Source organism: Prosopis cineraria, unplaced genomic scaffold (assembly GCF_029017545.1).
Source record: "Prosopis cineraria cultivar Desert tree isolate PC_DT_omini unplaced genomic scaffold, ASM2901754v1 PC15, whole genome shotgun sequence".
Lineage (NCBI taxonomy): Eukaryota > Viridiplantae > Streptophyta > Magnoliopsida > Fabales > Fabaceae > Prosopis > Prosopis cineraria.
Window position 1 is genome coordinate 5,625,594 of NW_026555346.1, and position 121,896 is coordinate 5,747,489.

General features: G+C 34.3%; 12 protein-coding genes, 2 long non-coding RNA genes, 2 other non-coding genes and 1 pseudogene across 22 annotated transcripts in view; 9 read left to right on the forward strand and 8 right to left on the reverse strand.

The window, feature by feature from the left end:
• LOC129294713 (protein SMALL AUXIN UP-REGULATED RNA 51) overlaps window positions 1-1,022 on the forward strand; it is a 1,281-nt gene extending 259 nt beyond the window's left edge. The window contains exon 1 of the mRNA XM_054933177.1: window positions 1-1,022. This exon is cut by the window's left edge and continues 259 nt beyond it. Within this exon, the coding sequence (XP_054789152.1) occupies window positions 248-778 (531 nt within the window). The 5' untranslated portion in view covers window positions 1-247 and the 3' untranslated portion in view covers window positions 779-1,022.
• Window positions 1,023-3,627: 2,605 nt separating this feature from the next.
• On the forward strand, window positions 3,628-7,147 carry LOC129294164 (FT-interacting protein 7). Its single transcript, XM_054932344.1, is given in 2 exon segments — window positions 3,628-5,650; window positions 5,653-7,147. Coding segments are annotated over 2 exon segments (3,015 nt in total). The 5' UTR covers window positions 3,628-4,044; the 3' UTR covers window positions 7,062-7,147.
• Window positions 7,148-10,810: 3,663 nt separating this feature from the next.
• Window positions 10,811-13,552, forward strand: LOC129294193 (uncharacterized). Of its 2 annotated transcripts, none has more exons than XR_008589315.1 (2): window positions 10,811-12,026; window positions 12,801-13,552. It is a non-coding gene; the product is annotated as an uncharacterized LOC129294193 (long non-coding RNA). The 2 variants fall into 2 exon arrangements; XR_008589314.1 differs by having other exon boundaries at window positions 10,811-10,978; window positions 12,801-13,499.
• A 1,104-nt stretch (window positions 13,553-14,656) lies between these two features.
• Window positions 14,657-14,732, reverse strand: LOC129294821 (small nucleolar RNA snoR77). The gene has a single exon (XR_008589454.1). It is a non-coding gene; the product is annotated as a small nucleolar RNA snoR77 (small nucleolar RNA).
• A 2,134-nt stretch (window positions 14,733-16,866) lies between these two features.
• On the forward strand, window positions 16,867-26,450 carry LOC129294601 (L-arabinokinase-like). Its single transcript, XM_054933015.1, is given in 33 exon segments — window positions 16,867-16,908; window positions 17,133-17,201; window positions 17,347-17,430; window positions 17,714-17,790; window positions 17,905-17,971; window positions 18,143-18,200; window positions 18,308-18,375; window positions 18,461-18,526; window positions 18,958-19,011; window positions 19,112-19,151; window positions 19,154-19,213; window positions 19,306-19,484; window positions 20,315-20,371; window positions 20,490-20,656; window positions 20,749-20,890; window positions 21,089-21,149; window positions 21,152-21,171; window positions 21,936-22,011; window positions 22,014-22,060; window positions 22,272-22,299; window positions 22,302-22,401; window positions 22,471-22,552; window positions 22,860-22,947; window positions 23,047-23,092; window positions 23,194-23,231; window positions 23,234-23,257; window positions 23,260-23,285; window positions 23,366-23,442; window positions 24,178-24,372; window positions 25,006-25,171; window positions 25,493-25,564; window positions 25,846-26,049; window positions 26,143-26,450. Coding segments are annotated over 33 exon segments (2,703 nt in total). The 3' UTR covers window positions 26,266-26,450.
• On the reverse strand, window positions 26,418-30,265 carry LOC129294322 (proteasome subunit beta type-6-like). The gene is made up of 8 exons (XM_054932579.1): window positions 29,994-30,265; window positions 29,547-29,623; window positions 29,139-29,194; window positions 28,394-28,466; window positions 27,891-28,002; window positions 27,266-27,339; window positions 26,961-27,035; window positions 26,418-26,866 (listed from the first exon to the last, which is right to left on the reverse strand). Exons 1-8 carry the CDS (start codon window positions 30,100-30,102, stop codon window positions 26,741-26,743), a joined length of 702 nt encoding a protein of 233 aa, XP_054788554.1. The 5' UTR covers window positions 30,103-30,265; the 3' UTR covers window positions 26,418-26,740.
• Window positions 30,266-31,405: 1,140 nt separating this feature from the next.
• LOC129294613 (gamma-glutamylcyclotransferase 2-1-like) lies at window positions 31,406-34,442 on the reverse strand. Its single transcript, XM_054933036.1, has 9 exons — window positions 34,131-34,442; window positions 33,327-33,448; window positions 33,153-33,229; window positions 32,864-32,920; window positions 32,592-32,648; window positions 32,425-32,465; window positions 32,224-32,292; window positions 32,055-32,134; window positions 31,406-31,924 (listed from the first exon to the last, which is right to left on the reverse strand). Exons 2-9 carry the CDS (start codon window positions 33,433-33,435, stop codon window positions 31,773-31,775), a joined length of 642 nt encoding a protein of 213 aa, XP_054789011.1. The 5' UTR covers window positions 33,436-33,448; window positions 34,131-34,442; the 3' UTR covers window positions 31,406-31,772.
• Window positions 34,443-36,906: 2,464 nt separating this feature from the next.
• On the reverse strand, window positions 36,907-36,979 carry TRNAR-ACG (transfer RNA arginine (anticodon ACG)). Its single transcript has one exon. It is a non-coding gene; the product is annotated as a tRNA-Arg (tRNA).
• Window positions 36,980-40,338: 3,359 nt separating this feature from the next.
• Window positions 40,339-43,962, forward strand: LOC129294602 (probable nucleoredoxin 3; annotated as a pseudogene).
• A 491-nt stretch (window positions 43,963-44,453) lies between these two features.
• Window positions 44,454-48,494, forward strand: LOC129294308 (U-box domain-containing protein 35-like). 3 transcript variants are annotated; one of them, XM_054932557.1, is made up of 10 exons: window positions 44,455-45,108; window positions 45,235-45,344; window positions 45,545-45,666; window positions 46,007-46,209; window positions 46,302-46,362; window positions 46,449-46,507; window positions 46,589-46,740; window positions 47,113-47,214; window positions 47,279-47,707; window positions 47,787-48,494. In XM_054932557.1, exons 1-10 carry the CDS (start codon window positions 44,919-44,921, stop codon window positions 48,492-48,494), a joined length of 2,136 nt encoding a protein of 711 aa, XP_054788532.1. In that variant the 5' UTR covers window positions 44,455-44,918. The 3 variants fall into 3 exon arrangements, with proteins under 3 accessions (XP_054788531.1, XP_054788532.1, XP_054788533.1); XM_054932556.1 differs by having other exon boundaries at window positions 44,454-45,108; window positions 46,449-46,740; XM_054932558.1 differs by lacking the exon at window positions 45,545-45,666 and having other exon boundaries at window positions 44,968-45,108; window positions 46,449-46,740.
• LOC129294311 (uncharacterized) lies at window positions 45,795-47,283 on the reverse strand. The gene is made up of 2 exons (XR_008589347.1): window positions 46,285-47,283; window positions 45,795-46,175 (listed from the first exon to the last, which is right to left on the reverse strand). It is a non-coding gene; the product is annotated as an uncharacterized LOC129294311 (long non-coding RNA).
• Window positions 48,495-51,065: 2,571 nt separating the features above from the next.
• Window positions 51,066-56,341, reverse strand: LOC129294310 (probable cyclic nucleotide-gated ion channel 14). Its single transcript, XM_054932559.1, is given in 7 exon segments — window positions 51,066-52,049; window positions 52,132-52,368; window positions 52,512-52,623; window positions 52,883-53,184; window positions 53,288-53,500; window positions 53,702-54,248; window positions 54,337-56,341. Coding segments are annotated over 7 exon segments (2,166 nt in total). The 5' UTR covers window positions 54,366-56,341; the 3' UTR covers window positions 51,066-51,323.
• A 1,890-nt stretch (window positions 56,342-58,231) lies between these two features.
• LOC129294291 (serine/arginine-rich splicing factor RSZ22-like) lies at window positions 58,232-65,865 on the reverse strand. 4 transcript variants are annotated; one of them, XR_008589345.1, is made up of 8 exons: window positions 65,718-65,865; window positions 65,433-65,543; window positions 64,767-64,855; window positions 63,797-64,019; window positions 60,580-60,696; window positions 59,767-59,997; window positions 59,443-59,675; window positions 58,232-59,041 (listed from the first exon to the last, which is right to left on the reverse strand). XR_008589345.1 is itself a non-coding variant. In XM_054932530.1 (6 exons), the coding sequence occupies exons 2-6, from the start codon at window positions 65,519-65,521 to the stop codon at window positions 59,961-59,963; spliced, it is 555 nt and encodes a 184-aa protein (XP_054788505.1). In that variant the 5' UTR covers window positions 65,522-65,543; window positions 65,718-65,865; the 3' UTR covers window positions 59,230-59,960. The 4 variants fall into 4 exon arrangements, 3 of the variants coding, with proteins under 3 accessions (XP_054788505.1, XP_054788507.1, XP_054788506.1); XM_054932530.1 differs by lacking the exon at window positions 58,232-59,041 and having other exon boundaries at window positions 59,230-59,997; XM_054932532.1 differs by lacking the exons at window positions 58,232-59,041; window positions 59,443-59,675 and having other exon boundaries at window positions 59,745-59,997; window positions 60,580-60,693.
• A 2,283-nt stretch (window positions 65,866-68,148) lies between these two features.
• Window positions 68,149-71,177, forward strand: LOC129294107 (trifunctional UDP-glucose 4,6-dehydratase/UDP-4-keto-6-deoxy-D-glucose 3,5-epimerase/UDP-4-keto-L-rhamnose-reductase RHM1-like). The gene is made up of 2 exons (XM_054932240.1): window positions 68,149-70,117; window positions 70,352-71,177. The coding sequence occupies exons 1-2, from the start codon at window positions 68,579-68,581 to the stop codon at window positions 70,793-70,795; spliced, it is 1,983 nt and encodes a 660-aa protein (XP_054788215.1). The 5' UTR covers window positions 68,149-68,578; the 3' UTR covers window positions 70,796-71,177.
• Window positions 71,178-71,604: 427 nt separating this feature from the next.
• On the reverse strand, window positions 71,605-82,856 carry LOC129294764 (trans-Golgi network-localized SYP41-interacting protein 1-like). The gene is given in 11 exon segments (XM_054933246.1): window positions 71,605-72,264; window positions 72,364-72,451; window positions 72,545-72,686; window positions 72,977-73,347; window positions 73,350-73,658; window positions 73,768-74,629; window positions 75,097-75,692; window positions 75,695-80,287; window positions 80,442-81,072; window positions 81,520-81,653; window positions 82,013-82,856. Coding segments are annotated over 10 exon segments (7,746 nt in total). The 5' UTR covers window positions 81,571-81,653; window positions 82,013-82,856; the 3' UTR covers window positions 71,605-72,161.
• An 18,378-nt stretch (window positions 82,857-101,234) lies between these two features.
• Window positions 101,235-103,129, forward strand: LOC129294151 (probable WRKY transcription factor 17). Its single transcript, XM_054932304.1, has 3 exons — window positions 101,235-102,073; window positions 102,541-102,666; window positions 102,768-103,129. Exons 1-3 carry the CDS (start codon window positions 101,355-101,357, stop codon window positions 102,943-102,945), a joined length of 1,023 nt encoding a protein of 340 aa, XP_054788279.1. The 5' UTR covers window positions 101,235-101,354; the 3' UTR covers window positions 102,946-103,129.
• Window positions 103,130-112,019: 8,890 nt separating this feature from the next.
• LOC129294818 (KID-containing protein 1-like) lies at window positions 112,020-113,542 on the forward strand. Its single transcript, XM_054933320.1, has 2 exons — window positions 112,020-112,830; window positions 112,953-113,542. Exons 1-2 carry the CDS (start codon window positions 112,565-112,567, stop codon window positions 113,392-113,394), a joined length of 708 nt encoding a protein of 235 aa, XP_054789295.1. The 5' UTR covers window positions 112,020-112,564; the 3' UTR covers window positions 113,395-113,542.
• Window positions 113,543-121,896: the final 8,354 nt, after the last annotated feature.

The following is a 121,896-nucleotide window of genomic DNA, read 5'->3' on the forward strand; positions in this document are numbered from 1 at the left end:
CCCCATGTGATAGAAAATACAAATGCTTTTACAATCTTCCTCTCCTGAAAAGAAAAATAGAAATAGAAAGAAAAGAAAAGACGAGACAAGAAGGTTTACAAGTTTTAGAATCCACAAGGTCTCCGACTTCTATAAATTGGAAGCATACACCAATCTACCCCATGCAGCCAGGGAAAGATATCCAAGGTAGGAGAGATCAAAGTGCCAAGCTACTCAACCCCGGCGAGAGAGACACCATACCATTTCCATGGATCCAAAGAAATCTAACAAGATCAGAGATATTGTCAGGCTTCAACAGATCCTTAAGAAATGGAGAAAGCTAGCCAACTCTTCAAAAACCAGTGGCAGTAACGGCACTGGCTTCGGCACCGGCACTAGCAGCACCAGCAGCAGTAAAAGCATCAAGTTTCTGAAGAGGACGCTTTCTATATCTGAAAGGGAAGGGGGATCAACCAATGTTGTTCCTAAAGGCTATCTCGCTGTTTGCGTTGGGGAAGAGATGAAGAGGTTTATCATACCTACTGAATATCTGAGCCATCAGGCATTTCACCTGTTACTGAGAGAAGCAGAAGAAGAATTCGGGTTTCAGCAGACTGGTGTTCTGAGAATCCCCTGTGAAGTGCCCGTTTTTGAGAGTATCTTGAAGATGGTGCAGGGAAAGAAGGACAAGTTTAGCACTCAGGAATGCAGACTTAAAGTTGAAGAAATATTGGGACACTGCTCAATAGAAAACCAGCTTGCTTACTCTCATCATCCCCAGAGTCCAATGTGCAGATAGTCCAGGATTTTTAAAGGCTTACTGTTATGTTTTTCCCCCCTTCTCCTTTTTCTCCCCATGGAGGCCAATCAATGTATGAGATTGTAAGGCTAGGGAAGAGGAATTTAGATGATATAAGACAACCTATTTGGGGATTTATGAATAGATCTTCTATTGTCTAAATCTATTTTCATATTCCAGTGCACATGAATTGTTTTCAGTCCCTGAGACTTATGAAGCATATCTATCACCTTTGATATCTGAATCTATCATTCCAAGGCTGAAGCTATTTGCACTATGTTATGATGTTGAAATCATAGCCTCTGCTTATCAGGAACAGTTCACATCACCGAACGAATATGATGTTTCGTCCAGTACGACACTAGTGATCGTGCCGGGCTGTAAACATAAAGTTTTCGGGAACTTCCCTCACCGAAGTGTCTACATCATCACTTGAAGGGCCATGGGTTTTCTGTCACCTTGGAACAGAGTCAATATTCAATATTAATTACATTTGTGTATAATTGTGTGTGTGTATAACCTGATCACTATGCATTCAATTCAGTGCAATTGGTTCAAATCTTTGAGTAAAGGTCAAACGCCAAGAGCAGAGCATGTATTGGGGTCAGTGATGAGTTTAAATGACTAGTACAGAGCTTCACAGAAGCATATCACTACAAAAGAGAAGAAGATATTGAAAGATATTCATAAATAGAAAAGAACCAACCAAAAAAAAAATTGGTAAAAGGGGTAGAGCCATGCGTAGTTCCAAAACAGAAATAAATACGATACTTACGCTGAAGTTCATACTTCAAAATACATGGGGAAAAAAGTGAAGAGTTTCTCAGTTCACATGGACAAGTTGTCACAAGTACGGTCCATTTAAGTGTAGGGACGTACAAAGACTCACCCCTCCCACCACCTCCCTCTATTCTCGGGGGACGCTCCTTTCTTGGGCTAAAGATGAGCATCATCAGATCAGCCTCACTGTGATCAGTCATAAATGTGAAGTTGAATTTTGGAGAGCTCTCAGAATGCTCACGATAGAGGTTTGCAAGGCGACAGTTGGATACTACCATATACGAGCAATCCACAATACTGTCATTAATTTTCCGTAGATAATTGAAGTCCCTCACGAACCATTCTCAAGAAAATTTGTTAAAGATTACCATAAGCAAGACCAGTCAATATCTTGAACACAAGGCAACCACATATTTCGATGTTGTGGTTTAGCAATTTTTATATACGGTCCCCTGTCTTCAAGTCATGTTCATCTTAAAATTTCTCGGTGGCATATTCTCAAACGTCTATTATGCAGCTCACGTGCAAGCATTCATTTCAGGACTTGAATAACAAGTGTACACGTCAACATGAATGAATCATTAGAAATTAACCCTCGTTATCTGTGGCATATAATTTTTTTATAAACTTAAACCGAAAGCAACTGCAGAACATGGAATCTTGTTTCAACTCTAGAACACACCTCTTCACTGAAATGAACCACGAGTTTTTTTTTTTTTAAAAAAAAATCAATCACATGATAGATATTCTAAGTTCGTGAATGTAGCGGCAAAGCCAGTTTCTTTCGGCCTTTTTTTGAGTTTATCAAGGAACTGTTCATTGATAGTGGAATCAAAATTTAAAATTTTATAGATGTTGCAGAATACATACAGGATACGGTAGAAAAGAAGTGCCTTCAGTTCCAATTTAAAGCACAAGCACCCATATGGCATCTGTCCCAGGGTACATGCGTTATCAGCTCTGCATAAACCGAATTCACAATACTTGGAAGCAGCAACAGTCAGATTTAAAAACATGTGCATGCTCTAGTATTATAAGAGCCAAATCTTGAGAGGATGAGACGAGACCAAGAGGTGTGTAATTTCTAGCGTACAAAGCCCATATAGCAGAAGAGAGAATCAAGGTCAAGGTGAAGTGGGCCTAAAAATCAGTCCATGACCCTCTATGGCCTTTCAATTGGACTTGCCAGTGGCCTCTCAAATATCCAAAACTTCAGCCAGTGATGATCTTAAGTCCAAACTTCCAAACTCATTTCAATCTACGTTGAAATGATCTGTCAACCGAAGTTAAAAATTTGGTGGGTTGGAAAAGGTACTTCAAAACCCAATTATTCTAGTTTTCTAGTGCACGCCATAATCTATCGAGAAGCAGACACGGCAGAACAAGTCCAAGCAGAAGTACAGAACCCAAGCTCACTGTTACCTTGCAAAGCTAATTACCGTTGCTAGTTGCTACTACTGCTGATTTACACACAGTAGCCAAAAGGCAGATTGGCCTCTTTATATCCTTCAGCTTCCAATTGCTTGGTACATATTTTATGGCCGCAATAGTTGGTTGATCGCAGAATATTTAACTAATCCTTATGGACACGCGTGAGGCCTTATCTCCCAATTTAAACATTACTCTACTTTGTGTCAGCGCCGTACGTATACGTTCATTTCCATAACTAAAACACGAGCGTCGTCTTTATTACTACACCACACTTGTAAGCATTTTAATGAGCTCCCAACTACTACTATTCTGCCTTAAGGATAAAGACTACCATATACAGAGAGACAAACAAAGCAACGTTCATTTCTGCAGATGCCTGCAAGTGGTTCTCTGTCATCATTTTTCTTTAATAAAGAACACGGGCAAGCAACTGCAGCACCAAAAAGAATAAGGTCGTTCGGCAATAAATTGAATTTCATGAGAATCTCTGTCCAGTCCATGTTAATTTATTCGCATCAGTATCTTCATTGTGATTTGCATGTCACGGAGCTGAATTTCATGATCATCTATATTATTTGAGGTCCTTCGTCATTTCATTTCTCGCCTCTCATCCCTCTGTTCTGTTCTTTTCCTTTCTGTTATTTTTTTGGCTGCCACCAGGCACGGTGTTCAGCTGACTGACTCGCTTGCAGTTAACACATGGTGTCCATTAAAAAATGAAATCGCATCCCTAAATTTTCCACGTGGCAGCTCTTGTCTTACGTGTCTGAGCTGACTAGCCCCACGCTCCGCCCTTTCCCTTTTGAAAACCATCTACTACTCTTGCTTCCGTCTCTTTCCTTTAAGAATCAAGCCCACAAACACTTTCCCCACTCGAACCAAAAATCAAACTAGCCTCCCACTAACGTATACGTTCGCTCAAAACACTACTCGTCTCATTGGATTCTCTCTTACATCTTTCCTTTATCATACAGCACCACTCCTCGGGTTCTCTTTGCTATCATTCTCTATCCCTCGTAAGATCATTATTCAGAAGCTAAAAGTTTATCACATCAATGGCGGAGACCTCTGGCAGAAAACTCGTCGTAGAGGTCTGCAATGCCAAGAATCTGATGCCAAAAGATGGCCAAGGAACCGCAAGCGCATACGCAATTGTGGATTTCGACGGCCAGAGACGGCGAACCAAGACCAAGTCCAGAGATCTGAATCCCCAGTGGGACGAGAGGCTCGAGTTTAGTGTTCACGACACCGAGGCCATGGCTTCCGAAATCTTAGAGATCAATCTGTACAACGACAAAAAATCAGGGAAACGAAGCACTTTCCTGGGCAAGGTTAAAATATCAGGAGGCACTTTTGTGAAGTCCGGTTCTGAAGCGCTTGTGTATTATCCTCTGGAGAAGAGAAGCGTCTTCTCTCAGATAAAAGGCGAGCTTGGGGTCAAGGTTTATTATATTGATGAAGATCCGCCAGCTGCCGATGCCGCCGCCACAGAGCAAAAGACTGAAGTTAGTGAGGAAAAGCCACCGGAGAATGCCGCGAAAGAGGAAGAGAAGAAGGAAGATAAAGCCGAAGAGACAAAAGAAGAGGAAAAGAAAGAAGATGAGAAGCCGGCAGCCAAAGAAGAACCTAAAGAAGAGGAAAAGCCAAAGCCACAAGAACCTGATCAAGCGAAACCAGAGGAAGCTCCAGCTGAGTCATCTCCAGTCCCGCCACCGCCTGAGGTGGACCCGCCGATAGCTCATACGGAGAAGCCGAAGAAGCAACAGCGGACTGGGAAGCAAGGGGAGATGCAAAAGCTTCCTGGTCTAGGCGTAAACGACATTGAACTTCGATCTCTGAGCAGCGATCGAAGCCGTAGCACTTACGATCTCGTGGATCGAATGCCATTTCTCTATGTACGGGTCTTAAAGGCCAAACTAGCCAAACCAGGGTCTGGATCATCGGTGTATGCTAAGCTCTTGATTGCAACACACAGTATCAAGACCAGAAGTGAAGCTGACAAAGACTGGGATCAAGTGTTTGCGTTTGACAAAGAAGGTCTTAATTCAACGTCGTTGGAAGTGTCTGTATGGTCGGAGGAGAAGAAAGAAGATAATCAGAAGACAGAAAGTTGTTTGGGAACTGTCTCCTTTGATTTGCAGGAAGTTCCAAAGAGAGTACCCCCGGATAGTCCTCTGGCTCCACAGTGGTACACTCTGGAATCAGAAAATTCCCCTGGAAATGACGTCATGCTGGCCGTGTGGATTGGAACCCAGGCAGATGAGGCGTTCCAGGAAGCGTGGCAGTCAGATTCGGGCGGGTTGATACCAGAGACCCGGTCTAAGGTTTACTTGTCTCCAAAGCTTTGGTATTTGAGGCTAACGGTCATCCAGACCCAGGATTTGCAAAGAGGTTCGGCATCCGAGCCTAAGGGACGGCGAAACCCAGAGCTTTACGTGAAGGCTCAGTTGGGTGCACAAGTGTTCAAGACAGGAAAGACATCGGTGGGCCCGTCATCATCCAGCTCAGCTAATCCAACCTGGAATGAGGACCTCATATTTGTGGCCGCTGAACCCTTTGAGCCATTTCTGCTGGTGACCGTGGAGGATGCGTCTCATTCCCAGACAGTGGGCCAAGTGAAAATACACGTGTCGTCCATCGAGAGGCGAACAGATGATCTAACGGGCCAAAATCAAGATGGTTTAATTTGGTTGGGGACGAAAGCCGCCCTTACGCTGGAAGAATCCACGTTCGAGTGTGCTTGGAAGGAGGGTATCACGTGATAGACGAGGCAGCTCACGTGACCAGCGATGTTCGAGCCGCTGCCAAGCAACTGGTTAAGGCTCCTATAGGCTCGCTCGAGGTTGGGATTCGCGGGGCCACTAATTTGCTGCCCGTAAAGACGAAAGACGGAACTCGGGGCACCACCGACGCCTACGTGGTAGCCAAATATGGGCCCAAGTGGGTCCGAACTCGCACCATCTTGGACAGGTTCAATCCACGATGGAACGAGCAATACGCCTGGGATGTGTACGACCCTTGCACAGTGCTCACAATAGGCGTGTTCGACAATGGAAGGTACAAGCATGACGAAGCGGGGAAGGCCAACAAAGACGTGCGAATTGGAAAAATCCGAATACGACTATCCACACTGGACACAAACCGAGTGTACATGAATAGTTACTCCCTCGTTGTAATCTTACCAAGTGGCGCCAAGAAAATGGGAGAGATAGAGATCGCGGTAAGGTTTTCATGTTCCTCGTGGTTAAGCCTAATGCAAGCTTATGCAAGCCCAATTCTTCCAAGGATGCATTATGTGAAGCCACTCGGCCCCGCTCAACAGGATATCCTGCGCCACATGGCTATGCGTATTGTTACCGCTCGGCTCGCGCGATCCGAACCACCTTTGGGTCAAGAAGTGGTTCAATTTATGTTGGACTCGGACACCCACGTGTGGAGCATGAGAAGGAGCAAGGCTAACTGGTTTCGGGTTGTGGGTTGTTTGTCTCGTGTGGCGACGATGGCCCGGTGGCTTGATGGGATTCGCACGTGGGTGCACCCTCCAACCACAATTCTAGTGCACTCGTTGTTGTTGGCAATCGTGCTGTGCCCCAATCTGGTGCTTCCCACCGTATTCATGTATGCCTTCTTGGTATTGGTGTTCAGATTCCGTAATCGACGGAGGGTCCCCCAGAACATGGACCTTAGGATATCCTACGTGGACGGAGTGAGCCTGGACGAGCTTGACGAAGAGTTCGATGGTTTCCCCAGCACGAGATCTGCGGAGCAGGTTCGGATCCGGTACGATAGGCTGAGGGCATTGGCGGGTCGGGCACAGATATTAATGGGTGACGTGGCGGCACAAGGGGAGCGTTTGGAAGCACTGTTTAATTGGCGAGACCCAAGAGCAACGGGGATATTTGTGGTGTTTTGTTTAATGGCTTCGCTGGTGTTCTATGTGGTGCCGTTCAAGGGATTTGTTTTAGGGGCCGGGTTTTATTACCTGCGACACCCACGCTTTAGAGGTGATATGCCATCGGTTCCGGTGAACTTTTTCCGGCGGCTTCCCTCATTTGCTGACCAGGTTATGTAAGGATGTCATGGGCGGCAGTTTTTTTTTTATTTGACCACTGTTATTGTTATTATTAATATTAATTTATTATTCGTTTGTTTGTTCCATTTGTATGTTTGCATCGACTATTTTGACCTGTAAAGGAAGCGAAAAGTGGATGGTGGATGGATTACGCCAAAAGTATAAAAGTAGATAAAAGTGACCGTTGATAGCGCACCCAGAAAGAGGTGATACATGACGATATTATAAAATGTGAATGAAAATATGGAATTTTGCCAAAGGAGAGCGAAGGACGAAGGAGGCCGTTGGTGCAATATGCTTTGGGGATGGCGTTAAGGAAAAGCTGCTTTTAAGGAAGGTCGGTCGCTGGAGAGTACTTGCAATAGGGATTTGAAAATTTGGACCACGTAATGCAACAACCTACGTATGTTGTTGCGGACCTGCGAATGCATGGTCGGCCAAACATTTTAACTGGCTAAGAATCTAAATAAAGTAACTTGATTTCACATTCGAGACGAGGATAGGAATACGAAACAAATTTTTAACTTACCACAATCTCGGCAGGCTGAAGCAAGGAAGAACAATTAAGAGATCACAGCAGTAGTCCTTTCCGTCTCACTCACCACTGACCAAACGCACTCATTCGTTTTTGCTTCCTGAGAAAAAGGCCGGGAAAAAAAAAACAACCTAAAAACATATCAGTCCCCCGCCTCCAGAGAATATTCAAATTAAGCTTATCTTGCTGAACTTGGTTGCACCAGATTTTGGTTTGGTGACTATACTTTATACAAGCATTGATGTTTGTACTGTTTAAATTATTAAAATTTAAATTAATATTTATGAATTCATATTTTACTTAAGATTATTAAATGAGTAAATTTATCTCAACCGTTGATTTATATTTTAATGGTTTAAATAATATAACTCAATGTCCGAATTAAGTACAATCACTAAATTTAAATTTTAGTTGCACCTGCAGATGTTGAAACTTTGCTTATCTTATTCTTGTTCTACAACTTCCCTCTCATGTAACATTTAGTGTTAAATATTATTTGTTTTATCACCATCCTGCGCAACAATGCTTTTTTAGCTTTATTTTATTGTTAGCCTTATTTTATATCTAATAAGCTCTGCCTAGAACATGTAGCAAGCTGTTTCAAAATTTTACAGTAGTTTTTAAAAAATAATTATATAAATTTTTAGAAACTATTTAAACTTATAAATATAAAACAATGTGACACCTTTTTCTATTATAAACTACCAACACATAATTTTGGAATTATAAACATTGACGTTATCAAATTTCATTACTTCTTCTATCATTTTCAATATTAAAATTTTTAATTTGATGTTTACATTTTTATAAGGTCATTACTTTCCATTTTCCCTATAATTTTTGGGACAATCTTATCTAGAGTTTTCAAGGGAGAAAAAAATAACACTAAGAATCTAATTCATTCTGAAATTATTTTGCACATTTAAGGGCTCTTTTTGCAAATATGTTTTAAGGACAAAATATAGAATTGCCCGTAGTAAAAAAGAAAAAACTTTATAGTCACTATCAATGAACAATTATTTGTTAATATATGAACTTGAAATTGTGAATTTGTGAACATCTAACTGCAAAAATTTGAACCTGCTATCATGATAAACTTTAGTTCTAAGTATATGAAATCATGAATTATGTAATTTGACTTGCGAGTAGATGAACATGTACTTGCAAATATTTAAACTTTAAATTGTAAATTTATTAACTTGGTTAAGACAAACTTGTCAACTTTGAACAAGAGCAATTACTTATGTAAATCTAACGTTGTGAATTGGTGAAAATGTAATTATAAAAATTTAAACTTGTTATCATGATGAACCTTAGTTCTTAATACATAAAGTTATAAATTTTGAATTTTAAATTTTGAATAGATGAACCTATACTTATGAATATTTAAATTTTAAATTATAAATTTATTAAATTGATTAAGATGAACATGTCAATCCTAAATAAAGATTTTACTTTCAACGAATAATTACTTATTAATATGTAAATTTAAAGTTATGAATTTATAAACATGTGGTTATAAAAATATGAACTTTTATTTATTATCTTTTCTCATTAAAGGCAATTGTGTCCCTTTTTTCAAAAATATATTTGCAAAAAATTCCTTCAGGCCTGCAAAATAATTTCAGCATGTTTTTTTCTTCCTTTGGAACCATAGACGAAATTCTCACTCAGGAATGTTCATTACGGGGATACTGATATCCTCTTCCATGAATCTGTTTTAAATATTTGTACTGCATAATATGCTGTGGACTTAACTTTTGTGTAATTTTTCTAAATTCTCAAGTTTCGGCTTGCTGTTTGTCACTCAAAAAAAAAAAAAAAATCTCCCTGCAATTTTATAGAAAATATAAGTAATAAATATTTAAACGCCAAGATCCTTCTGCCTCTCTCTCCCGCATCAACATCATGGACTCAACGACTTCTGGACAGCGGATTCTTTCTTTTTATTTTTTTTTTGTTTGGTCGAACAGTGAATGTATCCTTACTTCTTTCTTATTATTGTTTTTTTAATGCTGTAATGGTCTTGTTTATTTTAAGCTTTTTAATAAAAAAATTATTTTTAAAAAAATTATTTTATAAAATTTTAGAATGTTTGTTTAAATTTTAGAAGAAAATGAGAATTAAAAAACTTTTTATTATTTTAAAAAATTATTTTAAATAATTCATAAAAATAATATGTGTGGTACGTAAGAAAGAATGTCATAAACATGCAAGATACATTGAGATATTATCACATTTTAAAATAATTAAATAATAATTTATTTTTAAAAATATAAAATTATTGGTTCCTATAATTTTTATCTAGTTTTATTTTTTATTCTTATAATTTTTTAATATTTTCAATCCTAATTCTTATAATTTATTATCATTACTGATATGAAAAACAAACATCACCAATTTTTATTATAACTATAGGGGATTGTGCTTTCCTAATTATTTTTTACAAATGGAGATCACAAAAAAATCAAAAAATCTAAAAACAACTAAGTAATAATAATTTTTTATTATTATAACTAAACATGAAATCATATTCATTTTTTATAAAATATTTATAAAATAGATGTCCTTTTATGAGATCTCAAAATTATTTAAAAAATATATATTTTTCAATCTTAAATAAGTATTTTTTTTAAAAAAATTAATCACTTGATTCTTATAATTTGAACTCAATTATAATTTATTTTTTAAATTTTAATTTGTTATAATTTATTTTTTAAAGTTTTGATTTGATTGTAACACAATCTTTAATTTTTTTTATAACTTAATTCTTATATTTTTAATCATCTAAATATTGACCCTTATATTTTAAAAAATAAAATTATATTAAAATTTATTAATAATATTTTAAATTACTAAATTGGGTTAATATTTATAAATATTAAAAATTTAAAATATTTTTTAATTTTATTTTTTAAAATATAAAGATTAATATTTAAATAATTAAAATTATAAGAACTTTGTAAGATGCAAGATTTAAAAATTAAATTATAATTAAATTAAAATTTTAATGATTGAATCCTAATGAGTTAAAATTTAAAAAATAAATTATAATTAAATCAAAGTTAATGAACTAAATAATTAATTTTTATTTAAGTTTTTTTTTGGTCAGTCTTTAAGCCATGTTTTATGCTTTTGTTTAGGCGCTGCTCAGTACTCAGGAACAAGACAATCTGGCGCGTGTGAGCGGGGCCCGGGGTTATCAGTTGTGTTACGTTTCACGCGCATGCGCGAAAGGATGGCACATTAATTCCGCAACTGGGTTAAAAAAAACATAATAATAATAAGCTACAATTCCGCTGGTCACAAGGACCTCGATGAGTTTTCCGACAACTGCTCTCCAGCTCGCCTCTCCAATCCGTAAAGAAAATTCCGGAGGCTGGTACCTTTCTTCCGCAAAATTTCCACTCTGCGATTTTATTTCTGTTTATTAGTCTGAAACTATGAAATCTGGATTGCTTGCTACTAGTTCGCGTTCGTAGCTTGATGCGTATTGTTGAAATTGCATAGTATACCGTTTTTCTATCCTTGTTATTTTGGCTACATGTGAGGATGCTGGGTTTGTTTCGGTCATGGATGAAGACCCAGACGTTAACGTTCCCCATTTTGTTGAACGACGGCTATCACAAGAACTACCATGGACTAACACTGCCATGCCGCTTACAGATGTAGTATCAGTTGAAACACTGCCAATTTGTAATGCGACGGAAGAGAGAGCCCTTATGCTCTATGATCCAACTAAAATCCCTTTTGTCAAATATCCGAGCCCTCATAAATTCCCAATAGTTGTGCAATCTGACTTGATTCCTGGCTTAAAGGGTAACTATGCAGATTCTAAGTTAGAGTTCCTTAAAGCTTTTGGATTGAACCTAATTTCTGCTGTTCTCATTTGCTTTTGTATCTAAGGATTGTGATTTCCCCCTCCCATTAGCAATAATTTATTATTGATGGTCAAAAGTAGCTCGCTGCTTTCAAGTGGTTTATGTTGCTCATCAGCAGTAATATTTTGGATCGTAATATCTTAGTTCCAGTCGAGAGACATTAATATCTGGGCAAGTGCATGAGATGAGATGGATCTTAAGTAAGTGAGAAACCAAATCCCAAGATTTAATCTGTATAAACTCCAGAAGTCTGATTGCATAATACATGCGCTATTCAAGGCCAATTAAAATCCAAATTTATCTTCATTACAATAAGATTCTTTAAAGCTCTTGCTCGTTTCTATCAGTTTCTCAGTCTTGGAGTGAACCTGTAGTCTTCAATTGGTCCATATCATAAATTCTGTGTTCACCGAGAGGATCAAGTATAATAACATGTTCGTTTCACTTTTCTTGTGAGTTTTTGGCTTGACGCCATCTCTTCTAGAAGCCCATGTTTAATTTTCCTAGTTTGTCAACTTGCTCAGAGGGATGCTAACCTTTGTTCTTAAGGTAAACTACTTGAAATTCTCTTCATTAAAAGGAATCCGTAGGCTTTAAATATATACCTGTCAAAGACTAATGATATTTATAACATCCTCTGATGTGATAAATGAGTTATATCAGATGAACATTATGGTATTCGCGATCTTTTGCTATTTCTGTTTCAACTCGTTCTAGCTTGACTAGTAGAACTTTTTGGATGGATAATGTGATTGGAGTCCAGCTGAGTCATCTGGAGTCTTGGAATTTAAAGAGCATGACAATTGTAGAATGAGATTTACTCCTTCAGAAATTTTACATCTCTAAGAAAATAAAGTCCAGTAACGAGAAGCCGTTGATGATACCTACTCCTGAAATCTACAGTAACATGAAGTTCTGCTGTAACTAAATCTAATGAGTATCCAACAGCATTTTCCGTAGAAACTTTTCTATGAAAAGCGTTGTTGGGAACTCATTAGAGCAAGGTTCACCATTAGATGCAGAATGGATCCCTATCTTTCAGTGATATATATGATATTTCACAAGTTCAATGAAATTATTTCACAAGTTCGGTGAAATTTCTAAGGATTCCACTATAAAAATTGAGATTATAATGATTCTAAAGTTACAACTGATTTATTCATGCTGTTACTTTTACAGAATGAAATGAGGCTGCTCATAATGATTCAAAGTTAGAATACATGATAATTGGGGTATAGCATAAACTACTCGGCATAAATTAGAAGCTATAGGTGTTTTGAATTTGCTTGAAAATATCTTTACCATTGTTTACACCATTTCTAGATTACCTATCATCGTGGGTATTGCAAAGTTAGAAAAATCCGACGAAGATGGAACGAGCAAGGGTAAGAGCTCTGAAGGGTAAAGAGACAGGCTGGCGGTTGTCCCGTGCGTTACATCCCATTGGCCAGTGGTGTGCGAAGAAAGAGCTTCAGCTGCTTGTTAACCTTTTGAAGCAGAAGGTGAAGGTGAAATGATGGACATGGATGAATCCTTTGTCAGTCGCAGTCAATAGAGATGGACATTGGTGAAAAGGTGGAAGCAGTTGTGGTTATGCCCCCCTGCCAGCAACAACACCATATGATGATTCGTTTCTCGCAGAACACTTTCGCTTCAATGAGTTGGTCATAGTCCTGAGCTCATGTTTTGATATTCTCATGACAGCGTCACATATACTAACCAGCCGTCCATCGGCACTTGTGTTGTACATAACGTAGGCAAGAGTTTTGGATAACTGTTTAATTAGCAGTAGCAGATGTCTTAACATGAGGTTTCTGCCACATAAGTTTTAGACATTCCAAAAATTTCGACACTTGTGCTTTCATCTTTTATCATAGATCAGCTAGAGAGCTTAGGACTTGGGAGTTTGGGGAATTTGCTGAAACCGAATTCTGTATATCTATTTGCTGCCATACCATGTGTACAAACTACACACGACGGAAGAATATGTTGTTCGAACTTCCAAGGGCGGATAATTCTACAGTTCAACGAGTACGTTAGTCTTGTTTTTTTTAATGATATTAACAATTTTCTTAGCCAGATCTTATGTTCGATTTTAGCCAACTAATATGTGGTTTTAAACAGGGTTTAAAAACCGGATCAAACCGGCCGGTTCAACCGATTGAACCGGGAACCGGCTCCTGGTCCGGTTCGATTGACCCTTAAAAACCAGTCAGCAGAGAACCGATCAAAAACTGATAAAATCGGACAAAAACCGGACTGATTCTCATGAAAAAATTGGGAAAATTTTAAAAAAATAAATTAAAATTAAAATTAAATTACATCTTTCTTGATATTTAAATGAAAAGCTTCAATTATAATTAATATTAATTATGTATTTATCAATAAAAAATTATATTATCAAGCGTCTATAGTATATTTTTGAAAAAAATATATATTTAAATGTATTTTTTATTTAATTATAATACATAAATTAAAAATATATTAATTTAATATCAACTGGTTTGACCCCATTTCGATTAATGAACCGTGAACTAGTGTCTCGTCCGTTCAATGACCGGATCACTATTCTATCAATGATCATTGCTAAAAGGTATAAGATGCGTATCAATTAAACCTTGTAAATATGCTTGCCTCCGATATAATATAGAATACATATACATATTTAGTACCCTTTTGTTTCTATTTCAGATGTGATATTTATAGGTATATATATATATATGTATGTATTTTTTAGTTTCCTTTTTTTTTCTATTTCAGATGTACTTTTACAAAAGTTATATTTTCTTACTTTTTCACAAATGTCTCAAAAATCATTCAAAAACATTGAAATTACTAGAATAAACAGCTCCATACTAGGGCTTTCTTGTTCAGTAACTGTCTTCGAGTCTCCGAATGATGTTTGGGATTATACATGGATACAAATTCAAATCCTTAAGAGTAAATTAACATAACAGTTCGTTTTTCATTGGCCCAATCGCCATTTCGTAGATTTTTTTCTTTTGTATCATATCAATCGTGCTGGAAAGCAATTTTTTTTTATTTTTTGATAAATTACTATTCAACAAAAAATGGAGGGTAGAGAAATTAACCAGTTCTCAATCCTTTTGAACATGACATGCGCTTCAAAATCAAAAGAAAATTAATATTTAACAAGGGAAGGATTATCAAGCATGTTTCTTGAGCTTACTAGACCAGCTTCAGAGATAATCTCAGCAAGTCTGAAGAGCAAAAGTATTCAATTTACGAGCAGTTGGGGGAAAATTGATGAATTTGTTAAGGGTGCTGCATTCATCCCTAAGGCACGGCATTTATCAGCCAAAGAGCCAAACTTCAGCCCCTCATCCATCGAATCGCTAGTCTTATCAGTGAAAACTAGCAAGACCTATCGGCTGACCAGTACACCTCTCGACTCAAACCCTAACCCTAGCTTAGTTGATCAGATTCAGCACAGGTTGTCCTTATATAGAGCAAGAAGACGACCAGGGAAGGAGAAAGCCCTGTTTCCTTGTTTTTTTTGGGCCGCACTATGACAGCCCACGAATCTATGGTTGCCTTGTTGTGGGTTGTCGCAATGTTGATCTACGAATCAACAATATCCACCATTAGTCCATCTTAAATGAATTGGCGCCAATTGGTTATTTTTACTAAAATTTTAAATTTTTAATTGTTATAATTGTTAATGTTAACTGGTAATTTATTGATTGTCAATTATTCGTTTCCGTTAATAATTTTTTATTATTCGTGTTTAGAAAATAATCATAACTTACCTTAACGTAATAGATGTTCATTCATTTTTTAGCACATACGATGATATAGTAAAAGCAAAAATGAATTTGATTTAAATGTTTATTTCTTTTTACGGTAGAACATGATAAGTGTTCGCTATCAAAATGGAAAGGTAAAGCATAAAACGGAAAAAATTATGAGATTATTCATTTTGCTCACGATCCTTTTCCCTACTTGTTTCCTATCATAAAGAAGAAGATAATTTTTTTTTGTTATCTACAATCACATAAAAGAGTTTCGAGGATTTTTTTTTAACGACACATAAGATTTTGTAAAAATATTAGTGTCAAATTAAAATATTTAAATACTGACATTCTAAATTTCAGTATTCCTTCATAATTTTTAGTGTTAAAATTTTTAATTTAACATTGATATTTTTACAAAGTTTTTATTTGCCATTCTCTCTCTCTGTTTTTTTTAATATGTTCCTATGAGAAAGGAGCATAGAAATACTGCTTCTATTTTATATCTCAGCCTTTTTTTTCCTTTTTTATATATAAAAAAGCTGTATACATATCTCAATTATTGAAAGCTATGGTACAATGGTCATAGATGGACTATAAAGTTGGGCGATGCTGCAATATTTTATTTAACGTCAATCTTAAGAAAATCCTTTAATCTATTCGTTTCATTTTTTTTGACTGTATTTTATGTAAAATATTTTGAGATAATTTATTCTTTTTGTTATATGTCTTCAATAAAATTACAATTAGTTTTGAATATCATAAGTAAAAATCGTGTTCATTTTATATCATATTATATTCATTTTATAGCAAAATTATAAAATAAAAATAACAATGCAATCTTAATCTAAAATTATCTATCTAAGCTCATCTAATGATCTAAATAAAACACGGGAGAAAAATCTGAAACAATCCACCCGTGTTTAGCTCAATATAGTGCATAGCCAGGCTCGTACCAACAGAATCTTTTTGTACACGGAACTGGGTTGCCCCGTCATCCCTATCCAATTTTTGGGCATCCGAATCGCAATCTTTTCCTCCTCCTCCTCCTCCCATATATATATAATGTGTACTTCGAATTTCCTATTCTACGTGATCACCACAAAACAAATCATCCTCCTTCGAGTTGATTTCAGACTTCGATAGAGTTCGCTTCAAAGAGAGACAATGAGGATCGAACAAGAAGTGATGCAGTCTCGGCTTCCAGGAAGCACTGGTCTTCGCTTACTATGTTACGGCCATGGTTTTGGCCATGCCACCCGTGTTGCCGAGGTCTCATTTTTTATTCTTTCATCCTTTTCTGTTTTCATGTCACTTTCAGCTCAATGGGCACCTTTTGACTTTCACATTACCGGAATTCGGGTTTTTTCCCCTCTGGTTTTGCAATTTCGCTTCTGGACAATGGAATTCTTCTTTGAAAAGGGAGATTCACTTTTTTATTCTCCGTTTAAGACATATTGCTTCGTTGTGTTGCTGAGGCTTGCATGCGATCTGGTTTTTTAACTTTCCACTCTGGACCCGCAGGTGGTGCGGCATCTAATTCTTGCCGGGCATGACGTCCACGTGGTCACTGGCGCTCCTGACTTTGTGTTCACCTCTGATATTCAATCTCCTCGCTCTTCATTCGCAAGGTCAGTATGATCTATCTAAAGTCACTCCAAACACGAAAATGGAGACCTGTATGATATTATAGTTTTGGAAGACATCACATTGACTGCGTAAATCTGTCGAATGTTACCTGAATGAAACGTATTATATAAAACGAAAGGAAGCGGATCAAGATAGCTATATTCGTATATGCTTTCGAATGCATATTCGATGAATCAATTTTGTGATTGCGAGATTTGTATTTGTTAAGTCTAATTCTTTATTGTTTTAAACAATTTTCCAAATGTAAAATTAGGTGCTTTTGGACTGTGGAGCTGTTCAGGCAGATGCATTGACCGTCGATCGCCTTGCATCTTTGGAGAAGGTACAGAAGCATCATTCTTCATTGCATGGTTATCACATATTCTTCCAGTTTTATATCTTTTTTTATTTGGCGCCGTTATTACATATTCTTCTAGTTTTTAATTTTTTCCCTCTTATGATTTCTTGTTCCTATTATGCTATGTCAGTACTCTGAAACTGCCGTCAAGCCCCGTGCTAGTATCTTGGAAAAGGAAACAGAGTGGCTAAACTCCATCAAAGCCGACTTAGTGGTACTTTAAAAAATTTCAATGCTTTTTCCCTTGTTTTCTGGTAAAAAAAATGTCCGTCCCTTATTGATAAACAGCAAAACGGAAAAGAGAAATGAAAGATAATGTTTCCTCAGAATTATTCTGTTATGAAATCTGTTCGGCGGAATACTGCTTTACTTATGGTGATGAACTAACAAATAGAATGAAACGACATGATTTTGCAAATCTTTTTCTGTTTAGAGTTTCCTTCAATAGAATATATTTATTTGGTTGGTCTTCTGTTGCTAATTATAAAAAAAAAAAGGTCTCTGATGTAGTCCCAGTCGCATGTCGCGCGGCTGCAGAAGCTGGAATTCGTTCTGTTTGTGTGACCAATTTCAGGTAACTTTTGTGACTGCAAGTTAATCAAATGCTCAGTATTAGCTTCTTGTGTCTGTTAATTTTGATTATTGAACTGTGAATAATTAACCTCATTGCATGTGTTCGTAATATCAGCTGGGACTTCATCTATGCGGAATATGTCATGGCTGCTGGCTATCATCATCGTTCAATAGTTTGGCAGGTTATAACACTTCCCTTGATAGAGCATATAAATTAATCAGATGGATGGGGTGACAAGTTCTTGAATAAAATGAACATGAGCAAAACTTTTAAACTGGGAATTGATCTTGCATTAACTTTCTCCATATGTATTTCAAATATATTAATATTAGTTGCATAAAATCTGAGGCAGATAGCAGAGGACTATTCTCATTGCGAATTCCTAATCCGCCTTCCAGGATATTGCCCAAGTATGTTGGCTCACAATTTCATACCATTGCCTAACATTTTATCAATTTTTTATTTGTTTGCTGTTGGAAATAATTGAACCAATCCCTGGAATCTCTTATATCTGCAGTGCCTGCTTTTCGTGATGTTATTGATGTGCCTCTGGTTGTGAGAAGGTTGCACAAATCTCGAAAAGAGGTACTGCCTCAGAAACCTTGGTGCAGCTCTTCTATATGATTATGTGATTCCAAGTTTTCACAATCTTTTAATTATGCTATTGAAGGTAAGGAAGGAACTCGGTATAACAGATGACGATGTGAAGGTAGTCATCCTCAACTTTGGTGGCCAGGTGATTGCTTGAATTCCTCTGAGGACCAGAGCTTAATTATTTTTGTTGGTGATAAAATATGCTTCTCCTCTATCTCTCTTTTTGTTCTATTGAATGCATGTGCTTGATTTCTTCTTCATGCTTGAATTTCAAATGTAAATAAATGATGCTTGAATTCCTAAGTATCTTCATTGTGTTTGTTATTATTTGCTTACGATCATCACAATGCCATGGTTTATGTTCTAATAAAAATCTCCTGATAAAAAATCTTTCACAATTTTGGACGCTGAATTCTGGTGTAGTTGACTTCAAAGAAACTTTTATTTCTGAAGTTCTTCATCTCTCTCTGCTCACTTATCTTAACATCTGAGAATAAACTGATGAAATGACCTAATATATATCTATATCTATATCTATATCTCTGATGTCTTCTGTCTTTATGATTGTTCCAGCCATCAGGATGGAAGTTGAAGGAGGAGTTCTTACCTTCTGGCTGGTTGTGCCTGGTACATAAACGATTTTGCTTCATATATTTTTCTATTTAAATTTTCCTTGCCCATTATACTCTTATGTATTATTTGTTGATGGTTTGCTGTTGTGAGCCAGGTTTGTGGTGCTTCTGACAGCCAGGACCTTCCACCAAATTTAAAAAACTTGCCAAAAATGCATATACACCTGACATCATTGCAGCCTCTGACTGTATGCTCGGTTCGTATGAAACATCCATAACCTTGAAGAACTTTTAACATCTAAGAACATTTTAACCTCTGACTGAGGACACTTATTGCTTGTCATTTCAGGAAAAATTGGATATGGCACTGTTAGTGAAGCCCTGGCATTCAAGTGTCCTTTTGTCTTTGTTCGGAGAGACTATTTCAATGAAGAACCCTTTTTGAGAAATATGCTTGAGGTACTCCTGCTTTCCCAGGCTGGTGTGCATTCACTTTTTGTTATCTTCCTCATATCAGAAGCCTTACAAGTAAGTATTCTTGTTAAATGTCTTTACTTAGCATTATCAAAGTGGCGTTGAAATGATTCGAAGGGATTTACTCACTGGTCATTGGAAACCTTATCTTGAACGTGCAATGACTTTGAAACCGTGCTATGAAGGTGGCATAAATGGTGGGAGGTGCATACTTTCTCTTGCATTGTTGACTCTTCAAAAGTCTTGAATGCATCAGCATGAAAGAAACACATGATTTGTTATTAATCATAGAGCAGGGGGGAAAGGAAGTTATATAAGTAAGCACTAGGGCAGAGAGATGAAGCTGATATTGATAAATTACTCCCTAGAAATAATTGGAGTTTCTACCATTTATATGTTTTGCAACATTGTTACCATTGTGTCTTTTTTAGCTGTTGGTAATCTCATTGTCAATGTACGTGTTGAAGTTTCGAACAATGCAATTTTGACCATGGAGACCAAGTCATTAATGGGCCTCAAAAAGCTGACATTTATAGCCAAATCAACCTAGCATATACTGTAAGAGATTTAAAATGCAGTATCAGAATCCGGAATTGTTTGCAGGGTTCTTTATTTAGGCGCCCTATAATACGCTAACACCAAGCTTTAGGTATCTAGCATTGCAACTTCTGAATACCTACTCTATGAGACGAAATTTCTGGATTTGCTATCTGTATTGTGCAATTTAAATGAGACCCTGGAGTGTTTCATTTTCAATTTCATTGTCACTGTCCTTTCATGACAACTTACCGTTCATTTGAATTTTTTTTTTTGTCTTAACCTAATTTTAGATTCCTTCCCTTCCAACTATTGATGGCTTGTTCATAAATGTCTTAAAAATATAGGTGGCAGCCTACATTCTGCAGGAAACAGCTTTTGGGAAAAATTATGCATCAGACAAGGTACAGGAAAAGTCCTGCAGTAACTGCTTTTTCAAGCTGTGGCCACATCTTTATTGTTTTTGTTTCTCAAATTTTTGGAGAAAAAATCAAACTTACATATTAACTATGCAAAATATAGCTTAGTGGTGCAAGAAGATTGCGTGATGCTATAGTTCTTGGGTATCAACTACAAAGGTCCCCTGGACGAGATATTGCAATCCCAGATTGGTATGCAATTGCTGAGAATCAACTTGCGCACTCATCCCCACCTTCCTTAGTGGATGATGAAAGCTCCATATTCAGCTCGTGAGTATCACTTCTATTTTTGTGCCTTGATAATTGTATTCATGGTTATAGCTAGCCTAGGTAACATTTCCCAACTACATATAAATGTTCAGGCACAACGAGCATTTTGAGATTCTTCACGGAGATGTTCAAGGTCTTCCGGATACTGTGGCTTTCTTAAAGACCTTATCTGAACTGGATGAGAAACACACAACACGGGAGCGCAAGGCTGCTGCTAGCCTCTTCAACTTGGAGGTCTTGTTTATTTCATCTGAAAATTAGTTTTTTTGATATGTCTCTTTTTCCCTTTAAATCGATTTGTCTCAGTAGCTACAAGCTACCTTCTAAAAAAAGGATTACTGAATAATCATTTATTTGCATGATGTGAAATAAATTATTAGGTTCAAATGCCTTTGTATGCTGGAATTTATTTATCTTCCGTTCAATTTACAGGAAGAGATTTTTGTGACAAGAGCTCCTGGAAGGTTAGATGTCATGGGTGGAATTGCTGACTACTCGGAAGCCTTGTCCTGCAGGTTGTCTTTTATTTGCTTAAGATTTTAATTTTGAGTTGCATTTGATTGCCTTATGTTAATATTTGACTGTCAACCATGTGCTTGTGTAGTTTATTGAAACCTTCAAACTGAAGTTAGTTTCAGTAAATTCAACTATTGCATCCTGCAGAAGATAAGATTGTTCTGGTAGTCCTGTCAGCTAAAGAAGAATTGCATCGCCCTTTGGCAACATTAATCCATATTCTGAGTCAGCATTTTCTGTTATAGAAGCTAAAGTAAACGAGAAACATACATCTTGTACAGATGAAGAAGTGCATTTTCCAAAAAATGTGCAGACTAACAAAGGACACTAAACTGAGAAGCTTCCCTATACATTTGTAATAAATTTGATGTTCTTAAATATTGCAAAATTAAAGGAGAATTTGTTGACACTTATAGCATTTAAAGACAAGCAATGAAGTCAAAAAGAGATAGATGACATTTTCTTTTGGGATAAAAAGAGACTTTAAACAATGCAATTTTTTTTTTTTTTAAGAAAGAGACATATAAGATTAACGATGACTACTATTATAGCATAACAAATCTAGCATGCCAATGCTCAGTACTTACTAATCTATTACGAATAGTATGGTAAAGCATACAAAAAGAATATCAAATACTTTATTTTAAATGAATATGGTCAATTCTGAGAATGTTATTGAAGTTGGAAATATATTTCTGAAATTTCTGGACAGGTTCTCATTCCCCTCTTACATCTATTTTTCTTTAATTTCATTTTAATGTAGATGCCAATAAGAGAAGCCTGCCATGTTGCTCTTCAAAGGAACCACCCGAGTAAGCATCGGCTGTGGAAGCATGCTCAGCTCGACAGAATGCCAGAGGGGATAAACCAACTGCTGTTTTGCAAATTGTATGTTCAAAATGACGTGAAATTATTCGTTAGTTCTATCACGAATAGGCTGACGAATTATGCTCAGGCTGATGCATGATAACTGATGTGAACATTTATGAGAAAATGTTATCTACTGAAACGGAAATAATGTTTTAGCTATTTCTTTGAATCTTGGAAATAAGATTTGATCCTTCTAATTGATCATTTCATAAAATTTGCACTACCTCAGGTATCATTTGGCTCAGAATTAAGCAATCGAGGCCAACCTTTGACATGGATTTGTCTGATTTTATGGATGGAGAGAAGCCAATCTCATACAAAAAAGCAAGAAAATTCTTTGCTCAAGATCCTTCCCAAAAGTATGTAGCATTTACAATTGATTTTGTATGCTTCTAGCATTCTATTTATTAATATGATTACTGCAACAGGTGGGCAGCATATATTGCTGGAGCGATTGTGGTCTTGATGAATGAATTGGGCATACGTTTTGAAGATAGTATCAGCATGCTGGTAGTTATCATTCTCCACCTTTGTAGCTTATAATTACGTTTACAAAAGAACGCAAAATATCTTACTGATGGCTGAGACAATTTGCTATAATTGTAGATAATATAATTCTGTGAGATTCGTGTAATTTCTCATGGTGTAGTATATTTGGTAGGGTTATTCACAATATGTATTTTGCATGAAGTTGTCACACCTTTATACTTCCAAAAGAAAAAAAAAAAAAAGAAAAGAAAGCATTTAGATGAAATATAACTGCCATTCTATCTACATCTACTTTGCTAATATCTAAATATTGGACAAAATTGTACAGGTTTCTTCTGCTGTTCCAGAAGGAAAAGGTGTTTCATCTTCTGCATCTGTGGAGGTTGCTAGCATGCATGCTATAGCAGTTTCTCATGGTAATCAATTTTATTTTTCCTGGGAACATTTTATAGTTTATTTTACTTTTTCTTTTAGATTAACTGAACATAGCTGCATAAATTATTACTGTTATACAGGATTGAATATTAGCCCAAGGGATCTGGCGTTGCTCTGCCAGAAGGTATGACATCTTCTTCAGTCTAATTAATTCCAATTAGGTGCTACAAATTTCCTCTAGAATGATTATTTTGAAATTATTTTTTTTTTTTTGAACATTCATTAGGGGAAAATCACATTGTTGGAGCTCCATGTGGCGTCATGGATCAATGGCTTCAGCATGTGGTGAAGCCACAAGCTTCTTGCGATGATTTGCCAGGTAGGCATCTGTTCAAACTAAATAAATTATTTTTTTTAATTTTTAACAAGATTTTTATGTACTGCTTGTTATTGGCGCAGCCTGCAGAAATTGTTGGCCTAGCAGAAATTCCCAATCACATCCGGTTCTGGGGAATCGATTCTGGAATAAAACACAGGTAGCTGAAATTTTCCTATTGTGCTTTTCTGCCACAGTTGGACCCTGCCTGTAATTTTTAATGCCATGTTTCAAGACATCAGCTGACAATTATAACCAAGACTTTTGAAGCCAATGTTCTGATCCGAGTTTCACTAGTGTAAAGAAGTTAGGAACAAATGTATTTGGACTCTGTATTTAGCTGGCGCTAGCAAGACGATTTTAAATGCCTTCATAGGATAATTCAACTAAAATGCCACTAGTTCTGGCATTCAAGATTGGCCTGAATGGTAAGATTTAGCACTTGAATAAGAGAGGACATACCCAGGCAGTGCAATTCACCCTAGAACAAACGAGCTTTCATGGCACCAATCAGGAAACAACTGGCAGCTGAATTCTTAATGAATTGTTCCCTATTCTCTAATGATTTAAAATTATGATTAAGAATATCCACAGAACAATGGACCTGTTGATATTACTACAAGTAATTTCAGCAAATAATGTTCTCTATTCATTAACTTCTTTTTTGGATTAAGAATATCCACAGAACAATGGGACCTGTTGATATTACTACAAGTAATTTCAGCAAATAATGTTCTCTATTCATTAACTTCTTTTGGAGTTGCGGGCTTGCAGCTTTCATGTGGTTCTGTTTTACTTTTCTTTTTCAGCTAATTATCACTGACCTGAATTATAGCAGCCACTTTTTTCCTCCTTACTCCTTTTGCTGACCTATCTTTATGGTCATCTATGTCAGTGTGGAGGCGCGAGACTATGGGTCAGTCAGAATCGGTACCTTCATGGGTCGGAAAATGATAAAATCCAGAGCTTCTGAGATATTGGCTGAGACACTTCCAAATGGGTTGAACCATGATGAAGTAGAGAATGATAATATAGAACTGATGAGCAAAGAAGCCTCTTTAGATTACTTATGCAATTTGTCACCTCACCGGTAAAGCTCCCTCCTTCTCGCTCTATAGATTCTAGTTGGAGATGTTAAGGTCCTGTTTGGGTTTTATTATTCTGAGAACTGGTGTTTTGTAAAAATATTTTAAAAACAAAAAGATAATAAAAATAAGTGTTTTTTTTTATTCTCTCTTGTTCTCCAAAACAATAATTCAAGAATATCCAGAAGATGTTTTCATTTTTTTATTTTTCAAAATAATGTTGTTTTTATTTTTCAAAAACTTTTTAAAAACACGTTATCAAATAAATTTTTTTATTCCTTGCCGTATCAATTTTATGTATCAACACCACTCTTTTTTACCATCAGGTAAACATGAAGTTGCCCCTTTATCCCTAACTTTGAAATTGCATACCACATCATCTATGGTGGCTACCATGATGTGGCAATGGTTACAAGCGCATCATGCAGCAATTCTGAGATGTTAAAATTCAAGTCGTTTCATTTCAATAAAACCTTGTCCGTAATTGCAATGATTCATGGCTGTATTGTGTGAATTTGCCCCAAAAAAAAAAAAAACAAAATCATGGTCACAACCCATGTTGTAGTATTCCTTATAGCCACGACAGTGTTAGCTGCTACCCAAACTTTAAACGATGCTTTATGACTTCTTATTTGCAGGTATGAGGCTCTTTATGCTAAGAATGTTCCCGAGTACATTGTTGGTGGGACATTTTTGGAGAAATTTGCTGATCATAATGATCCTGTCACTGTTATTGATGAAAAGCGTACCTATGCAGTGAGAGCTCCTACGGTACATCCCATTTATGAAAATTTCCGTGTCAAGGTTTGTACTCCACTATCGATTTTTTACTGATAAAGTCTTATTATTATGCATTATTATTTGTGAAATTAAAAGAGTTCATCGTAATTGTTCTGTTTGACTCTGCAATATATATATATTTATATAATGCTATTTATGAAAAAATTATTTTGATTAGATTATTGGTCAGGTCAGTAATAACTTTTACAACTGAATCATGTGGGATTTTATACAGTAAAGGCTCTAAAAAAACCTAAAGAGAATATCCAAATACATAAAACAAGTGAATTCTATTTCGATACTCCTATTGCTATTTATAATTTCCAAATGATACATGTTATGCAGACATTTAAAGCACTGTTGACCTCAGCAACTTCGTCTGATCAACTCTCAGCCCTTGGAGAATTATTATATCAGGTATTATGAAAATTTGCAGTTTCAGTTGAACTCTAAGCCCGCAGCTTTGCTAATTACTCTTGCAAACGCTAAGCGAAACTGAAATCAACGTTCTTGAAATGTTGGATTCCTAGTATCTGCGTGTTTGGCTTCGACACCGTTCTAAATAATTGCGTTGTTACATGGCAAAGAACTCGTTTTTAACCTTTTCATAGTATGAAGACCGAGTTAATACCCTTTAGCAAAGTGGGTTACCCCGACCTGAAGAAAAATGTTTCTGGCTCTTTGATTTGCATTTGCAGTGCCATTACAGCTACAGCGCTTGCGGACTTGGGTCTGATGGGACAGATAGGCTTGTACAGTTGGTTCAAGACTTGCAGCACACTGCAACCTCTATAGTTGAAGGTGGCACATTATGCGGAGCCAAGATCACTGGTGGGGGTTCTGGCGGAACTGTTTGTGTAATTGGCAGGAATTGTCTGAAGAGCAATCAACAAATTTTTGAGGTAACTTATTTTATCATGAACACCAACTTAACATGACATCAGAAGTGTAGGAAGCTAACGGCATGGTGTGCGCATTGTGTTCTTTGATTTCAGATTCAGCAGAGATACAAAAAAGCCACTGGTTACTTGCCCTACATTTTTGAGGGTTCATCACCAGGTGCTTGTAAGTTTGGGTACTTGAAAATACGCCGTCGTGCTCCTCCAAATCATTGCTGATCAAAGTTCTACTCCCAAAAACGCCAGTTTCGGGGAGGAGATTTTAAGGCTAAATTTAAATTTCAAAGGACTAGTACGAAATATTTATATCTAGATATTAGTGGCGGGTGCCTTTAGATTGTGTTCGCAGTTTTTCTCATAAACATTCCCTATTGTTTTTAATGCAAGTATTTTACTTTATTCAATCTTACTTACCATTAAAGGGGAAACAGATGCTCACAACTTGCATTTCACGGCATTTGTTTCGCGTGGTCTCATGGCCAAAACCAGTGTTGCTGTCATGGAATTTTTGACCATTTCAACCTAACGACAGACGAATCAGGTGTCAAATAACAAACAATCAAACTTGCCGTGCGTTAAATTGACCACGAAAATCACAATAATAAATGCGCTGGACAGAATGAGCTTCGTCTATATAATGTAGCCAGATAAGCTTAAATCATAAAAGACATCGCATCAGAGAGCAGCGAGTTCCTCAGATATTCATCGGCTCGGGGGAGCTGAGGATGTCCAGCAGTGAGTTTTGCGGCTCCAGCTCCTCATGCCACAGAGGAAGCTGGTCCCCAGGATAAAACTTCCTAGTGACTCCCTCCGAATTTATCTACAGGGGGAATAAAATGATGGAGAGGATTCAATTCAATGAACAAAAAAACGACTTTCCTGATCAAGAAAAAAAGTCAGATGAAGAATCTTACAGTAACTGTTCGGACAACACCCCCACTAGCACCATCACGTGCAATGGCAAGTGAAACCGCCTTTTTAACTAAGTTCTATACATCAAAGACACTCATCAATAAGGACCCAAAACATATCACATAAAATAAATCCTGTACAAATTTCCCAATAGCTTCTTGATTACCATGCATTATCAATATCAGTAACATAATATTGTCATGACATTGGCAATCTAACCAAGCCCACATATAAACACTGCCAATTCCTTGCTTATTTTTCAGTTTACTTTTTTCAGCAGGCACAACCATAAAATCAAAACCCATACCTCAGCTTCATCTTTGGCCATTCCCTCTTTCCACGCTTGGTCAAAGAATCCATACAAATAACTGGAGCCAGATCCTGTTAAGCAAATGAAGTTAGATCAACAAAAAGCATGTATCCCAAAAAAACAAAAAATAACAGGCCAGCAATGAAATTTTAAAATTAGACAATGCAAATACATGCAAACATGCATATCTCAACCATGTTATTCCAGATCAAATTATACCACCCAAAAAGTGACAACCACATCAAACTAGAGGCCAAAGCAGCCATTTGGCTATGCTTGGGCCTTCCATTTCCATCAGTTGTCACAGACAATCAAGATTGGAATTTGAACTAAGCATATTCTGCACAAGTGATTCTACTGACTTGTCAGCAAGTTTGAACAAAATCAAAGGAATTGAACATATCAACAATTAAATGATAAAGGAATATGATTTTTACTTTTTCTTTTTCATGCCAATGTGAGTGTTTATTTTTATTTATATGCTTATTCAAATATAAATTTATACAGCTATAACACTGCCGAGCATTGCAAGTGTTGGCACATAAAAGAATATGCATACACATGTGGTCTTGCATGCATAAATCATTATAGAAAATGTATTCATGCATAATTTTAACAGCACCTCCAATTGCGAAAGGTTGTTGAACTATAGTTCCACCAAGAGGAACACCATAGATTTGACCACCTTCATATTTGTCCCAGCCACCAATAATTAAACCAGTCTCTAAGAAATTCTGCCAATGAGAAGATTTACAATAAAGCCAGATGATTAATGTAGCAGAGCACTCAACTAAATAAAACAGAAGGTAATACAGTGCATTCAATAGACTGCTATCTTTTCACCATTCATTAGTAGCCTGTAGCCCAAATGCTTTGCTTTGGTAATCATATAGCAACGCTTGACAGCACTCAAGCCAATAACTAACTAACACAAAAAGAAGAAAATAGATGCTAGCCAATTTTTCTTTACCAATAGTTCGTGTGAAATCAACACAGTAATTCTGGTGACACAACGCAAGGTAATTCTGTTACAATTTGCAACAGTGGTCCTTGAATCAGATACCTAACTCAGACAGAAACTCGACCACACATGGTCAACGTGCAAAATAATTTTTAAACTTGAACCTTGTTGTTATAGGAGAGAAGTCTGACAAGGTTTGCAGCAACTTTGACCGTTGCAGGTTGTCCCAGCTGTATACTATAAAAATAGAAAACTAATTGTCAGGGAAACGTCAATCAGTACCAACCAGTGGTTTCTAATCAAGTTAAAGCCTTTGCCTGTGGCCCCAAAACAAAAGCTAAAATTTATAGCACAAAGAGAGAAAGAATACTAGCTCCTTTGTCTGTGGCCACAAAACAAAAGTTATCAGCTAGTAGTCAAACAAGAGTGTAATTAGGATAAGACAGGTTTCATCAGGACTTTGGAAATTTCAGCCATTTCATGCCCTTTTCTCCATTATTCCATTAATTCTTAAATGAAAGACAGAAGAACTGCACCCGCAACTAGTTAACCATCTGAAGTATCAAGGAAAATCTTCCTAGGCTACCCATCAGGATTTTTATAAAAACCCACATTGGAACAAGACATAAAGTTCAGCTAACAAAGATCACACCTAGCAGTAAAAGCCTGAGCAAAACTGACTTTATAGGCAACAGAAAAATCGTAGGGGACTTTAAGGGTGCTGGAATGTAATTATCGAACTCAGAACAGAAAGAGCGTGCAACAGGAGTACAGGACAAGCTCTATTAAGCTATAGAAGAACTTTCAAAACAACAAACTCAAAGTATTGTAACCCATTTCATACAAGTTCCAACTTTAGCTTACATTTCAGAATATCCAATTACTATAGATAGGAGTAATACCACTTACGTGTGTTGGTGAAGGAAGTAGCGCACATAATCAGATACAATCTGAGAATCAGCAGCCTGCAGAAAAGAATCTAACTCACCATTATAATAGCCTAAAATTCAGAAAGTTATGAGGAAAGAGGAGAAAGATCAAATCAAACGCTAAAACAACCAACGAACTAAATCTACGCTTGTAGAAAACCATAATCATAAAGCCAAGATAGTGCAAGACACATTTAATTTACGAGAATAATATTTCACTGGATGCAGCAGGTAAGCATCCAAAATACAAAAGAGGCAAACAACAACAACAACAAAACGAATTAAAAATTGTAAACTGAAAAACAGATCAAAACCAAGAATAAGGACGCATTACAACCACACAAGATATTAACCTAACTCTAACTCGTTAATGTAGAAGGAGTAGTACCGATCCAGAGCGACAAACATAGACATTATCCGTCAACTGCGTAATTTTGTCTGATGCCCGGTTTGCAACATATACTCCTGCAGATGTGATGGTAAAAGAGATCATTCATTAATCCCAGTAATAGCCAAAATGGACAAATTGACTTTCCAAATAAAATTTGCAAATCATTAGTGCATAAAAAGAGAAGATATGACATATCCATTGGAAAACCACAAAGGGCAGTGAGCCAGAAAGGAGAAAAAGAAAAAAGAGCATAGAACAGCACGAAGTTCTCGGTGAATGAAAGAACTTATCCACGAGCTAGCAGGTTTCAGAGTAACTCTAGTCGACACGCTGTCACAAACCTAATTCTACTTCCAACAAAAGTTTCCCCCAAATCTCCAAGTCTTAACAAATAGATTAAATATGCAGACTATATAAAAGAAATGTTAAAGTGAATAAGCGTACCGGTGCTGGTTCGAGAGTCAGCTCCGAGAACGACACCGCCATTGTAAGTGACGCCGATAATTGTGGTTCCCATCGAATGAGGGGCGCTGATATCAGCGTTATGATCCATAATGATCCGGAGAGAGGCGAAATGTTTCGATACTCTCTGACCTAACACCACCACGGAGATCGATCCAGCAGGCGTTCAAGATGCCGGGAAATGAAATCCAAAGGAAAGCCTGTTTGTTGCTTGAGGGGGAAACAGAGTTCCAACTTCCCGCACAAGTTTTTTTCTTTTTTCCTAAAGAAAAATAAAATACATAAAATAACAAAACTACAGCATTTGTTATTGCGATGGTTTTTTTATTAGCTTTCCTTTTATCTGTTGAGTTGAACTCTTTCAGTCTCGGTATTAATTTTCATTTTTGAAAATGCAGCTTTTTGAGAGTTAAATAATGCTTTTAGAATTTAACCTCTCTCTTCCATTTCCATTTCCATCTCCATCTCTCTCTCTTTTTTTTAATTTTTATCTCAATTATTAAATTTATTTTTAAAAAATTGAGATTTAAAATATAATTAATTTAATCTAAATTAAAATTTAAAATTTAGTATTATAATTAAAAAATTAATTTTATAAAATATTAAATTTTAACTATTCAAAAATAAATTTAATAATTGAGATAAAAGTGAAGAGAAAATGAAGAGACGAAGAAATAGAAAGAATCTATATCCTTCTTTCTAATGTAGCACCCAATCCCCTCGTTCATTAGACATCAAGCACATCTTGAATTGTGTGTGTGAGAGAGAGAGAAGAACTTCGGAATAAAAAATTTATTGTTGTTCCCACTAAAGATAAACAAATGTTAAAAAAAATTAAATCACATGGTCATCTGAGATCAATTTAATTGAGTTGAATGCTGTTATTTTACTAAATAGGACCTTTTTTGTGTCATGACTCATGAATAAATCAATACATCAATCGGCAAAAATAATATATTAATATAAAGTATAAGACAACAAATTCTACTATTTATAAGTAACTATCAATGCTAGTCGTTTGAGATGCCGTGCAATGTATGAAAAATTATCTTTTTTTAAAAAAAAGTTATATCTTAGTAATGTAAAATTAACCATCTTAAATCAAAATAATGATCTCAATATATTAACAACTTCGACGGACACACAAATGACAAGTGAGACTTGATCCCATACTCTTGCGAAATATGATATATATGTGCGCGCGCGCGTGCGCGTTGATCTTCCAGAATATTAATGCTGTGCAAATGTGATAAAATAGTGCCTTGCATATCCATCTCAATTATCAATTTATCATTCCTAGTTTCTAAATTATTATTCGTTATCAGAAGAATTTTTTTGTAAGGATAAAATACTTTAAATTTAAATATCTGTAATCCTATAAAAAATTCTCAGTATTAAAAATAAAGTTATATTGTTAAAAATACAAATATAAACTTCATAAAACACAAATATCTATTGTTTCACTAGCCGGAATTGAAGAATAGAAGCAGACTCATCTTACAACTAATTGCTACCCGTTCCAGTAGGCTGCGTGCTTGCTATAACACACTGAAATCTCCAGTGAGCCAGTGACTACCACTAGTTGAAGAAACGTGTGAATTGATAGTGGAAATGCTCTACGCTATTCTATGTTATGGTAATTCAGAAGACAAGACTAGCATAAGAAATGGGTTAGCAAGATCCATAACGTATCGAGTTTCTTTCCCTCGCAAATTCAGCATGGGCTTCAGTCAGCTCAGGTCTGGTCAAGTAGTAAGAGTCCTACGCAATTGGTTGTGGAAGTGGGTGCAGAACTGGGATAGGTACGTGAGAAGGGTGTGCAAGTCGACCTTCCCTTGGCGTCACATCCCCCACAACACCAAGTACCTTCCTCACTTCATTTGCTAGCTCTATCACTAAGTCATCCTCGTGTCCTGCATGTGATCCATAAACCACTCATCAACATGAATCCATGACTCACCAATGACATTACATGACAAAGACATACAGACATCATATATCAGAAAAGAAAAGACATACAGAAATCAGCGATAGATAACTCACCAATATCATACATGGCCTTTTCTAAACGAAAAAGATAATCTCTATTGTTTCCACAAGGACCAGAAGCTGTTGCTATCTGCCTGAATACATAAACAGAAATTAGATGAGAACCACAAGAAAGAATACCGCATACCAGTTGATCCTAGACGAGAAAAAATAAAAAAAATACCTCGCCATGTCTTCCAAAGGAGCAGGTCCCAGGTAGTATTTGTTTGCTTTGTCTGCGGTAGATGTGAATCTGCATAGATTGAAATGGGTTCCTTTAGAAATTTCACTAAAGAACATGCCACTTACGTTCCATCATAGCCGGATCAAGAATCTATGGTAACGAAAGAAATAGGAATAGTAATAGAGCATAACATTAACTTACGCAATAACTCCAGTTAAAGCAGGGTTCATTGAATCTCCTTCCTAAAGATTAAAAAAAGTAAGGATCAATAGAACAGATCAAAGCAAAGCAAAGCAAAACAAAAGCTGACGATTAAAAAAGAAGAAGATCAAACTAAAAGATTGGAGGGCAATAAATCGTAATCTCACCTTGTAAAAGTTTACAAGACTCCTTTGATCATACTCGCACTCCCTCCTCTCCAAATACTACATAATAAAAGAGAATGAAAGGAAATGTTGAGTGCTCTGTTGAAATTACTAACTGAACCGGAAATGGATGGCATACTACAAGTCATATAGAATATAGTTCACAAGGCTTTAAAAAATTTTAGATTATTTTAAAACCTACAGCCGCATTTAATGTCAAGAAGAATGAATAGAACGAGTTCAAAAAACTGTTCCAAAGCTAATGAAGTGACTACCTGCATAGCCAGTTTCTCCTTTTCAGGGCCTCCATGAACACAATACGCAATGCCCCACTGAATAAAATTGAAAGAGTTGTAAGAGAAAGGCCAAAGACCAAAAAGTATTGTAAGGCATTGTCCAGCATGGCCATTGCATTGGCATCAGAGAGCCATCATTGAGGCAACATTATAGCAACAATACTTAGGTGGTACACTTTTATCGATGAATAATTAATCACATTTTTGTGCATTAATACATGACCATTAGAGGCAAACAATAGTCATGATGAATGAATTAGGTCCTTACGCATATAGCCCCTTCTTTTTGCTCCAATGTGCAAGTTCTTGCAGGGTTTTCAGGTGTACCCCTGTGATCAATACATGCTGCGAAAAGAAAATGACATGCCTAAGCAATTGTATATTCAGTAAAAAGCCCATATGGTAGGCAATTAAAATACCTGCATGATAAGAATAAGCTTACCTAAATCAAATACACGTCTATAGTCCTTTATGAATCCAACCATTTTCTCATCGTAATCAAATCCTGGGTTCCACACCAGTGAACCATAGCCGAAAACCCAGAAAACCATGGCTGATTGATTTCTGAAAAGAAAAAACCAATATAAAGAACCATTTCATCAAATTTAACTAAGTTGAATTTTGAGGTGGTAATAACAGAACTTGTCCTTTCCACATAAAGTAAATCAAATTTAGGCCTGAACTTCAAATGAGAGAAAATCCAGAAATTCGGATTAGCGTTTCCCCATCCACTTGAAGAGCTAGTGAAGGTAAATCCGGTTATCAAAAGCATAATTACGTTTTAACTCGTATCCAGATGCCCAGCTTCCGCTATATAAAACTTCCATCAAAGACCCTGTTCCCTCGTCATTTTCCTCAGCCACATAAAACCAAGACATACAAAACAATACACGACAACTCAAAATGTAATGCGAGTTGACTGGTAGTTATCATGAAAGCCGAAAACAAATGCAAATATCATGCTCTAATCCTCGGAACAAGACAAGGAAGAGGAAAAGGGATACAAAGATTTCGAAAAGAAGAAGAAATTTTGTCAAGAAGAACAAAAGAAAGAAAAGATTTTCTATAGACAATCATCACAGTCAAACTTCATCGATTATATATGTTTTTTTGAGCAGCTATCGGATAAAAATAAACAAATATGGAACGTTCACACCGCGCCATTTCGAAATCAACAAATAGCAATGAGCACGTAAGGGTTAAGGAAAACAAATAGACAAAAAGAAAGAAAGTCGTGAACACTTACAATTAATCAGGAATATTGCCAAGAAAACGAGAAGGAAAGCGTGATAACAATATCCTCTGACAATCGAAGGCAAAAAGGAGATGCTCCGAACAATTTAGGTGCGAGTAGCACATAAGAGAGGAAACAATGGCAGGGAATCCAAACGAATAGGGCTTAGCTTAGGGATTAGGGCTGCGATTGTCGCTCTCTGCTGGCCTTCTTCTCTACTCTCCTTCTGTTTCTCTCTCGCGTCACGAAGAAGGCGAGGGATTTCCAGCTATACAAACTTCACATTTATAGCGGAACTTGGCAAGGCAACCAACTCACCTCATGCCATGTGCCTTTCATGGATGTCATGATTACTATTAATTAATTAAATAGGATCTGTACGTGAAAAGGTTCTTTCTTACTTTTTTTTAATGAAGAAATGAAAAATCGTGACGAATCAGGTTATGCCACGTGTGTGGGTGAATTCCGTTTCCTCTCGTTTTATCTTCCGTTTTTTGTTTGTTTCCATAGCCTTCTCAAGAAGAGAGGCCCCGGAGCAAGAATTTTTTCCGACCAGACGATAGCAGGATGAACGGGGTAATGCAGTGGAGAAAAGCATGGGAGCACGAGATTCAATGAATGTGGACAAGATCCAAGTAGCCTGGAGCACACTGGCATCATGGTCCGTGTGAGAATCTTAGAAGAACGTGAGAATGCAGAAATACAGAATCAGAGTTGCCGTCATTCATAAACCGTGCGGTTGGAGTGAGGGCAAGGAGAAAATAGACCACGGACCAAACAGTTGAAGCTTTGATTAAGGTTCATTGAACCTGGACGCCGTCAAAAGTAAAACCCTAAAACCCGGGAAGTTTCTTTATTTATTTTTGTTTGGCCGAAACGAATTTCCAGTCATGTTCAAACTTCAAAGTAGTCCGGCTTCGTTGGAAATTGGAATGGTCGTTCAAATTGCAAGTCCTACGTTCAAAACAGTGTTTTGACCCCGCGTTCAAAACTCCAAACTTCAAACTCACCTAATATATCTAAATGAAAAAAAAATATTTATTTCATTAAAAAATATAAAATATTTTTAACTCAATCTCACTTTTAAAATAATAATTACCTATTTTTTAAGTAATTATATTTTTTATTTATCTCTATTAAATACCCTATAATAAATATAAAGTCATTCTTAATATGAGCAATTAAAAAAAAGTAATGATCATACTTTAAAAAATTAAAAATACCTTATATTTTTAAACATTTAACTTCTCAAAAAAAATCTTATATTTTTCAATGAAAGGAGTAGGTGGCAACACCAAAAAATTTCTTAGAAGAAGTACATGTGACAAAATATACATGATAATTAAAAAAAGTTAAAGTTATATATATTATTAGTATAGCGTACTCTGTGCTTCTTTTGATTATCATGTAAATATTTTAACATATATATATATATATATATATATATGAATATTTTATAAATATATACTTTCATGTTTTTAAGTTTTACTCAATGATTTTTATTGCATATAAATCATCAATGGTCATATCTATAATACATTTTTAATAGCTCTCTTCTTAATATAAATTATCATTGAATTAGTAAAAATTAATTTCATTTTGCATGTGAGTACTGAATGGTTTAACTATATCATTAAAATTTTAAATTCTGTTCAGTTTAAGAAACTTTATTACTTATTTATTATTTAATTTTTTTAAATGTCAATTATATTTTTTTACTGCAATGCTTGACAATGTTTGTTATTGACAATTACCATAATTTCTTCTATTAAATATAAAATGAATGCAAAATTAAATAATATCAATATTTTAAGAGCATGTATGACACTATCTTATTAAAAATAAATAAATATTTTAATTATTATATATTTCAGCTATTGAACAATTGCATTATACATGCATAAAAGACATTATATATAATTAAAATAATAATTCTATAAACTATTTTAAGATTTTTATAATTTGTCAGTTTTGATGATAAAAAATGTAGTGTGTGTGTTTATACACATTACTAAAAAGCAGTGAAAGGTGAAAGCCCCGGTCATTTAAAAAAGGCTGGGCATTTTCACAGAATATAACACCAAAATCATGGCTTTCATGGTCATCGTTATTTTACTATTATACTCCTTCCAAGAAATAGAAGCTATAATATTAAAAAAATAAACTAAAGATAGTTTTCATTTTTTTTATTTAATGCCGCGAGAAAGAATAAATTTATTTGTAGAAATTCAAGGGTGGATAAAAAAATTATAAAAATAAGTATTAATTATGAACTAATAACTTATATTGTATTTAGAGATGGAGAAATTGCTTAGCTCACATCATCGTGCACGCTCTTGTTTGGATATGCAGTTCTATAATATTTTGCATATATGGCGCCTCAGCGGCTCAGCTAGTTCGTTTTTTTCTTCCCCTAGCTGGTTTTTGGGTTGACTACGAGACTATAAGACAACTACATTTTTTCCCCCTCTTTGAAGTATCAATACATCAAGCGTGTGTTAAAGAAATAAGAAATATTTGAAAAGTCTACTCATTTGACTTTGAATGCAAAAATAAAAAATAACATATAAAAATCTTCTATGCCTATCAGACTAATTTTTCAAGGTCAAGCAGTAATCATTGATAAAGTCTTACTCTTATTAGCTCTTCTCGCCTTTTTTAAAATAAAGTAGAGCTTAGCTTGTCACATATTGGGAAAAAAAATCAAATAGAATATAATTTACAACACATTTAAAAAGAAGTTAAATAGAATGTAATTCACAACAATTGGAGAAAAATTAACAACGTCCGACTCTACTGGGGATCGAACCCAGAATCTCTGGTTCCGTAGACCAGCGCCTTATCCATTGGGCCATGGAGTCAGTGACAAACAAATCAGGTTAAAGAAAATGGACTAAGAGGGAGGTTTCTCCCATCCCGCGTGCCAAACTGCCAATGCAAGTACAAAAGCGTTAAAAAATTTTAAAAAATTTGTAAATATATTTAATTTAAATTTATATTTTAATAACAGGCTAGTTACAATGCGCGCGCTTGTAATATATACAAATACACTGATGCGCACACAAATATTTTTTTTTTTCCCTCTTTTCATAAAAGTGTTCGTTGCATTTTAACATAGTACTTTTAGGTGATTAGATACTCGTACCTATTTTATCATGTAAAATCTTATATTATTTCATTGATACAATATCATATCATCCCAGTTGCATATCAGGCAAGCGATTTAGATATTGATAATTAAGATCATAATTGCCTACTAGAATATAACAGAATAGAATGAAATGTATTAAAAAATTAAAGATAAAAATAAAATAATTAAAGAGAATAAATGAGCACATTTATAAAGGAAGGGTAATTTACTTCATAAAATTGAGAATATAATTATGAGATTTTTTAAGAATGTAATGATTCTTACATTTTTAATATATGTTAATAAATCTTATTATGCTTACCGTGAGAGAAAGAGTGATTTGATTCATTTTTATCTTAATTTTTTTAATCAATTTCATTTCATTTTATTCTAGTGAATAAGTGTGACCTAAGAGTCTATTTTTACCAGATAATTAAGAGTCTTGCAAAACTTATAATACACGCATAACAAATTATGACTCACACATCCTGTGCACATATCATGCTGAGCAACTTGAGAGTGATACAACTATACAATACAAGCATTGTAGATCAAAAAAAAAAAACAAATTGATGGTCTTTAAAAAAATATATATAATTATTAATTTCTATAGTTTTATTGAATTCTATTTTTAGTTTCTATAATTTTTTTGTGTTTTGAGTCCAATCTAAATAACAAACATCACTCAATCTTATTGAAATTATAAGACAAAACCCCGTCCATCACTATCGCCAAAGGTGGGGAAAATTCTTAAATCACATCACCAAGGTAATATGTATCGAACAAAAGAAGTTAAGATGAGAAAATGAACCAACAATCACACAAGTCCAAAAACTAACTCTTTTTTTAGTGCGAGCAGACGAGGACCTCGAGTCCTTGACATTTCTTATGCCATAAATTGACCCCTTCAATTCTCTATCTTTATGCCCCTTTTAATTTTCTTCCTTCATCTAAATCCCATTTGCATTTTCAAGGAAAAATTCACTTTCCATTTTATACTCATGGCCTATTAGAAAGCATACTATTGTCTTCCTAAAATGTACTTCACGTTAGCCATTTGTTTTGTGCCATGCTTGAGTGATAGGGACCCTCATATTCTGGTCGAGTTCAGGAGCTTCTTGTTTAATACTAATGCTTTAAATAATAGGAAGGACCAGTCTATCAACTTGTATAGCTAGACTAGTTTATTATGTGCTTTATTATGCACCAACCATGCATTTAATAGCATGAAAATACATAATATGAAACCAGATGTTATAACTGGCGTAGATTCTCTCTTAGAACTGTCTTTACCAATAGCTTTGAAGGTCTAATCCTTGGGTTAATGAAGTGTTTTTGTCCACTAATAAGTTCTCAGGTTAAACTCCCTGTGATTCTTTTATGGGCTTAAAGAGGGAGGGTATTTTAAGCAAAGAATTTGTTTATAGGTCATAATCTTATGCATGCTGTAACACCCTCAAATTTACAGACCGATTTTTCACAAGTTATTAATTCAACAAATCCTTTTTTTTTTTTTTTTTTTTTCATTGAACCCTTATCGTGGTAGAAAAATTGACTCAATGGTACCAGACTTCGCCGCCTTTTATGTAACAGTACGGAGCCACCCCTTGGGCCTCGACTCGGTACTGGACTCTGGCCCATCACTGGACCAAAGCCGACTTTCCCACAGGTGGTACTGTGGTTATTCCTCACCACTGCCTCTCCAGGGTCTTTTGGAACCTCCCCAGACTCGAACCCCCAACCTCTACCACCTTAATGAAGTTGAGGCGAAGTCTGGTACCATTGAGCTCAATGGTACCAGACTTCGCCTCAACTTCATTAAGGTGGTAGAGGTTGGGGGTTCGAGTCTGGGGAGGTTCCAAAAGACCCTGGAGAGGCAGTGGTGAGGAATAACCACAGTACCACCTGTGGGAAAGTCGGCTTTGGTCCAGTGATGGGCCAGAGTCCAGTACCGAGTCGAGGCCCAAGGGGTGGCTCCGTACTGTTACACATGCCCCTTGCTAAACAGCCTTAGCTCTTGGATTTAGCCTTACATGGAAGTAGCTTTCAAGGCAACGTGCCAGAATTAAAGTACAACTATTTTAGAATGTTGAATTTATTGAATAATGAAACTGGAATGCCTAACACCAAAAAGCTTATGCAACTATGATCCCAGCCTAATTGCTTTTAAGGAATCCTCCCCAGATGACAATCCTACCTTATTCCACATCAAGAAGAAGGAAAGAAATGCCCTTTACTTTACAATAGCCATTGATTAACCTTACTGAACAATGACAACTCGAGGAAGAATAGAAAGTTTAACTTCCTTAAAAAGGATAACAAAGAGGAATTTGGCTCGAAGATGGGTAAGAATAAAGAGTTGAACTTCCTTCAGAAGGATAACACAACCTCACGACCTACAAGACCCATATAGGTATATAAATAAAGTTGGAAAGGAAGAGTACGCAAAGCACACAAAAACTACTGGAAAGTTGACAAATCCCAATCTACTTCCCCTTATTGCTTTCTGCTACAAAAAAAAAGAAGCTTTTGGTTCGAGTGTTTCAAAAATAGCATCTAAGCTAGTCACCTCCATGGTAAGCATTATCAACCAAAATTTCAGCCAAAACCCATCTTCTTCAATTTCGATTACTTGAATTTAACTTCACCTTGTCTTGTTTAGGGCTAATAAATCATTGGCTTTTTGTTAAATTATTTAGATTCATATTAAGATTGGCGAACTTCCGAACTCGACTGAACATAACATAATAAAAGGAGTAACAAGGGGGTAGGAATACTTGTACGAAGAGTTTTTAGGGCATGACCTTCCTCCTTAGTCCATGTAAAATCCTTAAATGTTTAGCTGGACCAATCTTTTGATCCCTATCTGATAGAGTACGATCTTGATACCAAATAGATCAATCTAATTAGAAGGTAGACGTGTGGTGGTTGGGGATGCTGTTTCTTGAACTACTTAATAGGAAAATTTAAGGTAAATTATTTAAGACGAAGAAAAGGGGACATAGAAATAAAGAGATAACAGGGGCAAGGAACTAGGAGGGTGAAATATCTAAGTTATTAAAGATTGGGATATGCCGCTGCCAATGGGGCATGGAGGATAGGGATGAAGAAGGTGAACGGTTAATGAAGGAGATTTATACTCAAAATATTGACTGAGGATGACTTATCTCCTCTTTTCATGAAGTAGGGTAATTTGTTTGAAACCTTTAGTATGGAATAATTCATAGGCTAATCTTGACCCAATTATTCCAAGCAAACTTGCTACACATAAACAAGAGCTCCTAAACAATGGTTATGTGAAAGTGTGCTAGATTCTCTCGAATCTTTACTCTTCTAAATTTGTAAATTCGATGTTAATATCTCACAAATCATGATGCATGCCTAATAGGATCACACTATCGAAAACCCTCTCTCATGCCATTTCTTGAAGAATTTAACTAGCCACCATGACTTACAGTAACTCACCATCATTGCTATTGTCGCTGCTATCATTATTCCGATTATTTATAGCTTGTAGACAGCAAATTAGGTCATCTTTAATTGCCTAGTTCCTTGAAAAGATGGAAAACGCTAAGAAGAAATCTTACCTATTTTTTTACCATCAATCTCACGCATTTTGAAACAGTGATTAAACACAAGATAAGCTCAAGTTAGATTTGAGTTCGGGCCGTCCTTTTTACACTTTTGAGTTTTGACTATTGTAATTAGATTAACTAGATCAATATCAGTATATCACAAATTTGTGAATTGCTAATTAGGTCATCAACATTTTTAGATCTCATCTACCGTATATATCTTTATCTTTGAATTCGAATGGCATTTATTTATCTTATTTAGGAGAGATCTTGAAGTTATAAAGAGAAAAGAGGTTGGGCATGAATATGATGCTCGGTCATATTTTATTTATTAATTTTGACATATTTTGTTAAAAAAAGTGACACTTCAAAATTAACCGTTGGATTTAGAACAAAATATTAATTAAAAATAGGAAAATTATTAATTAGAGACTAAGCTTTTTTATGAATCTTTTACAAAATATTTTAAATTAAAATTCCCTTATTAATATATACATAGTGACTCTTAGATGAATTTTTTTATAAAATATAAACCTTGTGCTTTACCTTAAATTATGAATTGACAATCTAGTTCATAACAATCTATTTTTTACGGGCAAAAGTTCATGACTGTCTTTTTGGATTAAAAGAAAAATTGAATCAATATTTAATATTTAGTGCTCTATTTAATATTTATCACAACTATGAGTTTTTTTTGGCCCAAATATTAAATATTTTCAATGTTTTTTTTTCTCTATCTGACTTTCAATGGGTTCTCTAGAAAGTTATTTTCTCAAACCATTCAAAATATAGAGTTTTTGTTACACTAGAGTTTGGACTTTGGAGGAGATAAAGATATAATCTTGTCTTAATGTCAGCATATCCACTTGCCAAAGTAACGAACCTTAAAGAAGCCAAGGAATACGCCTCAATCTACTCAACGTCACCTCCTATTTCCTTTCCCAACAAAGTGGGGAAAAATCACAAAACATAAGAAAAATAAAATAAAATAAACAGCAGCCTTACAATGTCCGCATTGCCTTTAAACGATTTGTGTCATGTGACGTGAAATTCCTTTTCATTTTCATACCGTTCTCTCCATTTCTCATTCATCTTCATCATCCATAGTAGCTGCTCCAAGGTACTTCCTTCAAACTTTGTCTTTGTTATGAGTTTTCACTCCTCAGAATTAGGCCATGAACCTTTTAGCCTATTTGCATGCTGGATGAATAGGTTTCCAAATCAAATATGCTTTGTTGAGCTCTATGCAATTAGATATTTCTTTTCACTCGTTTAATATACTTTCTATGCAGAAATTGCTATTTTCTGAAAGCTTAGTTAATTAAAGGGGTTGCTTTTGCTCTCCTTTTCGCTTTTCCTCTTCTTTCTTATGATTGATTGAGTCTTCTAAAGGTACAAATCTCCTTTTCATCTCCTTTGATCATGATGAGGATGGTTTTCATCAATACTTCAAGATCATGCCATGGCTTGCAATCCTCTTTATTGCAAACCTACACAGAAGGTTGATTAATAGGTATCAAGTCTATGGGTGTACATGAGCCAGGCTGGGTTGGGCTCCACCTTAGCCCTCGATGCCCAACCTTATGTATACATTCGAGCATCGAGCCACTTGAAAGCTTGGATAGGGTTTTGGCCTGATGCCCAAATTTTATTTTTAAAAAAATTTTAAATATAAAAAAATTTATTAAACAATGCAAAATATAATTAAAATTATTTAAAATGTGTTATTAATAAAAAATGTTAGAATTTGAAGTAATAATTTTTTAAATTCTATATAATTAAAAACTATTTATTATTTTCACATGATATAAAGTAAAAAAAATTAATTTTAAATATTTAAGTGATTAAAAAAATTAAAATTATAAAAGATATTTGTGATGAACATAAAAAATAACATAATATATATGAAAATAAAATAAAAATAACATTGTAAAATAATTAAGTTTTGATAAAAAATAAAATAAAATAAATAGATATTTCGGGCCGGGCAGGGTTGGGCTAAGGTTGACCCTAACCCGATGCTTGGTCCGGTCAGCTCCACTAGCTTGGACAAGATTGAGCTAATCAGGCTTTCAAGTCACCTAAACAACCCTAATCAAGTCTATCGAATCTTATCATTCCTATCGTTATGTTTAGAGGGCATAACCACTGAATAAGATATGATTGGCTGTATTGAAGACTATGGTGCGAAAGCATTCCCTTTCACAAATAATAGACTATAAGGATTAAAAGTTATGGATTAAAGAAAGTGAGAAGAAGTCAATTTAAAAAAACTTCTGGCTCATAAAGGATGCAATTTTCTCATCTCTAGGGGTGATAGAAAGGTTTTGCTTCTTCTTTACTACCTACATAATCTTACGGAACATAAATAACATATCCCACTTTGTTGCAGGTACCAATATCTGAACTTGTAGGTAAAACCATAGGCCTATATTTTTGTGTTGACTGGTCTCCCCCTTGCCGTACCTTCACTGTCCAACTTACATACGTATACAGCAATCTCAACACTAGAAAATATCACTGTTTTGAAGTTATCTTGAAGTTAACTGATAACGACCTAGTGGAATTTAATGTGAAAAGAAATAGTATGCTATGGCTGGCTATACCATATATGGACAAAACAAGGCATAATCTTTGTAGAATCTTTGATATAAAAGGGATTTCTGCTTTGGTTCTAATTGGGCCAAAGGGCAAAGTCATAAGTATAAATAGGAAGTTTGTGGTGTCCTCCTATGGTGCTGAAGCTTTCCCTTTCACTAATTCACGTATAAGGGACCTTGAAGCTGCTCTGAGAAAGGATGGAGAGGCTTTACCTCAGGAGCTTGAGGATGTCAAAGCATGACCATCTTCTAAAATTGGACATGGCCAAGTCTCGTGTGTAAAAAGCAAGGCAAGTTCTGGGCATTCTCCTGTGATGTTTGTGATTATGACCTTCACCCAAGTTGCGTTGAAAAGGTCAACAAAGATGAAAGCTGCTAGAAAATACAATCATGACGCTGGCAATGTTTGCAAACAGATATTATACAGACTTGCAACTTTTATATGGGGATTTAATTTTTAGTTTGTAAACATAAGAAACAAACTACAATTCTGCCTTGATACTCTGTTAATGAAAGCTGCTATTTTGAAGTTTTGAAAATTAGATCTACACTTGCTATCCAAACATACTAGTGTAGAAGAAGTCTCTCACTGCTAATCCTCAAGCACACGGCGTCTCGGGCATGAAAAAATTTCAAGATATGCAGAAATTACATAATTAAACACACGGAGATAGTGTGATAACGTAATTGAGGTATTAGAGCATCGTTATTTCTGGGTGATTATTTGCTATATGGTATTTATCAACAAATCTAAATTTAACTATTGATAGTTTTAAATGGAGAATAACTTTTCCGACACCATCTACTAAGTATCAAATTTGTTAATCTAAAATTATCGTAACGAATATTATTGTATATAATATTCATCAAATACTAAAAAGTGATTACATTGATGACAAATATTTTTTTATGACTTAATAAAAATTTTCACCCAAAATAAAAATAGATAAAAATGGAAAATCATTTTTGTCAAACTTGTTATCGCACAGTTTGAGAATTATTCTCCAAGGGGGAGATAAGAGAGGCTAGTCAGCCATAGTTCTATCGCAGGCAAAGGCTCAAAATAGTTCTGTAGAACCCGAAAATGGCTGCTAATTCTGGAAGGAGGAGGGTGCATTATTTTATTGCTATACATTTATTGTTCGGACACCAGAAGAAACATGTGATTTGCCTCAAGTCCGAAAGCTCAAAATAGTCAATGCAAAAACGCAAACGTGGTTACTAATTTCAGAGAGAAGATGATTAATCGGTTGACATTCTCTTTTTGTTCTAACGCTGAAAGAAATAAGAGAAGTAAATCAAACTTATTCCTCAAAGCTCTCTTGTCTCTGTTCGCCGTCGAGGGAGGGTGGACGGAGGAGCTTTTAAAAGACAAAATCTGGGGTCTTTTTCTCTGGGAGGAAGAAAGAATCATAATTTTAGTACGAAGGATTTTTTGCTTTATTTTGTTTTTGTTTCCTTCCATTGAAAGAGCCCCAGGAACAGAGATAGAGGAATGAAGAATTTGAAGGATCAATCAGAGAAGCATGAGAAGAAGAATGGGAATGGAATAGTGGCAGTAGGAATAGACAAAGACAAGGGAAGCCAAAATGCACTCAAATGGGCAGCTGAACATCTCCTCGCGAGAGGCTCAACTGTAGTTCTCATCCATGTCAAAGTGAAGGGAACTTCTCATCAAGCTTCATGTCAGTATACCTTGTTCTCTACATGCCATACTTATAAATGCCCTTCTAAAACATCGTGTTAGGATATAGCAAATAGAAGAAATGCCTCCTCAAGATTAATTGACCTCTCACTTTTGCTGAGTGTAGGGTCATGGACAAATAGTTCTGCAGACAAAGGTTCATTGCCCCACAAGGACTCGGATGGACTCACCGAGGAAATTTTTCACCCATGTCATGTCTTTTGTGCACGGAAAGGCGTAGGTTTTACTATTTTATTCCCCTGGAAGATAATACAAAGTTTTTCTCCATCAAAATGACCCAAGTTTAAATGATTCAAATTTTATGTGATGACTTTTATTTAACTGTTCTTAGGTGTAACTTTTTTAAGCATGTTACTATGTCCTTTTGATCCCTCCCTAAAACCTTCTATGGCGGGGAATTGGGTTATGGACTGCAGATACAATGCAAGAATGTCATACTAGAAGATACAGATGTAGCGAGAGCTTTGATTGAACATGCTTTTCGCACGGCTATCGAGCATTTAGTTCTTGGCTTGTCAAATAAAAATGGTTTGTTTAGGTATCTATCTCTCTTGTTGAGTCACATGGTTGTACCTTAACATCTTTGTGGATTATCAATAAGATGAATGCGAAATAACGTTTGATGAATTGAAGCAAACTTGACCAACAATCAAGCTCCAAATGAGAAGAGGAAAGAGAACTTGCAATTATGTCATATTTCAATTTGATATGGTTTTGTAATGCTAAGAAATATTCACATTAATTTTACCTCACGTGCTTCCAATTAAGTTGAAAATTTTGTTTAGGATTCAGTAGCATAAATAAGTCCTCATGTTTCTAGCATCCCTATACGAATGAATGCATATCAATTCCCAAACAATTTTTTTTATTGTCATCAGAAAATTCAAGGTAGCTGATATTCCAGGAACGGTGGCAAAAGGGGCACCGGATTTCTGTTCTGTCTATGTTGTCGCTAAAGAAAAGATTCAAACAATGCGATCAGCTTCTCGTCCTGCTCCAGCCATTTCCCTTCCTAGCAAGCATAATCAAGCAAGCATCAAGTCAAACCTAGCAGAGACAAAAATGCCGTTAACTAATCATGGTAAGAGATATTGGATTCATTTCTTCATAAATCACACACACATGCACAAGTACAATTTGCATGTATTTTGCTTACTAAGAGGTTTCTATCAGCACATGAAAAGCTATCCACTGGTGTGAAAAGTAAATTAGAGGATGAAACTGAATCTTTCAGGTCAGTGGCAGTGCATACTTCTCAGAAAATTCCTTCAAGTTTATTCATTTTGCTTTTTCAATTTATTCTTGGCACGGTTATATCAGGTCACCAGTAACTGGGAGAAATTTGAATAGCAAGTCACATAAGGAAAATCCCCTTCCAGGTACTGACGTATCCTTTGTAAGCTCTGAAAGACCAAGTCCAAACCATATATTCTGTTTGTTATACGACGGCTCTGATTCAGGGATGTCCAGCCCTGGGGTAGCACTCAGCTCAGAGATAGACGGGAACTACAGCTTTGAGTTACTGCAGAACCGAAGGGGGTCTATAGATATTAGCTCTCCTTTGGAATCCTTCTCATCAGATGGAAATGGACTTTTAACACCACATGTCACGGTATGGAAGATTGAGCTGTACATTGTACTTCCTGTATTACCCATGCAGGGTGCATTTATCAGTAGTTCTTGCACTTTTAAGCGGCCTTTAGAGAACTTTGTAATTTGGATAGTTTTCATTAGAAGGTAGTTTTTCAATATGTATTTTCTTAAGATCAAGAAGTGAGTAACGTGCCAAGGCCACTCATCTTGCAGTCTTTATGAATGATATATGATTATACCACTAGATTTCCTTTTAACTTTCTTTAATATATCATGTTTCATCCAATCCTAATAGGCCTCGAGTACATCTTGGTATGGATAAGTAATCAGCTATGAAATGATTATATTGGCCTTTTACTGATTGCTGTGTGGGTATGTGATGAAATTATAGGATGATATGGAGGCTGAAATGAGGAGACTGAAATTAGAACTTAAGAGAACAATGGAAATGTATAGCATTGCCTGTAAAGAAGCGCTCGTAGCACAGCAGGAGGTACAAATTGATTTTTTCTTTACATACACACAAGCACAAGAAGATTTGACATTTTGCATTACAGACTGTAGAACTCCAACGTTGGAAAAGGAAGGAAGAAAGAAAAGTGGAAGAGGCAAAGCTTGTTGGGGAAGCTGTTTTAGAAGTTGCAGAAAAGGAGATGGCTAATGCCAAAGCAGCTAAGGAGGTTGTTGAAGCACATCGGAGGATTGAGGATCTGGAAGCAAAAAGGAGAGGAGTTGTAGAAATTAAAGCACTCAAAGAATCGGAAGAGAAAACAAAAGCACTAGATGCTTTTACGAACAGAGACATTGGGTATAGAAGGTATTCAATTGAGGAGATTGAAGCTGCGACAGAGTTCTTTACAGATTCATTAAAGATTGGAGAAGGGGGTTATGGTCCAGTATATAGGTGCCATTTGGACCATACCCCTGTGGCAGTGAAGGTTCTACGTCCTGATGCAGCACAAGGGAGGTCACAATTTCAAAGAGAGGTAATCGGTGAAACAAATGAAACAAAACAATATCTATTAGTAATATAGTTGGCTCGACTTGTTGATATGTATGTTACAGGTTGAGGTACTGAGCTGCATAAGGCATCCAAACATGGTTCTTCTCCTGGGAGCCTGCCCAGAGTATGGCTGCCTTGTCTATGATTACATGGCCAATGGAAGCTTAGAAGATCGCCTCTTTCGTCGAGGGAACACTCCCTCACTTCCTTGGCAGATTAGGTTCAAAATTGCAGTTGAAATAAGCACTGGCTTGTTGTTTCTGCACCAGAGAAAACCAGAGCCTCTAGTGCATAGGGACTTGAAACCAGCTAACATCCTGCTTGACAGCAACTATGTAGCCAAGATTGGTGATGTAGGCTTAGCCAGGCTAGTTCCACCATCTCTGGCTGGCAGTACGACACAATATCAAATGACATCAACTGCCGGAACTTTCTGTTATATAGATCCAGAGTACCAACAGACGGGAATGCTTGGGGTGAAGTCTGATATATACTCCCTTGGGATAATTTTCCTGCAGATTTTAACAGCTAAACCACCAATGGGTTTGACCCATCATGTTGAGAGAGCTATTGAGAAAAGAGCATTTGCTCAGATACTCGATCCAACAGTGCCTGACTGGCCTGTAGAGGAGGCCTTGAGTCTAGCAAATATGGCACTTCAGTGTTCCCAGTTAAGGCGAAAAGATAGGCCTGATCTCGCCAAGGTTGTCTTGCCTGAACTGCACAAGTTGAGAAATCTTGCTGAAAAAATTAATTGCCTTGCACCCTAAAGTGGTTGTGTACAGCATCTAGTAAGCTTCGTATTTTCTCAATTCCCTTTTCCACACAATTTGCCCAAATCAATATTAGTAGCTTATCTTCAACGTTCGTATGTGTGCACAAGCGCATACGAACTTCTCTGCCTATATGAGAGGGGATTTCACTCCAAGAATAACACACATTTCCTCTTTAGTCATGAGCTATAACATTCAACCAGCCATAATTGCTTAACATAAGATTGTTTTAACTTTTGCAGGATGGAGATGGTCTTCCACTTCCCTTTTCTGGGGTGAGCACGACAAACGATTCACAACCAGTTGGAACAATGAAAACACAATCTCATGGAGGGAAGAAAAAGAAGACAATTTTTCTTTTGGATTGAGCCCCTAGACAGTGTAAAATACGCCAGTAACTTGATGTGGTGGCATTTTTCAAGCACTACCACTTGAGGGATTCTCATAAGCCCCCCAACACTGAGATGGGTTTTTCAGCTTCTCAAATATTCAGTAAAGTGGTGCCAATAGGTTTTTCACTTTGGTAAATCAATCATTGTCTCTAGAACCACTTAAACATTAGCTTTTAAAAAAGAGAAAAAGAAGAGAAAAGAGCCACCGCAACTAAACACGTTAGCTAAATCCTTGGCATGATTTTCATTTCTAGTGCAAATAACAAGAATAAAAGGGTGACAATAACGTTATTCATGTAAAATTTCTCATATGCTTATCGATGAAATATACAACTTTTCAACAGTTAAAATAGAAGATTATATATGAATGCATCCAACTTAAGTTGTCTCTATAACCTAAAAAGTAATAAGTTACTCTGATAATATAAAAAGTGGCAACTTAAGACCAGTTTGATTTCTGTTCTCATTTTTTATTTTTAAAAATTGTTTTTCAATACAAAACAAAAGAAAAATATGTTTAGTTTTATTAATTTAAAAACAATTATAGAATTAAAAAATGATTGATAATGATGGTGCCGATTAATAGTAGTGACTTATGATAATTATTTATCAATGTAATTGTAGTTTTCAATAATGAAATATAATGTATTTTGAAAATAAAAAAAAATGAAATGAAAGTAGTTTTAAGATGTTTCTATTTTTTTTGTTTTTGAAAACAAAGAATGAAAACAATTAGATTCAAAACACCCATCTAAACAATTTTTTTGTTTAATTTAAAAAACAAAAAATTGCTTTTGAAAACAAAAACAAAACAGGCTGTAAATTAACTATTCATTTACCAAAAAAAAGAAGAAGAATAAAACACAGTTCATTTTCATTTTTTTTTATCATTCATTCAAGATAATTTGAAAACACAAAATTTAAAATTTTGTAACTCTACTAAATATATGAAAGAAATAAAAAATAGATTTGATAGATAAGAATAACAATTCCGGAATTTTGTACTGGATTTTGATTTAAATTGTAGCGGTAATGACATCTTTTCTTTAGTCACAAATTGGATAAAAAAAGGGAAGTAGAAGATGACTTTTGAAGATGGACAATGTTAACATTAAGCTTAGCCGATCACCCCCCCCCCCAGCATGAGATTTACCTTATTCCTTTTTGTTGAGATATCTTCTCCATTACAATTGACCCATGCCTCAATTTTGTTCCCTTGAAAGTTCGTTAACCTCCCCCATTCAACAATCCTTAATGCACGTTGATCAATTCAACCTCTCTTTGAAAGCCACTAGCATAATGCAACTCATTTTTTCCAGAATAATGCCCCTCATTTTTGTATTAAAGATGGCCCATCTTCACCTCTCCACCGTGTCTATGGCTGCCATTGTGACGCCAGCAACTATAGCTTCCTTTTTCACTAAGGTTGATGCTGTCAAACTCACTGTGTCCATGGTTCGGATTTTTTTTTGATTCCCCACGTGAGCTGTAAAACTTGAGTGTAATCGACAAAAATGATGATAGTGCATGGGACTTGCCTTATTTCTGGTCCATCTCATGCAAAACTAAACAATTCGAATGCCGCGAGAGAGATGTCTGGACTTCTCGTGGCCGGTTGGCGTTGACGACTTGAGCTGAAAATACATACAGATTGAACCACATTTGTATGTACAGACTAGAAATCTATGATTGGCTCACCAACAGTGAAATCTAAAAATAAATAGAATTTCAAATTCAACACCTATAAAAAATATCTCTCAACTTTGACTCCTAAAATGGAATTCCTAATTTAAATTTTGCCATAAATTATTAATTTTTTAACTGAAATCCTTAATTTAACCTTTGCATAGCATGAAGACCGACCTAATGTCCTTTGGCAAAGTGGGTTTCCCCTAACTTAAAGAAAAATACTTCTGACTAGTAGTTTTGATTTGTACTAGGAGCAACACCAAAGGACTTGGTTTCATGATCAAACTAGAGGGACAACATTGGTGGTATTGAATAGTGGGCCTGCTTTTTTTCACATGAGCAAACTATAAAAATTGAAAGTGAAGCTAAGCTTACTTTCTTCTTGTTCTGATGTGTTATTGGATTAGTGATTTGTGATGATACAGGCCCAAGAAGCAAATATCCGTGCACCAAACTAAATATATGACATGCAATCAGTGCTGCTGTGTGAAGTTCAAGTTGAATGTGAAGTGATTCTTATTTACAAGAGCTAGGGAGCCGGCTTTTGTATTCCTATGGTCAGTATGCTGAGACATTCCAGATTTTATTTAAAAAGAAAAAAAGAAAAATTACCGGCTGAGAGACAAACTCAGAATATGCCACTGATCTTTTTGTTTTTTGTTTTTGTTTTTTTTCGGTGACTAGCAACTAATGCGCAAACATGAGAAGTAAGGAAGACCTTCTTCCTTAATTCTCAATATTTCCTTTAATCATCCTCTGCTTCCTCTGAGAAATCAGGCTCTTCAGGCTTTTGCAACTTAGGCATCTCAAGATCCTTGATCTTCTGAGCTCCTCTCCTTGCATTTGCAGCAAATTTTGAGGCAAGTATAGTGACACCTAATGAATTAGCACATGAAGTCACAGCATGAGGGTCCTCCTCATCATGTTTCACCACACCACTAATCTGTTCATCACAGTAAGTGAATGAGCGGCATTCCTTCAAACTAAGGCTGGCCGCTAGCATTCTCTTCTTGTACCTTCTCCAAACAGCTTGAATGAAGCATACAGCCCATGTTCTCCAGTGGTAAGAGTAGAAACGGAAGGTATGCTGCAACTTCTTGCTGTGAAGACGGCGAAACTGATTGGCAACAAATTTGAGATCTTCAGCTCTCAGGGCAAAGGCTTCCACTTCCACGAGGGCTTTCACTGTTCTTGTAGAAGAAGGCAAATTGGAAGTAGATTTTGGAAGCAATGCCCATGCTAGCAACTCTTCTCCACAAAAATCACCTGGTCTCAATGTAATAGAGTTGAAGAAACCTGTTCTGCCTCCATTTGTAGTCGAGCTTTCAAGTCTTCCTCTTATTATGAAAAACATTTCTGTGACTGGATCTCCTTCTCGGACAATGCAAGTGCCTTGAGTACTCAAGGATGATACCAATCTCTCACATATTGCATCAAGTAACTGATCATCCATTTCTGAGAAAAAAGGGACCTGTAAATCATGCCACGCCAGCCATTAGATTGTAAAACTTGATGCAGAATAATTATATAGCTTGTTCTTAGGAGGAACTCACACGTCGAACAAGGTCTAAGCAAAGGTGGCGTTGGATATCTCTACGCAAGTCTATGGGAAGGCCTCGCAAGATAGCTTCTTCATCAACTCCTCGAGTTGCAAGCCACTTGTATTGAACAAATCTTCTAACTCGTTCTCTTAGATTTTGTGGGAGTTGACGATGTCTCATCCATTCTTCGGTATCGTGTCGTTTGAGTCTCCATTCCTCAAGCCTTACTGCAATAGATTGCAGATATGTCTGCACGGATTCTTGTCATAATCAATTGAATTACATGTTATATAAAAAGTTCTTGTTTGGTTCATCTAAAACTTAACAAACATTAATAGAATTATAATTTCAAGAAAGTAAGGTTTTTATAATGCTGAGGAAGTGGTATATACCTGCATGTTTCCAATTAAGTGAGCAAACAAAACTAGACCCATAATAGCTATAAGTATTGCAAATGTGGTTTCCCAAATGAATGTGCTTGTACTCAAATTCTGGCCATAGGAACTTCAAAATTCAGAAATAAAGAGGTCAATCAAATGTGAACAAATGAGAAGTCTTCAAGGGATATGTATGAAATTGATTTATGATAATTGAAGTGAACTAATCAAAGTTTTCATCTTTGATGATAATATCAACAACTTCACATACTATCTACACCCCATCCTATCATTTACCACTTGAACTAATCTCAAATAAATGTTCAATAAAGAATGTAGACATATTATAATGCAGAGCACAAAAACGTCACAATCTAGAATCAAACCTCAAGTTTTGCAAGCCCCACCACAGACAATAGAGATATTTTTCTACAAACTGTGAGGAAACAACATTGCTTTCAACTGCAGGTCCAAAAATGCCATACTTGAAACTGATGTCGTTATTTGGATTGCAGTTATCAAACAATGAAGTAGTGTTTACCCACTTCATACGATCATCATCGTTTAAAGTACTGCAATCCAAGTATTGAAGAACACATTTTATGGGGAGAGTTTCATTTTTGCATTGTCATATCCAACATGTAGCATTCCTTTCAATTGACAACAAGTACCATGATGCTCCCAACACCTACAACAAAACTAGTTGTAAATATGTAAAATTTCGCAAACATCGAAAGGGAACAATTACTTGGGACTAAATAAAAAAATACAAGGAGAAGTTAACAACACACATGGCTAGCTAGCATGTAAAGTAAAAGATTATAAGCAGCTCCAGCCCAAGCCGTCTTTGTGACTACACCAGTGGCTTTGATAATCTGAGAACTTAAGGGGAAAATCAAATATAATCTGGGAACATATTGAAGCAGAACAATCAGTACAAGAGCATTGTTGGTGTGATCAGCATGAGAGCTTCTAATTGCAGGCATAATAAACCAAATCATGATCTGCCATTGAAGAAACACCAACAATATTATCTAACATCAGTCTTTATCATTCCCTAAAGTTTCTCAAAGACAAAATACAAATACACACAGCAAAACCCGGCAACAAGGTTAGGGTGTCAATAAGTAAACAAATCAAAATCAGATATCCTTATTAGTCCTCTAAGCATATATAGACACACACTGTCTTTCAAGTTTTGATACCTGAGGAAGAGGTGGTGTAGCTACAAGATCTATGAAGAAATTTGACCTCAAATACCGTTTTGCTATCAGCCTCGGATCCATGACTAACTCGCCCCTCCCAAAAACCCTTGAACTTGGTGATACATAAGCTGTTCTGAACTTTATGAGCATGTTAAGCAGATAGAAAATATCAGCCAATGTTCGGAAACATGTCACTACAATTCCAATATTCAAATCAGTAGCCATACAAGGTGACTTTTCCTCATTTGCCACCGAGGGCAGGTAAAAAAACAGAGTGTCAACAAATAGAGCTAGAATGCAAGAACAAAGGAAAACCCGGTTCCACTGCAAATATATGTCACTTCCAGGATCAAGGATTCTCTTCTTCCAAGGTTCATGGTTTTCCGGGAATACCTTAAACTTTCCGAGAGAAGGGATTTTTGGGTTAATTCTGTTCTTATCACCACTCCCAATTTTGCCTTCAGAGTTTACGGCTGCGTGTACCTTATATACTGACAATGGCTTTTCCAAGGAAAGCTCTAGTTTCTGTTTACCATCGTCGTAAAACCTGCAGATTTTGCAACCCACGAAGCAAAGCGATGCAATCTTATAATGGGAATGGAGGAACAAAACAGAGAATGTGATACCGAAATTACCTAACTAAATTCTCATTTCTTAGCTTCATTGTGGACGAACCCAAGTCATACGCTGACGAGAAATCAGTACTCACAAGAACATTATAGCAGCATAATAATCCGTGAGAAGACCATTTTCAAATGCTCCCGTTTCTTCTGAAATTTACTTCTCAGCACAAGTTTCGAACTTTAGAAAGAAACGAATCAAAGAGATTTTCCCCGACTATCGAGGATTGATATTACGCTCAGAAATTAGCTTCGGACCATATGGGCTTGACTTTCTAGCAACGACAAAACGGCCTCAAAATACACAGCTCACACAGCGAGCCATGTTCATATTATAATGCGTATTGGAATACAACAGTTAATGAGGGACGTGGGAACCGCGACAAGCTATATAAAATACAAGGTTGGATTTTATGCGTATTTGGATTGAAGACAAAAATAGTAGCGGCAAATCATGGATTAACTTTCTTATTTTTTAGGCCTGAAAAAGAGATACATATTCAGAATCTGTATTATAATATGTATGGTCTGGCTAGTTTTACTATTTTATTTCCAGGACTAGGATACTCTCCGCGCACACGCGCGCGCCAAGTCAAAGTATCATCCACAAAGCGACAATGAAGAGCAAGTATTTTGCTTTTTTGCATGTAGAAGCATCTTCTCTAATAAAATACTTTCCCTCCTGTTATTAAAGAGCTCGGATCGGTCCCCTTGAGAATTATTACGTTGCTGACATTTATATCTTTTTTTTACCAATTAGTTATTCACAACAAATTTTCAGATACTAAAATCGAAAATTTGTAAAGTCTGAATGATATATAGTCCTGTAAAAGTGGAGGTGAATGCTGGGAGCGAGAGACCAGACGTTAACCTTCGGAATGAAGAAACAACTGCAGAATTAGAAATGAAAAATGGAAGCAAATTTGAGGAAGTCGAGAGAGAGAGAGTAGATCCTGATTCCTGAATGAATCTTTGATTCGATCTTATCTGCAATAAATAACAATGCAACGTCACTTGCCACTTGGCGTCCGTCTGAAAATCACAATTCTGTGTAGACGTGCCAGCAACTGTACATCAATAGATTGTAAATGCCGAAACGGATTGCACACAGATTCCACTGAGTCTGAGTATGAAGGAAATTTCTCAGAAAGAATAAATGAATGAATGAAGGAATTCCAAATTTTTATATTTAGAAGTACATGTTTTAATCAACTATTATTGAGAGCACAAATTATAATATTTTAAAGTTTAAATTCTAAATAATTAAAATCCATAAGCATGATTTTGTCGTAGCTCGTGAGTTGTGACGCACATGTGTAGAGAGTTCAGAAGCTCCTTTGGTGTGTGGGAGCGGTTTCAAAGGAAATGGAGATGGAACTTGGTTTTAAAAATGCTTAGCAGGTCCATGGAAGTCTAAATTAATTTTTAATATAAAATATATAATGTGAGCATATTAAAATACCCTCCAAAACAGAATATGATCCCTCCACAGTCCACACCGACCAGAACCGACCACCAGCAAATCTCTATTCAAAATCGTTGATAATCTAAGGCACAAACCAGCAACAATCTGAGATAATCGGTGAACACCACAAAAACAAAAAACGTGGTTCTTCTCAAAAATCACGAAGTAGAAGAAGCAAAAATTGCCGCAGGCTCCAGGCAGGTGCAATGAAGAAGACAAAATCGCAAAGTAGACGAAGTAGAAATCGTGAAGATAAGATGAGAGAATAATCTGGAGAAGACAGACGAAGAGAAAGCGGGGAAGACGAAGTCAAAGATCCGTGGTAATCCTCACCACTGCCTTGCCACCCTCTCTACCATCTCCATGGAAGCCTAATAGCCTAATTCCAACGTGACTAACAAACCCTTAAAAAGCAATGTTATGAGAACCGAATTGATTATTAAACTGATTGAGGTATTGATTCACGGCTTAATAGTCAAGCCACAGTTTTAATCTTAATTCAACTAATCATAAAATAAATATATTTTAAATATTAAAATATAAAAAAAAATTACATATAGTAACAAAAATGAATATATAAATTTCAAACAAAATAATATACAACAAAAAATATAACATCCATTAATATTACATAATTTTCATCCAAATTATATATAAGTATTTCATAATTCATAATTTATAACTTTAAAATATATACACATATGCATAATTCATACATATTTTTTGTATTTTTTATTTCATAATGCTTATTAAGTATAAATATGTATAAATTATAATTTAAAAATATGAATTAAAATACAAAAAATAAAAAAATATCATTACCGGTTCAACTGATTCTTACTCAATTTTGGTTGATTTTTCTGATTTTTGATCGGTTCTATCTATTTTTAATCAGTTTTTAAAATTTTTGATTTTTGACAATAACCAAATTGAATTGAGAATCAGTTTTTAGTTGAATCAACCAGTTCGGTCTGATTCTAATAACAATGTTAAAAAGAGTCCAGCCTCCTCTATCAATCACATCAGCCCTGTCTTTTCTCCTCATTTCTTTCTCAAGTTTAAGAAAACTGTAAAAAAAAAAAGGTATATCATAGAGGTAACTTTTCTTCATATTTTGCGCACACAAAATTGATTCCAGTGCATGTAATGGAAAAAGACTACGCTCTCAAAACAGTGCTCATTTCATTAATGGAAAAGAAAATAAGATTATGCTTTCAACCAATGACCCCTGCTTGTCTATAACTTCACGTCCATCCCCCTCCATCAAAGGAAAGAACCACAACGTCCCTAAAAATCAGCTAACAAAGTTTTCCTCTAAAACAATTTCAATAAAGATCCCTTAACCACTTGTTTAAATTCAAAACTCATAAACTTTTAAAATTTCATTATAATCAGGAATACTAATTTAATATTAAATTTTTTTAAAAAAATAACAAAATTATTCTTCACTTAAATTAATATTAAAATTGCCCCACTTCATTGTTAATTATCCTACTTCACTTGTTCATTTATTTATAAAATATTATTAATTATCCGATTTTATTTGTTCATTTCCCCAAAATAAAATCGAGTAAAAGTTTAACAATGAACAAGTGAAAAAAATATAAATAACAATCTACAAATAAATAAATAATATACAATATAAAAATTAATAGTTGTTTTAAGATGATTTAAACAATTAAAATAAAAAAATTAAATAAAATAATTAACAACATTCAGTAAATAAATTAACAAGTAAAACATAACAATAAACAAGTGAAGTAAAAAAAAATTAATATTAATTTAAATAAGAGATAATTTTATCATTTCTCTCATACACTTAATATCAAATCAATACTCTTAAACTACAATATAATTTCACAAATTCAAAAACTTTGAATTTAAATAAATTTAATCAAGAAGCCTTTATAAAAATTCTCCTTATCTTTTCGACCTATAAAAAGTCTTCTCAAAACGCTACAGTAAACACATTATTTCAATCTGCCGGGAATTTTTTTTTTTTTTTATCAATACTTTCCTTATATTGCCTTTCAATTTCAATTCACCGATGACAACAAACCCGCATCACAAGAATTTCATACTTCCATTCTTTCTTTATTCAAAAAGAAAAAGGCACGAATGCACACTATTCACATTTTAAACTCTACCTTTAACTTCATATTTTTTTATAACAAAGACATATTAGGAAAGGAAAATTATATTAAAATTTCACACAAGATTCGTCAACAATCAAACTAAAACCACAACACAATACCTTTAATTCAATTATTAATAAACCTTGTAATAATTAATTTTCTTATGCAAAGCATATACACAGTTTTCCCAATTATAAAAGCTCAAAAGTTGCTAAGTCTAAGGGCGGCCATTAACGTCATGTTTTATTATGAATGTAACAATAATAGGATAATTTTTTTCCCACAAAAAAAAAAAAAGGCACAAGAACTCTTTGACGTCAAAAGGACACAACATGAATAAATAAAATGCAAAATACTTGTACATGAAAGTAGTGGACTCCCTGCACTAAAATGACAGATGTAGCGGGGTAAAAACAAGTTGTGGAAAGGACAAAACCCATTTCATTTACAAGAAAAATGGGTTTGACATGAAGCATTTCATCCGAATAGAAGAATGCCGATGTTTCACACGCTGGTCGCATGGCAATATAGTCCCAGAGGAAAGCAAAGAGTGATTCGTACCAAGAAGATTCACGGCCATCATCAACTCATTACCACCATCGGATGCAATTAATGCAGGTTCAAGCAGATAAAAGCTACATTTGCTTTCATATTAATGCAGGCTAAAGTAACCCTATGAATCGCTGACGCGACTCAGACATCTAACCTTGTACTCCTATGCATGGCCGACAAGACTCAACATATTCCTACCCCAACATATCATGATATCTTCATCCTGCCTACCTGATTTAGTATCAGTCACAAGCCAGGCCCCTGCTGCAAGTTTATTTCATTACTGAACAGCGTACAACACAAAAAAACCCAACACCAAATCATAAATTAATTTCAAGGAAATACCCGCAAGCCTGCCAAACGCTGCGAGTTATTGTTTACCTAAACGATTGTGGCCTATAAAAAATTTAACCAAAAAAAATAAAAAAGAAAATGGTCAAAATAAAGCTTGATGCAACAGACCACACCAGCAGGAAGAACCCAGGACAGCTGCCGATCACATGATTTTCAAGCCAGTCGATCAGGGGAAACTTATGACATGATCAACACAAATCAGGTTTCTACAACACTGAAATCCAAGACCACCGGCATGATGTTAGGTTCAAGGAATTGTAAGGAAGGTGATTTTTTTTTAATATCCTGTTGAAGTTACACGGTCTCCAAACCAAGCATCAACTTTCCATAAAACGGGGGCAAGTTTCAAACAAACTATTCTGAAATTCACATGATTTGGGGAGAAGACATGCCGACACCACATAATGAAAACGTTGAGTTGCTTAAATTCCTTTAAATTGAGAACGGGCGAATAGAGTCATGCTGAATGCATAAAAAATATTAATGTTTTTAGGCCCACAGTTCTTATCTGTGTCTACAGATCCCCCCCTTCTCAATCTTAATAATCTAGATTTCAATGTGACATTCAGGAAAAAAAAACCCACAAGCCCAACTTCTGTAGAACAGATTGAATACCTGCCACTGCCAGAAGTATTTGATGCAGGCCGTCAACCCCTTTTAAGTTAATAAAAAGAAATGCCAATAGAGTTTGAGGTGCGCAAATCACAAGTGACGAGACTCAAACAGAAGCATGTAGCTGGATGGGACCCAAAACTATTCAAAATTGGAGATCCCAGAGAAGGGCAGCCAGGAACGATATCCCAGGGAATGCAGAAGCACAAAACCAATGAAGCAGTACCAGAAGACACCTCAAAACAAAACAAAACAAAAGCATAAATTTTAGCAAAAGCTCAAACTCTAAACAATGCGATAGCAACTACCATGAAAATACTCTATTACCTGTAATGGAACTACATGCGTCCTGCATAGAATAAAGAACACAAGCTGAGAAATCAAGAAAGTAACTAGTCCAATCCAAGAGTAGGATGTTCAGGGCATTGCCCATCTAAACAGACTTGAACCGCAGTGCAAGCACACTAGTTTAACAAAATTTCAATATCCACTTGAACAACACAGTTGCCAACACTTTTAAATCAACTTCTGCTTCGGCGTCGATCCCTTGCACCATTCCTGCATATTAGCACATACCATATCACCAGTATGAACATATAATGATGACCTTGATTACAGCACTGACCACTTGTCAGCATAAATAAAAAGAAACAATACGGCAAGAGTATTCCACAAAACAGCACTGACCACTTGTCAGCATTTACAAAAGAGAACAATATGACGAGGATTCCACAAAACAAATATGCTTGTAACCACTTTAACATAGAAAAGGAAACAACCTACAAAATTATGATCCTATTTGTTATCGACACCTCTTAGACTTGGATAGCATGAAAGGAGGGATAGGGAGAACAGCCAAGATCAAACATTTGGAATTCATTAGTAATAATAAACAAAACAAATAAAAACAAGTATTAATCATGTCAAAAAACAACAATAAGAAGCCCTATCCCTCCAGGTAGGAAAAGTTGAAGCCACCTAAATTTACAAGCCATGTTAAATGTTCGATAATACAAATCTATATGCTATACAAGTTAACATTCACCCTATAAGAAACTGATGGTAAAAATATTGATGCTCATCCACAAAACAGTACTTAATGTGAAAATGGAAATCAAGTCTAAAAAAATATAAGCTTACCCATTAGCATATGGTGGCTCCTCACGTCCACGGTAAGGAGGTGACTTACTATAGCTGCGTCCTCGAGGTGATAAACTGCGACGCCTAGGAGACCGACCACGAGGACTATAACTCCTACTTCACAAACAAAACACTCAAGAAATTAGAAAATTGCATAGTTGGGGGGGTACTACATCTCCCCAAATAGTAACTATGAAACCAACTTCCAACTTGAGAAAACCAACACCAAGGATCTTAAGTTATATAAAGTAGCAAAAAATGATAAATATGAAGATTATAAATATTTCTATAATTTTCCAATGTTTATCACAATCATCAAGTCACATTCAAGAGAACTTCATTAAAATTATGGAAACTAAAGTTAAACGCTATAACAGATATGGGGGGCTCAAATAAGAACATGGATGAATCCAAAATCATATAAAAAAAATACAACACAACCTTTTGCTACTCTACACAAGTGCACACAACAAAGACTATGATGTATAAGGGAGAGAAGAACAAGGAAGAATAGGATAGAGAAAGAGAGTAGAGAGAAGAATTGAGGACTAGCAAGGGAATCCTAGATAATACTTGAGAGATTTTATTGAAAATATCAATCCGGTACTCCCTCCATCCCCAATTATATGGCACTTTTAAAGAAATTTTTCCATCTCAAAATACAATTCATTTTAAATAGATTAAGATTTTATTAAATGTACTAATTTCAATATTACCCTTTTTCTCTTTATAATTAATTTCCATCTCTTCTCTTTTCGATATATTAAATGATGAGTATTTCTAAAAGTTTATATTTTTATTTTGGAAAGATAAAGTTAAATGTATTTAATGAGGTTTCTTTGTACGTGAGATTTTGTCTAAAAATGTTTTATAAATTGAGACAAAAGGAGCATATCTCAAGGCTATATATATAGCATCAATCTAAGTCCAACCCGTATGCTAAAATAGTAACATTTCTAACTACCTAACCACTAATGACTCTCCCACCTCCTTATTATGATTACACATCAATCCCCCCTTAAGAACCCTTGTCCTCAGGGTCAAAAATTACAAAAGAAGGGCACTGCTTCTGCAACTAATAGAAACGCAACTCTCTTCTTCATCAAGAAGACCCTTCCACTATACTAGCACCTCAAATATAATTCTACCCTTCCTTCTTCCCATCCATTTATTTTAAATCCTTTATGAGATAAGGTTTGAAGGAACAAGTGGATGCCTTGGCTTCATGTTTGGATAATGGTAGAGCTTAAGCAGAAACACATGAAAAGTGGGATGTACTAAAGATTTTGAAGGTAACTCCAATTTTTACGCCACTGGACCTATCTTTTGACAAATTCAATATGGTCCAAAGTGCCTTTGAGCTAATTTCTAAGAGCTCCTTGATGCTGCAAAAATCTGTCAATAAGGTTGGAACTTTACAAACACCCACCATCCTTCCTCAAATGCTCTATCACTCCAATGTAGATTTGCCTTTCGTTTCATCCTGTTGACATCCCAATTAAGATGATACTTTGACATCCCTAGAGCTTCCTCTCGTGCTACTAATGTTCTATTAATAGCTTACACAGTCACATCTCTAGGCAGATGTGAGGAATATGTAAAGGAGAAGCCTGCCCATATAGCAATTCACAAGGAGTAGTTTTTGCAAAAGTGTGGTAAGAAGTGTTATACCACCATTCTGCCAAAGAAAGCCATTTATACCACTCCTTAAGATTTCCCTAGCACATGCACCTCAAATAATTTTTCAAACAATGATTGAGCACTTCTAACTGCCCATCCGTTTGCGGATAGTAAGAGGAAGTAGGTTTCTGGTCAGCCCTCAAAAATTCCTTCCAAAAATTATCGATAAAGAAGGGGTCCCTATCACTTATAATCTCAACTAGAGTTCCATATAGTTTGTAAATATGATCAAGAAACTGCTGTGCTAGTGTAGATGATGTAAAAGGATGAGATAGTGGCACAAAAAGTGCATACTTGCTATAATGAACGATAACTAACCAAATTGTGTCCTTGCCATTGGATTTGGGTAATCCCTCAATAAAATCCATGGTTACACTTTCCCAAACCTTGCTCAGAATAGAAAGAGGCTGTAATAACCCACGAGCCACTGATTCACATTTACACTGAGCAGATGTATCACAATGCTTCACAAAATCTTTAATATCCTCAAATAATTTCTGCCACCAAAATAGTTTTCTAACCTGTTGATAAGTAGCTTGCACACCAGAATGTCCTCCTTGTGGACTAGCATGAAGCCATTCCAAGATTTTATGCCACACACTTGGAATAATGCCCACAACCAGCCTGACCATTTTATCTCAAGAACTGACCATCCCATGTATATTTGCCTTCTACACCACCATACTGTTGCAAATGAGCCTTCAAACTTCTTAACTCCACATCATCATCCCAACTTCTCTAAATTTCTAGAAAAAGAAAATCTGAACAAGCATGAAGGAAAACTCAAAATACTCAATTAGGCGTCCTAGAAAGAGCATCAAGAGCATTATTGTCATTGCCCTTTTTGTAATGTATTTCATAATCATAACCTATAAGCTTAGTCACCCAATACGTTTGGAATTCTATCTTTAATTTCTGATCCAGCAAATATGAGACTACAGAGATATTGATGCTCTACAGCTTGCACTACACCAAGGAACTCTTTCTCATAGATAGAAAGATCCAGGTGACAAGGAGCTAGGGCCATGCTGAAAAAGGCTATAGGTTGACCCTGTTGCATCAGAACACCCCCAATTCTAGAGTTGCAAGCATTAGTTTGAACCATAAAGTCCTTTAGAAAAGTCTGGAAGAGCAGGGAAAGGTGCAGCAACTAAAGTTTCCTTCAATTTTTTGAAGGTAACAGTAGCTGTTTCTATCATGTTTCTTTGTTGCTTCTGTAATTGAGTTTCTCACATACAATCCCAGCATCAATTGCTCTGACGCAACTGATGTATAACGTAGAGAAGAATGTGGAAGAATAGGGTAGAGAAAGAGAGTAGAGAGAAGAATTAAGGACTAGAGAGGGAATTCTGGATAACACTTGAGAGATTTTATTAAACATATCAATCAAGTACATCTCAAGCACATATATATAGTATTAATCTAAGTCAGACCCGTCTGCTAAAATACTAATGTTTCTAACTAACTAACCAACCACTAACGACTCTCCTTCGTCCTTATTATGATTACACATCAAACTATGAGACAACAATCTAACCTTCGCCCATAACTTGGGCTCCTTCGAAATCGTGGCGGACTGCGACTGCGACTGCGACGTCTTCCTGAACCACCACGCATGCGACATTCACGAGCAAAGTGACCAGGCTCACCACACTCATAACACTTCAGATCAGATCCACCAGAACGACCACGACCACCTCCACGCCCACCACCTCCACCTCTGGAATTGTGGGAAAGCTCTACCCTCCAACCATTCTTACCTGATCATTGAAACAAAAATGAAAAGGCTAAATAAGAAGAAAAATAAATACAGCAATCCAAATCTATAGCCACTTTATTCAAGAGAAAGAAAACAATCGACCATATCTTCTACTTGTATCATACAAGACTATAAATCAATTCCAACAAAACAATATAGTAAGAAGGTAACTTCCTAACATGTGGATTAAAAGTAAGAAGCAGTAGGTGGCATTGGTTATCGAACTCAAATATCACTCACATGGCCCATGGGTAGATTAATCTATTGGAGCTCAAACTGCTCATAGGAATATACATTTAACACAGGCAGCACTCACATGTCCCATAGATTAATTGCAGTAGCATACATCTCATAAAACAAACGCATTATGTAACAGATGTGTAGCTTTGCCATAACCCTCCAAACCAGTGCAATTCCTCAGTTCACATTCTTATTTCCCTTCACATACAGTCAATCTCTACAAATCAGCAGTCTTTGATGAAGACTGGTGGGAAAACCATTACTGCAGGCCTGCTTGCAGAAGAGATTTGCAAGGCAGAAGTAGAAGAAAGAGAGCATCTGCTAGCACGTAGGCCTATAGCTTCCTCAAATGAAAAAGACTTAAATAGGAAGTCGAGGGAAACCCTTCAACATATCAACCAGAAAAGGGGGCAAAACAATAACAAATTAGCAAGTAAAATAAACAAAATATTAATAGAAATTTGCAAACATATTTAGAAAGCATCGCAATAAATGCTCTGAAACATACCATCTAATTCCCGAATAGCATCTTGGGCATCTCTGCGGTCATCAAAGTCTATAAAAGCATAACCAGGTGGCCTCCTTGCGACCCACACACTGCACAAATAAAAATCATGAGCAGCGCAACATGCTACATCCCAACAATGCTAATAGACAAGCAATTGGTGGCCATGTAAGCAAGTTCAAATGTTATTATTATTATTATTATTTCCTACCAAATTTTTTTCCACAATCTTGAAGCAAAAAAGTTGCCATTTTCCACTAGGAATGACAATTTAGACATATTTTTTATAGACTTGACATCTTCAGCCTAAATGCACAAGTCGCCTGGGTTTTTGGGCATAACAATTAAGTAGAGTTAAATTACGAAAAGAAACTGAAACTCTGCGAAGCCTATGGTTAAATTCTAAGCTTCAGTGAGGTAAAAATTGCAGACCCCACAACGAAAAAATTGAGAGGAGTCCTGCCTATTTGGAGCTCACTACATAGAAGTCCAATCCACAACAAGAGACGCCAGCTATCATATTCGTATAATTATAAAGTTCGCATCTTCGATGTGACGATACCAGTCCATGCAAAAATTCGTCAACACAAACAGTGACATGGTAAAGTTCACCTATTCACCTACTTTCTCTAAATTACGAAAAAAGACTTGCAATAACAGGAAAGCTACCTTCGTATGACTCCAAATACACGGAATTCATCTTCAAGATCTCTCTCAGTAACTCTTGAGTCCAAGTTACCAACATAAACACGAGACATGGCTTCGACCTTTCAGAAGAACCTGCTCCAGCACATGGACAATGAATATATGTTCAAGAAAACATGAGCCCGGGCTTCAATTCAAAGAAAAAAGGCAAGCCCTGGTATGAATTGGAAACATATACATGCGTTTATAGGGCTTCCGGGAAACACGCGAGACAAAATAACCTGAATAGCAGAGAAGCGGGATCTAAACCTGAAGCGATGTGATGAAGGACCAGCGAGAAACCCTAGCTTCGGCCGCCTCCCACTACTATTCGCCCTAGGATTGATATCCAAGTCAGCTACCAAGATTGGAGAAAAATACCCGATGCCTTGCTCGTGCACTATATAAATATCGTGTCTTACTATTTCTTTTCTTTTTCTTTTTCTTTTTTTAATTCATGGTGTCGTGTCTTTTACTCTTATCATTTTTTTATATTTCAGACTTAACGTAGCGTAATTGCGTAAAATAGCCCTCGATTCCAACTCGTCCTTGCATCAAAAATTCCCTCGGACCGAAATCGTAAAAGCCCCAAGGTTTTTTTATCCTCTGCTTTTTTATTTTACTACTCCCTTTTCCCATATTATAAAATATTATTAAAAAATTTTATTATCTCAAAATATAAAATAATTTAATAAAAATAAATTTTCATTAACACTATTTTTTTAATATTACTTTTTAAATGAAAAGAAGGTCAAAATGATTGTATATTTAAAATATGTTAAATGCAGATATTTTTAAAAATTTGTATTTTTATTTTAAAAAAAGAAATTTATAAAATTATATTATTGAATTTATTGATATACAAAAATTTATTTTAAATTATCTTATAATTTAGAAGAAATAAATTATTACATAAAATAATTCAAGATTACCTTTATTTTAAAGTACATCAATCTTTTTCTTTAATTGTTGTTAAGCCAAGCTGATTTTCCACATGGCTCCTCTCATACTTCATTGTGAGATACAGAGTCCTGACTCAGATGAATAGTGACCGTTTGCTTTGGGCTCCAGGCCATTTGTTGATTGATTTTTACCTTATACCCTCCTTTTCCAAATTCAAGACCACTCTTTTTTATTCCCCAATTTTACTTCAACTGCTTTTTTTTTTTTTCAAATTCAGAAACACTCTTTTTAATACTTCTATACAGGGTTGTGCAAAAAGTCCGAAACCCAATTAATCAAGTCCAATCCAACCCAATTTAATTTAATTTAAAATTAAAAAACCAATTCAAATGCTAGTCTAAGTTAGCTGTCCAAAGTAAGACTCAGTTTCAGACTAGTTCTCATGATCAATTAGTCTTGTCTGACACAATATTTAAATATATTTATAAATATTGTTATTGTTTATATTTATAAATCTTTTATTTTGAATATGTTTTTATCAATTTTTCTAATATTAATTTTTCCCTTCTCCATTCTCCAGAAAAAGCATGACATGGTCCTTCCCAAAAAGACCAATTGTTCCATCTCACTCAACAACAGGAACAAGGATAATTTTACTAACGATTTATTTATTAACAATAAATATGCCAAGTTTCAATATTTTAAGCATTGCCTCCATTACAACTGACTCTAAATGTTCATCACTTGTATCAAAAATTTCTGAATTTAATTAATTCATCATTAATATATCATAGCTCACCCATGTTTTTTGTAATCATCTTATCCATATTCTATTATTGAAAGTAAAAATAACAAGTTCATTGTTGTTTTGCAAGAGCTCTTGTGAGATTTTAACAATTTCAATTGTACCGTCTTATATTTTGTTCAGCTGGCAAAATTATTCCTTTTTATGTCATCCCGGTCACTCTTCAAATCCCATGCTAATTTATTTTAAATTACATTGTGTTAATTACAACCTCATTATCACTGCAAAACAAAACTCACTTCTCATTTTTATAATCACCATACAAGTATACTGATAACATTACTCAATCTCATTCCATATACACGTTCATTCACCTTCGAGAACGGGGAATAAAATCTAGCTTGAATTTCAAAGGCAGTGCTTTACAATAATATTAATATTAATTTCCTCGAATATAAAATTATGCATCATAATAAGCAATATTTTGAAAATCAAATTGAAGATCACAGTGGCGAGCTGTGCTCATAGCGGATTCAAATCTTCTTCTTCTTCTTCTTCTTTTTTTGATCAAAATGAGATTCAAATCTTTATTAACATGTGTGAGCTGTAAATATTCAGCTGATTAATTTTTTAAAAAATATAAAATTCTAGATTTGGAGAGTATTATAATTAATTAACATAACATGCATTAAGATAAATCTTATGCACACTATAGTGTAATCTGGGAACTCAATTTAAATTCATACGAGAGATATCTTCTTTTAGAACGAATATAAAAGATATTTTCAGATATATTTTTATTGTGTAAAGTAATTTACAATATGTAGCGTTATGGACAATTTTTAATATATGATATACAATTTAAATAACTTTCATATTCTTTTTCCAATAAAAAAGAGAGAAATAGATAAATACACACACATGAAAAAAATGACATAATTCATTGAAAGAAGGTCTAAAGTAATTTGATTCTTAAGAAAGACATTATCTGAAAAATAGGATCATGAGAGGTTAGGGGTGTTAAACTAAATTAAGGTGTGGAAAAATGGTCGGATCACAGTGCACGTGTTTGTAAAATATTAGCCATGTTCTAACATGAGCAACACTTCAACAAACAGCAATCAAGATCCGTCTCTCTTCCAGCTTTTCTTCTCCTCCATTCTTATTTTCACTTTCCATGTTCTGCCATTTACCTGATTCATTTCCCAACCATCATTCACATTCCTTTCCTCTACCAAGTAACGTCTTATCTTCCTCTCCCTCTTAATATCATTTCCCAACCTAACTGTTTCTCGAAGGATACATTAATTTGCTACAATGTCAGTCTGGATTGCATTAATCTTGTCTCTTGATTGACTGCTACAATGGCTTCATTAGTTTGTTACTTTCACATATGACTTCTTCTTTCTCCTTCTCGTTCTTATTTTGATAGGCATATTAAACTACATTGTAGATATAGCGAATCATAGATTAAACAACAGACATGTCAACTGAACCAGGGCCGTATGAGCCGAAGAACATCCTCATAACTGGAGCAGCTGGTTTCATAGCCTGTCATGTCACTGCTAGGCTAATCCATAAGTACCCTTCATACAACATTGTAGCTCTTGATAAGTTGGACTATTGCTCTACTTTCAAGAATCTCAGGTCGTCCTCCACATCACCAAACTTCAAATTCATCAAGGCTGACATAGCCAGTGTTGACATTGTGAATTACCTTATGATCAAGGAGAAAATAGACACAGTCATGCACTTTGCCGGTCAAACCCACGTCGATAATTCGTTTGGAAACTCCATGGATTTCACCTACAATAACATATATGGCACCCACGTGCTTCTTGAGGCCTGCAGGGTCACCAATTGCATAAGAAGGTTCATCCATGTCAGTACTGACGAAGTTTATGGCGAGACTGACTTGGACACCGACATAGGCAATCACGAGGCGTCTAGGCTTCTTCCTTCCAATCCATACTCAGCAACAAAAGCTGGAGCAGAAATGCTGCTCAAAGCTTATCATCGGTCTTATGGTCTTCCAGTTATAACAACTAGGGGCAATAACGTGTATGGTCCCAAACAGTACCCTGAAAAGCTTATACCAAAATTCATTCTTTTAGCCATGAAAGGTGAGAAATTGCCAATCCATGGGGATGGATCAAATGTGAGAAGCTATCTCCATTGCGAGGATGTTGCAGAAGCATTTGATGTCATACTCCACAAGGGGGTGATTGGACATGTCTATAATATTGGCACTAAAAAGGAGAGGAGTGTGCTGCATATTGCAGAGGAGATATGCAAGCGCTTTCAACTGAATCCTAAACAAGTCATAGAGTATGTTAGAGACAGGCCTTTCAATGACAAAAGATATTTTCTGGATGATCAAAAGCTCAAGAAGCTGGGGTGGGAGGAGAAAATTTCTTGGGAGGAAGGACTTAAGATGACCATAGATTGGTACAAAGAAAATCCTAATTGGTGGGGTGATGTGTCTACTGCTTTGAGCCCACATCCACGTTTCTCAGCAATCAATCTCTCTGATGAACCAGTGTGGTCCTTTCAATATGGATTTGCAAGACTAGCAAGGTCATACACCGACATTAAACGCAATTCAGACACAAAATTCCTGATATATGGGAAGACTGGTTGGATAGGGGGGTTGTTAGGAAAGCTTTGTAATGAAGAGAGAATAGCTTGGGAGTATGGGAATGGAAGACTGGAAGATAGGAGATCACTTTTAGAGGATATAAGGAGAGTAAGGCCAACCCATGTGTTAAGTGCAGCAGGAGACACTGGGAGACCAAATGTTGATTGGTGTGAATCACATAAAGTAGAAACAATAAGGACTAATGTGGTGGGCACCTTAACTCTGGCTGATGTTTGCAGGGAACAGGGTTTATATATGATGAATTTTGCAACTGGTTGCATATTTGAGTATGATGAGGAGCATCCTCTAGGATCAGGCATTGGCTTCAAGGAGGAGGACAAGCCAAATTTCATTGGTTCCTTCTATTCAAAGACCAAGGCCATGGTAATGCTTCATTCTATCATTTCACCATCATCGTCTTCTTTTGACTTTGATTGAGGTAAATTTGATATGGTTTGGAAAAAAGGCTTCTTTTTTTTTTTTTTGCTCCAACCTCACTTTGTCTTTTCACAAATACTAGGACCGCACTTTAGCATGGAGGGGTTCTATTTTCTCAACTAGCTTACCATGCATATTTTCTATAGCAATGTCATTGACATTATGGCAAAACACACGCAGGTAGAAGATCTCATGAAAAATTATGAAAATGTGTGCACGCTCAGAGTTAGAATGCCAATATCATCAGATCTCAGCAACCCAAGAAACTTGATCACAAAGATTACTCGTTACAGGAAGGTGGTGAACATACCAAATAGTATGACAGTGTTAGATGAGCTCCTACCCATGTCAATCAGGATGGCCAGGAAGAACTTGAGAGGGATATGGAACTTCACCAATCCGGGAGTGATAAATCACAATCAGATATTAGAATTGTACAGAGATTATATAGACCCCCAATTCATTTGGGAAAATTTTAATTTGGAACAACAGGCGAAGGTGATAGCTGCTCCCAGGAGTGACAATGAAATGGATGCATCAAAGCTCAAGCAAGAATTTCCAGGGATATTGCCTATCAAAGATTCCATCATCAAGTATGTCTTTGGGCCCAACAAGAAAACTTGAGCACTTTTCAAACCTTTCATGTAACCTTTGTATCTAAACATCTATTCGAAAGCAATGTAAGAATTCAAGTATAGGAACCGCTGCTTTTTTCTTTTATTTCTTGCCACTTTTAATTTACATACGGTCACTTTTTTGAGAGAAACTTAACAATCTCCTGTAACTTACTGTTCATTGACATACAAGACAAATCTCAAGTATTTTAGCTCTTTGTTGTCATCTTCTTAACATTAGATGTCCGTCATCTTAGATTAAGCTTCAGGTTCCATACGTTTAAATGGGAAATCAGAAACAGAACAAGTAGCTGACCACTAAAAGAATGACAACGTCCACGGTGATATTGGGATTTTACTGTTAACTTTTCTTTCTGCCATTATTTTATATTCCAGAAAAGGCTTCTGAATCTCATTTAAAAAAAAAAAAAAAGCTCCTCAATCAAGGCTATTATTTGGTCAGAACTGTTTGGTTATTTTAATGTAAATGACTGTTTTTTCGGGTAAATCTAAGGGAGAATAACAGTCAAATCCTATAAGAGAAAATTTATGACTGCCTGACAATTTGTTTCTTTTAAAAAAAATCAAATATAAATATCAATTTAAACATTTGTTAATTTAAAAATTTTAATTGTAAATACAATATTTAAATTCTAAATATAATAATTAGTTTACAATTTAAATTCTCGTTTATAACTGTTTGAATTGATATTTATAATTTATTTTATAAAAAAATTTATTAAAAACTTACCTATCATTAATTTATTTTTTAAAATTGTATTGTCATTTTCCTGAAACCTAAGGCAAATATTGCCAGTATTACCGGTATGTATGATGTCATTCTCAATAATCTGAAACATTCATAACGAAGCTATGATTGATACAATAATACAAAAGGAATGGGCAACCTTGAAATTTCTTATGGCTCAGTAGATCGAATTGACACCAAAATCAAAGATCCAAGGAACAAAAGAATCGCGATTTCCTAGCTAAGCCCGTCTAATCACACATCCTGCTATCAATATGTTCCATGACTTCTCCGGGGAACAAGGGCTGTCCTCCAAAAGCTCATCATTGTAGCTTAATCAAAGGTGAAATGCTTCAGGCTCTTCGCTCATTGCCACTGATTCACCTTTTCTTCGATGTTGTCTGAAGTCTGCACCCTTTCCAGCAATTGTATCTTTATGTACTCATGACAGTATTTTATAGATGATTGTGACAACCACAACAAAAAGAAAACATGCTATACATTTAAATTTTTCCTACTCATCTGCCAGAATCAACTATGCCCAATTTTATAAGATGGCAGCAAAAAATTGGCCAATCAAATATACAAATACTAAACTTGACTGATGACTAAATCAGAGATTCCCATTCTAAACCACAAAAAAGGCTAGGAGTGTGTGCATTATGGCCCAATAAATTATAATTCCAAGTCGCAAAGCAGGCTGCCTCATCAGAGCTCGATCACACGATACCCTGCAAAAATGTGAAAGCATGATAAAGACTAAAACATTCCTTATTTTTAAAGGAGAACTTTTATCAAAGCAATACAAAGAGGAGGAAGAGTAAATCTACCACAAGCCATCAATCATGTCAGTCAAAGGTCTAGTAAATCTTGGAAGCGGGACAATTTTTGATGAAGTGAGTGGCTTAAATCCATGTACTGTGGCACAAAATGGAAACCAGAAAAATTAATAAGAAAACTACATTCGGTCTAGATAAAAAACAAACAACTGGTAAAGCAGCGCAGATTTACCTTTGTCCTCTTCTTCGTCTTCCATCCTACTAGTACTACCAGGGTCTACATCGATAGCAATGGCAACATGATCATTATTGCCCTTGCGCAAACTGCGAACTTGAGGTGTTACAGAAGTCCCGGCTGCTTTCCACTTGTTGATCTGCTTAAAAGCCAATAAATAGTCAAAACTAGTCAAGACCCCCATGAACATGAGACAAGAAGACAGTAACTTTATATAACTTGCACTTGATGCTAACAGATCTCATCACTTCCTACCATCACCATCCAGATGCAAACTTTATTCTTTCATAATATATATAGATATATAATATAATTTAACCATAGTGAAATAGTGCATTAAGCTACCTATGTGCTAGTGGTACATAAATCGGCATATTCCCTTTCCACAAGCAATACCAGAAACATATAAAGATGAGATTTTTGCCTCACCACTGGTTCAACTTCCACAATTTCTGATCTTGTGATGGCTTGCTCTACAGACTCTTCCACACCGTCAAGCAAATTTAGCCGTGATTCTTTCTCATGCAAAGACTTCTGTAAAGCTGCAGCTTTGTGGGTCAATTCTTCTACCTTCATACTTTCTACTTGCAACATTGCATCTTTACTATCTGCAACTGCCCTTAAATTCTCTATTTCTGATAGCAAAGATATAAGCTTCTTCTGAAGTACTTCTTTGTATTCATCAGCCTGAGTATTACCCTTCACTTCAGGATGCATATCACGCAGCCCATCTTGAGAGACCATCATGTCAACCCACATCAAGAACTCAAGGATCTCATTTGAACTTTTCTTGTTGCTATTTGTGATGCAAGAAGATCATTGGTACATCTGGTAACCTCTTGCCTTAAGAAAGAAATCTCAGAATCCCGTTCTTGTAGTTGGGATTGCAAATTTTCAACCTCAGCAAGTAGACTTGAAGACAGGTGGTGAAGCTCATCAAACTTGCTTACAGTGATGGAAAGCTTTTTTGTAACCTTACCATTAGAAGCTTCAAGATTCTCGATCTCCAGATTCTTCTGCTGAACAACCTTTTCAAGTTCCTCAATCTTTTTCGTCAATTCTTCCATCTGCACCTCTTCCTCATCCAGTGCTTGTGTTAGTGCCTCAATTTCTGCAGTAATCCATAAGTTCCAAAATAACAGTGAGTTCTATCATAAATAAAATATAAATATAGTACAAGTTTACTAAATTAAAAACACAAGAAATCAGACAAAGCTCACCTTGGTCTTTGCTAGACAACAAATCTGCCTGGCACCTGATTTTCTCCTCTAATTCACCAGTTGTTACTAGATTATCCTGCAGAGCATTCACCTTCTGCTCCAGTATCTTCCTTTCAGCCTCAATCTCATCAATCTGTTTGACTAAATTTTGCTCTTCCATTCTTGAAGACTGAAGTTCTTGAAAGTAACTGTTCGCTGCACCTTCAGCAGCCTTAATCTGATTTACAAGGTCCATGCAGACCCTGTCCCTTTGAACATCCTTCTCCTGAAGCTCTCTCTGCAAACTTGTTATAGTAGCCTTCATTTCCTTTTGATTAGCATCCAGAATTTTAGTTTTTATACTATCAAATTCATTTGCAGCCAACAACAATCTATCTGCTAGAGTCTTGATATATTCCTCTGACACTAAAAGAAACTCACCACTGGAAGGAAGTATTCCATCCTCAAATGGTGTCAATTGGAAATTAATCCCTAGCTCTGAAGATGCTGACTCATTAGCAACCAGATCTGCTTTTCCATATTCAATTACAGCAATCGAATTGGCACATGCTTGATAAAGGCGGGCAATATTCTCACGCAAAACAAGTAGTTCCCCATCCTTTTCACCAATTTCTTTCTTCATGGCTTCACAGGACTCCCTTTGTGATATCATATCCCTTTGAATGCTCACCACTAGTTCAGATAATGTTTTGCCCTGTTCCTGTGCCAAACTCAAGTGCGCGCACGCGCTTTCCTTAAGAGAACTAAGCTCCCCCAATAAATTTTGCAGTTGATGCCCAAGAAGACGAAAATTTTCAATCAAGTTATTATCATCAACATCGCCAATCATCTCTGACCAAGAATCCACAGAAACAAAGCTCTTCTGAAGAAGAAAAACGTGATTTTTTTAATAAAAAACGCAATTAATTAAATAGAACGAAAGAATGAGTAAGATGCACAATAACAATGAGGTGTCGAATTATCTCATCCCAGGAAAATAATGACGTGACAAACCAGATTCCCCATATCATGAAGAAAAACAAAGCTAGCAACATTATAAAAAATCACAATGAAGAAAAAAGTGATCAAAAGTAATCAATATGTACAGAATCTGTAAATCCTGAAGTAAACTACTAGCAAAAAAATATCTCTAGCACCCAGTTTGTTATACTTATAAAACCCAGCATTAATTTACAACAAACATATATCAAAAAACATATTTGAACAGCACAGACTATGGCATTGTCTATTTCTCGTTATCATACCAAATGGAGGAAGTTGATGTAGATTAAAGCCAAAAGAAAAAACGTCAAAACAAGGAGTAAATGAACATCCATATAGTAAAAATACCTGATTATCAGATGACATTCCTAAAATGTCATCATGTCTTCTTGCAACAGATGAATCAACAAGAGTGGCAGCATTTTTGGCTTTCATGCATGACTCAAGACCAACCTTTAGACCCTGGAAAGATTCCAAATCCATGCAAAAAGCATTGGCCATTAACGTGCTGGTGTCACTGAAGCCTTTGTGTAGTTGGTTTAAGCTAGATTTTAATTTCATGATCTCAGCAAAATGGCTCTTTCTTTCCTCCATGTGCAAAGCTGATAGCCTTTCAAGATGAGAAATCCCTTCCAGTTTGGCAGCCTCAGCTAAATCCCTTTCCTTTCTGATATCCACAAGCTCCTCCTGGAAGGCATCATTCCTCTCTTGAACTTCATTCAACTCAGCCAGGAGGAGCTCTGCTGCTCTTTTAGATTTCAAGGACTCTTGCTCTAGAGAAGCCACAGTAGCATGCAAACCAGAGCATAGCTTCCCAACCCATTCCAGCTTGTTTACTGGATCATTCTTCTTAGATGCATTCTCAAGTTCAAGAACTTCTAGCCTATCTGTATAACCAGACAAATCCTTGAACTTCTCTGTAAGCTTTGCAAGAGCAAGTTCCAGTTGTTGTTCTCAGATTTCAAGTAACCCATCTCACTAGTCATCTCTTCAATTGTTTGCTTTAGACTGTCTCGTTGTTGAACCAGCAACTTCCCTTTCCTGACTGCAACATTTAACTTCTCTCTAACAGAAGCTGACTTCTGTTCCTCCTGATTAAGCTGCTCCTGCAACTCCTTGGCTATTTTAGTTAAAGCTTCCACTTCACCAGATAAAGATATTTTGCTGTCCAAATATCTATCTCTCTCCTCCTTCACACACATCAATTCATGAAAAGCCTCTTCCAGATCTTTCTTCAAACTATCAATAGCTGTCTCCTTCTTATCATCAGTATCCTGGCTCCTTGCCTCTTTAAGAGAAGCATTAGCTTCTAGTGTATGTTGCCCATCAAGTGCATCCCCATATGCTGGTTTAGTTGCCAAGAGAGTTGTATAATTCTCTAAGAACTTTCTCAACAGTACTTCTAAGGAATCAATACCCTCCTTGCCAGAAACCAAATATTCTGTTTCGAATTCCTGCAAGGCATCACCAACTAAATTTTGCAATTCTTTGATCTTGCCCTCAATGCCAAGCATTTGCTCTTCAACGGCAGATTTCTGCTTCAATTTCTCCTCCAGGCCAATTACCTCAGCAGACAGCTTTTCATTCTCAAGTTCAGCTTCCCTTGCCTGCACTGATAGCTTCTCACATTCATATATCAGTAACTCCACTCTGTCAGAAAGATGCTTCCTCTCAGAGGTAACAGCTCTGAGGTCTGCTTGTAGAGCAGACACTCTCCTTTGAGACTCTTCAAGATCAGCATTTAGCAATCCACAATAGCTGTCATATTGTTCAATCTTAAGCTGCAGAGAATCTCTATAATGATTAACCTCAACAAGCTCTCTTCCTAACCACTCAATTCTATCAACTGTCTCCATAGACCGCAAATGTGAAGGCATGTCAATTTTGTCTACAAGCTCTTCCCATCTCTGCACTAGTCTGTTTCTTTCCATTAATGACTGTTCCAGCATTTCATTTTGTTCAGCCAACCCATAGTACTTACTCTGTAACTCCTCAAAGTTTTTTCTAAAATCTTCCCCTGAATCAGATTGTTGCTGAACATCTTTCCAGGCATCCATGACAACAAAGCCAGCATCAGAGAAAGAACCTTCTTCAGCTGAAATCTTCTGGTCTGAATCATTCAAAGGCAATGAGTTTCCAGCAGCCAACCTAGCCAACCAATCAATCTTCTCAATTAGGTTTCTTGAATGAAACTGCTCTGGCAGATCTAGGTCTTCCAAAATCTCTTCTATCCTCTGAAGCAATGAATCTTTAAGAAGAAATGACTCTCTTAAGGCATTGGCTGAATTGCGAATGTATGAAAGCTCAGATTCCAGAGCCTCCACGCGTTCACCAGCCTCTGCAAATGTCTTAAGTTTAGCTTCAATCTCATGAATTATAGTATCTTTCAACCGTAACTCACCCAAGCATCTCTCCAATTCACTGGATGTTTTAGCCAAGGACTGTTTCAGGCCATCCCGCTGCACAACCAAGCCTTTGCCCTTGCTAACAGCTATGCTAAGTTTCTCCCTTAGAGAAGAGACCCGTTGTTCTGACTGCTCAAATTCTCTAGTCTTTACATTCAATTCAGAACAAACAACAACATAAGTTTCCTCAGCCTGACGTAAGCTTTCCCTCAAAATAAGAATTTCATTTTCATGCTCAGTACATAAGGTTTCTAGATAACATATCTTTTCCTGCATTTCAGATAATTCCATCATCTTAACTCCAAAGCCTTCTTTAGCTATCTGTTCCTGGAGTTCAGCTTCTCTAGTTTTCCGAACAAGAGTAGCTACTAACAATTCTAAACATAAGAGGGGTGCTTTGTTCATTTTGATCTTAATATCATCCACTTCCATCACGCCTTCAACTCCTTCAACTAACTTGCCAACAACATCTAAATCAAGACACTTCATGTTCATTTCCTCCAATTCTTTTTCCTTCTGCATTAATTCTGACTCAATCTCTCTGGTGACAGATTCAAGTTCCAACCTCCTATTCAGTATGTCCCCAAGAGATTTCATGATATTCTCAAAGATGCTATAGTTCAGTAGATCAGGCAATGGCTCACCTTGTACATCCGTCTTATCTTCATCTGTAGACCCACAGTGCTCAAGGACAAGCTTCCTCAGGTCACTATATATTTTATTCAATGTAACAACAACCAATTCATTCTTCTCATGAAGCTCATTACACCTTGTATTCATTTGTTCATACGGAGTACTCACTGTTCCCTGTTCTGCATAAGCAGCTTCAAGTTTCTTCCGAAGATCTGCAATCACAGAAACTGCACTCGCACTATTGTAACTGCCAGTGAAGGTGGCTGAAGAAAAATTTTTCCCAACTGATTCAGCCAGCTTCCCAGCCATTTCAACAATCTCAGCCATGGTAGTATTCCACCCTTGCTCAAGTAGCATTGCCCTCTCTGTAACCTCCTTTTGCAAGTTTCCCAGCTGACTACCCAAAACAGAAGCCATGTGACTTGAACATTGTTGCATCTCATACAAATCAAAACGCAATTGACTAATTTTCAACTGACATTTTCCAAGCTCCGCACAAACTATACTGTTTTTGGCTTTGTGAGAGAGGTTTTCTTCCTTTAAAGCTTTGCAGAATTCCTCAAGATCACTTCTTTTTTCTTGAATGTCACCAAGAAGTTGCATTGCAGCTTCATATTGAACTGCAAGTTCAATGTTGGATGCTTCCAAATCTGAACAATGTTGTTGCAATGCTTCATCTTGATATTTGAGTTCATTATGCTTGGTATCACTAGTTCCTATATTATCCCATTCCTCCTTAAACAATGCACCTGCATTCTGAACATTTAACCTCCATTTTGCAAGCGATGCTCTGAAGTTTTTAATTTGCTCTTTGGTCAACATAAACAGATCAGATGGGATCAGAATTTCACTGGAATCTCCTCTCTCCAACTCATGCTGATTATGGTGTATTTTTGAGTCAAAGGCGTGCATCAATTTTGATTGCTCAGGGGAAGGAACTTCACCACCAGAACTGGTAGAGGATCCTGATTGAGAGTGCACACAGTCAATAGCCTCTTCAAGTCCCATCAAAATTTGCTCTATCTCAGCCAAGTGCATTTTCAAGGAAAGAAACCCAAAAGAGTCATTTAAGACCGCTTGTTCAAGTAGATTCTGTGTTAGACCCCCAAGAACAACAGATTGTTTGTCCTCTTCAAGCATCTTTTTCTGATCAGATGATAATTCCAGGGTGTTGTTGGAGTTAGAAATCTCTAATTGTAGACTTGCCACGAAATCCTTACTTTCAACAACTTCTACTGACAGCTTGTCAATCTCATGAGTTAGATGCTCAGCCTCCATTTCAATCCTATTCCTCTCCTCAGTCACCAAAGACAACCTAGCATTTAGGTCAGAATTTTCGGCTCTTAATCCTTCAACTGAGCTCTTTAGGTCAGCCAATTCTGTTGACAGCATTTTACTTTCAAAAAGATGGATCTCCTTTTCCTCAACAAGTCTATTTCTCTCTCCAATCATCAAAGAAAGTGTCTCACTCATGACTTTGTTTTCCATCTGCAAAGCTGTGACCAAGCCTATGCAGTCAGTCAGCTCTTTGGACAGATCCAGTGAATCTCTTCGAGACAATTCAAAGCTATTCTCCAACTCAACTACTCTGGCAGAAAGTGCTTCAGCCTTTGCTAGGGCAGAATTGTATTGGCTCTGCAGTTCTACACTCTTGCTGACAACATCATGTAATTCAATCTGGCAATTAGCAAGCTCTTCTGCAAGGCGATGATTCTTGTCATTGATTTCACTATGTGAAGCTCGAAGGTGAGATAGTTCATCAATCAACAGACAACGATGATTATCAGACTCCTGTTGAAGCTCCAGCTGCTCTGTCAGTTGCAAAGTGAGTATATCATTCCTTAAGTTTGCTAGAAAAAATTCTTCTTTAACTCTCTCAAATGATTCTAGAAAGGCAAAATCTGGTAAAACTAAACCACCGGCTACAGGATCTACATTAGACACAGTTCTTCTAGAGGAATACTCTTCTTCACCAAGCCCGTTTATAATTTCTGTCAGCTGCAAGAGATTGATTGAGTTCACATCAGAAATAGGAGAGATGACCGGTGTTCTGTCTGAGCTTACTTCATGAGCTCCCACCGACAATTCATGGATTTTATCCACAGATACAGATCCAACAGGAGTATGCCACTGGTTAAACTCCTCCTGAAGTCCCTCGTTCTCCCCCTTATGAGGCAATTCTTCATGAATCAAACCTGAAAATCCCTCTCCCTCCAGGTTATTCAGAACCTTTCCAACCACTGCATCTTCACAACTTTTAGTAGAAGCTGAAAAATTGTCTGACGTGATGTTCTCAAAAGAAGATGTTTCAACTGTCATGCCTATTTGGTCTGCTTCATAAGATGCATCCTCAATTCCAGTCTGCCTTAGAGCAATCCCAGAAATAGCCTGAGCATTCTCACTGACCTCAGGCAAAGGAGCCTTCTCTCGGCCAACAATTTTAGCAGCAGAGGTTTGAAAAGAATTGTTTGCCTCCAAACCGTCAGCGTCCTGCATTGTCCCTACCAAGCAACAAATGAGATCATAATTAAACATAAAATACACAAATCTGTTTTCCCGGCCAAATCCAATAGAACAACATTATCCAGGAAAAAGAAAGAAAGAAAGAAGTTGCAGCCTTGAATAAAATGAAGAGAGGTAAGAGAAGAGCACAACCTACATCTGTTACCTGATCTTCCCTTGTTAGCGTCGAGGATGTATTGAAAATTCTCTCCGGTAAAAGCAAAGACCCTTTCTTCTCCTCACCCTCTCTTTCTACTCTAGTTCTAGTAGCATGAGACACTGCAGCTGCCACTGAAGCAGGTGAGGACAAGACGACAGGTAAAGCAGACATAAGATCGTTCATTACTCCACCTTCAAAATTAACTTCTCCCATATCAGTACCAACATCCAGAGTATTTTCCCCCTCATTTTGGACTGACAGCTGAGAATCAGCTTTGGCTGCTCCCTGATCCTGAAGTTCTAACTCAACACTTGAAGCCAATTCTGCTTTGATATTTGACTTATATGCAATGGCCACTGACGATGAATCAACAGGTAGGGCATTAATCTCAGGAGTTGATGAATTTGCCAGAGACTGCAACCCTGATGATTCTGTCCCGATCAAATTGCAATTAGTGCCAGTCTCCACCTCCTCATCAACAGTAGGAGATGACGCTATTGACATAGGCACGCTAGTTGCAGCATCGGCATCAGACTCATGCTGCTCGGGTTTGCCAGATTTTTTTGAAGATATTCCGGCACCACTACTGCCTTTACTATCCTTCTTCTGACGAAATTGTTGGAGCTGACAGTAAAAAAATAATAATTAAAATTCTGATCTTCAAGCATTCACCTCCATTCCTTATACATATAGCTAAGGAATCTAATCTAATTATTTAAATAGGAATAGAGAACTAATACCAACTAAGTAATTTCAGATCCACTTTTTTTCTTGTGGGGGGGGAGTTTCCAGCCAAAACTAATAATATTAATAATAATAATAATTGAAACGATCAAATTCAATGATCATCGTTGTTTTCTTGAGTGTAGTTATATCCCAATTCCTACGCAACAACAGTATAAACCCCGCGTATGTTCAGTGACATAATTAACTCAATTGTTGCGCTGCCATCATGCAACCGAAACTCAGTTATCACTCAACGTATTGAAATGGACGAGAAGCAGTTGGTTGTTGCTATGTTAATAAATAATTGAAAGTTCTAATTAAACGAGATAGCCAATGGAGCGATACCCTTTTTCTCCCAGCTGCAAGCATATCAGTGCGACCCTTGTTTTTGTCCATCAGAGCCACTCGGTTTTCACTTCCTGCAGTGACGGCGACAATCACCACAAGCAAAACCCAGTTCCCATGTAAAGTTTCTTATTCTGCATCCAAAAGGGAGTAAAATACGATGACGTTAAAACATCAGCAAAGCAATCAGAATTGAAAACAGCCGGCGTTCCCTTCATCCAATCATGGAAACAAGCTCTTCCGCCCAAGATTAAACGCTGCGCAGTCCTTTGTGATAGAAGATTTGTAAGAGTGCAAAAGGGCCTAGATTTAATTTATATTGCAAAATCTTTCCACCAACCAAACAAAGCTTAGACAACTGATTTTGAAATGACAGCAGAGAAACAGCACCAGAGAACCCGCAAACCAAGAATTGAATCCCGAAATTATTGGATTAACTAGACAAACAAGAAATCAGCATCCAGAGTGGACACTGGGACGAAAAAGTAAGCACCTCGTTTAGTAATTTGTTAAATCGGCGTGAAGGTATCTTCGATGCAGTGTGACTACGGATTCGAAGAATCTTGTGTTTCAACTGCGAACTAGATGGCACAGCCCTCTGCCACGGCGTTTGATTCTGTGCGTGTCTGAGATCTAGCACGGCTGGCTGCCTTCCTGCCGGTGAAATTGTGCTTTCTATGGTCGGTTGATTGAAAGGGGAAAAAAGGGAGAATTATTCCAGCGTCCCAAGCAAAGACTATAAACTATAAACTATAAATAGTCTTAAGTCCCGTAAAATTGTCACAATATTATGGAATACAAGGCCTGTCAATGTAAATAATTTTTAATGTTCAATTACTACATTGCCCATGACGCCCAAGGTCTGTCAAAGTCCTCTTCTTCTCCTTCACCGCCTCTGCTTCACTCTGTCCTTCTTCTTGATCTCTCTGTCTCCTCACCCATCCTCGTCATGCCATTATCCCCTTTTTTTAATTTAATAATAATTAGCAACCAAGCCCCACCACCGCCCTTCCAAAAAACAAAGACATGTGAAACGAAACGAAATCATAAAAAAGACCACAGCGCGTGGTCTCGTACTGGGAACTCTGAATCTTTTAATTTAGGGTGGCAAGGGATGATGAGTGAGAAGAAAAAAAGAGCGGATTGTGAAGCCTGATTGCCCGGTGGAAGGAGAGAGGAAACACGTTCGCCGCCTTAGACGTTGGCAAGGACATTGGCATCAGTGATCATAGAGCTTCACATGAGTGAGATCTTGAGACTTGAGAAGCTCCACCACCTTGGACGGCAGTGGTAGATCCAGACTGCGGGTGGTGTCGACGGTCCTGCGCTCCTGGCGATAGAGGAGAAAGATTCAGGGCTCAAATATTTGATCGTAAGAGTGAGGCTTGGGATTGGGCAGTGTTGGGGTAATTTGGTAATTAAACATAAAAAATTATTTACTTCGACAGACCCTGGCATTTCATGATATTTTGATCGATTCATAGAATTTGATGGTATTTACAATCCTTATTTGGGACCTTACAATAAATCTCCCCAAAACGACTCTTTTGGTGCGAAACTGCGAATTTTATTTTACGGTTTTGCGGTTTTATTTTTCATTTTAAATCTCTTATCTGGATTTGTATGTACTTATTACAATATAAGCCATATTTTAACAGCTTTACTTATTTAATTAAAAATATAAAATATTAAGTAATTTTTATAATTATTTTTATTATTTCAATTATACTTCTATTTTTTATTTTCTTAAATATGCATTGAAATTTAATTATTATTATCAAAATGTTTATATAAAATATTTAATAAGAGTAAAATAAAAAATTAAATTTTTAACTTACATTTTTATAAAACATAATTAATTATTAATATCTTATATTTTAATCTGTATTTCAGAGCATTCTGTCTAGTATTAGTAGGTGTTGAGTTTCTATTTTCTATTCGATTAAAAAGCACTGGAGAAAGAGCTTGTGTTAAAAAAGTTTCGGAAGGTTTTTTTCCTTGGTCCAAACAAAAAAGTTTCGAAAGTGAATGAATAATGTATCTCCATTGGATAATGTTACATTTTTTTTTTTACATGAGATCGAAAAAATTAATAAATGTTACGTGATCTTTTTATTTGTATTCTTAACATCATTTAAGAAAAATAGTTTATGTCATGTTTATAAGTTAGGATTCATTGAATTAGAAAAATCTTAAATCTTTTTAATTCTATTTCAAAATTCAATAAATTTTCACATCTACCATTAATAAAAAAAATAATATTAAAAATAAAATTTAAGCAAAGTAAAAAAATAAAAATAATGAAATATTTTATAAATGTAATCAAAATTAATATTCTCTGCCTTCTGTACAGATTAAAAGTTTTAAGTTTATTAAAATATTGAGCGACCAGGACATTCGGGGATGGAAAATTGAATGATGAAAGTGACGTGGCTCCTCGTTTATCTCGCTCACTACTTCAATTTGTTTTCATCCACGTCAAGGTAAACTCATTCTTCTTTAAAAATATAAAATATTTTTAATTAAATTTATTTTAATAAAATAATTACTTATTTTTTAATTAAAATTATTTTTTTATATTTACCTTTATTAAATACCCTATAATAAATATAAAATTACTATCAAGAAAGGCTCTTTTAAAAAAAAATAATAATTACACCTCAAAAAATTAAAAATATTTTACATTTTTAAATATCTGACTTCTAAAAAAATATTTTATATTTTTAAATAAAAGGAGTGTATTTTTCTTGATATACGAATGCTATTAGAATTTATTAGCTTCTTGACAGTAATCTGTTGAAAAGCAGTTATAAACCCCTCAAATTCTCACCGATTGAACTGAGTTATTTATTGTAATACTGTCTATCTATTTATAATATATAATAACTCAATTGGCATATATAACCCAGAAGCAAAAAATTGTGCTTGAGTGTTTTTTGTGTTTGCCTTGCAAGAAAGACAAAAGAAAGGCACCAGTATTATAATGAAACACAAAAAAAAAAAAAAATACAGTTAAATAACGATGACAAAAACATATATAAAAATAATCCTGTTTCTTTGATTATTTTCGATTACTTTCTCATGGGTTAATTCTTCTTGAGACAGTGCAACAGTCATATTGGTAGAGCCTCATCTTCTAAGTAACGCTGTGGTGGGTGGAACTGCGACCTTGGAGAGTGAGAACATCATCAGTTTTCGTCTTCTTTTTCCTTAAAAAATAAAAAACAAAAACAAAAAACATCAATAACAGGGGCCAAGCTATCATCGCCCCTGGTTCCTGATATGCTTTTATTTTATATTTAACCATAAAATAATGAACAACATAAAAATATTAATGTTCAGGAAAATATTATTCTCAATATTTACGAACAAAAATCACAAAACCCTAGCAGCAGAGTTTATGTATTTTTTTATTTATAGGCATCTTTCTATTTGACGCGATCAAATATTGAACATGAGTACATCTCTGTATAGGGATTACAAGCAGAATTTAGACTTAAAAACAAGTAGTATGCTTTGCTAAGCCCAGTTGCCTTCAAGAGGCCTGATAATTGAGACTAGCCCGATCTTCCCTGCAAACTTTGTCCATTAGGCCCAGTCAGAATTTTTTGGATTTCACTTCACAAAAGCCGAAGCCATGGGCTTAAAAAGGATGCCCCATTCAAAGATGGGCTTAGAGAATTTTCATTCTGCTCACATTCAAGAGAGACTGAGAGAGAGACTCTTGCTGTCAAAGACAAAGTTCAGATTTTATATTCTGTTGTCTACTCTGTCATGCATTTTCATAAAAACTATAGATGCAGGGGGGGAAAAAAACCAACGAAATGAAGCATCTAATGAAGACATGAAAAAACATAATCGTCAGTCTCCATAATTTTATTAGGTTTTATTTTTAATTCTTTTAACTGTTTTAGTATTTTCAGCCTTTGTAATTTTAGAAAAATTGAGTGGCACTTGTCTTTATGTCCCTATAATTTTCGTTCTTTTTAATGTCTTTAGCTCTTAAAAAAGCTGAAAATATTGAGAGAGAAAATTACAGAGGTTAAAAACAAAACCCAATGAAAATATAAGAACTAAATTTATGTTTTTTTTAAGATATTTTTGAAAAAAATTTGACATCTCAAAAAACAAGACATTTTGACAAATGGAACGTTTCTTCATAAGCGAAATATCAAAATTAAGGTATTTTTTAAAATTTATATTTTTATTTAAAAAATAAAATTGTAGAATTTATTTAATAAATTTTATTTGTATTTATGAGTTTGTCTAAAAATATTTCATAACTTAGAATAAAGAGAGTATAGCACTTATCTCATCTGTATCGCTACGCTAAATGACAAGGCATGAACATTCTCTCAATATTTGACTCTTGAATTGCCCCAGGGAAGTTCTCCCTCCCCCATATCATACACAACTTTTTTCAAAGTCTGGTTACCTCACCAATAAATGTTTTATTTAGCAAAATTTTGACTTACGAGGGCGGAGACAGGGAGGGATCATCAAGGATCACAACTCTTCTTAATTTTTAATTTTTATTAATAAAATATAAGAATTTTATATTTTCAATCTCTTAAGTGGGCAAATTATAAAAACTTTAAGATGTTAGATGAAATTATGATTTCAATTTTATGGTAGCTTAAAGATAACATTATAATTATAATATCTCTTAAAGCATTGATATCATTTAATTCTGCTTTCATTTTATATTTGATGAAATAAATTATGAGAATTGTTATCAACAAAACTTTATAAAGCACAGCAATAAAAATTTCAAGATATATTGAATGAAGAACATATCAATTAAAAGAATTAAATAATAAATTCATTAAGTAAGTGATAGAGCTTTTTTATATTAAACAGAACTTTAGATTTTAAAGATATATTTAAATTATGCAATGCTTATAGGGAAGATGAAATATTCTCTAATTTAATGATAGTTTATATTAATAAAAAAATTTTTAAAAATTTTATCGTAAACATGATAATTAATTATTCTTATGTCATAAAAAATTAATAAGTAAAACTTAAAAAAATGAAGATATATATTTATTTTTGTTGTGCGCATGTGTGTGTAAAATTGCATATAAATATATAGGTTGAAATATTTATGTTATGTTAGTTATATATAAATTTAATTTTTTTGATTATCATATATGATTTGTCATCTTGGCTCCCTTAACAAAATTTTCTGGCTCCGCTCTTGTTGACTTGTAATTTATAAAATTATAAGATCAAATTCCATATTGATAAATGTTATGTAAATATCATTGTAAGTATTCTTTGAGTTCAAAAAAAAAGAGGAGACTTATCTTTAATTTAATGAGCTCCAATAATTCAATTCAGCCTTTTTTATAAAAAAATAAAAAATTTGACAATCACCAGCTCGAATGGTTGCCACCAGCCACTTGCTTCTCTCAATCTGTTACCACTAATTATGATTAATTAACACTGCTTAAAGGCCAAAACTTTGTTCTCAAATAGTCCCCACTCTCTTAATACACCCGCATAATACTGGGGCAGAAATCGATAGCAAATTTCTACTGAAACCCACTATGGCGATTCAATGCCATTAACAACGAGAGATGTGATAAAGATTGCAATTTAAAATTAAACAAATATAATATCTTGTAGCTGCATATCATTTCAAATAGTGATTGCCAAATTGATGTAAATAAAAAACAAAAAAAAAAACAAGAGAAAACGAAGGCGTGGGAATCTTCTTGTGACGGGGCTCCAACTTGCACAGAAGGAGCAATTCCGAATTGTTAATCCCATAGTGGACGACACATAATGATGGTTTGTTAAATTAAGAATCATTTGGGTCAACGTCTTTATGCGAATTAATCAAAGATATCGTAGCATATAATTTTACGTCGACAGTGGACAAATGTAACGCCTATTACAGTGCAAGTAAAAAAGAATTTTTAAATCACGATTAAGTCAGACTTTTGTGCCTGGTATTCTTCAGTGTGCTTTAAGAAACCTTGAAAACGTAGCAACATGACTAAGAAAAGGCATTGAGAATACTTTATATAAAAAAAATAAATTAAAGGGTTCGTCTCAGATACCACAGACAAAGTGGGAGAGATGTTTTATTGGCCAAGTAATGCGTAACTAGGAATCAAATCCTTACCCATATCCTCCAGAATGCTGTCTTCTGGTTTCAAATATTAATTAATAATTTGTTTGTTTACTTTTTAATATTTGAAACTTTACATTTTAACACGTAAACATAGGAATATCAATAAGCTATCTAGCATTATTCAAGCGTAAATGCGCAAAACAATGAAGTGCTGGTTCCACTAGTGTCACGATTATAGTTGATTATGACATGGATCTTGACACGTACAATAAATTGGAATCGACAAGCGAAACAATATCAATTTAATTAAAATAAATTGCTGGTTATACTGAGTAAATATATCAATGGGAGTGTAATATATATCATATAATAATAATAATAATAAATTAATATATACCACGTATTTCATTTCTGTGCAGTTATTATTATTACTTTTTTTTTTTTGCACTTCTTCACCGATGAGGCACTCGCAATGAAAGGGGAACGAGATATTTGTATTCTCGAATGAGTTTGTATGCATCTTATAGACAATATTTTTTAATACTTAACACGGATAGCTTACACTCGAAACTTCGGATATCTAACATAATTATTTTAAACAATAATTACAATATTTTGTTTTGTGCAAAATTTTTTGAAAATAAATAAAATTAAATTTGTCGGGAATTATATAGATAAAGATGAACCCCAACGCGCGGGATCCGCGTGTGCATATACTTACAAAAGAACATTTGGTTTTGTGGAGTGCAAGAAACGCAGGGAAATTTATTCCTCGGAAGAGCAATAAATTCAAAGGCGGACAATTATGTTGAGATTTGGCTTTTATTGATTAGTTACTAACTTACTATTATTTGAATGGATATGAATGGATATTTTTTTTCCCAGGCCAACGAATATGAATTGACCTGATTCGCGCGAATGGGTGCATGTCCTATCAGTATCAATTGCGAAATTATCTTACCTCAAGCCTCAGGCTGGCCTTTCTATTAAATAATAATATATATATATATATATATATATTATTGGCAAAACACCCAATAACGCGTGGAAAGATTTCACAGGCAAATAAATAATTGCAAATTCGAACAACAGTACAAGATGATCCATCCTCGTCAGGCTAATCAAGTTGGATTTGAAAAAGGAGATGTGGTGAAAATTCAGTGCATTCAAGGGTATATCAAGTGCTTTAATAATCATCTTGAGTGAAAATCAATAGTCTCTCTCTATAATTTTGACCCAAATATATTTCAATCCTCAAATTTTAATCTGCTATAATTTAATCTTTAACTTATATCTAAATTTTAACTCACTGTAATTTAGTTCTTATAATTTTAATTACTTAAAATATTAGTTCTTGTATATTTAAAAATGAAATTATAAATGTTAAAATTATTTTAAAATTAGGCATTAATATCTTAAATTATTAAGTCTCTTAACCTTTATAAAGAACAAATTTTTAAAATGATTTTAATTTTTGTAATTTTATTTTTTAAAATACAAGAACTAATATTTTAAATTATAAAAATTATAGGAATTGAGTTGTATCGAGTCAAAGTTTAAGAAATCAATTATAACTAAATCAAAACTATAATGATTGAATTTTAGCAAGTTAAAGTTTAATAATTGAGTTACAATTAATTTAAAATTATATGAATCAAAAGACTAATTTTCACTAATTTTAAAATCAAAATTAGGACATACTTAAAGAAATAAAATGACAATTTAGTCATTTGTTAGAAAGTTAACAGACTTGGAAGTTAGTCCATGAGAAGATACTCTAGACATGCACGGTTAAAGAAGTTAGTCCATGAGAGCAAAATTAGATTTGACACTTGAAATGTTGAGACAATGATTTATAAATATATAGAGGTTGTAGGGATTATGATTCAAAGAAAAATCAATATTCTATGCCTGTAAAAAACAAAACAGCGTGGAGAAGAAGTTAAGGATATTCAAGGTTTCAAACTTTGGTACACAGGAAAAGTAAGCATACACAATGAAGTAAGCATCATTATTGATAAGGAGTAAAAGAAAAACATTGTGGAAATTAGCAGAATTAAAAACAAAATTATTTCCTTAAAAATGATAGTTGGATATGAGACTGTTAATATTGTTAGCGCTTATGCGCTTCAAGTCGAAACAGAAGTCAATCTTAAGAAATTATTTTAGGAGGACTTAGAGGGGTTGACTCAATGCATATCACAAGGTAAAAAGATTTTTATTAGAGAAGACTTTAATGGGCATGTTGTGAGGAAAATTGGTCAGTATGTGAGGGTGCATGGTGGTTTTAGTTTTAAAGAGCTAAACAATGAAGGACAAACTCTTCTTAATTTTTCGTTGGTGTATGATTTTAAAATTGCCAACACTTATTTCAAGAAGAGAGATGAGCATCTCATCACTTACAAAAGTGGAGCCTCAAGATCATAGATTGATTTTCTTTTAGTTAGGAACATGGATAGAAGACTCTATAAAAATTGTAAAGTGATTCCCGATGATGCTGTAATAACACAATATACAGTCAATGTCCTTGATATGTGTATTATGAGTAAAACTCAAAAATGTCGACAAGTAGTAGCACTAAGGACTAGGTGGTAGCAATTAAAAGATGAGAAATAGGATATTTTCAACCGAAATCTTTTAGATAAAGAAATTTAGAAATCTCGGGGAAGTGCTAACATCTTGTGAGAGGATATAGCTAAAAAGATAAGGGAGGTTGTAAAAGTAGTTTTTGAAGAATCAAAAAGTTTTAATCCAAGAGATAAGGAGTCTTAGTGATGGAATAACAATATACAAGACAAAATTAAATATAAGAAAAACTATTTTAAAGTCATACATTTGTGTAACAATGAGAAAAATTGGAAAAGGTACTCTATGGCTAAGAAGGAAACTAAGAGAGCTATGAGTAAAGCTCGTTCTAAAGCTTTTGAATAATTTTATAAGAATCTTGAGACAAATGAAGGAAAATGAAACATTTATAATATTGCTAAGAGTGGGGAAAGAAAATCAGGAGATCTAAAACAGATGAGGTGTATAAAGGATGAAAAGGAAAGAACTTTAGTCATAGATGATGAAATTAAAAATAAATGGAAAACTTACTTTTTAAAATTTTTCAATGATGGAGAGCATTCATCTAGTAACTTAGAAGATTTAGTAACTCGTGAAGGAGAACAAAATTTATCATTCTATCAAATAATACGTGATAAGGAGGTAAAGGAAGCTCTTAAAGAAAATGACAAATAGTAGAACTAAATATCTATTGAAGTGTGAAAATGTTTAGGTAAAGAAGGGGTGAAATGGTTAACTAAGTTATTTCATATGATTTTATGGTCTAAAAAAATGTCTGACGACTAGAGGAGAAGTACATTAATTCCTATTTATAAAAATAAAGGAGATATTTAGAATTGTACTTACTATAAAGAGATTAAACTCATGAGTCACACAATAAAATTGTGGGAGAAAGTAATTGAACATAGGCTGAGATTGAAGACAAGTATTTTTAAAAATCAATTTAATTTTATGCCAGGTAGATCGACTACAAAGAAAATTTATCTACTGAGAGAATAAATGAAAAAGTATTGTTGCAAAGATAAAAATTTACACATGATTTTATTAATTTAGAAAAAGCTTATAACCGTATATTAAAAAAAGTGCTTTGAAAAGCCTTATAAAAGAAGGGAGTATGGATTGTTTATATTAAAGTCATACAAGATATGTATGAGAGGGTAAAACTAATATAAGAACGTCTAGTGGTCAAAGAAAGGATTTTCCTATAAAAATTGGACTACATCAAGGATTATCTTTAAGTCCTTATCTATTTAATTTGGTTCTAAATATTTTGACAAAATATATTCAAGGGGAAATACTCAAATGTATGCTCTTCATAGATGATATAGTTCTTATAATAGAGATAAGAGAAGAGATTAATTATAAATTTAAGTTATGGAGAAGGACATTGGAGTCGAAAGGTTTCCATCTAAATAGGAGTAAGATGAAATGTTTATATTGTAAATTTGGTAAGAGACTAGTCAACAGTAATTTGAAGGGAGATTAAATTATACCTCAAGTCAAAAAATTTAGACATTTAAGAGCCATTATTCAAAATGATAGCGAAATCAGTGGGGATATGTCACATAGGATTCAAGGTGGGTGATTTAATTATAGAAAACCTAAATGAGTTATTTATTACTGTAAGGTGCCTAATAAACTTAAAGAAAAGTTTTATCATACTGTTATTAGACTAACTACGTTATATGATAGTGAATGCTGGATTTTAATAGGACAATAAGAGTATAAAGTTATAGTAGTAGAGATGAGAATGTTATGATGGATGTGCGGATATACACGTAAAGATAAAATTTAAAATAAGCATGTACGCAAAAAAGTAAGGGTAGCACTTATTGAGAAAAAATGATAAAAAAATTATTTAAAATGGTTTAGGCATATGCAAAGAAGACTACGGGAGGCACCAATGAAAAAAGTAAAACATATAATTTTGAACCTTGTTAAGAGAGGTAGAGGAAGGCATAAGAGAACACTTTTAAAAGTTGTTGAACACGATCTCTTAATTAATAATATTTTTGAAAGTTTGGTAAATGATAAAGCACAATATCTTGCAGTCCATATAACCGACCCCACCTATGAGAAAAAGGCTTCTTGTTGTTAGAAAGTTAAAGACACCTGAATATCACCAATATGTAAAATACCTTAGTATTTTTTAAAAAAATTATACATGGATGTCATTTCATTGGAGGTAAAATTATTTAAGGTATGATTGGCATTAAATGTAAGCACTTCTTTCAACAGTTAGTTGAACATTTGTTCATCACATTATAAGAAATTAGCCTATTCTATTAGACTCAACACCTATTGGTTGACTTTTTGTTTTTAAATGCAAGCATAAATTTTACTAAATCCAATTCATTTTAATTATGAGGTAGAATTTTATAACTCTGTTTAGTCATAAATAAAGTGCAAAGTAAGTATGAGGCAAATAATTATTAGTATTAACTAACTTCTTAAACCGCACAAGGCAATTAAACTTCATTTATAGTTAAGAAACGATGGAGTAACTCATAAAGTAAGTTACACAATTCATGACCAGCTAGATGGGCTAAACCTTGATATAGACAAAACAAGTACTTTGTGAGCAACATAACTCAATTGCAATTGCTAAAGATATAAATTGTGAGGAACTTATTTTACATGTGATGTGGAAGAAAGCTTTAATTTTAAACACCAAGGGAAAAAAACTAAGCTTTTAATTCCTATCATCAGTTAGAAACTAAGTTGATATCACAAGTGAATGGTGTTTTTTCAGTTCCGATTGATAATTCATTCTTCTTTTCACATTTATTGCTAATCTTTTAAAAACCATCATCGAGTTATGCTGCCACAAAGTCAGAGCCTTTTTTACCCATATGACCTTTTAACTACCGATGGCTAAAGTTGTAATGAGTGTCCTAAATTAGGATTTAATTATCACACTACCATGGTTAATCAAGAACTAATTCAAATGGATTATCCTAAATGAATTCTTAATATGTATTTATTTTTCACAAACTATTTAATATAAAGGAATCCCAAGTCTTTAAAATATTTTAAGAACTCATATCATTCAATTAAATATATGCGGAAGCATGATAATAACTATTTTTACTTGCACAAATATTTTGACCCATTAATATAATACAAGCATCAAAACACAATCTCAAGAGCCCAAAATACCTTTCCATCCTAGACAAAACCCATAGTGCAAATGGATCAAGAATATATTATCCTGATTGACAATATCATAAACTAAATACACATACCAACATAAAAGGAGAGAGGCCTACAGAAGTGATTATTATCACTTGGCCTAATGCTCCTTTCCTCTGTTCTTCTCAGATGAGTTAGCTCCTGTAATATGTTAAAAGAGAGGGATGAGTACAACCACTCAATAACCAAGGTACATCTAAGTTGTACAAATGTATGGCAGTTAATCATGAATACAAGTGACTAATAAGTTTATCAAAGTGACTATGTAAATAATCACATTAATAACATGTTAATCACATTAACATCTAATTCATTTGAATAATCTCAAGAATAAAGTCAAGTACAAACTTTGCACAAATAGCCACATATACATTATTCGCATAATTACTACATGTTCTCATTTCTACAATTATAATCATATTCTCAACATAGCCATCAATCACTTAAATGATATGATAATAATATGTATGATCAATCCCTTCCTTATATCCCCCATTATTTCCTCTAACATGAAATTCGTGGGCCAACAATCGAAAGGGATCGTCCATGTGGTGAGACTACCCAGATCTTAATCATATCACGAGGGGTTACCGGGCCAGGGTTACCTTACTCACTTATGAACACGGTTTCCCCCAAATCACACACCATGAGATGTCATACCCAAAACTAGCTCTACCCAAAACTCCAGGTAGGCTAGTAGGGTTAAGTCTCTTAACAAGAACAATGCTACAGTACCTTATAAGGTAAGTAGCGGCTATAACCCTTAGGATTATCGATCAATAGCCAAGTACTATATGGATTTTGCATAACCGTTAACTCCTTCACTAAGGCAAACTTCCGCCATATGATCATGCTCAGGAGAAAATACATTTCAAAAACTCATATATATATTTCAAAATTATCCCACATGCTCATCAACTTTTATCACTGTGCATAATCCACAACTTATAACCAAGAGTGTACACATAATCATCAACCATCAATTTCATTACTCACAAGTCATAAAGTCTCAAAAAAGTCACATGCATTACAAACAACTATTTCAAATTTAGATATATATATATATATATATTTGTTTCACTAACATAATTAATTAATTAACATACAAATGCATAAAATAAATTTTTCCCGGTTACCTCAACCTTTGAGAGGTCAAAGGTTACCCCTCAAGTTACAACACTTCCAAAGCTTTCCAAAACTTGAATGGTGTTAAAAAAAATTAATCTACAATTGATCATATCCCAATGTGTCAATAATATTATTAACACAATTTTCACTCATACTCTAACATCTAAGTATTTATTTTATTTTATTTTATATTTATTTATTTATTTATTTTTTAAGAAATTAGTCTTAGTCTCTTGAATTTTAAAATTTAATTTCATGTATTTGAACCTATCTATTTGGTTCAATAGTCTCCTTCACAGTAATTTCATTCAAATATTTTTCTAATATCAAAATTTCTCTTTTTATTTCAAAAATTCGCACATAAAAATACTCAAAAATTGCAAACTTGATTTCAAGCCTAGAATCATTATTTTATAGACATAATAATTTATTTCTCATCTTAAATAATCATCTAAATATCAACAAATCAATTTATATTTTTAGATTTAACAAAAAATCTACCCATAAGAATTTAGGGATAAACTTAAATGCCTCAAATTCTAATTCTATAAATAAAATAATACTCTAAAATATTTATTACACTACTAACAACCTCAAAATCATATTTATTCAACATAAATTCATCCCTCTTCCAAATTCTAAATTTTCTACCACTACAAAATCATAAACTAAAGAGAAATTATGACTAAGAAAAATATTTAGAACACTTACCTAGTTTTAGAATACTTAAAATCTTATATGAAGTATCCTATTATGAGCTTCACCTTCTAAATCAGTCAGCCTCTCCATCAATGTCGCTCGCTCTCTCGCTCGCTCTCTGCCTCAGCTCGCGTACAGGGATGAAATGAAGAAAATGAATGAAGGAGGGTGGTTTTATAAAAAAAATACTGCGGTTCCTACATTTTTTTTTGTTTCCTCTTTCTTCTATCTTCTTTTTTTTTATATATATGTGTGTGTCATGATTGCCGTGGGAGAGCACCGAAAGCATGATTTCTTCTTCTCCTTCTTCTTCTTTCTTTCTTTATACATTTTCTTTTTTTTTCAAATAATAATAATAATAATTTAATATTTTTTAATTAATTAATTAATTATTATTTTTAAAATTTTAATTTAGAATTATATCCTGATTAGATTTAACAATTATCTCCTTCTAATTTACTTACCTCTAAATATATATTTTTTTAAAATTTCTATTAACCTAAATTAACTATTAAAATTTAAATTGGGATGTTACAGAAGTGATTGAGCCTTGTATGTTACAGTGCCTTACAAATTCAAGGGACCTATATGTCATCAACCCTCAGGTAAGGAGCCTGAGTGTCATTTGACCTTACAAAATAGAAAAACCAAGCATATGTCTATAGAGCAAACTAATTTATAAATAAGTCATATAAAATTTATAAATAATTGTTAAGTCCTTAAGGACTTGAGAGTATTTGTGAATAATCAGTGTTAAACTTTTTTTAATAATGCATGACTATTTTAACCATTAGATATGTGATGTTACATTTGTAAAAATGTCGAATTGATAGTTGTAAACTATTAATGAGATAGTTATAAATAATCATTACTATATTTTATTACTAACACATGATTGGTTCAACCAATATGTGAAATTCAAGTTGTAAAATGTTGAGGTGATAGGTGTAAATTACTAATGAGATAGTTATATGCAGTAATATTAATATTATAGTACATGATCAATTTAACAATTGATGTGTGAAGTTATAGTTATAAAAAGTTAAAGTAATAATCATAAATTACTAATGAAGTGATTTTAAATTACTTGATTGGTCCAATGTATTTTCAACAGATGGTATTATTATGTTTCCATCATAATTTCAAACTACACTCAGATTCAAAAGATATAACCATGGTTTCATAATTTCACATAACTTACTTGTAAATAAGTTTGTTCTGCGAGACTTATATGTAACTTTCTCTAAAAGAATATAGGAAAATTTTAGTCTAGATTTATTGACCAAGCATAATGAAAAACAAAGCTACCTAAAATCTTAAACTTCATTGCAAACTAAGGGGAGTGAAATGAAATTAAATTGTTGAGGGAAATGACAAAAGTAACACTCAATTATTATGTTTTTAAAGGCTTCTTTGATTAGAAATGGCCAAATTTCACAATCAAGAGACATCATTGTCAGAATCTTCAAGTCGGCGAGGAGCGATTAGAGGTTTTATGAAGGAGACAAAGAGAAGACGGTGAGATAAAGAGTTTAAAAAAGAATGGTTTGATAAAAGGCTTAGAGAGTGAGAGACATGGAGCTATAACTTGAATAACCAAGAATGTTAGTTGCGTCAACGATTGTTCCATGGGAGTAGAGGTGAAGTCAGGATTTAAGAATAAGGGAGCTAAGATTAAAAAAATATATATATACTGTAAAGTTTTCATAAATTTTAAGGGGCAAAAGTGTGTAACATCTATATGATAAAAAAAAAGGGGTTGGAGAGATAAGAGGAAAGGAAGTTTTTTTTTTTGCAGTTTAAAAGAAATTTAATGGACAACTTTGGTATGGATAATTTGCAATTTCATTTTCCATAATAATAACACTACGAATAAAATCAAGCAAAACTATGCATATAAATAAATTTTTTAGAAAAAGTAACCACTTTAGCATGGGCAATATGCAATTTTAGTATGGAAATTTTGAATCTCTTTTTACTATAATAACAGCACTAAGAATAAAATTTGTACAAATAACTCTTACAAGAAAATTAACCATTTTAGTATAAGAAACGAACAATTTTAGTATAGGAAAATTACAACACCTTTCATCATGACAATAGCACAAGAAATAAAATAAAGTGAAACTATGCTTACAAACAACTCTTGTAAGATAACTAAGAATTTCAGTACAGCAAAATTAACTACTCTTGTAGAAAAATTTGCAAGTGTCTTCTAATAGGCTTAAGCCAATCCCATAAGATGAAGTCTTGTTGGTTAAATGAACAACTACAACATGCAAAATTAATCACCAGGGTGGGGAAAACAAACGACTGTAGTTTGGAAAACGAACAACTCACGTATGACTTTGCAAATCAACAACTTATATCAAGAAGGGTTTCAAGTTCCTCGTACTAAGGTTGTTCATTTCCTATACTAAAGTGGTAAATTTTTTTAGAGGAATTGTTCGCATGTATAGTTTCACTTGATTTTATTCTTAGTGTTGTTTTCACAGTAAAAAAATTGCAAATTCCCTGTGTTGAAGGATCTTTTCCAATATTGAAGTGGCTAACTTTTTTTATAAGAATTGTTTGTACACATAGATTTACTTTATATTATTTTTAGCATTAGTATCATGGTGAAAACAGTGGAAAATTCTCTATGCTATAGTTGTTTATTTCCCCAACACTGAAGTGGTCAATTTTCTAGCAAGAGTTATTTGTGCGCGCAGCTTCGCTCAATTTTGTTCTTAATATCATTGTCATGGTAAAAAGAGTTGCAAATTTCCCATACTAAAGTGGTTATTTTTTCTATAAGAGTTGTTTGTGTGCACAGATTCACTTAATTTTATTCTTAATGCTGTTACTATAACAAAAAGAGTTGAAAATTTTTCATAATAAAATGGCTAGCTTTCCTACAAGAGTTGTTTACCCTAATATGTTCCCTTAATTTTATTCTTAGTGTCATTATCATGGTAAAAAGAGTTGCAAACTATCTATACTGAAATTGTTCACTGCACATATCGAAGTGATTATTTTTCCTACAAGAATTATTTGCATACATAACTTTTTTTGATTTTATTCTCATATTGTCATTATGGAAAATGAAGTTGCAAATTCTTCATACTAAAATTATTTATTTCCCTACAACAGTTGTTCACCAACCACCCTTTTTTATTTTATTTTTTTAAAAAAACCTTCTCCATTTTCCCTTCTCTGTCCCTTGAAACCATTGCTGATGCAGCTAACATTCTCTCTGATTTAGGCTATCACTCCATGTCTCTCACTTTTTAAGCCCTTTATTAAACTTGTCTTTCCCGAACCCTTCTCTCACCATCTTCTCTCCATTTCCATCACCATCTTCTTGGCATGGAGTTGGACGCACAAAATTTGGTCACTTCTAATTGAAGAAGCCTTTAAAAATAATTAAAAAAAGATTAATTTTGTCATTTTTCTCAATATTTTAATTTCATTCTACTTTCTTTGATTTGCAATGAAGTTTTAAATTTTAAGGGCTTTTTTTCATTATGTTTAATCAAGAGATCTAAGCTGAAATTTTCTCAAAAAATATACACTAAACTGAAGGTAAGAATATAAGGGCATATAGTTTCACTTATTTTAGACTAAACAAAGCCTATTTACAAAATAAAACTGCTTTAAAGTTTAAGTTTTTGATTAGATTTAAGTCCACATGTTGATGAGACTTAATGGATTAGCGAATTGCTTCCACCCAAGTGGCCAAGTTCGCAGGCTTAGGTCAGACCCATTATTATCAAATATCATCATCAATGATATAATTATCCGTTCCTTGTTCCATTTATAAATATCGAAGTGGAGATCCAAGAATTTCAAACTATAATAGCCACGTTGATTTCAGCTTTAGAGATTAAAGATTATTTATATTACCACAAGTTCAAAAGTCCACGGCGAATAAAAAATTGTCCTTCTAGAAGGGAAACATGACCCACCGGTTTTTCCCATATTTAAATGATGCCATATGCGTTTAACCCTGTCATTGTTCATCGTCATCATTTAATTTAAAGTTTATCTGCAAATTTTGTATTTATTGGATTTTTAAACATCAATTCATCTATATTTATTCACACATTTTATTAGAAATTTTAAAAGAATCAGAGGTTTTATTTTTCATGAAAGTTTAATGGTTCATGAGGAATAAAAAAATTATTCTTCTATAAATAAAATATGTCCCTCCTTTTTTATGCTTAAATTAAAATTTAAAAAAAAAATTATGCCGAATGCTTTAAAGTTTAAACTCTATAAATATTCATTGACATGATCCTGCAGTTCAATGTTTAGTCTCAAACTCTGCGTTGATTTGGACTGTTAAACAAATCAGATCATTTATACTCATTCAATTTGTTTTTTTTTTAGCAACATTAAAAATAAATCTATATATGAAACCCGATTCTCGTTATATCTTTTAATTATAATAAATGTAATATATCTATGCATTGTATATATCATATGGTATTTTTTTTTAACCCGATGTATACTTTTCAGTACAGCGGCAGACGCAATGTTTAAATTTTATTCGTTTTAAATTATAGAATATTTTTAAAAAAATTTTTTCATCTTAAAATATAAGACACTTTAAATAGATTAAAATTTTATTAAATGCTTCGATTCTAATATTTATCTTTCTCTCTTTATAATTAATTTCTATCACTTTTTTTAATATATTAAATGATGAATATTTTTAAATTTATATTTTTATTTTAAAAAGATAAGGTTGTCAAGTATATTTAATGAGATTTATTGATATATAAAATTTTATTTAAAAATATTTTATAATTTAAAATAAAAAAATACATTCAGAAAGAAAATTGAAAAATAGAGCAAATCTACCTTCTTAAATGTATGAATATTGCTGAAAAATAGAGCAAATCTACCTTCTTAAATGTATTAATATTGCCTATAAGATATTAATTGTATGTCTCCCTGCTGCCTCCAGCTAACATTGATGACTTTTAAAAGTGTTTTCTCCACGTGGCAATAGCAGAATGGCTCCTTCTGCTTTGAGGGAATCCAAATTAAAGAATGGAAAAAGGCAACGTTGGAGTCAACTCTTCCCAACAATAACAGCCGTGAGATTACAATTAGAAGATCTGACGGTTCGGATTGCGTACAAAAAGTCACCGGCTACAGGAGGTGATGACGAGGAACAAGATGATGATAAATTATTAAGAAAGAAGAAAAGGAAAAAAGGTCAACAATTTGTCAGATCAGCTTTATTCATAGGATTATAATTAAAATCTTAATTGTAATTAAATCATAATTATTCTTATTATTCACGTGGTCTCTGATTTTATTAAAGCATCCATGACCAACCTTTTTTTAAGGTTTAGAAAATATTGGTTTACCAAGTCCACCTACATTATTTTTTTCACTCGTTGAGGGGAAATTGCGTTCAAACCACACTAATTAATTAATACCAAAAAAAGAAAATTCCACATACCTAACTAACCTTTCTTAAGAAAACAACTAAAATACAAAACTGAATTGGTTCTTCATTTTTTTAATATTTCTACGTACAAATAATTGAATTTCGTGAGCTTTTCACATGTCCCACTAGTTCCTCTAGACTTGTCAACCATTTTCACCCTTGAAGAAGTTTCAATAAAAAATTGTGTGAGCTTTTCATTTGAAGCTATATATCACTAATTATTTTTAAGGCCAAGTCAATTTTCTAACTCCATAATTACTTTTAACTTACGGAATCAAATACAACCTACCCAGGGCCTTAATTATTAATTCCATTAAAACGAATAAGTTGATTTTCATGTCTTCTCAACGGCCTTAATTATTTCAATCATTTCTTTAATTTTTGTTACACGCTTAAAATTAAAATATCGATACGCATGATTCTGAGAAATACGTAGAATAAAGCTGACAACGATTTTATAAAATATGCCGAAAATATATGGAATCTTTTAAAAATCACCTTAGAAGCAGTGAGACTAAGAAAATCCGGTTTGGGTCAAACCCATCTCTCTCTGACCCGGTCATCCGGTGACGCTAACCCTTAATATATCTCTCGGCTCGCCTCTCCGGCCTTTACTCTTTTCCCTTCCCAAGTTTCAATCAATTTCTTCGCTTCTTCGTTTCTTCCTATGACATTTTGAGTTTCGTTTCTCAGGATTTGCCTTTTCTTTCTTTCCTAGAAGCTGTAATGGCTGTGGAGCTCATGGGGTTCCCCAAAATCGACGAGCAGAAGGCAATCCAGGAGGCTGCATCGGAAGGCCTGAAGGGTATGGAACACCTGATCCGTCTTCTCTCTCACCAGCCCAATAGGATGGACTGCACTGACCTCACCGATATCACCGTTTCTAAGTTTAAAAAGCTCATTTCCCTCCTCAACCGTACCGGCCACGCCCGCTTCAGGCGAGGACCCTTACCTTCCTCCCCGTCTTCTTCTACCGCGCCACCGCCGCAGCCCTCCATCTCGATTCCTCAAATGCATACATTTAGCCTGTCTCCGCCACAGTTCACCTCTCCGGCTACCGTGTCTCCGAGTCCTGTTGTAAATCAGGCTCCTATGCAGAACGCGCCTTCGAGTTTCGTTCAGTCTCAGGCGCCGCAGAGTTTGACTCTTGATTTTACCAAGCCTAGCATCGTAAGCTCCAAGACTAAACCCCCAGAGTTGGAGTTCTCGAAGGAAACCTTCAGTGTCTCGTCTAATTCGTCGTTTATGTCGTCCGCAATTACTGGAGACGGAAGCGTCTCGAACGGAAAGCAAGGTTGCTCCCTCTTCATGACTCCGGCGGCACCGACAGTGTCCGGTGGAAAGCCACCTCTGTCCTCGGGGCAGTTCAAGAAAAGATGCCATGAGCACCGCGACCGCTCCGACGACGTGTCGGGGTCCAGCAAATGTCACTGTGTTAAGAGAAGGTACGCCGTTAGGAGGTTTCACTTTTCAGTTTTTCCAGAGACTCTTTTCTCTCTCCACTCCGGCTCCTTCGTTACTCCAAGTTGACTCGTCAACTAACTCGGCAAACGGTTGAAGAGGCGAGTCTCTGGGGTAGTGGACTCGGTCATGTGTGGACGAGTTGTCGAGATGGAGTCAACGATTTGGGTAATGGTGCGGTTAAAGTCATTAAAAACAGAACACGCGTGAATCTGTGAAAGTGACAACACATAGGGTCCTGTTTTATGCTGCCTTTGTCATTTGAGAAGATGCTGCGAAATCAGAAAAATTCAAACTTACCAAAATTATAACCTTTTGTCGTTATATTGGTTTTCTTTGACTGTTGACCTACACAATAAAATAACACGGCTCACATTAGCAGCAGCTGCGCAATGTGTAACTTGATATCACCTTGGACTGATTTATTCGAATTAAATTTCAATGAATCCAGGAAAAATCGGGTGAAGAAGACGGTGAGGGTGCCGGCGATAAGTTCAAAGGTTGCCGATATTCCGCCGGACGAGTACTCGTGGAGGAAGTACGGTCAGAAGCCGATCAAGGGGTCACCATACCCACGGTGAGTGACATGGGAAGTGAAATTTCAGCCGTTTATTTTGATTACAGGTGGCAAGCTGTCTGACGTTGATGTGGTTGCTTGTTTGTGTGATTGGTGAACAGAGGTTACTACAAGTGCAGCACAGTGAGAGGGTGTCCGGCGAGGAAACACGTGGAACGGGCGACGGATGATCCGGCGATGCTGATCGTGACGTACGAGGGGGAGCACCGACATGTGATTCAGGGTGCGATGCAGGAGAACGTGGCCGGGAATGTGGGTTTGGTGTTCGAGTCAACGTGAGGTGGTGGTGATGGAACAGAACAAGATTAGGGCAGATATGACTTCCTCTTTCTATTTTTCTATATTTTCTTCTCGGGTTTTTTGTGGGGTAGGTGATGAGAAAAGGAGTTGAAGGGGTTGGATTGTAAATTTGGTTTTGATCTAGAAAATTATGAATATGATGATAAGAGTTGAAAATTTGGAATCTCACGAATCATCATTAATATTGTGCTCTATACAGTATTACTATTTTATTAAGAAGAGTTAAATTAATCACAACTTGTGGGGTCTGAACTTGTTAATTGGGAAGAAGTGGGTATCCAATGCTAGTTTAGTGGGCTAAGATGATAGAGATAGCCACTCGTTAGGTTGAGGTTCTATTCTATTTTATTCAACTTTGTCCCACGAAGAAACAGTGGTCTTTTGTTTGGGTGATGTCAATGGCGTTCTAGATTAGTCTTTTTTTTTTAAAAAAAAAAATGGAAGTAGGTTCTCAGTGTTTCTTATAAACCAAGTTTGATGATGTTCGCTTTCAAATGTTTGACTTTGGGCGATGTCGAACTCCAGAAATATGGAAACCGGAAAATGAGGTCTAAGAATGAATTTTACTTCAAGAGGTATGTTAGTATCCCACATGCTTGGCTTATAGCTTGTGTTGGTTTTGGTGTATTAAGTATGCGGAGGTAGGGTTTGCGTGGAAATGGAAGGTGATGAACAAAATGAAGGGACATGTTGCGTATATGAAGCAGCAAAATAGTATTTTGTTCTGTGTTGTGTTGGGGTTGGGTTTTCTTAACTTTGAACCCAAGTTAAGTTTTGTCAGGGAATCAAAACCAGGATGCTGACTTGTCCACTTGCGTCTGCTTTCTTTCACTTCTCTTGGCATGCAAACCAAGTTTGCTTTGTCAACTACCCAGTTCAACCCCCACTGCAACTAAACAAGTGACAAAACATGCCAAACCTCGTTAGTTTTAATGTTTAACACTCTGCTGTGTTTTTTTCCCTAAAAATATAAAATTATGTGTTGGCTGAAAATATTAAATTATCTTATATCTAAGGCTGCCCATGTGAAAGATATGGAGCCAAATGTGGCCCTTCTAGATGGTTGTAGTGGGCCTTCATGTAGTTCAAATGGTCTCGACAGTTGAATTGGACCTTGCTAATAATTGTCTTTACTGCCGAGTAAAGACCCATTAAGCGTTGATTAATGTAAACCCGACCCGAATAAAACGTTCCGCCCGAATTACCTGTAAAAGTCAGCAAAGTTTGGCTTCCTCCTCCACCGCCAATTGCATTCGTTGCTTTTCCAACGACACGCCCTCTCAGTCCCTCCTTTCATTTATTTGTTATTAAGTGATCGCCTCGAATTTTTTCGCTTGGAAAAAAATAAAAAAATAAAATAATCGAACTGCGACTGTGCAACATTATTTATCTGTCGACGAGAAAAAAAAACATCATAGTCAATTATTGTTAATGAACTTGTTCCCAAAAAAAAAAAATTAATTGTTAATGAACAGAGTAAAAGGTCAAGGTCGGGTAGGAGCCGTATTCTGAAATCAAACTGGGCAAGCAATTATCGTTTGACAAATCTTCGCCTCACATGGGTGATGATTTCATAAATTTTGCGCGCGCTTCTCTAGCGCGTGTTCTCACATCTGCAATCTTGGGAATTACTAGGATTGCAGCCAGGCCGGACCCTAACATGTTTGCAAACGTAAAACTTGATATTTTTAATTAAGATGTTATTCTTTCTTATCGTTAATATAAAATAAATTTAATTAAATTCACACTTATTAAAAATGATTTTTATGCTTAAAAATTGTTAAAAAATATGCAATTTTTAAATTTTTCCCATTATTTGTTATTAATATAATAACCACAATTAATTACTCTTTATGATTTCAAATTATAATAAATAAATGAATGAATAGGTAGATCATGTTGGAAAAAATAAATAATAAACCTATAAGAGGTGGATTCACAAAAAAAAAAGGGATGGAATTAGAAAAGAAAATTAATTGCTATAATTTTTCTCATAATAACAATAAAAAGTTTATCTCATATTGAGGATTAGAGAGAGTGCAGTTCACACCTAGCTTATTTATCCTCTTTAGTTACACGGAGAGTCAATATTAAGAAATATAAATCACTAAGAAGCGCGTGTAAATCTAAAACAGCAAACATATATATATATATATATATATATATATATAGCACATTATAATAAGAAAAAGCTGGAATTTTCAAAACTCAAAAGCTAGTTGGTGTTTTTTTTTCATTTTTCATTTTAAAAAATTGGTTTGCAGTATAGTTTTTTAGTGCTGTTTTTCAAAATAAAATTCAAAAATACATTTGATTTATTAATTTAAAATTACTTTTATAATTTAAAATCGATGGAATATATTACATCCTCTTTTGAAAGCTCTTGAATTCCTTTACACAAGAAAAATACATTTTTAACCTTCTTTTATTTCAAGTAGTATAGTCTATTTGTTTTTCCTAAATTGCCACGTTTCTCAAATAGAATCCGTCGTGTAACTTTCAAAATTCATTACTCAAGGTTAAACATCCAAATCACCTAGTTTAGGATTTATTGGAAAGCTTTGTGTGTCTAGTTTGCTCAAAAAAATTATCATGTCCAATTAACATGATTTACTGTATATTATACAATGAAACAATAACATTACTTTGAAAAGAGTCTAAATTTGGATAGCACCAATCATACAATATTAAAATTATGATTTCAAGACTAGTTTAAGACTTTAAAACTGGTCGTATGCATCTTACCACACCAATTACACATGCCAAGGTCACATCATGAATCTACATATTCTCATGGAATTATTTATACATTTCTTATCTCTATAAATGTAATGCCATGGGAAAATTATCTCTTAGTCCACTTACCTTTGCTTCTAACTATAAATCTTCCTTTAAAATATATAACCTAACATAATAAATCATTGGGAGTGAGATTCAAAAGAATCTCAACAGTAAACAATTTCATTCAAACATTCATGGTAAAAGCGTGATACGTGACATATCCTTGCATTAAGTAACACCATAACTAATACAATGACATGTTTACATGCTCAAAGTTTCATACATCATCTGCGCATGGATCATGAAACACTTAAAAATAAAGCTCCAAGCATTCATTCATGATTCATATAATTAAGAAAACAAGTCATACACATCGTCATACAAGCATAAACACCAAATATGTAATGAAGGGTAAGTTTAATACTTATAATTTTTACTATTTCTTTTTTGTCTTCCTTGCTTCCATAAATTAATCCCATTACCAAACATCTAGTTCATTTTCCATGACACACATTTGGCCTAAATACATGGAATATAATATTTATTACAATTATTAAACTCAATAATCACATTATCAATGCATGACAACTCATTCTTTATTTAATTCTTGTTTTCTTTATCTTAATTTTTTACATGAACTTCCCATGGCAAAAAAATTCTCACACCACCATTTCCCAAGCAATTTTTCTTAAGGAAGTCATTTTTAAACACAAATTTTACAAATCCAACCTCCTTCCCTTTAAGCTAGCCTTGACAGCAATTATGGGTATTTGAAACCCTAGGTTGTGCTTGCTTTTAGGCTTTTTCATGCTTCATATTTTTACATAACACTAGGCTAGGCTTTAAATCTTATTTCATGAACTTAAACATGATTAATTTCATTGCTTTGTCTTGAAGAAAATTTGACAGCACCTATCCTTAATTCCAAGCTTTTCAATTTCTACAAAACTTGCTAAACTCTTATTCTATCATGCCTAAACATCTTTCACCATCACTTCAATGGTCTTAACATCATCAAAATCCTAAGGCTCAAAATAGGGCAGCAATTCAACTTGATGAAAACTTAATTAAATTTCAAGATATTTAACTCAAAATAAAGCTCTTGCTTACTTCTTTCCTTTATTATAACTTTTTCTTACATTCTCCAACTTCCACCCTTATTGGCCACGCCAAACTCCTCCTCTCATGAGCCTAAAATCATTGGATTATGTTTCTTGAGGAGTACAATGAATTTTGTAAAGATATTTTGAGGTAGAAAAGTGATTTTGATGGTGATTTTGTTTGGTTTTTCTTTTTTCCATCCAATTCACCATGGGAAGAAGCTCACGCTAACACACACTCTCTCTCTCTCTTTCTCTATTTTCCACGTGCTGATCAGAAGTGAGGAAGAAGAAATGGGTATAATGGTGTTTGAGGTTTGAGTGGACGATTAATCCATCTTTGATAAAATTTAGATTTAAAAAATATCTAATTTCCCACCTTAATTTTGACCAAGCCATTTTCCCTTTTATTTCGGTGGTGTAAAATTAAAACTTCTCCTTCATTTGCTGCCCAGTGTCCCGCCACTCTCACAATTTTAATGGCCTTTAATGGCCTCGTGGTAATTTTCAATCTTGGGTAGAAATTTTGGACATTTTCTTACCCTAGTAGAATATAATTTCTATATAATTAAGTCCCTGTGAAATTATTAACCAATAAAATTGGGATTACCCTTTCAAACATTTCTCCTTTTCATACACTAATTTCCTTTGAATTTTGATAAATTTTGGGTAATTTTATGTAATTACACTTTAAGGCCCAAAACTTCCATTAATTATATTTTAACCCTATTTAGGCTTGACATTCACAGGTTCAATTCATTCTTGTTCATTTTTAACTCCTGATACTTTTTCATAATCTCATTATATTTGTTAACATATAACCACCCTTAGACATTAATAATTATCATTTGATCTTGGATAGACAATTTCTCTTACTTATTTTTCTTTTCATTTGTTTTTTAGCCTAACTATAGTTAAGTTACCTAAGAAAAAGTTAATAACACTCTCTCTCTAATAGTTAGCTAAATTTAAAATGTATTTATATTTTAAACTCATCAAAGGCCATTGTCTTCTAGAAAATTTGTCATATGTTATGTGACTCAGCAATTTTTTACTAGGTTTATAGCAATTCGAGATCTAACAGTGATCTCATTGAATTATTTTTAAATCTATTACTATCCTTGTAATCTAACTGTGATCATTTTTTAAGCGATTTAGAACATAAAAATAAATTTATTAAATAATTTTACCTTTATTTAGGGGTGGTTTGTTTAAGATTAGCAAAAGCCATTTTTTAAATAGTTTGGAGATTTTATAAAAAATAATTTATTTTATAGATATTTTGAAAAAATCAAAAAATACTTTGTATTGGTTAACAGAATAAAAAAAAATCACTTTTTAACACATGCTCATGTAATGATTTCTTTAATCTTGAATTCATATTTTAGGTACATTAGAGTTAGAAATTACTCTGTTGGGATTACTAAACTCTCAAACTACGAAGAAAAAGAAAGAGTGCTATCCTAAAATAAAGAAATAGCACCATCATACTGAGTTGACAAGTTCACAATTCAAGCTTCGTCTCTTTCGCCAAAGCATTTTATCCAGCACTCGTTAACCACAAATCTTAATCAATAAAAGCTTTCTTCCCTCGAGTGATATTCTGCTCTCTCTTTATCAGGTGTCGTGTCTTGATTAGGTAACGTTGCTGCTGAAAAAATTTCTCCACACCCTTAAGCCACCAGGGACGCAAGCTGATATCAATAAAAGCTAATGGATTCAACAAAAACCCTTTAATCGACAAATGAAGGAAAGGGGGAGAGAGAGGGAGGAAATTGCACATGAAATTAATATGACAGTTTTGCAGTTTTCTAACTTTTGAAAAAAAAAATCAGAGAACATGCCCAAAGCAGAAAAACCAAAGTTAGTAGCAAATATAAGAAAAATCAAACCTGAGAAAAGAGTGGGTGACATGAGGCAGATTGAAGCACACTAAGAGAGAGGAGGAGGGAACGAAGGCGAAGGCGCCGTCGCAACTCACATGAGAAACATGGAGGCCCAATGGGATTTTGAAGGACTACTTCTGTCTTTAAAACTTTATCCGTAAAAATAGCCACGTTTCCTCACTTTTTATCTTTCGTTTAGCGCCTCAAAAAGCTAATCAAATTAGCTTCTCTGAATAATCAAATATCTGATTTGCCCCAGAGAGACTTTAAAATTACAAACTGATTCCCAAGAACCATTCTATTTTTTTAAGGCACCTTAGGAACTCTTGATTATTTGAGTTTGGTAGCTTATTGAATTTTGATATATTCTGGAACTTTTGGGTCCAAAATTCAGGATATCATAGATAGTGATGGATGGTAGTAATTAATAATGGTAGCTTGTAATAGTAATTGATTAAAAGGATTGTAGTTTTTAATAATAAGGTGTAATGTGTTTTGAAAATGGAAAAAGTAAATTGGAAATAATTTTGAGATCTTTTTATTGTTTTAAAAAACAAAAAAATAAGAACAGTTTAAAAAACAATTAAATTTAAAACAATTATTTAAACAAGTTTTTTTATTGTATATAAAAAATTGTTTTCAACAACGTAAACCAAATAGGTTGCTAGTAGTTAACGCCATTTGTTTCACTTGTAATGTAATGTGACTACATTATATATACATTATTCACCCATTCGTCTTTTTATTGCTAAATATATACGTCTTTAATTTGAGGGTTAAGAGGAAAAAATGTTTTAAAAGTTTTCTTAAAGGAGTATCAAGTACTCTCATCCTTTAGTTAGAGTAATTTTGTCTTAAAAGTGTTAAAAGTGGAGCAACCCTACTCTTTTCTAACATTTAACTAGTGTTTGATTAACTAAGTATTGAAAATTTTCACATCACAACGTGAGAGGATTGGAGAGTATACCTTTTAGGTCTTCACCAAAGGGCATACCGAAAGCGAGCAATGAGATAACCATAAGACCTAGAGTCATTATCTTGTACACTTTCTTCCTCCCTAACATGTGCTCTTCCCTTAATTGCATCCCCGATATTGGCTATGGACACCACAAACTCCATTGTCTCTCTCCTCATTTTCTAGCCCCCTTTCTCCACCTCCTGCATCACATGCCTCTAGGTTTCATATTCTTCTTCTTTTAAGATTTGATTGGCAATAAAAGTTGACATTGGAGATTTTGAGATCTGGTTGATGAACTTGAAGCAGATTAAATTGTTGACAAAGGCAGAGTGGGAGAAGTTGATAAAGGTGGCAAGGAAAAGCTATGGTTGCCATCAACAATGGTGAAAGGAGAAGCCAATAATAATAGTAAGGAGACGTTGTGGATGCTGTCGATGAAGGTGGAGCGAGAAGTCAACAATAATGGCATGAAGAAGTTGTGGTTGTAGTCAATGAAGGTAGAGGGAAAAGTCGATTATCATAGAAAGAGAAGGAAGAAGATGAGCGCCCTATATGCCCACTTAGCAAACACAAAACAATAAGCCAATCTTAATGAGCCACACATGTTCTGTTTGGTCAAATTTTAATTTTAACGATTAATGTTATTCAGATTTAATGGCGAGACGATATTGCTTCACTTTTAACACTTTCCAGGCAAATTTGCTCTAATTCAAAGGCAAGGACACCCAATACTTGTTTGTTCTTTTGAAAAGCTCTTGATGCATTTGTGCCTTGTTAACCCTTGGTTTAATTAAGTTTAGTAAATATATGCTTAATTATTCTCATATGGCTAAAGTTGAGAACCATAATAGCATGGTCAATAAATGAACTGTGTTGAAGTAAAAAGGAAAAAAAGACACAATTATTCGCCTCTATAATTTTAATGTGTTTTGGTATGTATGCTTGTGGTTTTTTTTTCCTATTGTAGGTCCCTTTAGTTTATCTGGTGTATAACATTAGTCTATCTGTTTTTAATATATCTAAAAGAATGATGATGTAGCACTAATGATTTCAAACATGCTAACTTGTGACTATCATTGTTAATAATTGTGCTAAGGTGGAATTATATTTTAACATAATGAAACTTGAAACAAAAAAGGTGGCCAAAGTCATTAATATGCCAAATTATAATTTCACTTAGCATAGATTAATGGCGTTACTCACAGATATGCTCTTTAGCATGAGATTTATAGTCTCACATGTCAACCATTTCACCATCAAAGCATCTTGAAAGTGAATTGTATTTTATGAATATAATATCTATCTGGTGTAATCTTCAAAATCTATGATAAAAGTGAAATGTTAAAGTATTTTTACTAATCATTCATACTATATGGGCTTGAGTTGTGCACTCCATTAGTTCGATTTGAATTATATTAAACAATTTAGTGTCATCCTATTGTTTCTTTATATATATTTAAAAGTTAAGTGACTAATGTTGTAGACACGACAAATTTAAGGAACCTAAAGCAACAACAAATTTATAGGAGCTTATATCAAAAAACATAAAATTATAGGAATTAGTAGTTACATTTTCCTTAAAAAAATTGATAAACTAAATATTAATTTTATAATTATAAGCGTTGTTTGAAATTGAAACATCTCACCGTAAAAAATATATATATATGGATTAAAAAGAAAAATGTCACCCCATGGCTTTTATAACGCGACAGCATATTTAATTGCTGTCACGGCTTAACGTGCGTGGAAGAAACCATTTCTCACTCCAAAGGGTCATGGAGACAATAGTTTAATTCCAAAGACATGGTCGAGAATAATGAAGTGGCCGGGTAATGTTACGGTTTTGTCTGGTGGGATCTATTTTTAAAAGACAGAAAACGGATAAAATCATGAGGTTTTTGGCTTCTGGATATTGTCCTCTCCGGTGCTAGCTGCTCATTTCACTTTGTATAGAAGACTTGGATAACGTATATCAGTATGAAAAGCCCATAGGTGAGCGCGTTTTTTTTTTTTTTTCTCTCTGAAAAAATAAAGTAAGATAAAAAGAATATGAAAGATTTTATGTGATGATGTCTAGAAATAAAATGCAAGATGAAAACATAAATATCCTGTCAGGAATACAGATCTTCACATTTTAAGAGGATGATTTTTTTTTTTTAAAGAAATGCAATACAAGGACTTTCATCTATTCTAGTATTACTCTTTCAAGTACAGTTAACTGTAGTGCTCTGATGGGATTCAGGACATTAGTGCCTGTATAATTTAATCCAATGCCTTTAAGCTTTACTTCGTCCCATTGAAAGCATGAAGTGTTAAAATCAATAATATAGAAGAAGCCTTGACGAAGGCAACATTTCATTTAGTGTCCAAAACAATCTAGCCCGTTTTCCCCACTTCTGGCAGGCAAAAGGTTGGGATGAATTTGTTCTCTCTAACTCGTTGACTCTTGTCTGCTTTAGCCCTTCATTACTTATGTGATGATAATAGCGGATCCAAGTGTATCTCGTTTCGTTCACTGTTCTACCATATCAGTTTGCGCTAGTAAGAGACTGACAGAGACTCCAATCACATTCTCAGTTTTCGTGGTATCTGTCCTCTGCCTCTGCGTCCCTCCACCGCAACGCCAACCCACCTCGCCATCCTTTTCCTCCGCCGGCGACACCAACCCCTCTCCCTCTCTCTGTATAGTTCATATATATTCTCTCTGGCCTTTTCTCTTCTTCTACCCGAAGTCTTCACCTTTATGCTTATCTGCAAAAACAATCCACCTGTATTCTGTTCACAGAAAACCCCTTTTGTTCCTCGCGAAACTCCTACAGTCTACTCACACCCTCAAATTTTAACTTTGTATCCTTCTGCTCTCCCCACTCAAAATGGATGTTTTGCCGGGCCCTACTTTCATCATCGATCACGATTCGCTGCCGTCGTATGGCAGCCAAAACCAAAAGGACGGTCATGTTCGCCGGGTTATGGAACGGCCACAGTTTTATGCGGGCGATGACTCATCGCAGAGTTCGTCCTCGATTGGAGCCCCGGATGACCGTGGAGATGAGGAAGATGGAGAGGAGGTACAGAGCAATTCGAAACGAGGAATCGCGTTAGATGCTTTGGATTCTCTAGAGGTGTCCCTTCCCATCAAGTTAGTTCCTTCATTTTCGTTTTTAAAACTTTCGTAGTTTTGGATTTATGTTTAACCTGACAAAAATCTGAATTCATATTTGGATTAGTAAGTATTGGGATTAATCGGAGCGATGCATGCAGGAATGGATTGTCGAGCCACTTCGAAGGAAAATCGAAGTCATTCTCAGATTTGAGCCAAGTGAGCTCTGTGAAGGAGTTGCAGAAACAAGAGAACCCATTCAACAAGAGAAGAAGGGTTCTAATGGCATCCAGGCGGTCTCTAAGATCGGCCTTCTACACCGGGTCGAACCCTAAATCCATGCCTCTTTTGCCCCTCCATGAAGATGAACAAGAAGACGATGAAGAAAAATGTAGAAAGCTTGCGTCGCCGTCGTCCCTATCCTCCTCGTCCTCGTCCTCATTCACCGAGGAAAAGAAACAAGAAGATCAAATGCTGCTGCGACGGCGACAGAAGACGGTGTCAGAATCGACTTGGCTTCGATCTGGGAGCTTGAAGTCAAGGAGTATTTCACTTGCAGATCTTAAAGAACATGACGACGACGACGACGACGAAGATGCTTGACATGTGAGATGTTTTGCTGTTAGTAGGAATCTTAAATGAGGGTACCTTTCAAGTGTTTTGTTTTTAGAGTGAGATGGAAATTGTGGAGATGATATTATATCAGCCTCATAAAATTGACAAGAGTATGACATTGATGCGTATTTCTTGATCTCGAATCCGGAGTTGGGTATTGGAATTAAAGTTCAAAAGAGAGAGAACAAAAGCAAGTTGAGGGAGTTTATTATTTCGAAGATAAAACCACGGATTTGAGTATTCGATTTCACAGAAGGTATCTTTGGACGAATCTTATCCTGTGTCCCTAAGTTAAGGTTTTTAAAATTGGATTGAACCGGTCAGTTCAACGATGAATTGATTGCTGATCCGATGCAGGCAATTCATGTGGACGGGTGGTCAACAAATCGGTGAAAAGTCAATAAACCGGTCAACTAACCAGAAAAACGTAAAAACCGAACAGTTAGCTAGTTGGTTGATTGGCTGGTTCAAACATTGGATATGAAGATAAGAAAAAAAAAGCAGGAGGAAAACAGAGGAGAAGCCAAAACAAACAGATGAGGAGCAAAAACGAAGAAGGTGCAAAGCAAATTTTTTGTGGAAAAAAAAATTTTGGGACAAACCATCATCCCAATTCCTAAGCGTGCTTCTACAGTTATTAAACTATCGGACCTATAATAAAATAGCTAGATCTAACGAAAATCTTCAACCGTGCTTTGAGAATCATGGCGGAACTGCGACTGAGTGGAAAAGAAAATAATGAAGGAAGAATAATGAAGAAGACGAGGCCGGCTCGAATTGCCTCTTGATCTTGGGAATAAAATAATAATAAGAAGTACCAAAGTTCTTCCGCGCACTTGAGCCTTGAATTTAATAATATTAAATTCAACATTAAAGAGTGAAAAAGGAGGCGGAAAAGCAATTGAGAAGGGAGGGAAAAATTACTTTATTTTCGGGTAAATGCAAAAGCAAAAGAAAGGAATTCATATTAATATCATTAAATGCCTTTTACATTGTGAAATAAATAGGATGAAGCATATTAAATATATACTTTTATTTTTCAAACAAATTAAAAAGTAAGTTCTATAAAATAATTTACAAATTTTATTTGACTTTAGATAAATACTTTTAATTTAAATGTCATTTTTATAATTAGATAGACTTTTTTTGTAAATTTAGATGTATATCATTTAAAAATTATTAACTCAATCATAATTGGTTTGACCAAGTTTCAATTATAGTTGGATCAGTGGCTTTTGAACCGATACCTTATCTAATTTAATGGTCTGTCTAATTTGTAAAACCTCATAAATAATTGATCATTGATGTCCGCATGAAGAATGACCTGGTCTTTTTTATGGGATGAGGCGTGGAAAATGACTCTGCACGTGACTTTTATTTATTTATAATTTATAATTTATAAATTTACGAGTTACGACTTACGAGAGCAGCTTGTGTCCTCTCCTGTCAACGCGCTGAACAAGAACAAGGAATCTGGAATAAATTAGGCTAACTTTCGGACGAGGCAAACTCTAACATAATATTTTATAAGTTTAGAAAAATACGAAGGAGTTGGTTTAACCAGTTTAGGAAGTTGAATAATTTATTTTAAGATCTTATGGGAACTTGAATTCAAATTTCATAATATACAACTGTGCTAGATAAATACGTTAAAATGATTCCTAATGTACTAGACAATGGAATAAAAAAAAGGCAGAAAGGCAAAATATTAAATGCATTATCATCTTGGAACATTCAATAATTTAATGTAAGAAAAAGAACATGAATACTCATGAAATTATTTTTTAAATGTACCCATGATCAAATTATTAAATTTTAAATTCACAATATAATGATCAATGTCGATGACTTTTAATAATTTAGTTATAGATGTACTTAAAAAATAATTTTATGGATTATTGTGTATTTTTCCTCACTTTTGTTATTGAATACTCCAGATTGAAGACATATTGATATTTTTATCCTTTTGCTCGTAAAAATAATACTCCACTTGTCCTAATTTATAAAATACATTTGAGTTAGAATCGCATATGCCAATATTTTATTGGTTAAATACATGTTTGATCTTATTTTGTCAACATAAAAATATAAATTTTAAAAAATATTTTTCATTTAATGTTTCATTTATGAAAGAATGTTAAAAAGAAATAATATAATAAGAATCATAATATAAAAAAGAATCATCAATAAAAGTTTATTTTTATTACAGCATTTTTTTTAAATGCCAAACTTCAAAAGGATATTATAAATTTGTACTGAGGAAGTATATTTTTAATTTTTTGTGGTTGAATGTTTTTAATCTCTTTATATGTTCACGTAAACTTAAAAAAATAATAATTAAATCCTTGTGAATTATATAAATAGTAATATGACATCTTGAAATGTCATGATTTTATTAAAGTCCTTACAAAATTTAGGATCAATAAAATTTAAATTAAAAAAATTATTTTACTCTTATTGATAAGTTGTGTTTTTTTGTTCAATTCTTTCAATTCTTAAAATAAGAATTGTTATTCTTTAAATGAAAATTATAAATGATGTTTGTTATTTTAAAAAATTATTTTTAATAATTAAAATTATATTTAATAAGTTGCAATTTATTGCTTAACTTTAACAATTCACAGAATAAAGTTATTATTTTTGAAGCAAAAGTTATGATTAGAGTTTGATTTTCAATAACAGAAATCATATTTAATAGGTTGTAATTTTTTATTCTACTTTTATGATTCATAAAATAAAAGTTGTTATTTTATAATTAAAAATTATGATTGAAACTTATTGTTTTTAATAAAGATAAAATGCTCATTTTAATTTAAAATTTATTGATATTGAAGTCTTTAAAGGCTATAGTATTTTAAAAAATTAAATTATCATTTATATAATTTAAATAGAGATTTTATTGTTAATTTTCTTAAATGTAATTACAAATTATGAATATGCAAATTTTTTTATTTTATAAAATTTTCATGGTCTAAGATTTGAAGATATGCAAAGACATAATGATGAAATGTCTTGCCTCGTGGTGGCAGTGGGATATGCATCATGTGTAGTAAAAACCGTACAGTGGATGAGAAGTAGAAAATCTTGATCATGAATTTTTATCTAATAATTAGTAAAAAATATATGTATAAAAAATTTCTTCATTTGTAAATACATAATCACGTTTTATCCAAAATAAAAGTTTAGAAAAAATTATAACATCTTTAATAAATCTATTAATGATTAATTTGGACAATATAAATTTTATTTAGGTGGTCCATTTTAATATTAATTTTTTTATTTTTTATAAATTGACCATCTAGATGTGTTCTAGACAGTTCAGATTTAATTTTGACTCATATTCAAATTTTTTAACTTGTAATTTTTTAAAAAATATTTTTTGGAAAGTTTTAGAAATAAAAAATTGTATTTATCAAAATAAAAAAATTATAAGGATAGTCAATTTATTTTTAATATTAGTTATAAACTATCCAAACTTCAAAATACATCTGAATAATTAATTTATAAAAAAATAAAACAATTAATATCAAACTTAATCATCCAAATAAAATCTGTAGTATTCAAATTAGTTATTAACAAACTTATTAAAAATATTATATTTTTGATAAATTTTTATTTTAAATAAAACATAATTGTGTGTTTACAAATAATTTATTTTTATAAATCTATTTTTCAGTAACTATTAGATAAAAATTTATAGTCGAGACTACGGTTTTTCACCGCACATGATCCATATACGGTGGTAGTGTGATGCTTGTCAAGCAAAGCAGGGATGAGGAACAGAGACGGTACAAATTTAACATTTTATGTTCAGATGCACTGCCCTTCACGGGACATGCAGCGAATAACAGGGGATTGGTTTCAAGATTTCCCCGCCTCTTGACGTGACGTATCGTTACCTCAACATACTGTAATTCTCTTTACCCGTTAATTTATTAAGGGATTGATTAAGCGTAATTTTATCATCCGAAACGTTACAAAGGTCTTAAATTTAATTATAAATTAATTTTATTTTTTAATTTTAAAAATTTTCTACTTCATCACCGTACCATTTTTTACATTAATTTATCATCAGTAAGCATCACATCATTTTTTAATATTTTTTATTATAAAATGTTTAAGTGGATGGGCAAAAATAATTCTCCAGATGTTAGTTGACAAGCAATAATGACTTTTAATTTAATAAAAATATTTTAAAAAATAATAATATTTATTAATGGTTAATAAACATTAAGTATTTTTAATTTTAAGATGTTGACAGAAAAAATTTAAGTTAAAAAATAAAATTGATTTATAATTAAAGTTAAAGCTACTTATAACCTCTCGTATACAATTTATGAATAAAAATTATCCTCATCCCTGTTCCATGTTGTGTTTGGGATCACTCCTAAGATGGGGTTTGGTTAGAACTAAGAGGCAATTTCCACATTCCTGGTTTTATCCGACATCGTCGAGGATTCCAGAGGATTCCAGGATGTTATAGCATATCATTTATATTTTTCTTTGTGTAACTATATTTTTAACTCCCGTGAAACACAAAAACATTAATCCATCCAACTTAAGAGATACGGTAGGAAAGGAAGAAATTTTTTTATTCTATTCATTTAAAAAGTAACGGTTAATTTGCAACTCTAGATACGTTAAAAATATAAACAATAGTATTTTATTTCAAAATTTGTACCCGTACCAGTAGACCCACCCTACGTTGACTAAATATATAATATGGTAATGCAATATCATACTCCCACAATTTAAAAATCTAAAATATTTTTTAAAAATTAAATATTATTTTTATTTTTTAAAATATTATTATTATTATTTTTAGAGTGCTTTATTAAATAAATTATTTTATATTTATTTTAAATTAAAATACTCTATTAAATATGAGTAAATATAATAAGATATTGTTAATGAGAAGACAAGTAAATACTTTTGTTAAGAGTGGTATTTGATTAAAAATGACTTATATTTTTTAACTGAAGGAGTATATTTTAAAAATGTAATCAACTTCATCTAGTAAGATAAAATTATTTGTTATTTTTGTAATATCATAAATTTTAAAATACAATTTAAATTAAACTTTTTTAAAATCTTAACCACGACAACTCTAATTTACCAAAAAAAAAAAATTGTTCCAGATGGCGAGGTCAGTTACAGAGGATGGGAACTAGTATAAACGAAAATGATTTATTTAATATACACTTCTTTTTATTGGTTAAAATTTAAATAATGCGAAATTTTCAGAACATCCAGCGGAATGATTGTGAATATTCTGCACCATGTAAAATACTCATAAGTATGAACTCCAACCCAGACTCATTTAATTTTGTTCAAATACTTCGCAGCGTTGATATATATATATATATATATATATATGTATGTATGTATGTATGTATTTATGTATGTATGAGTAGTATTAAGATCAAATCAAGTGTCCGGTGCACATGTCAATGTGTGATTGATGATCCTGAGGCTCCCTCGTTTTTTTTTTATTTGGTATAAAAAATGTCAAGTGGATGCAGTCAACTTTCATGGATTTTGTTGGGCCATTTCAAGGAAATATCTTAAGGTCACTGTTTTCTAGCCCGGAACGTTATTCATCATTTGCTGTAGCAATAGATGGTCCAATAAAACAAAACCTTCTGTATGAAAAAAAAAAAACCAAGATTCTCGGCTCAAATTCGGACTCCCTAATCCTGATTGAATTAATCAACATTTGTCTGTACGGAAAAGCTTATTAACCTTTATTTCCGGGATAAGCTCAATGATGCTCAACCGTCGACACCAAAATTTAGATCCTAGTTAAAATTTCGGGCCAAACAGATTTCTGTCAGGAATTTGATCCATAGATAGAGTCAGTAATATGGGTTGAGTTCAGCTACAAAAAAGTGGCCAAGTGATTGGATTAAAAAAAATGATGGTTAATTAAATACGGTGTGGTTTTGGCCTGCATTATATAACTTAAACTCAAAACAAGCTAATTCACGGAGCCGGTTTATATTTTTTTGAAAAGAATAAACAAATGATATTGAGTTCAAAGCAAAGCATTTAAAGCAAGTATGCATAAAATTATTGTTTAAGTACTTGCACTTTTATATTTATTCAAGTTTAAATTATGGTAAAAAGTAATAAAAACACACTACTCATGTATTCAAGTGGTGATATAATATAATTTAAATATGATCAAAATAAGATTGAATATAATATTTTATTATGCTATGTTTTATTCATATAGTAATCTATTTAGATTATCTTGTTTGCAAAAGAGTACACTCAAGCTAGCAAATAAAAAAATTTTAGTTATTATTTTTACTTAAAAAATAAACATATCAATAAAGAGCTAAATATATATTATATTGTCATCTTAATTAGAACACAAAAAGGGAAAAAGTACATGCAAAGATCAAAATATTTAAATGATATGAACTAAATGTATTATGAGTAATAATTCGATAGTTAGAGCTAAGGTCATTATGATTTTTTTTTTTTTAAGAATTGGCATTTTAAGTCAGGGCATCAATTTTGTGGCAAAATGCCAAAACAGGATGAAGAGAGAAGGAAATAGATAGGGCATTTCTATTAATTCACATATGTATAATACTGATCAGTCATATAAAATACTAAAGAATGAAAGGTTCACAAAATTAAATTAGTTTATATCTAAGTGCTTATATGAGCATGGCTTGATTAAAATGACTTTTATTGTTATGTGGATAATTAGTCTTTGTAGGAAATATATTATTTTTTTCCATAAAAAAGAGAAAAATTTACAATTTTTAAAATTAAAAAATTATAAGAAAATATGTTTTTACTTGTGGGTTGGCGAGGCCAACCTATTGCGGGTTGGTATGATTACATTTTGCATAAGACGTGGGTTATATTTTTTCATATTTGCTCCTATTAAACACCCTATAATAAATATAAAGTTAATATCAATAGGGACACTTTAAAAAAAATAATGATTATATCTTAAAAGACTAAAAATACCTTATATTTTTAAACATCTAACTCTTTAAAAAATATCTTATATTTTTTAACGAACGGAGTATGCACTAATGGTCATGCGTGCTTTGTTGAGGGACAGATACGTGAGAATTTTTAGTGAATTTAATGTGAAGTGTTTTTATTAATAAAATTAATAATGTTAGAGTTAAAGAATTTAAAATATATTTTATAAAAAAAGAACTAAAATTAAATTTTGGCCAATATATTTTATAACATTCATCTTCATTATCATTAAATTAAATAATAAATATTTCATATTTTTAAGTATTGTAAAATTTAATCATTGATGTATATTTCAAGCTTAAACTTGAGACCTTCAATTTAAAAAGGTACACTCCAACCTAGTTGATCCAAACACCTCATGGCATTATTAATTTTATTTATTCAAATAACTATTAAAAAAGAAGAGTTAGATATTTTTATGTTAAAGTATATTTTTAATCTTTTAATTCACACCAAATTTTATTTTGATCTTTTAATTTTATAAGGTATATTTTTATTTTCTTAATTTAATACTATTAATTTTAAATGATAATTTTTTGTGTCAATTATTATTATTTTTTAAATAAATTAGTTATGTTAGCATTTGAAAATGTCTTGCCAATATTTAAAAATTTGATGTAAAAAATTTGTTTGATAAAATTCACAGTATTAGAGTCAAGTTAAAATATTGAAAAGACACTTTATCAAAGTAAGAAATAAATAAAAATTGTGTAAAATTAAATGATTAAAAGCATATTTTAGAATGTATTTTTATTTGACATATGTATTATATAATAAAAAAATAACATCTTAAAATGTTCAGATGTATCATTATAAGTTAGCTATCAATTGTTGGCCACGATAATCTTCTCCATTTTAAAACATTATATATTGTTTGTTTTTTTTTCATTTTAATCCTCTAATCTAATTTATAAGTCACTTCTAGCATTTTTACTAGGACTAAAGAAAACCTTAAACTTCATTAACTTTGTCTAAAAAATCAACAATTTTTTAACTTTACACCTATTAAATATGCCTGTGTTTAAAAATAAAATACTCTAACATTTAATAAATTTTTCAACTTTAATAGGAAAAATATGGTAAAGATGAATGTAATAATGATTGAGGTGTCCTATAAGTAAGACCGAAATAAATACTATTTTTTCTCTCTATAAATAGAATTAGAAGAGTAACTGTTATGATAGTGTTAGAAAAATAACAATTAGAGCATGGAAGCTTGTTAGTTCCTCTCACCTCACTTACAACTCTCGCCGTCAATCATCACTTGCTCGCCCATGCGGCTTGCCCTCTTGCACAATGCCTGCTTGGGCAGAGTTACTTGCCAACGCCACTTTATCCCCATCACTTCTCACCTCTCGCCACTGCCTTCATGGTGTTGTCCACAGTGCCATCAGTTAGTTCGAAGCTAACAGGTTGAATCAAATAGGTTGAAGGGCTTGTTTGAGTAATCCTCAAAAGTATATCCAAACCACATTTATGATG

Coding starts and splice junctions, on each gene's coding strand:
- LOC129294308 (XM_054932556.1), top strand. CDS start 44,919: ATGAAGAATTTGAAGGATCAATCAGAGAAGCATGAGAAGAAGAATGGG. Junction 46,210..46,301: donor AATGCCGTTAACTAATCATG/GTAAGAGATATT, acceptor GGTTTCTATCAG/CACATGAAAAGCTATCCACT. Junction 47,215..47,278: donor CGCTCGTAGCACAGCAGGAG/GTACAAATTGAT, acceptor TTTGCATTACAG/ACTGTAGAACTCCAACGTTG.
- LOC129294107 (XM_054932240.1), top strand. CDS start 68,579: ATGTCAACTGAACCAGGGCCGTATGAGCCGAAGAACATCCTCATAACT. Junction 70,118..70,351: donor ATTCAAAGACCAAGGCCATG/GTAATGCTTCAT, acceptor AAACACACGCAG/GTAGAAGATCTCATGAAAAA.
- LOC129294322 (XM_054932579.1), bottom strand. CDS start 30,102: ATGGATCATAACGCTGATATCAGCGCCCCTCATTCGATGGGAACCACA. Junction 27,340..27,890: donor ACAACCTTTCGCAATTGGAG/GTGCTGTTAAAA, acceptor TTTGCTTAACAG/GATCTGGCTCCAGTTATTTG. Junction 27,036..27,265: donor TGGCCAAAGATGAAGCTGAG/GTATGGGTTTTG, acceptor TTTGATGTATAG/AACTTAGTTAAAAAGGCGGT.
- LOC129294151 (XM_054932304.1), top strand. CDS start 101,355: ATGGCTGTGGAGCTCATGGGGTTCCCCAAAATCGACGAGCAGAAGGCA. Junction 102,074..102,540: donor TGTCACTGTGTTAAGAGAAG/GTACGCCGTTAG, acceptor CAATGAATCCAG/GAAAAATCGGGTGAAGAAGA. Junction 102,667..102,767: donor AAGGGGTCACCATACCCACG/GTGAGTGACATG, acceptor ATTGGTGAACAG/AGGTTACTACAAGTGCAGCA.
- LOC129294818 (XM_054933320.1), top strand. CDS start 112,565: ATGGATGTTTTGCCGGGCCCTACTTTCATCATCGATCACGATTCGCTG. Junction 112,831..112,952: donor GAGGTGTCCCTTCCCATCAA/GTTAGTTCCTTC, acceptor CGATGCATGCAG/GAATGGATTGTCGAGCCACT.
- LOC129294613 (XM_054933036.1), bottom strand. CDS start 33,435: ATGGTTTTCTGGGTTTTCGGCTATGGTTCACTGGTGTGGAACCCAGGA. Junction 32,921..33,152: donor AAAAAGAAGGGGCTATATGC/GTAAGGACCTAA, acceptor AATTTTATTCAG/TGGGGCATTGCGTATTGTGT. Junction 31,925..32,054: donor AAAGGCCATGTATGATATTG/GTGAGTTATCTA, acceptor GATCACATGCAG/GACACGAGGATGACTTAGTG.
- LOC129294291 (XM_054932530.1), bottom strand. CDS start 65,521: ATGTCTCGTGTTTATGTTGGTAACTTGGACTCAAGAGTTACTGAGAGA. Junction 64,020..64,766: donor TGCTATTCGGGAATTAGATG/GTATGTTTCAGA, acceptor TTCAATGATCAG/GTAAGAATGGTTGGAGGGTA. Junction 60,697..63,796: donor AGCCCAAGTTATGGGCGAAG/GTTAGATTGTTG, acceptor TTGTTTGTGAAG/TAGGAGTTATAGTCCTCGTG.